This window comes from Oncorhynchus clarkii, chromosome 31 (assembly GCF_045791955.1).
Source record: "Oncorhynchus clarkii lewisi isolate Uvic-CL-2024 chromosome 31, UVic_Ocla_1.0, whole genome shotgun sequence".
In the NCBI taxonomy this organism is placed as follows: domain Eukaryota; kingdom Metazoa; phylum Chordata; class Actinopteri; order Salmoniformes; family Salmonidae; genus Oncorhynchus; species Oncorhynchus clarkii.
Genome location: NC_092177.1, coordinates 14,545,337 through 14,689,515, shown reverse-complemented (window position 1 = coordinate 14,689,515; position 144,179 = coordinate 14,545,337). Strand labels below are relative to the sequence as shown.

General features: G+C 42.9%; 1 protein-coding gene across 1 annotated transcript; it reads right to left on the bottom strand.

Moving 5' to 3' along the window:
* Window positions 1–1,303: 1,303 nt before the first annotated feature.
* Window positions 1,304–5,397, bottom strand: LOC139390817 (S-antigen protein-like). The gene is made up of 2 exons (XM_071138218.1): window positions 5,017–5,397; window positions 1,304–3,187 (listed from the first exon to the last, which is right to left on the bottom strand). The coding sequence occupies exons 1-2, from the start codon at window positions 5,395–5,397 to the stop codon at window positions 1,304–1,306; spliced, it is 2,265 nt and encodes a 754-aa protein (XP_070994319.1).
* Window positions 5,398–144,179: the final 138,782 nt, after the last annotated feature.

The window sequence follows — 144,179 nt, the reverse complement described above, 5'->3', positions numbered from 1 at the left end:
TTGTTGCAGGTTGGAAATTAAAACCATTCTTTAGATAGCTTCTAAACTCAATTATTTGCTGTCAGTTATTTTCTGTCAAATTTCCTAGACTGTTGTTCCCTTTCTGTGGCTGAAATATCTTCTCTCACTGGGTGTGTGATGAAAGATTTTTACTCAGGGTGTTTATATCTCTAGGGAGTTTGTGTGTGTGTGTGTGTGTGTGTGTGTGTGTGTGTGTGTGTGTGTGTGTGTGTGTGTGTGTGTGTGTGTGTGTGTGTGTGTGTGTGTGTGTGAGTGTTGGTGTGTTTTGGTTTGTTTGAAGGGGGTACGTTGGGAGATGATAGAGAGTGTGGCGGGTATGACCTGAGCCTGACACTGTGACTATGTGTGTGTATTTATATGTGTCGATTTATGTGTGCATGAATTTTTCTCTGTCTGAGCATTTGTGTGCATATGTGTCCTCGTGTGTCTATATGTACATGTGTGTGTGTTTGTATTCACAACCACAAACAAACACAAATACACCCAAACACACTACACTTAAAGCTTTATTTTCTTAGCACATTTCAGACATGGATACAACCCAATGCGCTTCACAGGAAAAAACATTATTAAATTAAAAACGACAATAAGAAAACACTGAAATATTGACTATACAACCAGAATCAGGATAGAAAACTAAAGAATAACAATTCAACTGAAAGACTGAAAAGCACCCTAAGGAAAAGCAAAGCAAAAATTCTGTGTTTTAGGATTCCTTTTAAATATGTCCACAGTTTCAGCCCACCTCTGGTTCCCTGGCAGGTTACTCCAGAGGCTGGGAGCATAGTAACTAAAGGATGTCTCTCCATGACTCATGGTCCCAGTCTCTCCATGACTCTTGGTCCCAGTCTCTCCATGACTCTTGGTCCCAGTCTCTCCATGACTCTTGGTCCCAGTCTCTGCATGACTCTTGGTCCCAGTCTCTCCATGACTCTTGGTCCCAGTCTCTCCATGACTCTTGGTCCCAGTCTCTTCATGACTCATGGTCCCAGTCTCTCCATGACTCTTGGTCCCAGTCTCTCCATGACTCTTGGTCCCAGTCTCTCCATGACTCTTGGTCCCAGTGTGTGTATTGAATAGCTTCAGGTATACGTATCTAGGGGTGGCAGGTAGCCTAGTGGTTCGAGCATTGGACAAGTAACTGAAAGGATGCGAAGATCAGATCCCTGAGCTGACAAGGTAAAAATCTGTCATTCTGCCCCTGAACAAGGTCGTTAACCCACTGTTCCTAGGCAGTCATTGAAAATAAGAATTTGTTCTTAACTGACTTAAGTGTGTGTATTTATTTCCCAGTCTCTCCATGACTATTTGTCCCAGTCTCTCCATGACTCTTGGTCCCAGTCTCTCCATGACTCTTGGTCCCAGTCTCTCCATGACTCTTGGTCCCAGTCTCTTCATGACTCTTGGTCCCAGTCTCTCCATGACTCTTTGTCCCAGTCTCTCCATGACTCTTGGTCCCAGTCTCTCCATGACTCTTGGTCCCAGTCTCTCCATGACTATTTGTCCCAGTCTCTCCTTGACTCTTGGTCCCAGTCTCTCCATGACTCTCTGTCCCAGTCTCTCCATGACTCTTGGTCCCAGTCTCTCCATGACTCTTGGTCCCAGTCTCTCCATGACTCTTGGTCCCAGTCTCTCCATGACTCTTGGTCCCAGTCTCTCCATGACTCTTGGTCCCAGTCTCTCCATGACTCTTGGTCCCAGTCTCTCCATGACTCTTGGTCCCAGACTCTCCATGACTCTTGGTCCCATTCTCTCCATGACTCTTGGTCCCAGTCTCTCCATGACTCTTGGTCCCAGTCTCTCCATGACTCTTGGTCCCAGTCTCTCCATGACTCTTGGTCCCAGTCTCTCCATGAATCTTGGTCCCAGTCTCTCCATGACTCATGGTCCCAGTCTCTCCATGACTCTTGGTCCCAGTCTCTCCATGACTCTTGGTCCCAGTCTCTCCATGACTCTTGGTCCCAGTCTCTCCATGACTCTTGGTCCCAGTCTCTAAATGACTCTTGGTCCCAGTCTCTCCATGACTCTTGGTCCCAGTCTCTCCATGAATCTTAGTCCCAGTCTCTCCATGACTCATGGTCCCAGTCTCTCCATGACTCTTGGTCCCAGTCTCTCCATGACTCATGGTTCCAGTCTCTCCATGACTCTTGGTCCCAGTCTCTCCATGACTCTTGGTCCCAGTCTCTTCATGACTCTTGGTCCCAGTCTCTTCATGACTCTTGGTCCCAGTCTCTCCATGACTATTTGTCCCAGTCTCTCCATGACTCTTGGTCCTAGTCTCTCCATGACTCTTGGTCCCAGTCTCTCCATGACTCTTGGTCCCAGTCTCTCCATGACTCTTGGTCCCAGTCTCTCCATGACTCTTGGTCCCAGTCTCTCCATGACTCTTGGTCCCAGTCTCTCCATGCCTCATGGTCCCAGTCTCTCCTTGACTCTTGGTCCCAGTCTCTCCATGACTCTCTGTCCCAGTCTCTCCATGACTCTTGGTCCCAGTCTCTCCATGACTCTTGGTCCCAGTCTCTCCATGACTCTTGGTCCCAGTCTCTCCATGACTCTTGGTCCCAGTCTCTCCATGACTCTTGGTCCCAGTCTCTCCATGACTCTTGGTCCCAGTCTCTCCATGACTCTTGGTCCCAGTCTCTCCATGACTCTTGGTCCCATTCTCTCCATGACTCTTGGTCCCAGTCTCTCCATGACTCTTGGTCCCAGTCTCTCCATGACTCTTGGTCCCAGTCTCTCCATGACTCTTGGCCCCAGTCTCTACATGACTCTTGGTCCCAGTCTCTCCATGACTCTTGGTCCCAGTCTCTCCATGACTCTTGGTCCCAGTCTCTCCATGACTCTTGGTCCCAGTCTCTCCATGAATCTTGGTCCCAGTCTCTCCATGACTCATGGTCCCAGTCTCTCCATGACTCTTGGTCCCAGTCTCTCCATGACTCTTGGTCCCAGTCTCTCCATGACTCTTGGTCCCAGTCTCTCCATGACTCTTGGTCCCAGTCTCTAAATGACTCTTGGTCCCAGTCTCTCCATGACTATTTGTCCCAGTCTCTCCATGACTCTTGGTCCTAGTCTCTCCATGACTCTTGGTCCCAGTCTCTCCATGACTCTTGGTCCCAGTCTCTCCATGACTCTTGGTCCCAGTCTCTCCATGACTCTTGGTCCTGGGCTTTGGGATGGTTAATAAAGGACAGAGCCAGAGGACCTGAGAGACATACTGGGTACATATCTTAAAATGTACGCTGAAACTCAAAGGCAGCCAGTGCAGAGACCTTAAAACCGGTGTAATGTGTGCTCTCCATCTGGTCTTGGTCAGTGCCCGTGTTGCAGCATTCTGCATATTTTGCAGTTGACCAATGGCTTTCTTGGGTAGACCAGACAGGAGAGCAATACAGTAGTCCAGCCTGCTTGTAATAAAAGCATGGATGAGTCTCTCTGTATCAGCCTGAGAGAGAAACGTCAGCACCTTGGCAATGTTCCACAGGTGGTAAAAAGCTATTTTTGTCACATTCCCAAGGTCTGATTCAAATTTAAGTTCAGAATCTGGTGTTTTAGCTTTATCACCAGTGAATTAAAATGTGCTGCCAGAATCTTTCTCTGTGCTTTGGCTCCAATAACAAGTACCCCGGTCTTGATTTAGCTGGAGGAAGTTGTGAGCCATCCAAGTATTTAAATCACCAATGCAGTCAAATAATTTATCTGTGAAGCTAAAATCCTCTGGTGATCAAATCAAACCAAATCAAATGAAAGTGTATTTGTCACATGCACCGAATACAACAAGAGTAGACTTTACCGTGAAATGCTTACTTACAAGCCCTTAACCAACAGTGCAGTTCAAGAAGAGTTCAGAAAATATTTACTGAATAAACTAAATTAAAAATAATAAAAAGTAACACAATAACACAACAATAACAAGGCTAAATACAGGGGGTACTGGTACTGAGTCAGTGTGTGGGGGTACAGGTTAGAGGTCATTTGTACATGTAGGTAGGAGTGAAGTGACTATGCATAGATAATAAACAGCGAGTAGCAGCAGTGTACAAACAAATGGATGGGGGGGGGGGGGGGTCAATGTAACAATCCAGTGGCCATTTAATCAATTGTTCAGTATACTTATGGCTTGGGGGTAGAATCTGTTAAGGAGCCTTTTGGTCCTAGACTTGGCGCTCCGGTACCGCTTGCCGTGCAGTAGCAGAGAAAACAGTCTATGACTTGGGTGACCGGAGTCTCTGACAATTTTATGGGCTTTCCTCTGTCACCGCCTATTATATAGGTCCTGGATTGCAGGAAGCTTGGCCCCAGTGATGTGCTGGGCCATATGCACTATCCTCTGTTGCACCTTACGATCAGATGCCATACCAGGAGATGATGCAACCGGTCAGGATGCTCTCGATGGTGCAGCTCCATTGTCTTGCTCACATTGAGGGAGAGGTTGTTGTTCTGGCACCCGACTGCCAGTTCTCTGACCTCCTCCCTATAGGCTATCTCATCGTTGTCGGTGATCAAGCCTACCACTGTTGTGTCGTCAGCAAACTCAATGATGGTGTTTCAGTCGTGGTTGGCCACGCAGTCGTGGGTGAACAGGGAGTACAGGATGGGACTAAGTACAGACAGTGTTGAGGATCAGCGTTGGCTGATGTGTTGTTGCCTAACCTTACCGGCCTGTCAGGAAGTCCAGGATACAGTTGCAGAGGGAGGTGTTTAGTCCCAGGGTCCTTAGCTTAGTGATGAGCTACGTGGATGCTATGATGTTGAACGCTGAGTTGTAGTCAATGAACAGCATTCTCACATAGGTGTTCCTTTTGTCCAGGTGGGAAAGGGCAGTGTGGAGTGTGATTGAGATTGCATTATCTGTGGATCTGTTGGGCGGTATGCAAATTGGAGTCCGTCTAGGATATCTAGGAGGATGCTGTTGATGTGAACCATGACCAGCCTTTCAAAGCACTTCATGGCTACTGATGTGAGTGCTACGGGGCGGTGGTCATTTAGGCAGGTTACCTTCACTTCCTTGGGTATAGGGATTATGGTGGTCTGCTTGAAACATGTAGTTATTACAGACTCAGTCAGGGAAAGTTTGAACATGTCAGCGAAGACACTTGCCAGTTGGTCCGCGCATGCTTTGTGTACACGTCCTGGTAATCCATCTGGCCCCGTGGCTTTGTGAATGTTGACCTGTTTAAAGGTCTTGCTCACACCAGCTACCAAGAGCGTTATCACTGTGTCATCCAGAACAGCTGGTGCTCTCGTGCATGCTTCGGTATTGCTTGCCTCGAAGCGAGCATTAAAGGCATTTAGATCGTCTGGTAGGCTCACGTCACTGGGAAGCTTGTGTTTGGGTTTCCGTTTGTAGTCCGTAATAGTTTTCAAGCCCTGCCACATCCGATGAGCGTCATAGCCGGTGTAGTAGGATTCAAACTTAAACCTGTATTGACACTTTCCTTGTTTGATGGTTCGTCTGAGGGCGTTGCATGATTTATTATTGGCATCTGGATTAGTGTCCCGCTCCTTGAAAGTGGTAGATCTAGCCTTTAGCTTGATGTGGATGTTGCCTGTAATCCTTGGCTTCTAGTTGGGATATGTATGTACGGTCAGTGTGGGAATGATGTCGTCGATGCACTTATTGATGACGATGATGACTGGTATACTCCTTAATGCCATGAGATGAATACTGGGACATATTCCAGTCTGTGTCAGCAAAACAGTCCTGTAGCGTAGCAGCTGGTCATCTGACCAGTTCTGTATTGAGCGAGTCACTGGTACTTCCTGCTTTAGTTTTTGCTTGTAAGCAGGAATCAGGAGGATGTAATTATGGTCGGATTTGCCAAATGGAGGGCGGGGGAGAGTTTGTATGCATCTCTGTATGTGGAATAAAGGTGGTCTAGAGTTTTTAAAATTGGGTAAAACGAATTTAAGTTTGCCTGCATTAAAGTCCCCGGACACTAGGAGCACTGCTTCTGGGTGAGCATTTTCTTGTTTGCTTAAGGCCTTATAGAGTTGTTTGAGTGCACTCTTAGTGTCATCATCTGTCTGTGGTGGTAAATGGATGGCTATGAATAATATAGATGAGATCTCTCTTAGCAGATATTGTGGTCTACAGCTTATCATAAGGTACTCTACCTCAGGCGAGCAATACCTCGAGGCTTCTTTAATAATAGACATTGCACACCAGCTGTTATTGACAAAAAGACACACACCCCCCAACTCTCATCTTACCAGACGTAGCTTCCCTCCAGCTCTATATTGACTCGGTGAAACATAGGATATTACAGTTCTTAATGTCCCATTGGTAGGATAGTCGTAATCTCAAAAGGCAGCCTGATCTGTGTCCTCTTTTCCTCCGTCTTTTCTTCATGCAAATGACGGGGATCTGGGAGCAGTATGTAGCCAGCAGCATATCACTGCTGCACCCTAACCCTAACCCCATATCACCTGGATGGGAGACCAGATGCTGCTGGAAGTGGTGTTGGAGGGCAAGTAGGAGGCACTCTTTCCTCTGGTCTAAAAAATATCCCAATGCCCCAGGGCAGTGATTGGGGACACTACCCTGTGTAGGGTGCCATCTTTTTGATGGGGTGTTAACCCCGGTGTCCTGGCTAAATTCCCAATCTGGCCCTCAAACCATCACAGTCACCTAATAATCCGAAGTTTACAATTGGCTCATTCATCCCCCTCCTTTCCCCTGTAACTATTCCCCAGGTTGTTGCTGTAAATGAAAATGTGTTCTCAGTCAACTTACCTGGTAAAATAATGAATAAATAAATCAAATCTGGGAGCAGTATGTCTGACTCGTTAAAAGAAAAAGCTTCTTCCAGTCTGTGTTGACAAATCCCAGTCCAGAAGTTATTTTCAGTCATAAGAGATGGTAGCACCAACATTATGTACAAAATAAGTTACAAACAACGCAAAAAAACAAACAAAATACCACAATTGATTACGGGCATGTAAAACGTCAGGCATCCTCTTCGGCACCATTAATGGTGTGTATCGTCTGCATAGCAATGGAAATCTATGCTATTTTTTGATAATGCTGTGAAGGGATAACATATATAAACTGAACAGTAACGGATCCAAAATAGAACCTTGTGGAACGCCGTATGTGATATCCATTTTCTCTGAGTTACGTTCACCAAGGGTGACAAAAAACTCTTGACCGTTTTAAATAGGTCATACAACCAATTTATGGGCCTCCCAAGTGGCACAGTGGTCTAAGGCACTGCATCGCATTGCTTGAACCAAGGCTGTGTCACAGCCGGCCGTGGCTCAGCGTCATCCAGGTTAAGGGAGGGTTTGGCTGGCTGGGATTTCCCTGTCTCATTGCTCTCTAGCGAATCCTTGTGGCGGGCCGGGCGACTGCAAGCTGAACTCGGTCACCAGCTGGACAGTATTTCCTCCGACACGTTGGTGCAGCTGGCTTCCGGGTTAAGAGAGCAGTCAAGAACTAGTGAGGCTTGGTAGGGTTGTGTTTCAGAGGACGCATAGCTCTCGACCTTTGCCTCTCCTGAGTCCATAGCGAGTTGCAGTAATGGGACAAGACTGTAACTACCAATTGGACATCATGAAATTGGGGGGTAAAGTACACACAAAATATGTATTTAATTTAGAACTGGACTGGCCAATATACAATCTCCAGTCTGTCCACTTCACAGGCCTCTGCTTTTTGTGAGTGTTGTGATGTGTGATTTCTCCAGTAGTGTTTGTTCTCTCCTCCCTGTGTGTAACCTTTATTTATTAACTAGGCAAGTCAGTTAAGAACAAATCCTTATTTACAATGATGGCCTACCCCGGCCAAACCCGGCGATGCTGGGCCAATTGTGTGCCGCCCTATGGGACTCCCAATCACAACTGGATGTGATGCAGCCTGGATTCAAAACAGGAACTGCAGTGATGCCTCTTGCACTGTGCCTTAGACCACTGCACCATTCAGGAGCCCTGTATCTGATATGCTGAAATCACTTGCTCCCAGTGCACTCGCACTCACACACACACACACACACACACACACACACACACACACAAACACTTCTGTTCCCAATGCGTCACACACATTTCTTAAGGGGGATACGGGATCTGTCAGAGTACCATGCAGGCAGCACTTTACAGCTCAGGGTAATGGCTGTTTCTGCACAAGATCTCCCGAAAATGTTTAATTGACTTCAGAATCCGACGTTTGTCCACTGAGAAGATAAACAGATTTTGACGGTTAAGTTTAGGCAGTATTTCAGAGTGGTTAAGAGTAAAGGTTTGGGGGGATTTTTTTTTTAAAAGTGCCTAGCATTGGGATGGAACCCACGAGCCTCAGACCAGAAGCTTGCGGCTTACCCCCATCCCTGCCCTAGAAAACCAAGAGCCTACTTGATGGTAAAAGCACTCACCTTTTACCCACCCTTGTGGCCGGTTTTGAAGGCGACTCCCAATGTCCTGAGGACCTGGACGGTCGTCACTTAGGAAGAGTGTTGGTGTGCATGTGGAACAATGTTTACACCACTTATTCCACAGGAAACAGCAACAAGAGACATTGAAACCATAAAGACTGTTCTTAATGTTTTCCTTGCTACTGTGGAAACACACAGAGTAACACACACATACACAAACACATGAGTGCACACACACATTCACCCCCCCCCCAACACACACACACAAGGGATGACATAGCGTCCACTATTCCCCAATGCGGGTTCTGTTATAAATCAACTCAGCTGCAGCTATCGCTTTCACTTATTCATGTGGCCAGTTCTTTGTATGATACACCACAGCGTTCAACAAACAGTGATCAATAAAGTTACTTTTAATTACATCTCATGTTTGTGTTGATAATGTTCATATATATACAGTACCAGTCAAAAGATTGGACACTGCTATTCATTCAAGGGTTTTTCTTTATTTGTATTATTTTCTACATTGTAGAATAATAGTGAAGACATGAAATAACACATATGTAGTCATTTAGTAACCCCAAAAATGTGATACAAATCAAAGTTTATTTTATATTTGAGATTCTTCAAAGTAGCCACCCTTGATGACAGCTTTGCACACTCTTGGCATTCAGCTAGCTTCATGAGGTTGTCACCTGGAATGCTTTTACAACAGTCTTGAAGGAGTTCCTACATATGCTGAGCACTTGTTGGCTGCTGTTCCTTCACTCTTCGGTCCAACTCATCGCAAACCATCTCATTTGGGTTGAGGTCTGGTGATTGTGGAGGCCAGGTCATCTGATGCAGCCCTCCATAACTCCTTCTTGGACAAATAGCTCTTACACAGCCTGTAGGTGTGTTCTGGGTCATTGTCCTGTTCAAAACAAATAATAGTCCCACTAAGCGCAAACCAGATGGGAAGGCGAATCGCTGCAGAATGCTGTGGTAGCCATGCTGGTTAGCTGTGGCTTGAATTCTAAATAAATCAAAGACAGTGTCACCAGCAAAGCACCCCCACACCATAACACCTCCTTCTCCATGCTTCAGGTGGGAACCACACATGCGGAGATCATCCTTTCGCCTACTCTGCGTCTCACAAAGACGCGGCAGGTGGAACCAAAAATCTCACATTTTGACTCATCAAACCAAAGGACAGATTTCCACCAGTCTAATGTCCATTGCTCGTGTTTCTTGACCCAAGCAAGTCTCTTACTATTATTGGTGTCCTTTAGTAGTGGTTTCGTTGCAGCAATTCAAACATGAAGGTCTTCTCTGAACAGTAGATGTTGATGTGTTTGTTACTTGAACTCTGTGAAGCATTTATTTGGGCTCCAATCTGAAGTTCAGTTAGTTGCCTTTTTCTGAAGCTGGTAATTGAGGAAACTCTGGGTCTTCCTTTCCTTTGATGGTTTTTGCGACTGCACTTGAAGAAAATAGTTATTGAACTGACCTTGATGTCTTAAAGTAATGAAGGACTGTAGTATCTCTTTGTTTATTTGAACTGTTCTTGCCATGGACTTTTACTGAATAGGGCTATCTGCTGTATACCACCCCTACCTTGACACAACACAACTGATTGGTTCAAACACAGGAAAGAAAGAAGGAAAGAAATTCCACAAATTAACTTTTAACAAGGCACACCTGTTAATTGAAATGCATTCCAGGTGACTACCTCATGAAGCTGGTTGAGAGAATGCCAAGAGTGTGCAAAGCTGTCATCAAGGCAAAGGCAGGCTACTTTGAAGAATCTCAAGTATAAAATATATTTTATTTGTTTACCATATGATTCCAAATGTATTATTTCATAGTTTTGATATAATCACTGTTCTACCATGTAGAAAATAGTAAAAATAAAGAAAAACCCTGGAATGAGTAGGTGTGTCCACACTTTTGACTGGTACTGTATATATTTATGAGAGAGAGAGAGAGAGAGAGAGAGAGAGAGAGAGAGAGAGAGAGAGAGAGAGAGAGAGAGAGAGAGAGAGAGAGAGAGAGAGAGAGAGAGGGAGAGAGAGAGAGAGAGAGAGAGAGAGAGAGAGAGAGAGAGAGAGAGAGAGAGAGAGAGAGAGAGAGATTAAAGAAAAGATCCCTTGGCTTGAATAGAACTATATTTAGAAGTGAGTTGATCTTAGCTGGACCCTGAGGGAAAGCTGTTGGGGTTATTCCACCTGTTGGGGTCAAGATTAAGGGTCAATGTCAACAGCTGTATACCACAGAAGAGGTCAAGCCAAGCTGTTAAGATACAATCTCAGGATGACTGGCTTGAAAAGATGGACGGAGAGATTATTGAACCAGAGTATTAGAGAAAGCTGTGGTAATTTCACCTGCTCTTGCCAAGGTCAACAGTAGCACACAACCGAAGCAATGCCAATCTGAAGAGATCAGCCTCACCAAATAAACGACTGGCTAAGAAAAATATCTCTCTAGCTTGTTGTCTTCCCTCCTAACTGGATCTGAAGGGGGATGCCAAAGCACAACACCCAGTGTGGTACAACACAACACATTGCAGACCTTTCTTTCTCTCTCTCCATGATACAGATCTCTCTGTGTCTCTCTGTGTGATGAGATAAAGACCATGCCTTGTAGAAGTGCTGTATCTCCTACTGATTCTGACACTGTTCCCCCTCCTCAAACAGCAGCAGCTAACAATAACAGAGAACAGAGCTTTGATTCGATGTGGGAGAAGTGTGATCTGTACCACTGAGCAGGGCTTTGTGTATTTGTGCGTGTGTTGTTTATCATTGGGATGAGGCAGAGCAGAGCGTCTTAATACGTTAATAAATAGGGTCACGGACATCCAGGAGCAGGAGAGGAGGAGGAGAGGAGGGGAGAGGAGGAGGAGAGGAGGAAGAAAGGAGGAAGAGAGGAGGAGAGAAGGAGGAGAGGAGGAAGAGAGGAGGAAGAGAGGAGGAGAGAAGGAGGAGAGGAGGAGGAGAGGACAGAAGGAGGAGAGGAGGAGGAGAGGAGGAAGAGAAGAGGAGAGAAGGAGGAGAGGAGGAGAGGAGGAAGAGAGGACAGAAGGAGGAGAGGAGGAGGAGAGGAGGAAGAGAAGGAGGAGAGGAGGAGGAGAGTAGGAAGAGAGATGGAGGAGAGGAGGAAGAGAGATGGAGGAGAGGATGAAGAGAGGATGAGAGAAGGAGAGGAGGAGGAGAAGAGGAGGAGAGGAGGAAGAAAGGAGGAGAGGAGGAGGAGAGGAGGAAGAGAGGAGGAGAGAAGAAGGAGAGAAGGAAGAGAGGAGGAGGAGAGAAGGAGGAGAGGAGGAGGAGAGGAGGAGAGGAGGAGGAGAGGAGGAGGAGAGGAGGAGGAGAGGAGGAAGAGAGGAGGACAGGAGGGGGAAGAGAGGAGGAGGAAGAGAGGATGAGAGGAGGAGAGGAGGAGGAGAGGTGGAAGAGAGGAGGAAAGGAGGAGGAAGAGAGGAGGAGGAAGAGAAGAGGAGGAGAGGAGGAGGAGAGGAGGAGGAGAGAAGGAGAGGAGGGTGAGATGAGTAGAGGATGAGGAAGAGAAGAGGAGAGAAGGAGGAAGATAGGAGAGGAGGAGGAGGAGAGGAGGAGGAGAGGAGGAAGAGAGGAGGAAAGGAGGGGGATGAGAGGAGGAGGAAGAGAGGATGAGAGGAGGAGAGGAGGAGGAGAGGTGGAAGAGAGGAGGAAAGGAGGAGGAAGAGAGGAAGAGGAAGAGAAGAGGAGGAGAGGAGGAGGAGAGGAGGAGGAGAGAAGGAGAGGAGGGCGAGATGAGTAGAGGATGAGGAAGAGAAGAGGAGAGAAGGAGGAAGATAGGAGAGGAGGAGGAGAAGAGGAGGAGAGAGGAGGAGGAGAGGAGGAAAGGAGGAAGAGAGGAGGAGAGGAGGAGGAAGAGAGGAGGAGAGGAGAAGGAGGAGAGTAGGAGAGGAGGAGGAAGAGACATAGAAAGGATGAGGAAGAGAAGAGGAGAGAAGGAGGAAGATAGGAGAGGAGGAGAAGAGGAGGGAGAGAAGAGGAGGAAGAAGAGAGGAGGAGAGGTGGAGGAAAAAATGTATAAAAAATACTAATTTCTCTACCATAAGCCGCCTCCAATGTCATTTTAAGGAATTTGGCAGTACATCCCATCGGCCTCATAAACGTGGACCACGTGTAATGACGCCCTCCCAGGACCTCCATATCCGGCTTCTTCAGCTGTGGGATCATCTGAGATGAGCCACCTGGACAGCTGATGAAATCTTGGATTTGCACGACCAAAGAATTTCTGCACAAACCTTTTAAGTCTCAGGGAAGCTCATTGCGTGATCCTCATCCTCACCAGGGTCCTGACCTGACTGCAGTTTGGCATCGTAATGGTCACCTTCGATGGCCACTGGTACGCTGGAGAAGTGTACTCTTCACGATGGCAACAAGTATGGTGTCGTGTGGGCGAGCAGTTTGCTGATATCAACGTTGTGAACAGAGTGCCCCATATTGGCGGTGGGTTTATGGTAGGGATGTGGTATGGGCAGGCATAAGCTATGGACAATGAACACAATTTTATAAATAAAGACCATGCCTTGTAGAAGTGCTGTATCTCCTACTGATTCTGACACTGTTCCCACTCCTCAAACAGCAGCAGCTAACAACAACAGAGAACAGAGCTTTGATTCGATGTGGGAGAAGTGTGATCTGTACCACTGAGCAGGGCTTTGTGTATTTGTGCGTGTGTTGTTTATCATTGGGATGAGGCAGAGCAGAGCGTCTTAATACGTTAATAAACAGGGTCACAGACATCCAGGAGCAGGAGAGGAGGAGGAGAGGAGGGGAGAGGAGGAGGAGAGGAGGAAGAAAGGAGGAAGAGAGGAGGAGAGAAGGAGGAGAGGAGGAAGAGAGGAGGAAGAGAGGAGGAAGAGAGGAGGAGAGAAGGAGGAGAGGAGGAGGAGAGGACAGAAGGAGGAGAGGAGGTGGAGAGGAGGAAGAGAAGAGGAGAGAAGGAGGAGAGGAGGAGAGGAGGAAGAGAGGACAGAAGGAGGAGAGGAGGAAGAGAAGGAGGAGAGGAGGAGGAGAGTAGGAAGAGAGATGGAGGAGAGGAGGAAGAGAGATGGAGGAGAGGAGGAAGAGAGTAGGAGAGAAGGAGAGGAGGAGGAGAGGAGGGAGAGAGGAGGAGAGGAGGAGGAGAGGAGGAAGAGAGGAGGAGAGAAGAAGGAGAGAAGGAGGAGAGGAGGAGGATAGGAGGAGAGAAGGAGGAGAGGAGGAGGAGAGGAGGAGAGGAGGAGGAGAGGAGGAGGAGAGGAGGAAGAGAGGAGGAAAGGAGGGGGAAGAGAGGAGGAGGAAGAGAGGATGAGAGGAGGAGAGGAGGAGGAGAGGTGGAAGAGAGGAGGAAAGGAGGAGGAAGAGAGGAGGATGAAGAGAAGAGGAGGAGAGGAGGAGGAGAGGAGGAGGAGAGGAGGAGAGGAGGGCGAGATGAGTAGAGGATGAGGAAGAGAAGAGGAGAGAAGGAGGAAGATAGGAGAGGAGGAGGAGAAGAGGAGGAAGAGAGGAGGAGGAGAGGAGGAAAGGAGGAAGAGAGGAGGAGAGGAGGAGGAAGAGAGGAGGAGAGGAGAAGGAGGAGAGTAGGAGAGGAGGAGGAAGAGACATAGAAAGGATGAGGAAGAGAAGAGGAGAGAAGGAGGAAGATAGGAGAGGAGGAGAAGAGGAGGGAGAGAAGAGGAGGAAGAAGAGAGGAGGAGAGGTGGAGGAAAAAATTTATAAAAAATACTAATTTCTCTACCATAAGCCGCCTCCAATGTCATTTTAAGGAATTTGGCAGTACATCCCATCGGCCTCATAAACGTGGACCACGTGTAATGACGCCCTCCCAGGACCTCCATATCCGGCTTCTTCAGCTGTGGGATCATCTGAGATGAGCCACCTGGACAGCTGATGAAATCTTGGATTTGCACGACCAAAGAATTTCTGCACAAACCTTTTAAGTCTCAGGGAAGCTCATTGCGTGATCCTCATCCTCACCAGGGTCCTGACCTGACTGCAGTTTGGCATCGTAATGGTCACCTTCGATGGCCACTGGTACGCTGGAGAAGTGTACTCTTCACGATGGCAACAAGTATGGTGTCGTGTGGGCGAGCAGTTTGCTGATATCAACGTTGTGAACAGAGTGCCCCATATTGGTGGTGGGTTTATGGTAGGGTTGTGGTATGGGCAGGCATAAGCTATGGACAATGAACACAATTTTATTTATGGCAATTTGAATGCACAGAGATACCTTGACGAGATCCTGAGGCTCATTGTGTGCCATTCATCTGCCTCCATCACCTCATGTTTTAGCATTATAAGGCACGGCCCCATGTCGCAAGGATATGTACACATTTCCTGGAAGCTGAAAATGTCCCAGTTCTTCCATGTCTTTCATACTCACCAGACATGTCACCCAATGAGCATGTTTGGGATGCTATGGATTGACATGTACAACAGCGTGTTCCAGTTCCCAGCAATATCCAGCAACTTCATTGAAAATTGGGACAACGCATAGACATTGAAGAGGAGAGGGACAACATTCCACTGGCCACAATAAACAGCCTGATCAACTCTATGTGAAGGAGATGTGTCGCGCTGCACAAAGCAAATGGTGCTCACACCAGATACGGTCTGGTTTTCTGATCCACACCCCCACCTTTTTTTTAAGGTATCTGTGACCAACAGATGCATATCTGTATTTCCAGTCATGTGACATCCACAGATTAGAGCCTAATGAATTTATTTGAATTGACGGATTTTCTTTTATGAACTGTAGCTCAGATAAATCTTTGAAATTGTTGCGTGTTGCGTTTATATTTGTGCTCAGTGTATGTAAATTAGATGATATTCCTTTTGAATAGTGTTTGGTGAACATTTTCCAGCAGAGTCTGAAGTAGCAAGGACACGCCTTTATTACATCATTAGACTAAACAGTAAAGAGCTGACGTAGACTAGACTCTACTCTGACCTTGACTGGACTCTACTCTGACCTCGACTGGACTCTACTCTGACCTCGACTGGACTCTACTCTGACCTCGACTGGACTCTACTCTGACCTCGACTGGACTCTACTCTGACCTCGACTGGACTCTACTCTGACCTCGACTGGACTCTACTCTGACCTCGACTGGACTCTACTCTGACCTCGACTGGACTCTACTCTGACCTCGACTAGACTCTACTCTGACCTCGACTGGACTCTACTCTAACCTCGACTAGACTCTACTCTGACCTCGACTGGACTCTACTCTGACCTCGACTGGACTCTACTCTGACATCGACTGGACTCTACTCTGACCTCGACTGGACTCTACTCCGACCTAGACTGGACTCTACTCTGACCTCGACTGGACTCTACTCTAACCTCGACTAGACTCTACTCTGACCTCGACTGGACTCTAGTCAGACAATTCATACGTGTTGAGCTTTGGGGAGCTGTCATACACGTCCAATAAACTGTTCTGCATCGCACCACTCAGCTGATCTCTATAGCCATCCAGCTAATTACTGGCTAAATGACAAGACTTTACTTCTACTGAGATGTTGTAGTCTGTTTCCCGGTGCTTGACATAGGGGCTTAGCCAAGATGGCATGAAGTTAAAAGGCTGCATCATTTTCCCACCTGCATCATGCCGAATCTCCCCATTGCCCCCCAGCAAAATTAGCCTAGATTTAGGCGATTGATTAAATGTGTATTTCACACTATGTTTAGGTAAAAATCAGAGTATAATGTTATGGATGTCAACCCCAATACATGTTCATGTCATCATCATCAATCAACTGCATTACAGTTAAAAAAGACATTGACTACCACCACAGATCTGTTTACTAGTTATCCTACCAGCTAATACAAACGGGAGTTAGCATTTAGCGGTCACTTTTTCTAAACCTGAAAAGTGAAAACTTCGAAATGTTATGCAATGAAAACAGCCAAATATAGTACCAGTCAAAAGTTTGGACACACTGTCTCATTGCAGGGTTTTCCTTTGTTTTTTAAAATATTTTCCACATTGTAGAATAATAGTGAAGACATCTTAACTATGAAATAACACATATGGAATCATGTAGCAACCAGAAAAGTGCTAAAGAAATCAAAATATATTTCATATTTGAGATTCTTCAAAGTAGTCACCCTTTCCCTTGATGACAGCTTTGCACACTCCTGGCATTCTCTCAACCAGCATCATGAGGTAGTCACCTGGAATGCATTTCAATTAACAGGTGTGCCTTGTTCAAAGTTCATTTGTGAAATGTATTTCCTTCTTAATGCATTTGAGCAAATCAGTTGTGTTGTGACAATGTTTCCATATGTGTTATTTCATAGTGTTGATGTCTTCACTATTATTCTGATAGTAAAAATAAAGAAAAACCCTTGAATGAATAGGTGTGTCTAAACTTTTGACTGTTACTATATATCCAAATGGGATATAACCACAGTGTGGGCCTGTGCAATACATCAATAATGACGGATTTGACAAATATCCACTTTGTTAGATCAGATTTATTGAATTTATTGAATGAGTCCTTCTATCCCCCACGGTCTATGGCCATTACCTCCCCGATCTCTTTCCAGGAGTTCAAGCTCATTTTCGTGTCTTTGAAATCCCTACACGGTATCATAAAGGTTCTCCATGTTTGTTGTCAAGGATGTGACTTTGTGTTTATGCAGCATGTACCACACCCACCTACCGTCAACCAATCATGTCGGTGCGGCGCTAAGAGGTTAAGCAGTGAGCTCCTGTTCCTTAGACCAAGGCTTCTATTCCGGCTTCAATCCCGGCTCCAGACCCTTGTTTTTAATTTTGCCCCTAGTGGACGTCCTGGGGACCTGCAAAGATTTCTAATTCCGACTTGAACCTGGAGAAATCTTTCTGACTATATAATGCTTAAAGCATATTCAAAGGGATTTTATGTACATATACAGACCCCAGAGAGAGGATTTGAGAAATTTGCTGGAATTACTTAGCTTCAAAACAGTGTGTGTTTGCATGTGTTTGTGCATGTGTGTGTGCGTTCCTGCATTTCTGTGTTCTTTCATGTGCATGCAAGCAAGTGTGTGTGTGTGTGTGTGTGTGTGTGTGTGTGTGTGTGTGTGTGTGTGTGTGTGTGTGTGTGTGTGTGTGTGTGTGTGTGTGTGTGTGTGTGTGTGTGTGTGTGTGTGTGTAGCTCCAGCAGCAGCAGTCTGTATCAGTGTGGCTCAGTAGTGGATTAGGCCTGTCTGATGGAATATGAATTATACATAGAGCCTGGGATATAATTCTCTTCATTAGATGACAAAGCTGTGTTTGAATATTGCATACTGTGGTAATAACAGTGCTTTAATCAATCTGGACATGGGGGTTAAGGCAGAATAAACACACACACTCAGGCACATGCACACACACACACACACATGCAGGCACGCGCACGCACACACAAACACACACACGGAACGGTGGAGTGAAAAGTGGTTGCCGTTATGGTAATGCATTAGTAATAATTATTTTATTGAAATGGGAAGCGAACGATAATGCTAAGTAAAAACAATGTGTTGCTTTTCTCATTGTCATTTACAATCTGTCATTTGACATGACTATTCATGTATTGTGTGTGTCATTACCTCCATTGCCCTAAAGCTGGAGGTGTTAATATCCAGCTGGTCATTACCTCCATCGCCCTAAAGCTGGAGGTGTTAATATCCAGCTGTTCATTATCTCCATCGCCCTAAAGCTGGAAGTGTTAATAATGACCAGATAATGAACAGCTGGATATTAACACCTCCTGCTATTGGGAGATGGAGGTAATGAACAGCTGGATATTAACACCTCCTGCTTTAGGGCGATGGAGATAATGAACAGCTGGATATTAACACCTCCTGCTTTAGGGCGATGGAGGTAATGAACAGCTGGATATTAACACCTCCAGCTTTAGGGCGATGGAGATAATGAACAGCTGGATATTAACACCTCCAGCTTTAGGGCGATGGAGGTAATGACCAGCTGGATATTAACACCTCCAGCTTTAGGGCGATGGAGATAATGAACAGCTGGATATTAACACCTCCAGCTTTAGGGCGATGGAGATAATGAACAGCTGGATATTAATACCTCCAGCTTTAGGGTAATACAGGTAATGAACAGCTGGATATTAACACCTCCAGCTTTAGGGCGATACAGGTAATAAACAGCTGGATATTAACACCTCCAGCTTTTGTTTTCCTGCGGTGTTGACACATAGGTTTTGGTGATTGATAGGACACCGGCTTGTCTTTGAAGACACTGCCTGCATGTTCATGTGATGCTCCTCATGCAATCGTCATCAGTATGCTGAAACAAAGCTACACCATCAACATCAAAATGTTTAAACTCACATGCTGGAAAAAATACAGTCAAATAGAGAGGGAGAGAAGAGAGGGAGAGAAGAGAGGGAGAGAGAGAGGGAAGAAAGAGAGAAGAGAGGGAGAGAGGGAAGAAAGAGAGAAGAGAGGGAGAGAAGAGAGGGAGAGAGGGAAGAAAGAGATAAGAGAGGGAGAGAAGAGAGGGAGATAGGGAAGAAAGAGAGAAGAGAGGGAGAGAAGAGAGGGAGAGAGGGAAGAAAGAGAGAAGAGAGGGAGAGAGAGCGTAGTATGTTGTTAGCAAATTACGACTATATTTCACAGCATTTGTTTTTCATGGCCTTGTTTTATCATCAATAACAGTGAATTTGAATGTCAAAGAAACATGCAAAACATTCTCCGTATTTCCTAAAGGGTTTCCTAAATGCAGCCTGCATCACAAGAATGACTCAGAACCAGAAGATGGAGGGCTTGCCTCTGTCGCTGTTCCTGTGGCTGCTCTTGTGTTGTGTTGCTACTTGCGTCGCTGTGCAATGGTTGCAGCTGAACCTTAGTACACCAATTCCCCAATAGATTTTTAAGTCCGGCCGCAGACCGTGCCCTTAGCGCTATGGGCTTGTAGATTGCAGGCAAAAACATAAATCTCCTGCCGGTGTCACGCCGTCTGTCCACCCCTTCATGCCGCGTAACCCCATTGCCCTTCCCCCTGCGTCTGCTGGGCTGTTCATCTCTGGTTCCCAGACATCCACCGCCCCCAGTTATAGCGGGATCTGAGCCGTAAGAGGTTACAGAGCGCTAGGCCGAATATCCATCCACCCATCCCTCTCCTCTCTCCTTTCATCCCTCCCTACCTCACTCCTCTCTGTCCCTCTCTTTCTCTGGTTTCTCACCTGGAATGTTTTTTATTTTTTTATCTTCTCTCCGTTACGGCCCCCATCTCAGGACTTCTTAGATATGCAGATGTATTCTATTCTATTCTGTTCTATTCTGTTCTATTCTTTTATATTCTGTTCTATTCTATTCTGTCCTATTATGTTATTTTCTGTTCTACTCTGTTCTATTCTATTCTGTTATTTTCTTTTCTATTCTGTTTTATTCTGTTCTATTCTATTCTATTCTGTTCTATTCTATGATTTTCTATTTTATTCTGTTCTATTCTATTCTGTTCTATTATTTTCTGTTCTGTTCTGTTCTATTCTTTTGTATTCTATTCTATTCTATTATTTTCTGTTCTATTCTGTTCTATTCTATTCTGTTCTATTCTGTTCTGTTTTATTCTGTTCTATTCTATTCTGTCCCATTCTATAATAGTCTATTATATTCTAAAATGGCACAAAGCTTTACAATATCTGTAACGAGTTTCGTCTTCATACGAAGGAGAGTCGGACCAAAATGCAGCGTGTGGTTTACGATCCATGTTTATTAATAATACGAAACACGAATCTCCAATACAATACTACAAAACAAAACGTAACGAACGTAACGAAAACCTAAACAGCCTATCTGGTGAAAAACACATAGACAGGAACAATCACCCACAAACACACAGTGAAACCCAGGCTACCTAAATATGGTTCCCAATCAGAGACAATGACGAACACCTGCCTCTGACTGAGAACCATATCAGGCTGAACATAGAAATAGACAAACAAGACATGAAACATAGAATACCCACTCAGATCACACCCTGACCAATCAAAACATAGAAAATACAAAGTAAACTATGGTCAGGGCGTGACAGTACCCCCCCCCCAAGGTGCGGACTCCGGCCGCAAAACCTGAACCTATAGGGGAGGGTCTGGGTGGGCATCTGTCCGCGGTGGCGGCTCTGGCGCTGGACGTGGACCCCACTCCATGACAGTTTTAATCCCCCTCCTAAACGTCCCTAAATAGGTTACCCACCACAATGATAACATGGGACAGAGGGACAGCTCGGGACAGAGGTAACTCGGGACAGATAGGTAGCTCAGCACTGAGAGGAAGCTCAGCACTGAGAAGAAGCTCAGCACTGAGAGGAAGCCCAGGCAGGTAGTAGAAACTACCAGAACCTGGCTGGCTGGCGGTTTCAGCAGATCCTGGTCGACTAGCAGATCTGGGAGAATCTGGTCGACTGGCGGATCTGGGAGAATCTGGTCGACTGGCGGATCTGGGAGAATCTGGTCGACTGGCGGATCTGGGAGAATCTGGTCGACTGGCGGATCTGGGAGAATCTGGTCGACTGGCGGATCTGGGAGAATCTGGTCGACTGGCGGATCTGGGAGAATCTGGTCGACTGGCGGATCTGGGAGAATCTGGTCGACTGGCGGATCTGGGAGAATCTGGTCGACTGGCGGATCTGGGAGAATCTGGACGACTGGCGGATCTGGGAGAATCTGGACGACTGGCAGATCTGGAAGAGTCTGGACGACTGGCAGATCTGGAAGAGTCTGGACGACTGGCAGATCTGGAAGAGTCTGGTCGACTGGCAGATCTGGAAGAGTCTGGTCGACTGGCAGATCTGGAAGAGTCTGGTCGACTGGCAGATCTGGAAGAGTCTGGACGACTGGCAGATCTGGAAGAGTCTGGACGACTGGCAGATCTGGAAGAGTCTGGACGACTGGCAGATCTGGAAGAGTCTGGACGACTGGCAGATCTGGAAGAGTCTGGTCGACTGGCAGCTCTGTCTGCTCCATGCTGACTGGCTGCTCCATGCTGACTGGCAGCTCTGGCTGCTCCATGCTGACTGGCTGCTCCATGCTGACTGGCAGCTCTGGCTGCTCCATGCTGACTGGCTGCTCTGGCTGCTCCATGCTGACTGGCTGCTCCATGCTGACTGGCTGCTCCATGCTGACTGGCGGCCCTGGCTGCTCCATGCTGACTGGCGGCCCTGGCTGCTCCATGCTGACTGGCGGCCCTGGCTGCTCCATGCTAACTGGCGGCCCTGGCTGCTCCATGCTAACTGGCAGCTCTGGCGGCTCCTTGCAGACTGGCAGCTCTGGCGGCTCCTTGCAGACTGGCAGCTTTGGCGGCATCCTGCAGACAGGCAGCTCTGGCGGCTCCTTGCAGACTGGCAGCTCCATGCAGACTGGCAGCTCTATGCAGACTGGCAGCTCCATGCAGACTGGCAGCTCCTTGCAGACTGGCAGCTCCTTGCTAACTGGCAGCTCCTTGCTAACTGGCAGCTCTAAGCTAACTGGCAGCTCTATGCTAACTGGCAGCTCTATGCTAACTGGCAGTTCTGAACAGGCGGGAGACTCCGGCAGCGCTGTAGAGGCGGAAAGCTCTGACAGCGCTAAACAGGCGGGAGACTCCGACAGCGCTGGAGAGGAGGAGGGCTCCGACAGCGCTGGACAGGCGAGGCGCACTGTAGGCCTGATGCGTGGTACTGGCACTGGTGGTACTGGGCCAAGGACACGCACAGGAAGCCTGGTGCGGGGAGCTGCTACCGGAGGGCTGGGGTGTGGAGGTGGTACTGGAAAAACCGGACCGTGCAGGCGCACTGGAGCTCTTGAGCACCGAGCCTGCCCAACCTTTCCTGGTTGAATGCTCACGGTCGCCCTGCCAGTGCGGCGAGGTGGAATAGCCCGCACTGGGCTATGCAGGCGAACCGGAGACACCGAGCGCAAGGCTGGTGCCATGTAAGCCGGCCCAAGGAGACGCACTGGGGACCAGCTGCGTAGAGCCGGCTTCATGGCATTAGGCTCGACGCTCAATCTAGCCCGGCAGACACGCGGAGCTGGAATATACCGCACAGGGCTATGCACCCGCACTGGAGACACCGTGCGCACCACTGCATAACACGGTGCCTGTCCGGTCTCTCTAGCCCCCCGGTAAGCACAGGGAGTCTGCTCAGGTCTCCTACCTGGCATAGCCATACTCCCTGTTAGCCCCCCCCCAAGAAATTTTTGGGGCTGCCTCTCAGGCTTCCATCCGTGTCGCCGTGCTGCCTTCTCATACCAGCGCCTCTCTGCTTTCACCGCCTCCATTCTACGGTAACCCTCCTCGCACTGCTCCAGCGAATCCCAGGCGGGCTCCGGCACTCTCCCTGGGTCGGCCGCCCACCTGTCGATCTCCTCCCAAGTAGTATACTCCATACTGTACTCCTCCTTGGGTTGTTCCTGTTGTTTCTTCTCCCGCTGCACCTTAGTGCGGCTACACTCCCCTGGTTTAGCCCAGGGTCCTCTCCCGTCGAGGATCTCCTCCCATGTCCAGAAATCCTTATTGCGCGTCTCCTCGCGCTGCTCCTGCCTGTTGACACGCTGCTTGGTCCTTTTGTGGTGGGTGATTCTGTAACGAGTTTCGTCTTCATACGAAGGAGAGTCGGACCAAAATGCAGCGTGTGGTTTACGATCCATGTTTATTAATAATACGAAACACGAATCTCCAATACAATACTACAAAACAATACTGCACGCCCAATTTTTCAGTTTTTGATTTGTTAAAAAAGTTTGAAATATCCAATAAATGTTGTTCCACTTCATTATTGTGTCCCACTTGTTGTTGATTCTTCACAAAAAAATACAGTTTTATATCTTTATGTTTGAAGCCTGAAATGTGGCAAAAGGTCGCAAAGTTCAAGGGGGCCGAATACTTTCGCAAGGCACTGTATAAAGAGTAGAGGATGAGTAGCTCTGAGGGTTGCTGGTTCAATCCTTTGTTTAGGCACTCATCTTGATTGTTTCTGTTTTAACCCTAACCTTAACCCTTACCTTTCAAAATGTGACCTTTCGGTCTCTAGCTAAAAGCAGCTATGACAATATAAAGATAAAGGTAAAAAATATGTAAAATACGTTTTTTTTAAAATATGTAGATCATTATAAGGGAAGAAACATCTCCACGATAAAAATTACGTTATTTTGTCTCTTGTTCTTAAAGATCTATAAGACCGGAGACTTATCATATAACACTATCTTATCCAACACTAACCAACACTATCTTATCCAACACTAACCAACACTATCTTATCATATAACACTATCTTATCCAACACTAACCAACACTATCGTATCCAACACTAACCAACACTATCTTATCCAACACTAACCAACACTATATTATCCAACACTAACCAACACTATCTTATCCAACACTAACCAACACTATCTTATCCAACACTAACCAACACTAGCTTATCCAACACTAACCAACACTATATTATCCAACACTGACCAACACTATCTTATCCAACACTAACCAACACTATATTATCCAACACTAACCAACTCTATCTTATCCAACACTAACCAACACTATCTTATCACATAACACTATCTTATCCAACACTAACCAACACTATCGTATACAACACTAACCAACACTATCTTATCATATAACACTATCTTATCCAACACTAACCAACACTATCTTATCATATAACACTATCTTATCCAACACTAACCAACACTATCGTATCCAACACTAACCAACACTATCTTATCATATAACACTATCTTATCCAACACTAACCAACACTATCTTATCATATAACACTATCTTATCCAACACTAACCAACACTATCTTATCCAACACTAACCAACACTATATTATCCAACACTAACCAACACTATCTTATCCAACACTAACCAACACTATCTTATCCAACACTAACCAACACTAGCTTATCCAACACTAACCAACACTATATTATCCAACACTAACTAACACGATCTTATCCAACACTAACCAACACTATCTTATCCAACACTAACCAACACTATCTTGTCCAACACTAACCAACACTATCTTATCCAACACTAACCAACACTATCTTATCCAACACTAACCAACACTATCTTATCCAACACTAACCAACACTATCTTATCCAACACTAACCAACACTATCTTATCCAATACTAACCAGCACTATCTTATCATATAACACTATCTTATCCAACACTAACAACACTATCTTATCCATCACTAACCAACACTATCTTATCCAACATTAACCAACACTATCTTATCATATACCACTTTATTATCCAACACTAACAACACTATCTTATCCAACACTATATTATCCAACACTAACCAACACTATCTTATCATATAACACTATCTTATCCAACACTAACCAACACTATCGTATCCAACACTAACCAACACTATCTTATCATATAACACTATCTTATCCAACACTAACCAACACTATCTGACACCACTAACCAACACTATCTTATCCAACACTAACAAACACTATCTGACACCACTAACCAACACTATCTGACACCACTAACCAACACTATCTTATCCAACACTAACCAACACTATCTTATCATATAACACCATCTTATCCAACACTAACCAACACTATCGTATCCAACACTAACCAACACTATCTTATCATATAACACTATCTTATCCAACACTAACCAACACTATCGTATCCAACACTAACCAACACTATCTTATCATATAACACTATCTTATCCAACACTAACCAACACTATCTTATCCAACACTAACCAACACTATATTATCCAACACTAACCAACACTATCTTATCCAACACTAACCAACACTATCTTATCCAACACTAACCAACACTAGCTTATCCAACACTAACCAACACTATATTATCCAACACTAACTAACACGATCGTATCCAACACTAACCAACACTATCTTATCCAACACTAACCAACACTATCTTGTCCAACACTAACCAACACTATCTTATCCAACACTAATAAACACTATCTTATCCAACACTAACCAACACTATCTTATCCAACACTTACCAACACTATCTTATCCAACACTAACCAACACTATCTTATCCAACACTAACCAACACTATCTTATCATATAACACTATCTTATCCAACACTAACAACACTATCTTATCCATCACTAACCAACACTATCTTATCCAACACTAACCAACACTATCTTATCATATACCACTTTATTATCCAACACTAACAACACTATCTTATCCAACACTATCTTATCCAACACTAACCAACACTATCTTATCATATAACACTATCTTATCCAACACTAACCAACACTATCGTATCCAACACTAACCAACACTATCTTATCATATAACACTATCTTATCCAACACTAACCAACACTATCTGACACCACTAACCAACACTATCTTATCCAACACTAACAAACACTATCTGACACCACTAACCAACACTATCTGACACCACTAACCAACACTATCTTATCCAACACTAACCAACACTATCTGACACCACTAACCAACACTATCTTATCCAACACTAACGAACACTATCTGACACCACTAACCAACACTATCTGACACCACTAACCAACACTATCTGACACCACTAACCAACACTATCTGACACCTCTCTCTACAAGTAGTACAGTCTGGGATCCAATTATCTGCTTTTCCTCTGCAGCAAAGACACTAAGGAATAGAGCGTCGGCTCTGTCAACAGAACAGTGTTGCTCTCACATTCTCAGTTTGAGAAAATGCTTCCCTTACTTCCTTCCTGTGTGTGTGTTTGTAAGTGCGTGCAATTGTGCATGCTTGCGTGCGTGCATGTGGTGTGTGTGTTTTTTGTATGGTAATTATTTGCGGCTGTCAAAACAATTCAATAACCTAATGAAAACAATTCAATAACCTAATGAATACAGGTCTTGGCTCAGACACTGAGCCAAAACACTCATCTCACAAAACACTCATCTCACAAAGTTCTGCCAAAAAAATAATTTCCTCCTCTCCTTGTCTTCCACATGTCAAATAATGTATGCTTGATGCTTTCCCTCTTTGCAAAATGTTCAACCCCTTGCAAAATAACATATTTTTTGTCCTTTGAAAAACTGTCAGATTTGATTACTTGCAAATCAATCAAGCTGTGAATTGTCTTGTTTTGAATTCGCAAAGAACTTTGCACTGTTGCTCTCTCTCTCTATTGCTCTCTCTCTGTTGCTCTCTCTCTATTGCTCTCTCTCCTTTTCTCACTGACTCTTTCCTTGTCATGAGGCTTTTTCTCTCTCTCTCTCCCTCACTTTTTCTCTTTCACTATCTCCCCCTCTTTTTCTCTTTGTCTCTCTTCCTCTCTCTCCCTCTCTCTCTCTCACTCTCCTTGCGTGATTCCGTCTCTCTCAGCAACACTTACTTGACACACAGGGGGGGAGAGGGATATACTAAGCTAGCAACATACTAAGCTCCCTCTCCCTCACTGCTCTATATGGAATTGTTTTAAGAAGGTCATACCAAGGATCATTTTGCTATTTGATTTACAATTTTAAGACCCCATTTTAAGACCCCATTTTAAGACCCCATTTTAAGACCCCCATTTTAAGACCCCATTTTAAGACCCCATTTTAAGACCCCATTTTTGGTTGATTAAAATTATTTTTGGGCCTAACTGTTTTGGGCCCATACAAACACATTGAATGACACTACAGATAGTCCCCTAAACATAATCTTTAGGAAGTTTGTTCTGAAGTGTCTGTGCTATATCGTAGAGATATTAGAAATATCAGGAAACATTTGTTATTTACACCTTATTTTTGGCACTTATCAGTCTTCCAAACATTTTTTCAACGGGTACCGGGGGACCTTCAGACGACTCTTGTGAGGCCTGTGGATATCATAGAGCAAAACAACAACATCTACGTGTTCATGCGAGGCTCACCTTTGCACGGTCCTATGAGTGTGTAGCCCAAACTGTTGAGACGCTACAGACAGAAGTTGGCAGATCAGTTGTACTGAATTCAGACAAGTCCCATGACGCTTGTGGGGTTCGTAGAGCAATTATGTGAGAAGACCGATTTTCGGGATTTCTAATTTCCTGACAAACACCGCTCTAGCTCTGTCACCTTTCACCACAGATGCGGAAGTGTGACATGGGTGGAACTGATGGATTGGGAAGCATCCAACGCAAAAAAAAACAGATATCTAGCTTAAACTGACACATTTTTCTGGGGATATTTGCATTATGCTAATTAAATTTCCTCTTATCTGCAATGTGTAACTGTATTCTGACTGGATATACGTGTCAGTTAGTGGTGTACTCCTGTGAAGGTTCAAGGTCTTATGCATAACCCATAAAGCAGGACTCAGACCCAGGTTGTGTATACACAGGATATGAATCAAATGGAAGTAAAGGTATCATGTTGTGCAGTGTAAATCAGCGGTATGACCACTGGGCTATGTTGACAGTGTGTTGGTGGACACTGCAGGCTCCAAATCCACATTTAATGGCCTGCAGTATTAGGCTGTATATCTGGGATGGTAAAATCCTGTCTGAGGGGTGTGTTGGGTTGCTTGTGTTCGTCGGTCTGTGTGTGTGTGTGTGGACCTGCCTGTCCCTCTTTGCGTGTGTGTCATATATCTCCTGTAGTAAAGTCGTGGCTGCCAGAGGCTCTCCTGATTGAGAAGGTGGTTCCTTTCACGGTGAACTTTACGAGGTGCCTTTCCTCTTCGTCCTCTGTAGCCTGCTGAAGTATCATGTTTGTTTATCTCTTGAGGGAATTTATTCTGCTGATTCATCGCCTGCTACTCCAGCGACAGCTGAAAGAATTTGATTTCCTCTTTATTTATTTGCTTCCTCTGGTGGGAAACTATTGTCTTGTGTGATACTGCAGGAAAAATATTCCTCCTTCATGGTGGTCCCTGATGAAATAACAGAAAGACAGAGAGAGAGAAGGAGGACAGTGAGAAGCAGAGAGACAGAAAGAGGGTCATTATAATGTTGCTTTTTCCAGCCAGGTCACCCGTGATACAAGGCAGTAGTCGACGTCCATCCATGTCTGAGGACATCGGGAGATGATTTAGAAACTGGCCACTAGAGGGCAACACTGTTAGGTTTCGGTTTTGCTAAAATGTGGGCAGGGATGGTGGATAGGTGTCAGCATCTGATTCCAAAGGTTGCAAATTCAAATCCAGCGATAGAACGTTGTTTTTGAGGTTATGTTTAAAAGCCTATCCCAAACCTTAATCCTTACCTTAACCATTCAGAGTGAATGCCTATCCTTAAGATTTGGGACTTAATGCCTAAACGTAACCCTAACCTTAACATTTTGGACTTAATTGCCTAAACATAACATTTAGGACTTAACGCCTAAACATAACCCTAACCTTAACATTTTGGAGATAATGCCTAAGCATAACCTTAAACCATTCAAAATGTGACCTTTGCAACAACAACGAAATTTGACATTTAAGAAACATGGATGAATGCCTAATTCTGACATGAGACTGTAAGAGCTAGTTGGGTTTTGAATGTTGATTTATCTCAGATTACAACAGTTGCAAGTTCAAATCCAGCGATAGACAGTTGTTTTTTAGATTTTTATTTTAAACCTTAACACTTACCTTAACAATTCAGAGTTAATGTCTATCCTTAAGATTTCAGAGTTAACTTAACTCTAACCTTAACATTTTGTTCTTAACTTGTTATGGCTGCAATCCCGTTAACGGGATAAATGTCATCAACAACCGCTGAATAGCATAGCGCTACATTCAATTAATATTACTAAAAATATTAATATTCATGAAATCAGAAGTGCAATATAGGAAAACACAGCTTAGCCTTTTGTTAATCCACCTCAGATTTTGAAATTATGCTTTGGAGCGAAAGCAATCCAAGCGTTTGTGTAAGTTTATCGATCGCACGACAAAACATTAAGTACACTTAGCATTAAGTAGCTTGGTCACGAAAATCAGAAAAGCAATCAAATTAATCGTTTACCTTTGATGATCTTCGGATGTTTTCACTCACAAGACTCCCAGTTACACAACAAATGTTCCTTTTGTTCCATAAAGATTATTTTTTATATCCAAAATACCTCAGTTTGTTTGGCGCGTTATGTTCAGAAATCCACAGGAAAGAGCGGTCACGACAACGCAGACAAATTCCAAATAGTTTCCATAATGTCCACAGAAACATGTCAAACGTTTTTTATAATCAATCCTCAGGTTGTTTTTAAAATATATAGTCAATAATATATCAACCGCAAATGTCCTTCACAGTAGGAGAGGGATAAGCAATAGCTGTCCAAACTCTGTTGCGCGAGCAAAACTCATGTGACCACTTGACGCGATGTTATCTTTCTGGCTCATTTTTGAAAATAAAAGCCTGAAACTATGTCTGAAGACTGTTGACACCTTGAGGAAGCGATAGGTAAAGGAATCTGGTTGATATCCCTTTAAATGGAGCGAAGGCAGGCTATGGAACATGGAGTTTTCAAAATAGAAACCACTTCCTGGTTTTGCCTGCAATATCAGTTCTGTTATACTCACAGATAATATTTTGACAGTTTTGTGTTTTCTATCCAATACTAATAACAATATGCATATATTAGCAACTGAGACTGAGGAGCTGGCCGTTTACAATGGGCACCTTTTCATCCAAGCTACTCAATATTGCCCCTTTCAGCCATATGAAGTTAATGCCTAAACTTCACCTTGACGTTTGCAACAACTTCGAAATTTGACCTTTGGGAAAGATGGATGACCATTGAATTCTGATGAGACTGTGAGAGCTAGTTGTTTTTTTCATGTTGATTTTGTTGTTGTCTTGTTCAAAGTGCTTTATTGAGTTATATGTAAAAATGGAAATACTTTTTATAGCATCTCAGTACTCTCATAGCAGCTTATTTTAGTTTAAAATAAACCCACTCTATTCTCTCTGACAGAAAACAAAACAACAACATTAGATCAGACTGCTCTTTCTGCTACACTATAAAAGGATCCATTTACTATGCCACACACACACACACACACACACACACACACACACACACACACACACACACACACACACACACACACACACACACACACACACACACACACACACACACACACACACACACACACACACACACAGGGAGTGCAGTAAAACGATGTATTCAATATGCAAAACACACACCACACAGGCAAATATTCTGATTTTACTGTTGCAGTCAGGGGAGCTAGCTTATAAATTGTGATGTATTGTCCAATATATTACAATTACAGTGGCGGAAACAGCCAGAGCGTATCCCTATCACCGTGGACAATCTATTCCCACTTATTACAGAAGTTTATGATTTGAGACTGGTCTGACTTGATGTGATCTAAAGTTCATTAAAAATGACATTGAGCAATGATAAAGCACTGGGAGAGAGGAGAGAGAAACAGCAGTGTGTGCGTGCGTGCGAGTGTCCACTACGGTGCAGGTCATTGTAGCCGAAGGTCTTTCAGTCAGATGCTATTTTAACTGAGAAGCAGTTCACAGCCCTGTGAACAACAATAAGTAAAGGATCATGAGCAGAGTGCTGTGCTGAACCATGCAGATGTATTTCAAGCACTAGAAATACTCAAGGAAAGCACCTTCTCTCAGGACATTTCCCACTCCATGTTGAATCAATCACGATTTTTCTCTCTGTTTGTGCGGTTACTGGTTCAGTGGCATGACAAGACAAGACCACTGGGTTTGCTTCCCAGTAAGTCTGAAGCAGAATTGGGTTCAAATGCTTTTCAAAATATTTCAAGTACTTTGAGTGTTTGGTTATGCCGGCCTGCAGCGTCAGATGGGCAGGGGTTGTGTCACTTGTCAGACAACTCTATTATTTATATTACACAAGGCAAGCTCAAACAAGCCCAGCTTAATTATAAGAAATTATTTTAAATTTGATTTGAACCCAGGTTTTTTCTGCAGCCCAGTGTCTGAAGTTCAGCGTGTGCTCCACACCTCCAGGGAAAGGCAAACACCATCATCCTTTTCTCAATCCTACTGCTGTTTTCACGCATCCAATGTGCAATCAGCCTGACGTGGGACCTCTCTGTGTCACACGTACTTGACAACCCTTACAACACAGGGGAGAGACCCCTCGCCCCGACAAAAACTGGCACACACACACACACACACACACACACACACACAAACACACAAGCAAACACTAAAACATGCACACACATTCTGACACAGTGACACACACATAAAAAAAAGTTAAGATGGCGCTGACAGACATGGTAGTTCTGCTTCTAGCTCCTAAGCAATTGTCGTGGAAATTAACACCAGGGACTCCAAGGCAAACTCAAATGAATAGTTATTTATTATCAGCAAGCTGGAGAGGTTCCAACAAACTTAATGCACCATAGTACATGTTGGTCGGGAGCTCTGCCGGGGCAGTCCCGTTAGTTCTCTTATATACTGCTTACACAGACAAGTTATATTTGCATGATTTACATTAGTCATTATTCATCATTAATTCATCTTTATTGTTTGCTTCATGCATGTGACCGACAAATACATTACTAGGCTTCCTCTCTCCAAACTGAGACCTTAAAACTGAGATACCCCTTTCGGTTCTCAAAGCAATGTTCTGAGCGTACTGACAAATTGCTTAAACTGATAGTGAGGATTCCTCCCAGCCACGATAAATTAGTCACTGGCATGAACCCTGTTGAATTGGTTATTAGAAGAGCACAAACATTAAATGTTCCTTCACATTCCCTCCTCTTATCACTCTGTGATAATTATTGTTATATTTTAAGGTAAGCATTAGATTAAAGATTCTACCAAAATAAGTTTCCATCCTTCAATGAAAGCACACAAGGGATCTGTAGACTCAGCTTTTTTCCATAGCTGTTACTTATAAAACCATTGCAATAGAATGTTTTACCTTAAGAGCTTTGCTTCATACAGTTCCACACATGATTTATTACACAATTTAATTTATGGATTCTGGTAGTAACATTTCAGCTGGAACTTTTGTTGCAAATGGTATGTTAATGACAGATCGGTATCTCAAAGCATTCTCGTCTAAATTACTGTACATTTCACAGTGTGCAGACCTCCACAATCAACCTGATACCCCAAATTAACAATTTTGGACAACCCTAAATCAAATACGGGCCTGGTTGACCCCCTCCCCTCTTCCCGGCACTCATCCTTATGGCGTTTTTTTATTTTCTTCTTCAGAAATTATTTCAGTACGTCCTCTTAATGGCACATGTTCGTAGTAGATGGTCCTTGATAATGTCCCAGTTTCAATATCTGGGTAATAATCTGATTTTCCCAAGCAGCCAAATCTCTCACCTGATACATCACCATCATTTACTGTCCTTTCTGTCTTGTCCATTTTCTGACCAGTACACCAGCAGCTTGAGAGAAGTTTGGACGGAATCTCCCTTATCCCTTCCATGCATCTAGATACCATCTGTGGTTACCTTCACCCTAACCTCGAGAGGGGACAGACCAGAACAGTGGCTGCAATAGTTAGCTTTGTTCGAGCTAAAAAAGAACCGTCAGACCTAGAGTTCCGAAACTTTAGAAACCTGTTCTAGATCTCCGGTCGATAGTGCGTGGTGAGTTAAGTGGCTCTAGAAGGTTCTCAGACCAAGAAACAGCCTCATACATTTGCAATGACTTCAATTCATTTTGACCATTACGAAAATGACGACATTTAGAAAAGTCTCAGAGACGCAAGGCTAGGTGCATTGAAACCGGCTCGGCCCATAGAGACGGACCCCAACGTTTCTGTCCGATAGCTCATTCAAGGACCCCGTAGCAAGGCATATAAAAAAGTGGATTTTCAGCACCAATTAGGGTTTTGCTCGGGCACCGAAGGACCTATCGAGCCGAAACTCGGGATTCGGGGTCGCCTCACATAGGCCTACACATAATGTCTGAACTGTACCCGCAGCTAGAACGTAACTATGTGTTTTAAGTTTTTATTATGTTTTAAACTGAAGGCGCTGTGAATTATGGGCCTGCTCTGACATATGTGATAGTAGGCTTCTAAATGAGTTGGAAAAAGTGGGTTTGGTGTCAATTGGTATCAGTTTGGTGTCAGAATGACATCTAATTGACTGATGGACACTGACTTGCTAGTTGACTTTTGTATATTTGCAATATGTTTAAACGGAGAGGGACCATCACCAAAATGGCATTCTGAAATCAACACAAAAAATGGCATCACCATAGTCTCCAGACTGTGCCGAGTTCAACGAGATATCCCGCCTGACCGTAGCTCGCTCGGTCTAAGCGCAGCGACCATTAGAAAAGTAGGCCCAAAATGAAGCCTGCCCCACAACGTCATTTGCTTTTGGGTGACAGTGAGAGAACCGTTAGGGTGAGAAGAAAAACTCGACCTCAGCTACGTTCCTAAGGTCCTTCCGATCCGTGCAAGCCTAACCTTGACCATGTGGCATTAACCCTTAATAGATAAAAGAAGGTGTTTACATCAAACAGTTTGCATTGACTTCTCTCCCCATAGGAATACATTGCCTGCACTCCTAAATTCAACCTGAAGCCTATATGGGTTATGAATGCCGTATTAACCTGTCTTCGGTACCAGTCCATCAGGCCACTATGAGGTCTACCTGTGTTGATTCTAAGCTTCCTGGACCAACCGGAAGTGGTTCAAATCACCCTAAAAGTGTATAGAATATTTTAAACAGTCCATAAAGCACTCAGGACGACCCCCATGGATAGAGGGCCGTAGTAGGGTACTCCCGTAGCGGGCATGGACAATAGGAGTCCCAGTAAATGCATCTACAACCATATTTTTATTTTTAGGTTACCAGGTGCCTATTTTCAATCACCAGTTGCACAACAATGCGTATACATCAGAATATTTTAAACAGTCCATAAAGCACTCAGGACGGCCCCCATGGATAGAGGGCCGTAGTAGGGTACTCCCATAGCGGGCATGGACAATAGGAGTCCCGGTAAATGCATTTACAACCATATTTTTATTTTTGGGTTACCAGGTGCCTATTTTCAATCACCAGTTGCACAACAATGCGTATCCATCAGAATATTTTAAACAGTCCATAAAGCCCTCAGGACGGCCCCCATGGATAGAGGGCCGTAGTAGGGTACTCCCATAGCGGGCTTGGACAATAGGAGTCCCGGTAAATGCATTTACAACCATATTTTTATTTTTGGGTTACCAGGTGCCTATTTTCAATCACCAGTTGCACAACAATGCACGTGCATTTGCAATATGATTCTATAGTGAAAAAACATCACCAAATGGACATGATGAAATCAACACAACGAGTGATAGAAAGGAACAACTATCACTGCCCGGCCATCCTGTGTTCATCAGGCCAGTCAATTTAGCATTTCTGCAGGAGTTTTGAGCACGACAAATTCGTGATGGTAAATGCCCATTGAAACATATTGCAAATGCACATGCACTTGCAATATGATTCTATAGTGAAAAAACATCACCAAATGGACATGATGAAATCAACACAACGAGTGATGGAAAGTAACAACTATCACTGCCCGGCCATCCCGAGTTCATCAGGCAAGTCAATTTTGCATTTCTGCAGGATTTTTGAGCATGTCAAATTTCTTATGGCATTTGGCCCCCCAAAAAGTGACTTTTGACTTTGACTTCCTATGAAATCATATTGCAAATGGACAAATCATATTCCTTATGCACAAGTGAAAAAACATTTTTACAAAAGTATATTTATACAGTTCTTACACATGATTAATTGACTTAAAATTGAAACAATTTCGAAAAACGGTCCAGAAAGCACTTTTTTAAGGGTGTGTGAAGCTTTTTACAAAATTTTGACATTTTTGACTTTTGACTTTTGACTTCCTATGAAATCATATTCCAAATGGAGAAAACATATGCCTTATGCACAAGTAAAAAAAATAAAAATGATGATAATAATAAAATATGACTAAAGTATGTTGATACAGTTCTTATACATGTGTTATTGACACAAAAATTGAAAGAATTTTTAAAAAACGGTCCAGAAGGCACTTTTTTAAGGGTGTGTAAAGTTTTTTACAAAATGTTGAAATTTTTGACTTTTGACTTTTGACTTCCTATGAAATCATATTGCAAATGGACAAAACATGTTCCTTATGCGCAAGTAAAATAAAAAATAAAAATTATGATAATAAATTTGGACAAAAGTATATTCATACAGTTCTTACACATGTGTAATTGACAAAAAAATCGAAAGAATTTCGAAAAACGGTCCTGAAAGCCCTTTTTTGGGGGGTGATAAGTTTTTGAAAAAAAATTCACTTTTTCAAAATGTTGCTTTTGGATGTTGACTTGTGTTGCATTTCCAATATGAAAAACCAAGGTGGAGCGCACACTGTTGGATTTTTGAAGTGTTACAACTGCCATTTTCCATGTGGCATTTGCAATCAACTTTACACGAAACGACGCCGAATTGGGCTGTATTGGACACCGTGTATATGGTTTGTCCAGTGGCAATGACTTCCCATTCATTTTTGTCCATTTCAGGGGGGTGTTCACTTACTTAAATTACTGCTTTCACCCAAACTATAGAATTTATTAAAAATAATTGGAAATGGTCAAAAATGTCTCTTATTCAAATATTTGTATTCAAATATACTGTCCCAAATGTCCCAGTATGTCGCTTGTTTGAATTCAGTGAGTACCTATCACGTTCTGACCTTAGTTCCTTTGTTTTGTCTTTGTTTTCATATGGTCAGGGCGTGAGTTGGGGTGGGCAGTCTATGTTCTTTTTCTATGATTTGGGATTTCTATGTTTGGCCTGGTATGGTTCTCAATCAGAGGCAGCTGTCCATCGTTGTCCCTGATTGAGAACCATACTTAGGTAGCCTGGGTTCACCTTTGTTGTGGTGATTATTTTCTGTTCGGTGTTTTTGTATTCACCGTTCAGGACTGTTTCGTTCTCGTTATTTTGTTTCGTGTTCATGATAATAAATGATCAATACGGACACTTACCACGCTGCGCATTGGTCCTCCTCTTCTTCCACCAACAACGGCCGTTACAGTACTACTTATTTTCAAAATCGCAAATGAAATGAAATAAATATGCCATCTCTCAAGCTTAGCCTCACATCCACACTCACTTAGTACTATTCCCAAACACACTCAGTAATCTCCCTTGTTATTCCATGTGCATCTTCAACGATTCTCTTGTCATTACTTCCTATGCACCATATGTCTCTTCAATGGTTCTCCTGCTGCTACTGCCTATACATATAAAATGACACCTTGTGCTCAATAAAACCTTGTGCTATTACTAGTGGCTGCAGACCACGTAGACGTTACATGGTACCGTTACTTGCCCTCACTCTAGTCTTCTCTACAAGGCTAGCTCAATCCTTCTTCTTCTGTCATATGTAACTTCACTGGTTCCTCCATAGTTTCTACCGTCACCATACAGTGCATTCGGAAAGTATTCAGACCCCTTGACTTTTTCCACATCTTGTTACGTTACAGCCTTATTCTACAATTTATTAAATAGTTTTTTTCTCCATCATCAATCTACACACAATATACCATAATGACAAAACTGTTTTTCTGAATTGTTAGTACATTTATATATATATATATATATATATATATATACATATATATATATATATATATATATATATATATATATATATATATATATATATATATATATATATATATATAAAGAAATATCACGTTTACAGAAGTATTCAGACCCTTTACTCAGTACTTTGTTGAATAACTTTTGGCAGTTATTACAGCCTCGAGTCTTCTTGGGAATGATGCTACAAGCTTGGCACACCTGTATTTGCAGATCTTCTCTGCAGATCCTCTCAAGCTCTGTCAAGTTGGATGGTGAGCATGGCTGCACAGCTATTTTTAGGTTTCTCAAGAGATGTCCGATTGGGTTCAAGTTCTGACTCTGGCTGGACCACTCAAGGACATTCAGAGACTTGTCCCAAAGCCACTCCTGTGTTGTCTCGGCAGTGTGCTTAGGGTCATTGTCCTGTTGGACGGTGAACCTTCGCCCCAGTCTGAGGTCCATGCACTCTGGAGCAGGTTTTCATCGAGGATCTCTGTACTTTGCTCCACTCATTTTTCCTTCGATCCTGACTAATCTCCCAGTCCCTGCCACGGAAAAACATCGCCACAGCATGATGCTGCCACCACCGTGCTTCACTGTAAGGATATCGCCAGGTTTCCTCCATATGTGAAGCTTAGCATTCAACCCAAAAATGTCAATAGTGGTTTAATCAGACCAGAGAATCTTGTTTCTCATGGTCTGAGAGTCTTTAGAAGGCTGTCATGTGCCTTTTACTGAGTAGTGGCTTCTGTCTGGACACTCTACCATAAAGGCCTACTTGGTGGAGTGCTGCAAAGATTGTTGTCCTTCTGGAAGGTTCTCCCATCTCCACAGAGGAACTCAAGAGCTCTGTCAGAGTGACCATCAGGTTCTTGTCACCTCCCTGACCAAGGCCCTTCTCCACTGATAGCTTAGTTTGGCCGGGCGGCCAGCTGTAGGAAGAGTCTTGGTGGTTCCAAACGGCTTCCATTTAAGAATGATGGAGGCCCCTATGTTCTTGTGGACCTTCAATGCGGCAGACATTTTTTGGTACCCTTCCCCAGATCTGTGCCTCGACACAATCCGCTATGGACAATTCCTCGTGGCTTGGTTTTTGCTCTGACTTTCACTGTCAATTGTTGGACCTTAAATAGACATGTGTGTGCCTTTTCGAATCATGTCGAATCATGTCCAATCAATTGAATGTACCACAGGTGGACTCCAATCAAGTTGTAGAAACACCTCAAGGATGATTAATGGAAACAGGATGCACCTGAGCTCAATGTCTAGTCTCATAGCAAGGGGTCTGAATACGTATGTAAATAAGTAATTTATGTATTACATTTTTCAGAAATTTGCTCAAATTTAGAAAAACCTGTTTTCGCTTTATTATGGGATATTGTGTGCAGTTAATTGAGAACAAAATCTAAGAATACATTTTAGAATAAAGCTGTAACAACAGGAAAGGGGTCTGAATACTTTCTGAATGCACTATACATATTGTGTTCTCAGTGAGGTAGGTTTTATGTTGGGGTCCAGTGTTGTTAGTCAGGGTGAGGTGGGTCTTATGTTGGGGTCCAGTGTTCTCAGTCTGGGTGAGATGGGTTTTATGTTGGGGTCCAGTGTTCACTGCTATATATCTCTTTGTTGTTCTGTCATGTCAGTGGAAACAGATACATTTTGGATGATGTCAATCAGAAGAATACTTCAGGTGTTTGGTGTTGAAATAGAACAATAGCTATAAGACAGTACCGGCCAGGTTTAAAAAGTGTAAACTGTAAATAGTAATTCTATTAAAAAAAATGAATTAGTTGAAATTGCTATTTCCAAATGAAAAATGTAAAAACATCAATAAAACGTAGGAAAGTACATGTTTACCTTAAATTTTAACTTCTCTGGGATATGTGGGACGGTAGCGCCAACAGCCAGGGAAATTACAGTGCGCCAAATTCAAAACAACAGATATCTCATAATAAAAATGCCTCAATCATACAAGTATTATACATAATTTTGAAGATAAACTTCTTGTTAACCTCTTGAGTGTAAGGGGCAGGATTTTGATGTTTGGATGAAAAACGTACGCAAATTAAACTGCCTATTCCTCAGGCCCAGAATCTAGAATATGCATATAATTATCAGATAAGGATAGAAAACACTCTAAAGTTTCCAAAACTGTCAAACTATTGTCTGTGAGTATAACAGAACTAATATTGCAGGTGAAAACCTGAGGAAAATCCAAAGAGGAAGTGCCTTCTATTTTGAAAGCTCCCTGTTCCATTGCATGCCTTCCCTCCATTTAAAGGGAGGGATTCATTTTCCTATGGCTTCCACAAAACACTCTGAAGTTTCAGAATCTGCAAAGATTTTGTCTGTAAGTGCCCCCAGAACTCATTCTACAGGCGAAACCAAGATGATACGTCAAACAGGAAATGAGCAGAATTTCTGAAGCTCTGTTTTCTAATGTCTCCTTATATGGCTGTGAATGCGACAGGAATAAGCTTAGACCTTCTGCCGTTTCCCCAAGATGTCGGCAGCATTGTGACGTATTTGTAGGCATATCATTGGAAGATTGACCATAAGAGACTACATTTTCCAAGTGTCCGCCTGGTGTCCTGCGTCGAAACTGGTGCGCAAAGCCATGTGCAAGTATTTTTCCATTTGATTGTGGTGAGAAACCATGCTTCCACGAACGATATATCATTGAAGAGATATGTGAAAAACACCTTGAGGATTGATTCTAAACAACGTTTGCCATGTTTTCAGTCGATATTATGGAGTTAATTTGGAAAAAAGTTCGCGTTTTGAGGACTGAATTTTCAGGGTTTTTTGGTAGCCAAATGTGATGTATAAAACGGAGCTATTTCTAATACACAAAGAATCTTTTTGGAAAAACTGAGCATCTGCTATCTAACTGAGAGTATCCTAATTGAAAACATCAGAAGTTCTTCAAAGGTAGATGATTTTATTTGAAGGCTTTTATGTTTTTGTTGAAATGTTGCGTGCTGGATGCTAACGCTAATGCTAACGCTAATGCTAACGCTAAATGCTACGCTAGCTAGCTACTTTTACACAAATGATTGTTTTCCTATGGTTGAGAAGCATATTTTGAAAATCTGAGATGACAGTGTTGTTTACAAAAGGCTAAGCTTGAGAGATGGCATATTTATTTCATTTCATTTGCGATTTTCATGAATAGTTAACGTTGCGTTATGGTAATGAGCTTGAGTCTGTATTCCTGATACCGGATCCGGGATGGGGAGATCAGAGAGGTTAATAAAACCTTGCCACAATGTCAGATTTCAAAAAAGTTATACGGTAAAAGCACACCATTCAATTATGTTAGGTCAGTGCCTAGCCACAGAAAAACATACAGCCATTTTCCAACCGAGGAGAGGTGTCACAAAACTCAGAAATAGCGTTATAAATATTCACTTACCTTTGATGATCTTCATCGGAATGCACTCCCAGGAATCCCAGTTCCACAATAAATGTTTGTTTTGTTAGATAAAGTCCATCATTTATGTCCAAATACCTCCTTTTTGTTGACGCGTTTAGTTCACAAATCCAAATTCACAAGGCGCGGGCAATTAGTTCAGACGAAAAGTCAAAACAGTTCCATTAAACTTTGTAGATACATGTCAAATGATGTATATAATCAATCTTTAGGATGTTTTTATCATAAATCTGCAATAATATTCCAACCGGACAATTCCTTTGTCTTTAGAAATGAAAAGGAACGGAGCTCACTCTCACGGCCGCACGCGTGACTTAGCTCATGGTATTCTGCCAGATTCAAACAGCTCTTATTTGCTCCCGCTTCATAGTAGAAGCCTGAAACAAGTTCCAAAGACTGTTGACATCTAGTGGAAGCCTTAGGAAGTGCAATATGACCCCATAGACACTGTACATTGGATAGGCAATCACTTGAAAAACTACAAACCTCAGAATTCCCACTTCCTGGTTGGATTTGTTCTCAGGTTTTTGCCTACCATATGAGTTATGTTATACTCACAGAGACATCATTCAAACAGTTAGAAACTTCAGAGTGTTTTCTATCCAAATCTACTAATTATATGCATGCTCTAGCTTTTGGGCCTGAGTAGCAGGCAGTTTACTCTGGGCACCTTATTCATCCAAACTACTCAATACTGCCCCCCAGTCCCAAATAAGTTTTAATGTACCTTTTATGTGCAGTGTTAATCCCTTCTGAAAATAACTGGGGCAAACACTTAGTAAAACAGGTAGCTCTGCTGTTATAGCCTATAACCCAGAGGACTGCTGCTTCCACTGTTAGTTAATAGGGTTTAAAACCCATAAGCCTATTGTGAATTATATCAAACAAAATTAGATTAACTTCTTGCTCCTACTTGAGACGCAGATGTCTCAAGTAGACACCTGGAAATGCAAATGCGCTACGCTAAATGCTAAATGTACTCGTTAAAACTCAAACCTTGTGCATCACAGTTCATAGACTGTTGGATTTGGAAACACTGTTTTAAAACATATACAGTGCCTTGTGAAAGTATTCGGCCCCCCTGAACTTTGCGACCTTTTGCCACATTTCAGGCTTCAAAGATAAAGATATAAAACTGTATTTTTTTGTGAAGAATCAACAACAAGTGGGACACAATCATAAAGTGGAACGACATTTATTGGATATTTCAAACTTTTTTAACAAATCAAAAACTGAAAAATTGGGCGTGCAAAATTATTCAGCCCCCTTAAGTTAATACTTTGTAGCGCCACCTTTTGCTGCGATTACAGCTGTAAGTCGCTTGGGGTATGTCTCTATCAGTTTTGCACATCGAGAGACTGACATTTTTTCCCCATTCCTCCTTGCAAAACAGCTCGAGCTCAGTGAAGTTGGATGGAGAGCATTTGTGAACAGCAGTTTTCAGTTCTTTCCACAGATTCTCGATTGGATTCAGGTCTGGACTATGACTTGGCCATTATTTTTGAACCATTCCATTGTAGATTTTGCTTTATGTTTTGGATCATTGTCTTGCTGGAAGACAAATCTCTGTCCCAGTCTCAGGTCTTTTGCAGACTCCATCAGGTTTTCTTCCAGAATGGTCCTGTATTTGGCTCCATCCATCTTCCCATCAATTTTAACCATCTTCCCTGTCCCTGCTGAAGAAAAGCAGGCCCAAACCATGATGCTGCCACCACCATGTTTGACAGTGGGGATGGTGTGTTCAGCTGTGTTGCTTTTACGCCAAACATAACGTTTTGCATTGTTGCCAAAAAGTTCAATTTTGGTTTCATCTGACCAGAGCACCTTCTTCCACATGTTTGGTGTGTCTCCCAGGTGGCTTGTGGCAAACTTTAAACGACACTTTTTATGGATATCTTTAACTTCTTGCTCCTACTTGAGACGCATATGTCCCAAGTAGGCACCTGGAAATGCAAATGCGCTACGCTAAATGCTAAATGTACTCGTTAAAACTCAAACCTTGATCAAAATTCACAAGCAGGGTATTAAATTAAAGCTACACTCGTTGTGAACCTAGCCAGCAAGTCAGATTTTTAAAATGCTTTTCGGCGAAAGCATCAGAAGCTATTATCTGATAGCATGCACCCCCCAAAATGCCAGCTCGACACGTAAACAACAGATTTTGCGATAGACGGCGCTACCCAAAACGCAGAAATAAAATATAAAACATTCATTACCTTAGACGAGCTTCTTTCTTGGCACTCCTATATGCCCCATAAACATCACTATTGGGTCTTTTTTTCGTTTAAATCGGTCCATATATACCCAAAATAGCTTTGTATAGAAGTAGTGTCATTCAGAAAAATTCATCGTTTTTAAACGCTGCGTAATTTTTTAAAATTAAAAAAGTCGACGATAAACTTTCACAAAACACTTCGAAATCCTTTTGTAATCCAACTTTAGGTATTAGTAAACGTTTATAATCTATCAAAACGATTACAGGGCGATGTCTCTTCAATAGGTCCTCACTTCAACAACAATGCAATCTGATCTCTCGCTAAACTGCATCCGGGTGAAGACTGGAGAACTTGGGGTCAGACAGATGGATTTTCCAACAATTAATTCGATTGAAAATTAGTACAATGGCGCCATCGTGCGGAATTTGTAGATGGTGCAGGCAAATTCCCATTAAATTCTGTTCTCCTTTAACAACTGGTGGAAGTGACTTATGGAAATTATTTTTTGCTTTCAGAGAGCAGTTTTTCTTGCGTTTTTCAATGAAACACACGCTCTGTTATAGTCACAGCCGTGATTTAACCAGTTTTATAAACTTCAGAGTGTTTTCTATCCACACATACTAATCATATGCATATACTATATTCCTGGCATGAGTAGCAGGACGCTGAAAAGTTGCGCGATTTTTAACAGAATTTTCAAAAAAGGAGGGGGTAGGATGAAGAGGTTTTAAGAAATGGCTTTCTTCTTGCCACTCTTCCATAAAGGCCAGATTTGTGCAATATACGACTGATTGTTGTCCTATGAACAGAGTCTCCCACCTCAGCTGTAGATCTCTGCAGTTCATCCAGAGTGATCATGGGCCTCTTGGCTGCATCTCTGATCAGTCTTCTACTTGTATGAGCTGAAAGTTTAGAGGGACGGCCAGGTCTTGGTAGATTTGCAGTGGTCTGATACTCCATCCATTTCAATATTATCGCTTCCACAGTGCTCCATGGGATGTTTAAGGCTTGGGAAATCTTTTTGTATCCAAATCCGGCTTTAAACTTCTTCACAACAGTATCTCGGACCTGCCTGGTGTGTTCCTTGTTCTTCATGATGCTCTCTGCGCTTATAACGGACCTTTGAGACTATCACAGTGCAGGTGCATTTATACGGAGACTTGATTACACAAAGGTGGATTGTATTTATCATCATTAGTCATTTAGGTCAACATTGGATCATTCAGAGATCCTCACTGAACTTCTGGAGAGAGTTTGCTGCACTGAAAGTAAAGGGGCTGAATCATTTTTGCACGCCCAATTTTTCAGTTTTTTGATTTGTTAAAAAAGTTAGAAATATCCAATAAATGTCGTTCCACTTCATGATTGTGTCCCACTTGTTGTTGATTCTTCACAAAAAAATACAGTTTTATATCTTTATGTTTGAAGCCTGAAATGTGGCAAAAGGTCGCAAAGTTCAAGGGGGCCGAATACTTTCGCAAGGCACTGTACCTACAACTTTTACTCTGGCGATATAGAGTTGCAAGATGTTTTTGCAGAGCGAGAAGACAAAGGAACAAGGAGAGGAGGATATGCGAATAGGAAGAGAGGAGAGGAGAGGAGAGGAGAGGAGAGGAGAGGAGAGGAGAGGAGAGGAGAGGAGAGGAGAGGAGAGGAGAGGAGAGGAGAGGAAAGGAAAGGAAAGGGGGAATGGAGGAGGAGAGGAGGAGAGGAGGAGAGGAGGAGAGGAGGAGCAGAGGAAAGGGGAGAGGAGGAGATGAGAGAGGAGGGGAGGAGGGGCAGAGGGAAGGGGGAGAGGAGGAGATGAGAGCAGAGAAGAGACATCTTTTCAGTCTACCTAACTAAGTGTTGATCCTCTAACTAGTTCTCTCTTGAGACCTAGTATTTGAAACATTTTAAGTTAGTGAAATATGTCCTCACAAAGAGAGAGAGAGAATGAAAAACAGAAGGAAAGGAGAGAGACGAGCAATTCTTTCAATAATTTTTTCAATTATTATTATATTAAATAATTGAAGTTTGTGATATCTGTCTCCCCTGAGTCTGCCAGCAGACAGATTCAGGGAAGCAGACAGATACATGTGCAATTTAGAGTGATTAACTTATTTAGAAAATGAATCTTTCAACCTCTATTATTGTGTAGTTATGTTCTGATGTCTTATCTTGTGGACAATTTACCTTCTGAATGACTCTGAATAAAATAAGTAATAATTCAGAGAAGTCGGCTTTAGATGGAACAATATCTCAAGTGATAATTCAATATTGTGATGTTACAGGTAGGACTTTTTGACATTTAACAGAGGTGTATCTTGTGCTATCAATTATCATTCAATAATTCACACAGTTTAGGGAACACCAACTGTTTTGGCCAGGCTGCTTTCGTCTTGATAGTTATTTAGGCATGTCACTTCAAACAGGCTCCTGGTCCTATGTACTGTAGATAAAGATAGTTCACATAACAGATGCATTTCCTAAATGGTAGAATAGAACCGATAATGAAACCTGGTGTTCATTTAAGCCTCTTGTCTCTCTACTGTTGGAAACAACACACACACATCCGTGCACACACACACACACATTCAGACAGCTTCATCTGTGTGTGTTTTCAGCCCAGAAGCAGAATGAGTAAACTGAGATCAGTTCCAGAATGTTGACGGGCTGGCGGTAGAATTTATCTAATGTGACAGAGATGAAAATCTAAGTGTTACTTCAGCTGGGCCTGCGCTGCTCGGAGAGAGAGTGTGTGTGTGTTGTGTCTGTGTGTGTGTGTTTGTGCGTGTGTATGTGTATGTTCATCTGTCCTTTATAAATTATAAACATTACTGGAAAAAAATTCAGAAAATACAGTGTTTCTATGTCAACGTTTTTGTTATATTTCATTCTTCTGCCATTCAAGGGTTTTTCTTAATTTTTACTATTTTCTACATTGTACAATAATAGTGAAGACATCAAACCAAGGAAATAGCACATGGAATAATGTAGTAACCATAAAAGGGTTTAACAAATCAAACTATATTTTAGAGTTTAGATTCCTCAAAGCAGCCACCCTTTGCCTTGTTGACAGCTTTCGACACTCTTGGCATTCCCTCAACCAGCTTCACCTGGAATGCTTTTCCAACAGTCTTAAAGGAGTTCCCACATATGCTGAGCGCTTGTTGGCTGCTTTTCCTTCACTCTGTGGTCCAACTCATCCCAGAACAATCTCGATTGGATTGAGGTTGGGTAATTGTGGAGGACATGGCATTTGATGCAGCACTACATCACTCTCCTTCTTGGTCAAATAGGCCTTACACAGCCTGGAGGTGTGTTGGGTCATTGTCCTATTGAAAACAAATGATAGTCCAAAGCCGGCCGACAGTGGGCCAATTGTGCGCTGACCTACGGGACTCCCAATCACGTCCGGTTGTGATATAGCCTGGATTCGAACCAGGGTGTCTGTAGTGATGCCTCAAACATTGAGATGCAGTGCTACATGGGGGGCTCATTTTTAGTGACACCATGATTAATATTGAGGCCTTGTGATTGTGACTTGGTATGCGTGAAATCAACACACACACACCCACACACACACACACACACACACACACACACACACACACACACACACACACACACACACACACACACACACACACACACACACACACACACACACACACACACACACACACACACACACACACACACAGTAAGACACACTTTCCGTAAGGAGGCAGATTGAGATTGAGGTTGACTGTGTTAAAATCACAGCCTTTGCTTTTGTTGTCCCCACAATGAAATTGGGGAGGGGACTGTGGATCTGTCTCCGTCCGTTACTCTGTCAGTGCGTTCATTCAAACATTAGTGACACGCAATATCTCAGACAGCACTGGTCTGCTTTTTATGAGATTTGGGTGAATGATGGTCTTGCCATATAGATCTGGCATTTACCAAATCACAATGATTGGCCGGATGGTGGTGCTATAACAAGAGTTTGAAAATGCTAACCTTGAAAAGTCACACCCCTCACCCTTGAAATTGGTCCCACTCCTCACATGGAACAAATTTGCCTCAGGGACCCATAAGGTCTGCCATGATGGATTTTCTGCCATTCAAATTTTGCGAAAAACACTTAAAACGCTACTCCTCTGGCACCGAATAACCGATCAATAACATTCATATCGACCACATGGCACCTCAGATTGCAGCCCAAATAAACGCTTCACAGAGTAATAGACACATCTCAACATCAACTGTTCAGAGGAGACTGTGTGAATCAGGCCTTCATGGTTGAATTGCTGCAAAGATACCACTACTAAAGGACACCAAAAAGAAGAAGAGACTTGCTTGTGCCAAGAAACGCAAGGAATGTACATTAGACTGGTGGAAATCTATCCTTTGGTTTGATGGGTCCAAATTTGAGATTGTTAGTTCCAGCCACTGTGTAGCGAGACGCAGAGTAGGTGAACGGATGATCTCCACATGTATTGTTCCCACCGTGAAGCATGGAGGAGGAGGTGTGATGGTGTGAGGGTGCTTTGCTGGTGACACTGTCTGTAATTTATTTTGAATTCAAGGCACACTAAACCAGCATGGCTACCACAGCATTCTGCAGGAATACAAAATCCCATCTGGTTTGTGCTTAGTGGGACTATCATTTGTTTTTAAACAGGACAAAGACCCAACACACCTCCAGGCTGTGTAGGGCGATTTGACCAAGAAGGAGAGTGATGGACTGCTGCATCAGATGACCTGGCCTCCACAATCACCCGACCTCAATCCAATTGAGATGGTTTGGGATGAGTTGGACCGCAGAGTGAAGGAAAAGCAGCCAAGAAGCGCTCGTTATATGTGGGAACTCCTTCAAGACTGTTGGAAAAGCATTCCAGTTGACTACCTCATGAAGCTGATTGAGAGAATGCCAAGAGTGTTCAAAGCTGTCATCAAGGCAAAGGGTGGCTACTTTGAACAATCTTAAATAAATTTTGATTTGTTAAACACTTTTTTGGTTACTACATGATTCCATATGTGTTATTTCATAGTTTTGATGTCTTCAGTATTATTCTACAATGTATAAATTTTGAGAGCATCAGATGGGGAGTTTTTGAGTCGTTCAGTCAGTCTCCTTTTGATTGTTAGCAACAGTGTCAATTCTTTCACTCTTAGAAAAAAAGGTGCTTTCTTTTAACTCTGATCCATTCAGGGAGACACATTGAGACCTAGGTCTCATTCACAAGCCTGCCCTGGGAACAACAGTCACATCAGCACACACACAATTATATACAAAATACACAAAACATGCACAATATACACATTAACCATTATAATCAAATAAAACAAACACATTCATCACAAAAATAATCAGGAAGTTGTCCCACTAGCGGGACGCCTAGCCTTAAGAAGTTTTTAACCAATTTCCTAAACTGGCCCAGTGACACCATATCATCCAAACGAAGTGTCAACAGTAGACCACACATGAGGTGCATGATATGAAAAAGCAGATCTCCTGAACTCTGTGGTTACCAAGGGAGTCATCAAATCAAAACAAAGTTTATTTGTCACGCGCGCTCTAACCAATAGTTCAAAAAAGGTGGTAGGTGAACAATAGGTAAGTAAAACTATAAAACAACAGTAAAAAGACAGGCTATATACAGTAGCGAGGCTATAAAAGTAGAGAGGCTACATACAGACACCGGTTAGTCAGGCTGATTGAGGTAGTATGTATGGTTAAAGTGACTATGCATATATGATGAACAGAGAGTAGCGGTAGAGTAAAAGAGAGGTTGGGGGGTGTTTGGGGAGGCACACAATGCAAATAGTCCGGATAGCCATTTGGTTACCTGTTCAGGAGTCTTGTGGCTTGGGGGTAAAAACTGTTGAGAAGCCTTTTTGTCCTAGACTTGGCACTCCGGTATCGCTTGCCATGCGGTAGTAGAGAGAACAGTCTATGACTGGGGTGGCTGGGGACATTGACAATTTTTAGGGTCTTCCTCTGACACCGCCTGGTGTAGAGGTCCTGGATGGCAGGCAGCTTAGCCCCAGTGATGTACTGGGCCGTACGCATTACCCTCTGTAGTGCCTTGCGGTCAGAGGCCGAGCAATTGCCGTACCAGGCAGTGATGCAACCAGTTCTCAATGTTTAGCTATAGAACCTTTTGAGGATCTCAGGACCCATGCCAAATCTTTTTTGTTTCCTGAGGGGGAATAGGCTTTTTTGTACCCTCTTCACGACTGTCTTGGTGTGTTTGGACCATTCTAGTTTGTTGTTGATGTGGACACCGAGGAACTTGAAGCTCTCAACCTGCTCCACTACAGCCCCGTCGATGAGAATGAGGGTGTGCTCGGTCCTCCTTTTCCAGTAGTCTACAATCATCTCCTTAGTCTTGGTTACGTTGAGGGATAGGTTGTTATTCTGGCACCACCCGGCCAGGTCTCTGACCTCCTCCCTATAGGCTGTCTCATCGTTGTCAGTGATCAGGCCTACCATTGTAGTGTCATCTGCAAACTTAATGATGGTGTTGGAGTCGTGCCTGGCCATGCAGTTGTGGCATCATTGTTAACCAACCTTGTATTACAACCGGAAATTCTACATTTCAACTAAGATGTTAATTATGTTGGAAGCTTGTAGAGTAGAGCTTTATAAACAGAAAATAGTAAGGAAGTGATCTACATGTCTAGAACCTAAAAGGGTTCTAAGGCTGTCCCCATAGAAGAAACCTTTATTGTTCCAGGTAGAACTCTTTTGGTTCCGGGTAGATCCCTTTGGGGTTCCATTTTGAACCTTTTCTACATGGAACCTAAAAGGGTTCTACTTGGAACCAAAAAGGGTTCTCCTATTGGGTCAGCCGAAGTACCCCTTTGGAACCCTTTTTCCTAAGAGTGCAGTTTCACAGTGTTATCTGACAAAGGTATTGCTGTAATAAAGCAACGTTTCTGTGCTTCTGCCTCCCCATATTGTTTTCACCACATCAATTGCGGCTGGTAATATCAAGGTCTGTGCAATCGTTTGTGGTTTCACATTCCCCCAGCCATTCACTGGGGGAATGATTCAAGTGCAGTGCAGCCTTTTCCAACGATGTAAGGCCGCTCTCTGGTTGAGCTTTAATTTAGATTTTTAAATGTTATTTTGAGAGACAAGACAGTATTATAATTGTTATACTTTTTTTTACAGGATTTTAAAATGTTTCTCATGACCCCATTTTCGTATCAGGCAACCCGACATAGGGTCCTGACCCCTAGTTTGAGAACTGCTGTCTTGATCTGTTGGATAGAGATCTTGGCTCACAGAGACCACAGTAAATCTCTGTTGTCCATGACATTAACTGTGCATCTGTGTCCGTCCAAACCATGTTGTTTTACATTATCAGCTCTTGCAGCCTCCCTTCAGAATGAGACGTTCATCCGTGTTTCTCAAACGTCAGATTTCAAAGTTGTTGCAAATGTCAAATATTGAAGTGTTATAGGATAAGGTTAAGTTTAAGTTCAGGCATTAACTCTGAATGGTTAAGGTGAGGCATCAACTCTGAATGGCTAAGATGAGGCATTAACTCTGAATGGTTAAGGTGAGGCATCAACTCTGAAGGGTTAAGGTGAGGCATTAACTCTGAATGGTTAAGGTGAAGCATCAACTCTGAATGGCTAAGATGAGGCATCAACTCTGAATGGTTAAGATGAGGCATCAACTCTGAATGGTTAAGATGAGGCATCAACTCTGAATGGCTAAGATGAGGCATCAACTCTGAATGGTTAAGATGATGCATCAACTCTGAATGGTTAAGATGAGGCATCAACTCTGAATGGTTAAGATGAGGCATCAACTCTGAATGGTTAAGATGATGCATCAACTCTGAATGGTTCAGATGAAGCATCAACTCTGAATGGTTAAGTTGAGGCATCAACTCTGAATGGTTAAGATGAGGCATCAACTCTGAATGGCTAAGATGAGGCATCAACTCTGAATGGCTAAGATGAGGCATCAACTCTGAATGGTTAAGATGAGGCATCAACTCTGAATGGTTAAGATGAGGCATCAACTCTGAATGGTTCAGATGAAGCATCAACTCTGAATGGTTAAGTTGAGGCATCAACTCTGAATGGTTAAGATGAGGCATCAACTCTGAATGGCTAAGATGAGGCATCAACTCTGAATGGCTAAGATGAGGCATCAACTCTGAATGATTAAGATGAGGCATCAACTCTGAATGGTTAAGGTGAAGCATCAACTCTGAATGGTTAAGATGAGGCATCAACTCTGAATGGTTAAGATGGGGCATCAACTCTGAATGGCTAAGATGAGGCATCAACTCTGAATGGTTAAGATGAAGCATCAACTCTGAATGGCTAAGATGAGGCATCAACTCTGAATGGCTAAGATGAGGCATCAACTCTGAATGGTTAAGATGATGCATCAACTCTGAATGGTTTAGATGAAGCATCAACTCTGAATGGTTAAGGTGAGGCATCAACTCTGAATGGTTAAGATGAGGCATCAACTCTGAATGGCTAAGATGAGGCATCAACTCTGAATGGCTAAGATGAGGCATCAACTCTGAATGGTTAAGATGAGGCATCAACTATGAATGGTTAAGATGAGGCATCAACTCTGAATGATTAAGATGAGGCATCAACTCTGAATGGTTAAGATGAGGCATCAACTCTGAATGGTTAAGATGAAGCATAAACTCTGAATGTTGCCAGTTCCCACGTCATCTCCAGACATCCTCAGGTGACCTCGGGTGACCTGGCTGATGTGTGTGTGAGTGAGTGAGTGAGTGAGTGAGTGAGTGAGTGTGTGTGTGTGTGTGTGTGTGTGTGTGTGTGTGTGTGTGTGTGTGTGTGTGTGTGTGTGTCTGTGTGTGTGTGTGTGTGTGTGTGTGTCTCTGAAATAACACTGTGGACCAAACACAGACCTTCCACAAACCCCATCACCTTCCTAACCTTTCCATTCCTTAACTTTCTTCTTTTTTCTCTCCTTTGACTTCATCCTTTTCTTAATCCGTTCAAATGAATCCCCCAGTGACAGGAAGAAAAGGAATAGAAAGAGAGGTATAGAAGGAAAGAGAGAAAGATGATAACATCCTAAAGCTTTAAGAGCAGTGTTACAATATATCCTATGTGTAGAATTGTTCATCTCAGGACACAAATTGAAAACATTACTGTCCCCATTCATGACCTTCAGAGAGAGATGGGTCTTTATATCCAATACTTCTCTCTTTTCTGGTCCACTGTGTGTGTGTGTGTGTGTGTGTGTGTGTGTGCGTGTGTGTGTGCGTGTGTGTGTGTGTGTGTGTGTGTGTGTGTGTGTGTGTGCGTGTGTTTGCATGTGTGCGCGCACCTGTGGTTTTTGTGTCTAATATTAACACACACACACACACACACACACACACACACACACACACACACACACACACACACACACACACACACACACACACACACACACACACACACACACACACACACACACACACACACACACACACACACACACACACACGGAAGCCGCTGCATTTTAAAGACTGTGTTTACATCACAAAGGTGCAGCTTTGGCCCACACTGCTGAGAGCTGACGTTGGCTAGGGAGGACAGCGTCAGTATCATTGTATTCTACTTAATGGGTTATTGTAAGAAAAATAGGTAATACACAAGCTTTCACCCACTCCAAAACAATTACTTCACAATGTTATCAGGTTGTGATAGCAATGGTACAGTATGTTAGTGAAAATGTATTATTCATGCATCTTCCTCTGTCTAGGTGTCTACTCAGACTAGGCTGTAAATATACCATCAAATCTTTCCACAGACATCAGAACTGTTTTTGGCAGACTTGAGAATGGGATGCTAAACACATCAAGTATAGTGCATGCCCTAGTTATGGCTTTATACAACTATGCACCCTGTTACAAACACAGGATGCTTCCCAAATGGTACCCATAGGGGCTGTGGTCAAAAGCAGTGCATTAGAAATGGAATTCCATTTGGGACACAGACACAGTCAACTGAAGCGTTACCACAGCACTGCTCTGAGAGTCCTGAGTGATGTCATCCTTGTCTAGCCTTCTATCCTCATTTTTGACCTGCTCTTTTCTTTGGGTGCTACACACCAACCTGTCTCTGCATCCAACCTGTCTCTGGCTCCCACCTGTCTCTGGCTCCTACCTGTCTCTGGCTCCTACCTGTCTCTGGCTCCAACCTGTCTCTGGTTCCTACCTGTCTCTGGCTCCAACCTGTCTCTGGTTCCTACCTGTCTCTGGTTCCTACCTGTCTCTGGCTCCTACCTGTCTCTGGCTCCAACCTGTCTCTGGCTCCTACCTGTCTCTGGCTCCAACCTGTCTCTGGCTACTACCTGTCTCTGGCTCCTACCTGTCTCTGGCACCTACCTGTCTCTGGCTCCAACCTGTCTCTGGCTCCTACCTGTCTCTGTCTCCTACCTGTCTCTGGTTCCAACCTGTCTCTGGCTACTACCTGTCTCTGGCTCCTACCTGTCTCTGGCTCCAACCTGTCTCTGGCTCCTACCTGTCTCTGGCTCCAACCTGTCTCTGGCTACTACCTGTCTCTGGCTCCTACCTGTCTCTGGCTCCTACCTGTCTCTGCATCCAACCTGTCTCTGGCTCCTACCTGTCTCTGGCTCCTACCTGTCTCTGGCTACTACCTGTCTCTGGCTACTACCTGTCTCTGGCTCCTACCTGTCTCTGGCTCCTACCTGTCTCTGGCTCCAATCTGTCTCTGGTTCCTACCTGTCTCTGGCTCCAACCTGTCTCTGGCTCCTACCTGTCTCTGGCTCCTACCTGTCTCTGTCTCCTACCTGTCTCTGGTTCCTTCCTGTCTCTGGTTCCTACCTGTCTCTGGTTCCTACCTGTCTCTGGTTCCTACCTGTCTCTGGCTCCAACCTGTCTCTTGCTCCTACCTGTCTCTTGCTCCTACCTGTCTCTGGCTCCAACCTGTCTCTGGTTCCTACCTGTCTCTGGCTCCAACCTGTCTCTGGCTCCTACCTGTCTCTGGCTCCTACCTGTCTCTGGCTCCGACCTGTCTCTGGCTACTACCTGTCTCTGGTTCCTACCTGTCTCTGGTTCCTACCTGTCTCTGTCTCCTACCTGTCTCTGGTTCCTTCCTGTCTCTGGTTCCTACCTGTCTCTGGTTCCTACCTGTCTCTGTCTCCTACCTGTCTCTGGTTCCTTCCTGTCTCTGGTTCCTACCTGTCTCTGGTTCCTACCTGTCTCTGGTTCCTACCTGTCTCTGGCTCCAACCTGTCTCTTGCTCCTACCTGTCTCTTGCTCCTACCTGTCTCTGGCTCCAACCTGTCAATGGTTACCAATAGTAAATTGCCAAGACAATATTACCAATAGTATATTACCCCAATATACTGTTTTACCACTAGTGCATTACCATAGTATATTACACTAGTATATTACACTAGTGTAATACCACAGTACATTAACACATTAGATTAACACAGTATTTTACCACTAGTATATTTCCACTAGTATATTAACAGTAGTTTAGTACAGCTATTATATTCCAGCTAGAAACCTACCACTAGTATATTACCACCAGTATATTACCACTACAAAATTACCACTATTATACTACCACTAGAATATTTCAATTAGTATATTTCCACTAGTATATTACAGCTAGTATATTACCACTAGTATATTACAGCTAGTATATTACCACTAGTGTATTACCACTAGTATATTATTAGTAGTATTTCACCACTAGTATATTACCACTAATATATTACCACTAGTATTTCACCACCAGTATATTACCACAGTAAATTACCACTAGTTTATTCTCACAGTATAATACCAGAGTATATTACCACTAGTTTATAACCACCATTTCTTACCACTAGTACATTATCACTAGTATATTACCACAGTATATTATCACTAGTATATTACAACAGCATATTATCACTAGTATATTACCACAGTATATTATCACTAGTATATTACCGCAGTATACTGTATTACCACTAATAAACTACCACTAGTATTTTACCACTAGTATATTACCAAATAGTGCATTACCCACTAGTATGTCATCACTAGTATATTACCACAGTATATTACCACTAGTATGTTATCACTAGTATATTACCACTAGTATATTGCCACTAGTATATTGCCACCAGTATATTACCACTACAATATTACCACTAGTATATTATCACTATTATATTACCACTAGTATATTGATACTAGTATATTGCCACCAGTATATTAGCACAGTATATTACCACTAATAAACTACCACTAGTATTTTACCATTAGTATATTACCAAATAGTGCATTAACACAGTATATTAACACTAGTATATTACCACACAATATTACCACAGTATATTATCACTAGTATATTACCACAGTATATTATCACTAGTATATTACCACAGTATATTATCACTAGTATATTACCACAGTATATTATCACTAGTATATTACCATATAATATTACCACAGTATATTACAACCAGTATATTACAGCTAGTATATTACCACAGTATATTAACACTAGTATATTACCACATAGTATTACCACAGTATACTATCACTAGTATATTACCACAGTATATTATCACTAGTATATTATCTCTAGTATATTACCACAGTATATTATCACTAGTATATTACCACAGTATATTATCACTAGTATATTACCACAGTATATTATCACTAGTATATTACCACATAATATTACCACAGTATATTACAACCAGTATATTACAGCTAGTATATTACCACAGTATATTATCACTAGTATATTACCACTTGCATATTTCCACTAGTATATTACCACTAATATATTACCACAGTATACTATCACTAGTATATTACCACAGTATATTATCATTAGTATATTACCACAATATATTATCACTAGTATATTACCGCAGTATATTATCACTAGTATATTACCACAGTATATTATCACTAGTATATTACCACAGCATATTATCACTAGTATATTACCACAGCATATTATCACTAGTATATTACCACAGTATATTGTCACTAGTATATTACCGCAGTATACTGTATTACCACTAATAAACTACCACTAGTATTTTACCACTAGTATATTACCAAATAGTGCATTACCACAGTATATTAACACTAGTATATTACCACACAGTATTACCACAGTATATTATCACTAGTATTTTACCACAGTATATTATCACTAGTATATTACCACTTGCATATTTCCACTAGTATATTACCACTAATATAATACCACAGTATACTATCACTAGTATCTTACCACAGTATATTATCACTAGTATATTACCACAGTATATTATCACTAGTATATTACCACAGCATATTATCACTAGTATATTACCACAGTATATTATCACTAGTATATTACCGCAGTATACTGTATTACCACTAATAAACTACCACTAGTTTTTTACCACTAGTATATTACCAAATAGTGCATTACCACAGTATATTAACACTAGTATATTACCACATAGTATTACCACAGTATATTATCACTAGTATATTACCACTTGCATATTTCCACTAGTATATTGCCACTAATATAATACCACAGTATACTATCACTAGTATCTTACCACAGTATATTATCACTTGTATATTACCACAGTATATTATCACTAGTATATTACCACAGTATATTATCACTAGTATATTACCACAGTATATTATCACTAGTATATTACCACAGTATATTATCACTAGTATATTACCACAGTATATTATCTCTAGTATATTACCACAGTATATTATCTCTAGTATATTCCACAGTATATTATCACTAGTATATTACCACTTGCATATTTCCACTAGTATATTACCACTAATATATTACCACAGCATATTATCACTAGTATATTACCACAGTATATTATCACTAGTATATTACCACATAATATCACCACAGTATATTACCACAGTATATTACAACCAGTATATTACAGCTAGTATATTATAAGCTATTATATTACCACTAGTATATTGCCACAGTATATTACCACCAATATACCACAATATATTACCACAGTATTTTACCACAGTACATTACTACTAGTATTTTACCGCTCGTATATTACCACTAGTATTTTACTGCAGTACAATAGCACTAGTATTTTACAATAGTAAGTACAATAAGTATTTATGTATTCCTGATACCAGTCACATTGTTAAGCATTGTTTACATGTATATCCGCATATCACACCTACACTGACACTGTTGCACACACGCACGCACGCACGCACACTCACACTCACGCACACACACACACACACACACACACACACACACACACACACACACACACACACACACACACACACACACACACACACACACACACACACACACACACACACACACACACACACACACACACACACACACACACACACACACTGACACTAACACTTAGCTACACCACTTTTGCTGCTGCCATGTTAGTACAGTTTTTCCCAATTGTTAACACTCGTTTGCTGAAACTTAATCTCAGGTACTCAAAACTATAAAAATAAAACACAAAACATTTAGCCAATTTCCCCAAACCCCACAGGCAAAATGAAACACAGCAATCAAAATCATGTACTCCCCGCTCAAAATGAAACCCATCATACTAATGAGGCACACATCAAATGAATCTAACTTAGTGACAACTGAGATCACACTAATGTGACATATTCAAAATAGTACTATCAGAACATATTTCAGTGTAAAGACTAAGAATTTGTTGTTATACTGTATATTGTTTGATTGTACTCAAACATTGAACAATGTAAGTTGTATATTTCAACATGACTATTGTATATTTCAACATATTTCAACATGAAAAAATGCAAACGTACAGTAAATACACTTTGCATATGCAAAGGAAGAAACATAGGCCTATTTGTGGTACTGTACTGTATTTTAGATCAATTGTACTGAATAGATAAATAAACTATCAAAATACAGTAAAATCATAAGTCAAGAAAAAAACACTAATTTACAAAAACAGAATCTATCTGTTGTTTTGGTCCAGCCACAGATTTTCATCAACATCACAGGCGATTTTCACCTTGGCCAGGAGAGAAATATCTTCTGGCATGACGCATTCACCCCTGACAGGACTCTTGAATGTCACCACAGGCCTGGACAAGGGCCATCCGTTCATGGGGTTTGTGATCATACACCACCGCCATGCTGAAAAATGGGGAATATGGTGGGAGATAGAGAATTGTAAACCTGGGATGGTCATAGAACCAGTTGCAGGCCTAAGCAGCCAGATGGAAAGTCACATTGTCCCAAATTAGAACATTTGCTGCTCAGGATCACCTGGCCCTCTCTGCTCAGGATCACCTGGCCCTCTCTGCTCAGGATCACCTGGCCCTCTCTGCTCAGGATCACCTGGACCTCTCTGCTCAGGATCACCTGGCCCTCTTTGCTCAGGATCACCTGGCCCTCTCTGCTCAGGATCACCTGGACCTCTCTGCTCAGGATCACCTGGACCTCTCTGCTCAGGATCACCTGGACCTCTCTGCTCAGGATCACCTGGACCTCTCTGCTCAGGATCACCTGTCCCTCTCTATTCTGGCTGTAACAGATGTAAGGTGTTCAGGAAATGAAGGAGATGGGCAGTGTTGTATGGTCCAAGGGTGGCTTGGCGGTGGAGGATCCCATTGTGTCTCATAGCTGCACATATGGTGACAGTAAATATTGTAATTGCAACGTCAGTGAGTCTCTAACATTTCAATGAGTCTCTAATGTTTGTAATATTATTACATTACTTATGTGCACATACTCGTAACGTTTATCCTTCACTCTTTGGGAATTCCTTTCAAATGGGACTCTGTAGAGTTGCTTCATCCGGAGATGGTGTTTCTTAAGGATGTAGGCTAGGGTTGATAAGCTCACTCTGATGTTATGGAAGATGGCAGGGTTTTCAGTAATCTGTTGTTGGATTTCCCGCAGTCTTAATGCATAATTTTCAACTACCATTTGCACAATGGCAGCCTCCTGTTCATCTGTAAATAGATGCGTTCTACCAGAACGTGGTGGTCGTCTTTCAGTTGTACATTACACTACAGTAATACTGCATACAAGTTATACATATTACGAAGTAGTATAGCTCCCAATTTCACACATACATACAATAAACATTTACTTTGGAATCTACAGTTTTTACTGTGCTTTACGATGTACTAAATCAAATCAAATCAAATAGTATTTGTCACATGAGCCGAATACAACAGGTGTAGGTAGACCTTACAGTGAAATGCTTACTTAATCAAAAATGCAGGTTTAAGAAAACACGTTTTAAGAAAGTATGTACTAAACAATAAATACATACAAATGAAAAAAAATAAGAAAATATAAACATAACAAATAATTAACCTCTCTGATCTACCCATCCCGGATCCGGTATCGTGAATACAGACTCAAGCTCATTACCATTACGCAACGTTAACTATTCATGAAAATCGCAAATGAAATGAAATAAATATGCTAGCTCTCAAGCTTAGCCTTTTGTTAACAACACTGTCATCTCAGATTTTCAAAATATGCTTCTCAACCATAGGAACACAATCATTTGTGTAACAGTAGCTAGCTAGCGTAGCATTTAGCGTTAGCATTATCGTTAGCATTTAGCAGGCAACACTTTCACAAAAACCAGAAAAGCATTCAAATAATCATTTACCTTTGAAGAACTTCAGATGTTTTCAATGAGGAGACTCTGTTAGATAGCTAATGTTCAGTTTTTCCTGAAAGATTATTTGTTTAGGAGAAATTGCTCCGTTTGGTACGTCACGTTTGGCTACCAAAAAAAAACGAAAATCCAGTCATCAATTACGCCAAACTTTTTTCCAAATTAACGCCATAATATCGACTGAAACATGGCAAACGTTGTTTAGAACCAATCCTCAAGGTGTTTTTCACATATCTCTTCGATGATATATCCTTCGTGGAAGTGTGCGTTTCGTTCTGAATCCCAGGACAAAATGACCGCAACTGGAGATTACGCACAAATTTAGATAAAGGCCACCGGGCGGACCCCTGGAAAATGTGGTCTCTTATGGCCAATCTTCCAATGATATGCCTACAAATACGTCACAATGCTGCAGACATCTTGAAGAAACCACAGAAAGCACATGGTCGTTCCTGCTGCATTCACAGACATATAAGGAGACATTTGAAAACAGAGCTTCAGAGATTCTGCTCATTTCCTGTTAGACGTTTCATCTTGGTTTCGCCTGTAGAATGAGTTCTGTGGCACTCACAGATAAAATCTTTGCAGTTTTGGAAACGTTAGACTGTGTTCTTTCCAAAGCTGTCAATTCTATGCATAGTCGAGCATCTTTTTGTGACAAAATATTGCGCTTAAAACGGGCATGTTTTTTTATCCAATAATGAAATAGCGCCCCTATAGGCTTAACAGGTTAAAGATCAACAATAAAATAACAGTGACAAGGCTATATACAGGGGGTACCGGTACCTCAGGCGAGCAAAACGTCAAGACTTTATTTATATTAGATTTCATGCACCAGCTGTTATTGACAAATAGACACAGACCACCACCCCTTGTCTTACCGGAGGCAGCTGTTCTGTCTTGCCGATGCACGGAAAACCCAGCCAGCTGTATGTTATCTATGTTGTCGTTCAACCACAACTCGGTGAAACATAATATTTCACAGTTTTTAATGTCCCGTTGGTAGGATAGTCTTGATCGGAGCTCATCCAGTTTATTAATCAATGATTGTACGTTGGCTGATAGGACTGATGGTAGAGGCGCGTTACCCACTCACCGTCAGATTTTTACAAGGCACCCCGACCTACGACCCCTATATGTCTGTCTCTTCTTCATGCGAATGACTGGGACTTGGGCCTTGTCCTGTGTTTGAAGTAAATCCTTTGCATCCGACTCGTTAAAGAACATATCTTCATCCAGTACGGGGTGAGTAATCGCTGTTCTGATGTCCAGAAGCTCTTTTCGGTCATAAGAGACAGTGACAGAAACGTTATGTACAAAATAAGTTACAAATAACTTTAAAAAAACGCACAATAGCACAGTTGGTTAGGTGCCCGTAAAACAGCACTGAAGTAGTAAATGTGGTAGATAAGTCCAATGTCTGCAGTACATACTTATTCTTATTTTGGAACGTCCGGATAATGGATGCCACGATGAAGCGGATCAGATTGGGCTGCACTCTCTGCCCAGCCTCTCTCAAGGTCAAACCATGGTTGACCACATGATCTACCACAGTCGCCCCAATTTCATCAGAGATTACTCTTCGTGGTCTTGGTCTTCCTCCACCTCTACCTCCCCCTGCCCGTCCCCCTTCACACCTCTCTGTAAGGTTGCGTCGATTGCTCTCTAAACACAGGAGTACTCACCTGTAGCCGTTTTATCCACACCAAAGGTTTGATAGCAGTGAAGATTTACACAAATAGTGTTTGCACATGTGAAGAGTGAAAGTGATCTATTAGTAATTGAGTTTAGCTTGTTGAACAGTGTTGCTTTTCATTTTCACACAAGAGATTTTAGTTACGAAGGTTGTGCCAAAGGTAGAAAATTGTGTGCTGTGTTTAGCCAAATGTTTGTTATAGAATTGCAGATTTGGTGTCTGGTTCTCCTAAATGAGTTACAGGTTTGGGTCATTGTGCCTCATCTGACAGTTTTAATGTGTAAACAATTGGGGAAAACGGTATTATTCTTATTTTTCTTATTATTCATCCTGCTACCAGTGACTTTCTCCTAATCTCCCACCTACATGTAGATTTCTACCTCAATACTCCAGTATCCCTGCACATTGTACATGTGGTATTGGCACTGACCCTGTATACAGCTTCCTCTCTTATGTCTCATGTTTTCTTTATTACACAATACATATTATTAGTTCTACTATTTTGATATTGATTACTGCACTGTTGGGTAGAATCTGCAAGTTAAACATTTCACTGTATTTGTCCATGTAAAAACATCATTTTTCGGGGGGTGTCTGGCAGATGGGTCCATCCTTTTACCAAGGCTAGCCGACAGACAGAAAATGGGATGGGCTGGAGGATGGGAAGACACACAGACATTTCCCTCTCTCCCTTTTCTCCCACTTGTTGTTTCTGCTCCCCCTCTCTTTCCCTGGGGTGTCTGGCAGATTGGTTTGGCCTTTTAGCAAGGCTAGCTGACAGACAGGTAGACGGGTGAGCGGTCACACAGGCGCACAGCTGACAAGGTCACTGTCTAGACTTTGAATATGTCTAGTCATACCAGAACGTTAACGTACACAGTACTGTATGTTTTCTCTGTCCTAACATCATTTAGGGAATAGTATGCCATTTCAGATGCAGCTTGGTTGTGCTGTGTTGTGTTGTGTTGTGTTGTGGTGTGTTGTGGTGTGCTGTGTTGTGTTGTGCTGTGTCGTGTTGTGTTGTGTTGTGCTGTGTTGTGTTGTGTTGTTTTGTGTTGTTGTGTGCTGTGTCATGTTGTGCTGTGTCGTGTTGTGTTGTGTTGGGCTGTGTTGTGTTGTGTTGTGTTGTGCTGTGTTGTGTTGTGCTGTGTTGTGCTGTGTCGTGTTGTGTTGTGTTGTGCTGTATTGTGTTGTGCTGTGTTGTGTTGTGCTGTGTCGTGTTGTGCTGTGTCGTGTTGTGCTGTGCTGTGTTGTGTTGTGCTGTGTTGTGTTGTGCTGTGTTGTGTTGTGCTGTGTTGTGTTGTGCTGTGTTGTGTTGTGTTGTGTTGTGTTGTGTTGTGTCGTGTTGTGTTGTGTTGTGTTGTGTTGTGCTGTGTCGTGTTGTGCTGTGTCGTGTTGTGTTGTGCTGTGTCGTGCTGTGTTGTGCTGTGTCGTGTCGTGTTGTGCTGTGTCGTGTCGTGTTGTGCTGTGTTGTGTTGTGTTGTGTCGTGTTGTGTTGTGGTGTGTTGTGGTGTGCTGTGTTGTGTTGTGTTGTGCTGTGTCGTGTTGTGTTGTGTTGTGCTGTGCTGTGTCGTGCTGTGTTGTGTTGTGGTGTGTTGTGGTGTGCTGTGTCGTGTTGTGCTGTGCTATGTCGTGCTGTGCTGTGCTGTGGTTGTGGTGTGGTTGGGTTGTGAGGGTGAATACCCTGTGACTGCAGGTGAGGGATCCAGGGGAAAGGCTAACAGGCTATTAATAGGCTAACGGGTGTAGATGGTAGATTAGCACTAAGAGAAGCCAAAGGTGCTGTAGAAAGTATACCTCTAATCTAAAAAAAAGTTTTCTGTCTAGGGCCTAACATCACATTCAACCGGGCCTCGCATCTTCAGCTCTGTAACAATGCTAGGAATAGTACTGAATACATTGTTTAGCACAGGCGACCTAAATGCTTCACTCTCTTCTCATCAGCTCAAAATATCTTGACGCATGACAAAAGATTAAGCAACAATGTCAGATCATATTTAACATGACTAAAATGCTCAAAACCTCGTATTACCTCAAAGTTTCATGTTTTTCAGAGGTATACTGAGTGAAAGTATTTTTTACCAGTTGAATCATTTTGTCTTGTAGCAGTACATTTGCACTGCTAGAAACATGGTCAATATACATCCTTACAAAAACTACAAATGTAAATTCAGATATAAGAATTTTATAGCAGAATTTTAATAACACTGTCTTAAAAACCTGTTTGGGATAGGCGTGCCGCTAGCGGGACACCTCGACAACATCCATTGAAATGGCAGAGCGGCAAATTCAAATTAAATGACTATAAATATTAAACTTTCATGAAATCACAAGTGCAATACTTTAAAATAAAGCTTAACTTGTTGATAATCCAGCCGCCATGTCAGATTTCAAAAAGGCTTTACGGCGAAAGCAAACCATGCGATTATCTGAGGAAGGCGCCCAGCACACAAATGCATAACAAATAATTTTCAACCAGGGAGTTGCGACACGAAAGTCAGAAATAGCAATGTAATATGTGCCTTACCTTTGAAGATCTTCTTCTGTTGGCACTCCAAAAGGTCCCAGTTACATTACAAATGGTCCTTTTGTTCGATAATGTCCTTCTTTATATCCATAAAAACTGAAGCTGGCGAGCTTCAGTCAATAATCCACCCAGTTTCCCTCCATCAAAATGCATACAAAACGAATCCCAAACGTTACCAATAAACTTTTCCAAACAAGTCAAACAACGTTTATAATCAAACCTTAGGTATCCTAATACGCAAAGAAACGATACAATTTAAGACGGAGAATAGTATGTTCATTACCGGAGAAAAATAAGAAAGAACGCGCTTTCCTTGATGTGCTTGGAAACACTACAGCCAAAATGGGAGCCACCTAGAAAAACTACAATTTCTTGGTCATTTTTCCAAAAACCAGCCTGAAACTCTTTCTAAAGACTGTTGACATCCAGTGGAAGCCCTATGAACTGCAATTTGGGAGAACTTGGGCTTCTAATTATAGTACTAGCCTTTGAAAACAGTGGTAAAGTGATTTTTCTTTTTTTTTGGTGGGGGGGTGGTTTGTCCTCAGGGTTTAGCCTGCCATATCAGTTCTGTTATACTCACAGACATAATTTTAACAGCTTTAGAAACTTTAGAGTGTTCTATCTAAATCTAAACTCTAGTGTTCTATCCATATCCTAGCTTCTGGGCCTGAGTGACAGGCAGTTTAATTTGGGCATGTTTTTCATCCGGATGTGAAAATACTGCCCCTTTATCCCAAAGAAGCTTTAATAAAACTGCCTTCATAGCACTGTCTTCATGACATTATCTTTTTAATAACGCTATCTTTATAACACTATCTTAATAACACTATCTTAATAACACTATCTTCACAACACTATCTTAATAACACTATCTTAATAACACTATCTTCACAACACTATCTTTATAACACTATCTTCACAACACTATCTTAATAACAATATCTTCACAACACTATCTTAATAACACTATCTTAATAACACTATCTTCACAACACTATCTGCACAACACTATCTTAATAACACTATCTTCACAACACTATCTTAATAACACCATCTTCACAACACTGTCTTCACAACACTATCTTAATAACACTATCTTCACAACACTATCTTAATAACACCATCTTCACAACACTGTCTTCACAACACTATCTTAATAACACTATCTTAATAACACCATCTTCACAACACTGTCTTTATAACACTATCTTCATAATACTAGTATATAACAGTTTTTCACCTCCTGGTCTTGGCTGTAAAAAATCCTCCTTGTCCCTTTCAGATAAAACTCCAAATGCGATGACACTTCGTATCTGCTACACCTCTCTCCAAGGTTAACCACACATGCAGCGATCATCCATTCACCAACTCTGTGTCTCACAAAGACACAGGAGTTTGAACAAAAAATCTCTAATTTGGACTCATCAGATCAAAGGACAGATTTCCACCCGTCTAATGTCAATTGCTCGTGTTTCTTGGCCCAAGCAAGTCTCTTCTTCTTATTGATGTCCTTTAGTAGTGGTTTCTTTGCAGCAATTTGACCATGAAGGCCTGAATCAAGCAGTCTCTGAACAGTTAATGTTGAGATGTGTCTGTTACTTGAACTTTGTGAAGCATTTATTTGGGCTGCAATTTCTGAGGCTGGTAACTTTAATGAATTTATCCTCTGCAACAGAGATAATTCTGGGTTTTCCTTTCCAGTGGCGGTCCTCATGAGAGACAGGTAACTCTGGGTCTTCCTTTCCAGTGGCGGTCCTCATGAGAGACAGGTAACTCTGGGTCTTCCTTTCCAGTGGTGGTCCTCATGAGAGACAGTTTCATAATGGCGCTTGATAATTTTTTGCGACTGCACTTGAAGAACCTTTCAAAGTTCTTGAAAAGTTCCGGATTTCATGTCTTAAAGTAATGATGGACTGTCTTTTTTCTTTGCTTATTTGAGTTGTTCCTGACATAATATGGACTTAGGGCTATCTTCTCTATACCAAGCCCACCTTGTCACAACACAACTGGCTGGCTCACATTAAGATTTAAATAAATTCCACAAATGAACTTTTAACAAGGCACACCTGTTAATTGAAATGCATTCCAGGTGACTACCTCGTGAAGCTAGTTGAGAGAACGTCAAGCATGTGCAAAGCTGTCATCAAAACAAAGTGGGACTACTTTGAAGAATCTAAAATCTAAAATCTATATTTATTTGTTTAACACTTTTTTGTTTACTTCATGATTGCTTATGTGTCATTTCATAGTTTTGATATCTTCACTAATATTCTACAATGTAGAAAATGTAAAAAAATAAATAAAATAAAAACATTGAATGAATAGATGTGTCCAAACTTTTGACCTGTACTGTATACTGTTGGTAGTGGTAAAGTGACAGTAGCAGCAGTGGTGATAATGAACGTATGTGTGTGTGTTGGGGTGTCAGTGTAAGTATGTGTGAGTAGAGTCCAATGTCTGTGCATGGAGTCAGTGCAAGAGAATTAGTAAAAATTAAGGGTCAACGCAGGTAGTCCAGGTAGCCATTTGATTAACTATTTAGCAGTCTTGTTTAGCAGTATAATGGCTTAGAGGTAGAAGCTGTTCAGGGTCCTGTTGGTTACAGACTTGTTGCACTGGTACTGCTTTCCGTGAGACAGAGAGGTGGAGAAAGGGATAGAGAGAGGGAGAGAGGGAGAGAGGGAGGGCAGGGGGATAGGGGAGAGAGTGGGAACGAGAGAAAGAGAGCTAAAAGATAACACAGCTTTCAGAACTATTCTATTTGTCATCTCTGGGGACTAGAGTATAGCCGGAGGGGGACATGCATAGCACTGAGATTTCATTATAAGGTGTAAGAGATATTTAGCCACTGAAGGATGACATGTTGAATCAGCCACTGAAGGATGACATGTTGAATCAGCCACTGAAGGATGACATGTTGAATCAGCCACTGAAGGATGACATGTTGAATCAGCCACTGAAGGATGACATGTTGAATCAGCCGCTGAAGGATGACATGTTGAATCAGCCACTGAAGGATGACATGTTGAATCAGCCACTGAAGGATGACATGTTGAATCAGCCACTGAAGGAGGACTTCTTGAATCAGCCACTGAAGGATGACATGTTGAATCAGCCACTGAAAGAGGCAGTGGTGGATTTAGGTATAGGCGACATGGGCCGCTGCCCAGGGCGGCATCTTGCCGGGGGCGGCACGGGGCGCCCACACGAAAAGAAATCGGAATGGTGGCATTTGCCAGATCGGTTTTCTATCGCTCATTTGCACGTCACATCAATGATATCATGTCACCTTGTGGGACTGTGGGTCAATTAACCTTGTTAGTTATGGGCGCCCTGATTCTAGCTTGTGAGCTAGGCAGGCTACTGCCTGGGAAGGTCTCCCACCCAGAAGTATGAGATGGGGAGGCGGGGGGGGCTAAATCGTTAAGAATAACATAAAACCAGTCTGCACACCAGCAAGGTGAATTGGTTTAGTCTTGACTCTTAGTTGACAGTGTTGGGGGATGGGTAATGTAGTCTTGACTCTTAGTTGACGGTGTTGGGGGATGGATAATGTATTGATGCTCGAGTGTCAAATCAACACAAATATATTTCTGTTTGACTTTGTTACTTCTTTTTGATATTTATGAGTCTTATTTTTGTATATATGTTTATATATATATATATATATATACTTTCAAATTGTATGATTATTTATTTGTGTTGTTCCAAATGTCTGAATAAAAATGTGTTAGTGCAGAATGTTTTTTTTTGTGTGTTGGCGGGGGGTGTGCTGAAGGGGGGGTTCGCCCAGGGAGCCATACAAACTAGAACCATAACTGGTAAGAGGACATGTTGAATAGAAAACCCAGGAAAGTGTTTCTGTGTATGACACTAAGATCTGAGTGTGGAATAGGCTGAATAGAAAACATGGGGAAGATGTCTTTCTCAACAAGATTTCATGGTTTGACACGGTTTTACTTCAGTATTCAATGTTTGTCCTGAATGGTTAAGGTAAGGGTTAAGGTTCGGGAGGTTTGGGATAGGGTTAAAAATGGAACACTCAACCGTCAGAGCCGTAGCTCTTATGCCCATCTGCCATCCATGTCCACAGCACCCTAGTAAGCCGTGTGTGTTGATCATAATAACTCTCACTGTTGCCCCAAGTGGATGGTTTTGAAGGCATCCCCGATGTCCCGGGGACCTAGATGAACGTTGAACGTCGCCATGAATTTAAAGTGACCTGGCTGATCTTTCTGAGAAGGGAAAAAACATGCTGTCTGCAACAGAAAACATGAGACGCTTGTTCCGTCTGCGAGAGATGAAATGTCTTTAGAAGCTTTTTAGAGTAGAGAAAATAGAAGACTAGCTGTCTTTGAGAGGGAAGGTGTTGTGTAGCTTTCTGAAGTAGTCACTAAAGGTGTTGTTGTAAGGCATGTTGACCTGAACTAAAGTAATCCTGTCACAGTTTAAGACAACTATCTCACTCTCTCTTTCTCTTTAACTTCTTCTAACTTCCTTCTCTTCTATTGTGTTGGAGCCGAGCCAGTGGGTCACAGAGTCTGTGAAAACCTTCCATCGGCATTATGCCCGTTATCTCTCCCTTGGGAAGGCAGATCCATAAAGGAATTTTCTTTCTGTCAGACAGACAGATGGGAGCTTTGCCATTTAAAAGCAATCAGCCGGTGGGTTCCTCACCCCAGGACCTTCAGCCAAAGGCCAAATCCCTGTGAGTCTACCCAGAGATAGGGCCTCAAGGCAGGGGAGGGATCAGGCTGACCAGCCCCTCTGTCCTGGTCTGCCCTGAATGGCTGATAACTTCTTTATAACCTCAAAGGCCATGGCATGATGGCACTGACACAAAGACACTTCAAACACTATATCTAGCAGCTGTTTGCTCTTTTCTGGACATTCATCTCCCTTATCGGATTCAGATGCCTTCTGAGTCTTACTTTGTTTAAAATTCTTTGAATCCATCACTCTCTCTTTTCTCTCTCCCTTCAGCAGGAGTAAATGCCAATTTTATTGCTAACACTGAGCAATGTGGTAAATGCTTCACAGAGAGATGGAGATGGATTGTCAGACTGTATTTGACAATCTTGACATTATTAGACTTCTTCTGTTAGCTGAAAGACAGTCAGTTTCTTACCTGCATTAATATGTACTGTGTTCTCTGTTGCAAGTAAGTAACTGGAATAATTACAGACATGAGGGTCATGAAAGTTTAAATGTGTCGGTGATACAAGCTACTGTAACATGTTAATGTCCTTCCCATCAAACTGGGAACAGAGCAAATAGATCTGACAAACGAAAGAGACTGCGACGGAAAGTGTCATGTCATGTTAAACTCATTAAAGTGAAAGTATGCTATGGTGTTTCATTACATCACTCTGGAACACATGAAAACGCTTCAGCCTCTTGCCTGTGAAGGGAACTTCACCTACAGACAGACACAGTGCCTTCGGAAAGTATTCAGACCCCTTGACCTTTTCCTCATTTTATTACGTTATGGCCTTATTCTAAAATTGATTGAATAAACAAGACATACCCAGCAATCTACACACAATACCCCAATAATGACAAAGTGAAAACAGGTTGTTAGAAATGTTTAAACAATAAAAGCTGAAATTATTCAGAGCCTTTACTCAGTACTCAGTTCAGCAGTGAGTCATCTTGGTTATGACGCTACAAGCTTGCCACAACGGTATTTCGGGAGTTTCTCCCATCATTCTTCTATACAGATGCTCTCATGCTCTGTGAGGTTGGATGGGGAGCGTTGCTGCACAGCTATTTTCAGGTCTCTACAGAGATGTTCGATCGGGTTAAAGTCCAGGATTTGGCTAGGCCACTAAAGGACATTCAGAGACTTGTCCCGAAGACACTCCTGCGTTATCTTGGCTGTGTGCTTAGTGTCGTTGTCCTGTTGGAAGGGGCACCTTTGCCCCAGTCTAAGGTCCTCAGCGCTCTGGGGCAGGTTTTCATCAAGGATCTCTGTGTTCTTCCCCCCTGTCAAGCCTGCTCCCGCTCTCCTTTTCTGGTGCTCGAGGGCGCCAGACTGCCTTCATTACGCACACCTGTCACCATCGTTACGCACACCTGTCACCATCGTTACGCGCACCTGCGCTTCATCACTGGTCATCACTGGTCATCACGTGCAGCAGCGCATCATTGGACTCACCTGGACTTCATTACTTGTTGATTGCCCCTCCGATATCTGTCTGTTTCTTTGTTTCGATCCCTGTGTCAGTATTAATGTTGTTGTGTGTTCCTGTCCTGACGCTGTCCTGTCCTGTTCCATGTCCGTTAATTAAATGTTCACTCCCTGTTCCTGCTTCTCATCTCCAGCGTTAATACAGAATGCTGACACCACTAAAAGAATCATCAGGGAGTTTTGGTTGGTGACATCGAGTCCGGGTGCAATCGCCGGGGGAACCGGGGGTGCCTCAGCTAGCTTGTCGGGCTTCCACGCCTTAGCTGGCTCGAGAGGTCGTCTTGCCTCAGTGGGCTCGGCAGGTGCCCACCCCACGTCATGCTTCAGCCGGCCCATCAGGCTCCCATGCCTCAGCTGGTTCGTCAGGCTCCCACGCCTCAGCGTGATCATCGGGCTTTCACACATCAGCTGGATCGTGAGGCTCCCATGCCTGAGCTGGCTCGCCAAGCTCCTATGCCTGTGCCGGTTTGTCGAGCCTCTACGACCCAGCTGGATTGTCCAGTGCCCATGCCTCGGCCGGCCCATCAGGCTCGCCCAGGTGGGACTTCGTCTGGCATCCTTAGAGGGGTGGGTACTGTCTGCTCCCGCACTCCCTCTCTGGCACTAGAGGGTGCCAGACTGCATTCATTACGCACACCTGTCACCATCGTTATGCGCACCTTTAGTAGAGGGTAGCAGTAAACTGAACCTAGTATGGGGTCTTTAGTAGAGGGTAGCAGTAAACTGAACCTAGTATGGGGCCTTTAGTGGAGGGTAGCAGTTAACTGAACCTAGCATGGGGCCTTTAGTGGAGGGTAGCAGTAAACTGAACCTAGTATGGGGCCATTAGTGGAGGGTAGCAGTAAACTGAACCTAGTATGGGGCCATTAGTGGAGGGTAGCAGTAAACTGAACCTAGTATGGGGCCATTAGTGGAGGGTAGCAGTAAACTGAACCTAGTATGGGGCCTTTAGTGGAGGGTAGCAGTAAACTGAACCTAGTATGGGGCCTTTAGTGGAGGGTAGCAGTAAACTGAACCTTGTATGCATATACCTTTCCTCACTTACTTTCTCTTCTCTCTCTCCTCCTCCTCTTGCACTCCCCATCTCTTCCTCCCTCTCTCATTCACTTTCTTTCTTTCTTTCCTTTTTATCTCTCTCGCTCTTCTCCCTCTCTCCTCTCCTTTCCTCTCTCCTCTGGTGTGGAAACAGAACAGATGTCTAACGGCCGGCCTCCATCACCCACTGGTCCTTAACTTCTTGACGCTACCCATCCCTTTAGCGGGATAATTGTCATCAACAACCTCTGAACATTTAAATAAAATTACTACAAATATTTGTATTCATATAATCACAAGTGCAATATAGCAAAACACAGTTTAGGCCTTTGTTAATCCACCTGTCGTGTCCGATTTTGAAAATATGCTTTACAGCGAAAGCAATCCAAGCGATTTGTTTAAGTTTATTGATCGCACGACAAAACATTATGTACACCTAGCATCAAGTAGCTTGATCACGAAAATCAGAAAAGCAATCAAATTAATTGTTTACCTTTGATGATGTTCAGATGTTTTCACTCACAAGACTCCCAGTTACACAATAAATGTTCCTTTTGTTCCATAAAGATAATTTTTATATCCAAAATACCTCCATTTGTTTGCCGCGTTATGTTCAGAAATCCACAGGAAAGAGTGGTCAAAACAACGCAGACGAAAATTCCAAATAGTATCCGTAATGTCCACAGAAACATGTCAAACGTTTTTTATAATCAATCCTCAGGTTGTTTTTAAAATATAAATATAAATATGATTATATATCAACCGCACCTGTCTTTATCATTAGGAGAGGGAAAGACAATGGCTGCCCAAACTCTGTTGCGCCAAGCAAAACGCTGCTGGCACCCGGCCATACAATGACGCAATGTTATCTTTCTCGCTCATTTTTTGAAAATAAAAGCCTGAAGCTATGTCTAAAGACTGTTGACACCTTGAGGAAGCGATAGGAAAAGGAATCGCCTGCAATATCAGTTCTGTTATACTCACAGACAATATTTTGACAGTTTTGGAAACTTTAGAGTGTTTTCAATCCTAATCTGTCAATGATATGCATATTCTAGCATCTGGTCCTGAGAAATAGGCCGTTTACTTTGGGAACGTTATTTTTCCAAACATAAAAATAGTGCCCCCTAGCTTCAGATTAGGATTCAGTAGAAAGTGGAATATAACTCCTCTATAGCAGTGTTATTAATATAACTTCTCTATAACAGTGTTATTAATATAACTCATCTATAGCAGTGTTATTAATATAACTTCTCTATAACAGTGTTATTAATATAACTCATCTATAGCAGTGTTATTAATATAACTCCTCTATAGCAGTGTTATGAATATAACTTCTCTATAACAGTGTTATTAACACAGCGCACATCCAACCCGGAAGCCAGCCGCACCAATGCGCCGGAGGAAACACCGTGCACCTGGCCACCTTGGCTAGCGTACACTGCGCCCAGCCCGCCACAGGAGTCGCTGGTGCACGATGAGACAAGGACACTCCTACCGACCAAGCCCTCCCTAACCCGGGCGACGCTAGGCCAATTGTGCGTCGCCCCACGGACCTCCCGGTCGCGGCCGGTTACGACAGAGCCTGGGCGCGAACCCAGGACTCTGATGGCACAGCTGGCGCTGCAGTACAGCGCCCTTAACCACTGCGCCATCCGGGAGGCCCCCCGTGACAAAATATCTTGTTTAAAACGGGAACGTTTTTCATCCAAAATTTGAACATTTGAATAGCGCCCCCTAATGCATAATTATTAACATAACAGATATAACTAATCTATAACAGTGTTATTAATATAACTCCTCTATAACAGTGTTATTAATATAACTCCTCTATAACAGTGTTATTAACATAACAGATGTAACTAATCTATAACAGTGTTATTAAAACGTAACAGATATACCTCCTCTATAACAGTGTTATTAACATAACAGATGTAACTAATCTATAACAGTGTGGTGAAGAGCTACAGGATCAGAGAGGTGTACTGTCAATGACTGTTTAGAGTCTGGAACAGAAATAATATGTGTTGATTGCATGGTGTTGAATTTGAGGTCTGATTTTCAAAATAACCTAACGATAAAAAGATGAGCAGGTGTTTGATCTGAAGATATTCAGTAGAGGTAAAGTAAACAAGCCCTGACTGAAGTCACAGGTTTGACATCATTACATTCTGTGTCGATCTGTGCACAACTGTGAGGGCGTGGCAGTTTACTAGAGAGCATCACGGGTAAGGCAGGAGGGCCTGCCCTCTCTCCAAGGGTATGAATACTCTTGACACTAAAGTTTAATCAGAAAGCATGTCATATTTAAAGGATTCTCATATGTATATGTATACATATCGATCAATATATATATATATTTATATTAAAATATAGATGTGGATAAAACTGAGTTTGCACATATGGTCCACAGAACATAACGTGTGTTTTAATAGCATATTACGATGCTGTCCCCTTACAATGAAGCACATCTCTCTCTCTCTCACTCTCTCTGTATCTCTCTCGCTCCTTAACTCCTTCCTCTCGCTTTCTCTCTTTCTCTCTCCCTCTCTCTCTTGCTCCTTATCTCTCTCTCTCTCGCTCCTTATCTCCTTCCTCTCGCTTTCTCTCTTTCTCTCTCCCCTCTCTCTTTCTCTGTCCCTCTACCTCTCTCTCCCTTTACCTCTCTCTCCCTCTCCCTTTCTCTCCTTATCTCTCTCTTTCTCTGTCCTCCTACCTCTCTCACTCCCCCTACCTCTCTCTCCCTAATTCTCTCTCTCTCCCCCTACCTCTCTCTCTCTCTCCCCTACCTCTCTCTCTCTCCCTACCTCTCTCTCTTTCCCCCTACTTCTCTCTCTCCCTACCTCTCTCTCTCTCCCTACTTCCCTCTCTTCCTCCCTACTTCTCTCTCTCCCCCCTACCTCTCTCTCTCTCCCCTAACTCTCTCTCTCCCTACCTCTCTCTCTTTCCCCCTACCTCTCTCTCTCCCCTACCCCTCTCTCTCTCCCCCTACCGTTCTCTCTCTCCCCCTACCTCTCTCTCTCTCTCCCCTTACCTCTCTCTCCCTCTCCCTCTCTCTCCTTATCTCTCTCTTTCTCTGTCCCCCTACCGCTCTCTCTCCCCCTACTTCTCTCTCTCTCCCCCTACCTCTCTCTCTCTCCCTACTTCGCTCTCTCTCCCCCCTACCCCTCTACACTGGTACAGAGAGACAGGAAACACAGGGATAAATACACTGGCACAGAGAGACAGGAAACACAGGGAGAAATACACTGGCACAGAGAGACAGGAAACACAGGGATAAATACACTAGCTCAGAGAGACAGGAAACACAGGGATAAATACACTGGCACAGAGAGACAGGAAACACAGGGATAAATACACTGGTACAGAGATACAGGAAACACAGGGATAAATACACTGGCACAGAGAGACAGGAAACACAGGGATAAATACACTGGCACAGAGAGACAGGAATATAGGGATAAATACACTGGTACCGAGAGACAGGAAACACAGGGATAAATACACTGGTACAGAGAGACAGGAAATACAGGAAATACAGAGATAAATACACTGGTACCGAGAGACAGGAAACACAGGGATAAATACACTGGTACAGAGAGACAGGAAACACAGGGATAAATATACTGGTACAGAGAGACAGGAAACACAGGGATAAATACACTGGTACAGAGAGACAGGAAACACAGGGATAAATATACTGGTACAGAGATACATACACTAGGAAAACAAGCGACACATGGAGGGGGTGGAGACAACAACGAGGACAGGTGAAACAAATCAGGGTGTGACATTTCTCTTCCCATCTGTTTATATTTGGGCCAAAGTACAGGTTTAGTTGAAGGGTTGTAGTTCTTTTGCTTCATTATGTCGGGGTAGCTAAATTAACAATTTGGAAGACCCGAAAGAACAGTATTCGGGGACAGGGGTCTGTGGATATGGTGGGAATGCTGGATGGAATGTTGGCATCTAGGCTGAGGGATGAGTTTGCCGGTTACAAAATGGTTACCAACATTGATCCGTTTATGAGTATATGGGGTATTCAGAGACTGTTGGGTTAGTTACTGTGGAAGACTTCGGTGTTGTGTTTTTAATTGATGTGTAACCATGGTTTTTGTGTTTATTGTGTTGTGGGTCCAAAGACCCATTAAAGGTTATTTAAAACTCTCTCTCTCCTCTCTCTCTCTCTCCACTCTCTCTCTCTCTCTCTCTCTCTCTCTCTCATTCACTTTCTCTCTATTTTATTTTTCTCTTCTCTTTCTCCTCTCTCTTCTCTTTCTTTCTCCTCTCTTGCTTCTCTCTCTCTTTCTCCTCTCTCTTTCTTCTCTCTCTTTCTCCTCTCTATTTCTTCTCTTTCTTTCTCCTCTCTCTTTCTTCTCTCTCTTTCTCCTCTCTCTTTCTTCTCTCTCTCGCTCTCTCTCTCTCTCTCTCTCTCTTTCTCCACTCTCTTTCTTCTCTCTCTTTCTCCTCTCTCTTTCTCCTCTCTCTTTCTCCTCTCTCTACTCTTTCCCCTCTCTTTCTCCTCTCTCTTTCTCTTTCTCTTTCTCTTTCTCCCCCCCCCCTCTCTCTCTCTCTCTCTCTCTCTCTCTCTCTCTCTCTCTTTCTTCTCTCTCTCTCTCTCTCTCAATCATTCACTTTCTCTCTCGCTCTCTCTCTCCCTTTATTTTTCTCTTCTCTTTCAACCCTCTCTTCTCTTTCTTTCCTCTCTCTTTCTTATCTCTCATTTTCCTCTAACTCTTTCTCCTCTCTCTTTCTTCTCTCTCTTTCTCCTCTCTCGTTCTCCTCTCTCTCTCTTTCTCCTCTCTCTTTCTTCTCTTTCTTTCTCCTCTCTCTTTCTTCTCTCTCTTTCTCCTCTCCCTTTCTTCTCTCTCTCTCTCTTTCTTCTCTCTCTTTCTCCTCTCTCTTTCTTCTCTTTCTTTCTCCTCTCTCTTTCTTCTCTCTCTTTCTCCTCTCCCTTTCTTCTCTCTCTCTCTCTCTTTCTTTCCTCTCTCTTTCTCCTCTCTCGTTCTCCTCTCTCTCTCTTTCTCCTCTCTCTTTCTCCTCTCTCTTTCTTCTCTTTCTTTCTCCTCTCTCTTTCTTCTATCTCTTTCTCCTCTCCCTTTCTTCTCTCTCTCTCTCTCTTTCTCCTCTCTCTTTCTCCTCTCTCTTTCTCCTCACTCTTTCTTCTCTCTCTTTCTCCTCTGTCTTTCTTCTCTCTCTTTCTCCTCTCTCTTTCTCCTCGCTCTTTCTCCTCTATCTTTCCTCTCTTGTTCTCCTCTCTCTTTCTTCTCTCTCTTTCTCCTCTGTCTTTCTTCTCTCTCTTTCTCATCTCTCTTTCTCCTCTCTCTCTCCTCTCTCTTTCTTCTCTCTCTTTCTTCTCTCTCTTTCTTCTCTCTCTTTCTTCTCTATCTTTTTCCTCTCTCTCTCTTTGTTTTTCTCATCTTCTCTCTTTCTTTATTTCTTTCTATCTCTCTCTCTTTCTATCTCCTTCTCTCTATATATATCTATCCCCTCTCTCCCGCTCTATACTTTCTGTATAGCCTGCCATGCTCTTCTCATCAAATCTCTCTCTTTCACACACAAAACACAATGGATGTCTTTTGTGTGTCATTTTTTGGGGGCCCCACAGTCAAATGAATGTGTCTATGAAACAGATGCTGCCTTATGAATAATGTTTGTGTCAAATCAATCATTAAATCACAATTATTTATAAATCCGTTTTTACCTCAGCAGATGTCATACAGTGTTTTTGCAGAAACCCAGAAACCCCAAGCAATGCAGATGTAGAAGCATGTGAGTTATAGACCATTTGGAAAACTGAGTGGAGCCACTATCTACTCTCTCTCTCTCGCTCTTTCTTTCTCTCTTGTTCTCTCTCGTTCTCTCTCGTTGCCCTTCCTTTTTCTCTCCATCCTTCTCCCTCTCTTTCCCTGTTGACAGAGACAGGTCTGTCAGCCAATCAGTACCTGCTTTTTACCTTTCTTTCCCCCAGAGTGACATATCCAAGATGGCTGCTGAGAAGTGTTTAGGTTCTTTCTAACTTTATTTACATCGATCTCATCACTCCCCAGAACAGCCAGACCCATTCTATTCCCCCAAAGACCTTAAAGAAGAGTGATCAGTTAATACCCGTGGTATTGATCCGACCTGACCTCCACACTATATTAAACCTCTGTGTGTTGTCCCTGCTCAATCATTATCTTATTGGACTCTCACAGATTGATAAGCAAAGTTCCTCATAACAAACACTTGTCCTCTGTGGTCGAGGAAGCGAGGGATAGAAAATACTTATCCGAAAATGAAAAAAGGACTATTTGCCTACACAGACTGATGTAAAGGTTAGATTCAGAAAGCACTATCTCACAACATGAGATTTAAAATCAAATCAAAGTCTTCACATATTGACCAATAGAGACTGCTATCCCTACCACTCTGATGTGAAGCTCTTACAGGATCTATGTTTTAGCTGAGCTCTCTCTCTCCATCTCTCTCTCTTTCTCTCTCTCTCTCTCCCCCTCTCTCCCTCTTTTTTCTCTCCTACACTTTCTCCTACTATCTCTCCCTCTCTTTCTCTCTACAATCCTCCCTCCCCTCTCCTCTCTTCTCCTTTTTGATGTGATGTGCAGTTTTAGGTATCTACAGGACAGGAAGTTGAAACATCTTGACCTCTCTATCTATGTTAAACCCCATCAGCAGGTTCTAACGCAGGCAGGCAGAACAACGTGGTTCTCAACACTGGTCATTTATCCGTGTGTGTGAGAGGGAGAGAGAGAGAGAGAGAGAGAGAGAGAGAGAGAGAGAGAGAGAGAGAGAGAGATGGATGGATGTAGAGCTGGAGGGAGAGATGCAAAAATAGAGATACAGAGCAAAAAAGAGAGAGTGGGAGGGAGGAATGGAGGGGAAGGAGAGGGGTGCTGAAACGATTCAGGGAGAGAGAGAGAGAGGGGGAGAGAGGAATGGAGGGGAAGGAGAGGGGTACTGGAGAGATTCAGGGAGAGAGAGAGAGAGAGAGAGAGGGCGAGAGGAATGGAGGGGAAGGAGAGGGGTGCTGGAGAGATTCAGGGAGAGAGAGAGAGAGAGAGGGAGAGAGGAGAGAGAGACACACACATACCAACTGGCCTAGCTGTCTGCACCTCTCATTAGTCTAAGATAGCCTCTCTGACAATGTGACACTGATTACTAAAAGCTCTGAGTCAGAGCTTCTCCCCTCCTGCTCTGTTTGGCCACAAATACAGTTGGCTCAGCCAGACAAGCAAGCATAAACACACACACACACACACACACACACACACACACACACACACACACACACACACACACACACACACACACACACACACACACACACACACACATTAAACCACATTTCATCTCATTCATTTAACAATCACCTCCTCCTCTTCTCCTCTGGGATTCCAGCTTTCATTAAAAAAGAGCCATAAAGGCCAACTGCTTGTCTTCTGCGTCTATTTAAAATCTAGTTGTTGGTCGTGAGGCATTATTGCTCAGTAAGGCTTCCCGCTGCTTCAAGCTAAGACAGGCGGGAGGGTAGTGGTGTGTTCATGAAAGTGGATGAACTGTGGCATTCATTTAGGACCCATCCCAAATGACACTGTATTCCCCATATAGTGCACTACTCTCAAAAAAATATGATTGATATTAAAACATACAGACAGATGGATGGATGGATGGATGGATGGATGGATAGATGGATGGATGGATGGATGGATGGATGGATGGATGGATGGCAATACTATTGAAGGACAGAGTCAAACTATTGAAGGACAGAGTCATACTATTGAAGGACAGAGTCATACTATTGAAGGACAGAGTCAAACTTTTGAAGAACAGAGTCAATCTATTGAAGGACAGAGTCAAACTATTGAAGGACAGAGTCAAACTATTGAAGGACAGAGTCAAACTATTGAAGGACAGAGTCAAACTATTGAAGGACAGAGTCATACTATTGAAGGACAGAGTCAAACTATTGAAGGACGGAGTCATACTATTGAAGGACAGAGTCAAACTATTGAAGAACAGAGTCAAACTATTGAAGGACCGAGTCAAACTATTGAAGGACAGAGTCAAACTATTGAAGGACAGAGTCAAACTATTGAAGGACAGAGTCAAACTATTGAAGGACAGAGTCAAACTATTGAAGGACAGAGTCAAACTATTGAAGGACAGAGTCAAACTATTGAAGGACAGAGTCAAACTATTGAAGGACAGAGTCATACTATTGAAGGACAGAGTCAAACTATTGAAGGACAGAGTCAAACTATTGAAGGACAGAGTCATACTATTGAAGGACAGAGTCAAACTATTGAAGAACAGAGTCAAACTATTGAAGGACAGAGTCAAACTATTGAAGGACAGAGTCAAACTATTGAAGGACAGAGTCATACTATTGAAGAGAGAGTGAGTCATATTATTGAAGGGAGAGTGAGTCATATTATTGAAGGGAGAGTGAGTCATATTATTGAAGGGAGAGTGAGCCAGACTGTTGAAGGGAGAGTGAGCCATTCTATTGAAGGGAGAGTGAACCATTCTATTGAAGGGAGAGTGATCCATACTATTGACGGGAGAGTGAGCCATACTACTGAAGGGAGAGTGAGCCATACTATTGAAGGTAGAGTGAGCCATACTTTTGAATGGATAGTGAGCCGTAATATTGAAGAGATATTGAGCAACACTATTGAAGGGAGAGTGAGCCATACTATTGAAGGGAGAGTGAGCCATAATATTGAAGGGAGAATGAGTCATTCTATTGAAGAGAGAGTGAGCCATTCTATTGAAGGGCAAGTGAGCCATACAATTGAAGAGAAAGTCAGCCATACTATTCAAGTGAGAGTGAGCCTTACTATTTAAGGGAGAGTGAGCCATTCTATTGAAGGGCAAGTGAGCCATTCAATTGAAGAGAAAGTCAGCCATACTATTCAAGTGAGAGTGAGCCTTACTATTTAAGGGAGAGTGAGCCATTCTATTGAAGGGAGAGTGAGCCATACTATTGAAGGGCAAGTGAGCCATGCTATTCAAGTGAGAGTGAGCCATACTATTGAAGAGAGAGGGAGCCATTCTATTGAAGGGAGAGTGAGCCATACTATTGAGGGGAGAGTGAGCCATACTATTGAAGGGGCGATTGAGTTATACTATTGAAGAGAGAGAGAACCATACAATTGGAGGGAGAGAGAGCCATACAGTTGAAGGGATAGTGAGCCATACTGTTGAAGGGAGAGTGAGCCATACTTTTGAATGGATAGTGAGCCATACTATTGAAGGGAGAGTGAGCCATACTTTTGAATGGATAGTGAGCCATACTATTGAAGGGAGAGTGAGCCATACTTTTGAATGGATAGTGAGCCATAATATTGAAGAGATAATTTAGCAACACTTTTGAAGGGAGAGTGAGCCATACTATTGAATGGATAGTGAGCCATACTATTGATGGGCGATTGAGGCATACTATTGAAGGGAGAGAGAACCATACAATTGGAGGTAGAGAGAGCCATTCTATTGAAGGGATAGTTAGCCATACTATTGAAGGGAGAGTGAGCCATTCTATTGAAGGGAGAGTGAGCCATACTATTGAAGGGAGAGTGAGCCACACTATTGAATGGATAGTGAGACATTCTATTGAAGGGAGAGTGAGCCATTCTATTGAAGGGAGAGTGAGCCATTCTATTGAAGGGAGAGTGAGCCATTCTATTGAACGGAGAGTGAGCCATTCTATTGATGGGAGAGTGAGCCATTATATTGAAGGGAGAGTGAGCCATACTATTGAAGGGAGAGTGAGCCATTCTATTGAAGGGAGAGTGAGCCATAATATTGATGGGCAAGTGAGCCATACTATTCAAGTGAGAGTGAGCCATACTATTGAAAGGAGAGTGAGCCATTCTATTGAAGGGAGAGTGAGACATATTATTGAAGGGAGAGTGAGCCATTCTATTGAAGGGATAGTGAGCCATATTTTTGAAGTGAGATTGAGCCATTCTATTGAACGAAGAGTGAGCCATTATATTGAAGGGAGAGTGAGCCATACTATTGAAGGGAGAGTGAGCCATACTATTGAAGGGAGAGTGAGCCATATTATTGAAAGGAGAGTGAGCCATACTATTGAAAGGCGATTGAGGCATACTATTGAAGGGAGAGAGAACCATACAATTGGAGGTAGAGAGAGCCATACTGTTGAAGGGAGAGTTAGCCATTCTATTGAATGGATCGTGAGCCATACTTTTGAATGGATAGTGAGCCATACTATTGAAGAGAGAGTTAGCCATTCTATTGAACGGAGAGTGAGACATTCTATTGAAGGGAGAGTGAGCCATACTATTGAAGGGAGAGTGAGCCATTCTATTGAAGGGAGAGTGAGCCATACTACTGAAGGGAGAGTGAGCCATACTTTTGAAGGGAGAGTGAGCCATTCTATTGAATAGAGAGTTAGCCATACTATTGATGTGAGAATGAGCCATACTGTTGAATGAATAGTGAGCCATATTATTGAAAGGAGAGTGAGCCATACTATTGAAGGGCGATTGAGGCATACTATTGAAGGGAGAGAGAACCATACAATTGGAGGTAGAGAGAGCCATACTGTTGAAGGGAGAGTGAGCCATTCTATTGAAGAGAGAGTTAGCCATTCTATTGAAGGGATAGTGAGCCATTCTTTTGAATGGATAGTGAGACATACAATTGAAGGGATAGTGAGCCATACTGTTGAAGCTAGAGTGAGCCATTCTATTGAAGGGATAGTGAGCCGTAATATTGAAGAGATATTGACCAACACTATTGAAGGGAGAGTGAGACATTCGATTGAATGGAGAGTGAGCCATACAAGTGAAGGGATAGTGAGCCATACTGTTGAATGGATAGTGAGCCGTAATATTGAAGAGATATTGACCAACACTATTGAAGGGAGAGTGAGACATTCTATTGAATGGAGAGTGAGCCATAATATTGAAGGGAGAGTGAGCCATTCTATTGAAGGGAGAGTGAGCCATACTATTGAAGGGCGAGTGAGCCATAATATTGAAGGGAGAGTGAGCCGTTCTATTGATGGGAGAGTGAGCAATTTTATTGAAGGGAGAGTGAGCCATTCTATTGAAGGGAGAGTGAGCCATTTTATTGAAGGGAGAGTGAGCCATACTATTGAAGGGAGAGTGAGCCATACTATTGAAGGGAGAGTGAGACATACTATTGAAGGGAGAATGAGTCATTTTATTGAAGGGAGAGTGAGACATTCTATTGAAGGGCAAGTGAGCCATACAATTGAAGAGAAAGTCAGACATACTATTCAAGTGAGAGTGAGCCTTACTATTTAAGGGAGAGTGAGCCATTCTATTGAAGGGCAAGTGAGCCATACAATTGAAGAGAAAGTCAGCCATACTATTCAAGTGAGAGTGAGCCTTGCTATTTAAGGGAGAGTGAGCCATTCTATTGAAGGGAGAGTGAGCCATTCTATTGAAGGGAGAGTGAGCCATACTATTGAAGGGAGAGTGAGACATACTATTGAAGAGAGAATGAGTCATTTTATTGAAGGGAGAGTGAGACATTCTATTGAAGGGCAAGTGAGCCATACAATTGAAGAGAAAGTCAGCCATACTATTCAAGTGAGTGTGAGCCTTGCTATTTAAGGGAGAGTGAGCCATTCTCTTGAAGGGAGAGGGAGCCATTCTATTGAAGGGAGAGTGAGCCATACTATTGAAGGGAGAGTGAGCCATTCTATTGAAGGAATAGTGAGCCATACTATTGAAGGGAGAGTGAGACATTCTATTGAATGGAGAGTGAGCCATAATATTGAAGGGAGAGTGAGCCATTCTATTGAAGGGAGAGTGAGCCATACTATTGAAGGGCGAGTGAGCCATAATATTGAAGGGAGAGTGAGCCGTTCTATTGATGGGAGAGTGAGCAATTTTATTGAAGGGAGAGTGAGCCATTCTATTGAAGGGAGAGTGAGCCATTTTATTGAAGGGAGAGTGAGCCATACTATTGAAGGGAGAGTGAGCCATACTATTGAAGGGAGAGTGAGACATACTATTGAAGGGAGAATGAGTCATTTTATTGAAGGGAGAGTGAGACATTCTATTGAAGGGCAAGTGAGCCATACAATTGAAGAGAAAGTCAGACATACTATTCAAGTGAGAGTGAGCCTTACTATTTAAGGGAGAGTGAGCCATTCTATTGAAGGGCAAGTGAGCCATACAATTGAAGAGAAAGTCAGCCATACTATTCAAGTGAGAGTGAGCCTTGCTATTTAAGGGAGAGTGAGCCATTCTATTGAAGGGAGAGTGAGCCATTCTATTGAAGGGAGAGTGAGCCATACTATTGAAGGGAGAGTGAGACATACTATTGAAGAGAGAATGAGTCATTTTATTGAAGGGAGAGTGAGACATTCTATTGAAGGGCAAGTGAGCCATACAATTGAAGAGAAAGTCAGCCATACTATTCAAGTGAGTGTGAGCCTTGCTATTTAAGGGAGAGTGAGCCATTCTCTTGAAGGGAGAGGGAGCCATTCTATTGAAGGGAGAGTGAGCCATACTATTGAAGGGAGAGTGAGCCATTCTATTGAAGGAATAGTGAGCCATACTATTGAAGGGAGAGTGAGCCTTACTATTTAGGGGAGAGTGAGCCATACTATTGAAGGGCGATTGAGGCATACTATTGAAGGGAGAGAGAACCATACAATTGAAGAGAGAGTGAGACATATTATTGAAGGGAGAGTGAGCCATATTTTTGAAGGGAGATTGAGCCATTCTATTGAACGGAGAGTGAGCCATTCGATTGAAGGGAGAGTGAGCCATTCTATTGAAGGGAGAGTGAGCCATACTACTGAAGGGTGAGTGAGCCATACTAGTGAAGGGAGAGTGAGCCATTCTATTGAATAGAGAGTTAGCCATACTATTGACGGGAGAATGAGCCATACTGTTGAATGAATAGTGAGCCATATTATTGAAAGGAGAGTGAGCCATACTATTGAAGGGCTTTTGAGGCATATTATTGAAGGGAGAGAGAACCATACAATTGGAGGTAGAGAGAGCCATACTGTTGAAGGGAGAGTGAGCCATACTATTGAAGAGAGAGTTAGCCATTCTATTGAAGGGATAGTGAGCCATACTTTTGAATGGATAGTGAGCCATACAATTGAAGGGATAGTGAGCCATACTGTTGAAGGTAGAGTGAGCCATTCTATTGAAGGGATAGTGAGCCGTAATATTGAAGAGATATTGACCAACACTATTGAAGGGAGAGTGAGACATTCTATTGAATGGAGAGTGAGCCATACAATTGAAGGGATAGTGAGCCATACTGTTGAATGGATGGTGAGCCGTAATATTGAAGAGATATTGACCAACACTATTGAAGGGAGAGTGAGACATTCTATTGAATGGAGAGTGAGCCATAATATTGAAGGGAGAGTGAGCCATACTATTGAAGAGAGAGTGAGACATTCTATTGAAGGGAGAGTGAGCCATACTATTGAAGGGAGAGTGAGCCATAATATTGAAGGGAGAGTGAGCCATTCTATTGATGGGAGAGTGAGCCATTTTATTGAAGGGAGATTGAGCCATTTTATGAAAGGGAGATTGAGCCATTTTATTGAAGGGAGAGTGAGCCATTCTATTGAAGGGAGAGTGAGACATTTTATTGAAGGGAGAGTGAGCCATACTATTGAAGGGAGAGTGAGCCATACTATTGAAGGGAGAGTGAGACATACTATTGAAGGGAGAATGAGTCATTTTATTGAAGGGAGAGTGAGACATTCTATTGAAGGTTAAGTGAGCCATACAATTGAAGAGAAAGTCAGCCATACTATTCAAGTGAGAGTGAGCCTTACTATTTAAGGGAGAGTGAGCCATTCTATTGAAGGGCAAGTGAGCCATACAATTGAAGAGAAAGTCAGCCATACTATTCAAGTGAGAGTGAGCCATACTATTGAAGGGCGATTGAGGCATACTATTGAAGGGAGAGAGAACCATACAATTGGAGGGAGAGAGAGCCATACTGTTGAAGGGAGAGTGAGCCATACTGTTGAAGGGAGAGTGAGCCATACTGTTGAAGGGAGAGTGAGCCATACTGTTGAAGGGAGAGTGAGCCATACTATTGAATAGAGAGACAGCCATACTATTGAAGAGAGAGTTAGCCATTCTATTGAAGGGAGAGTGAGCCATACATTTGAATGGGTAGTGAGCCATAATATGGAAGAGATATTGAGCAACACTATTTGAGGGAGAATGAGCCATACTGTTGAAGGGTGAGTGAGCCATACTATTGAAAGGAGAGTGAGCCAGACTGTTGAAGGGAGAGTGAGCTATTCTATTGAAGGACAGAGTCAAACTATTGAAGGGAGAGTGAGTCATATTATTCAAGTGAGAGTGAGCCATACTGTTGAATGAATAGTGAGACATATTATTGAAAGGAGAGTGAGCCATACTGTTGAAGGGAGAGTGAGCCATATAATTGAAGGGAGAGTGAGCCATTCTATTGAAGTGAGAGTGAGCCATACTATTGAAGGGAGAATGAGCCATACTGTTGAATGAATAGTGAGACATATTATTGAAAGGAGAGTGAGCCATACTGTTGAAGGGAGATTGAGCCATATTATTGAAGTGAGAGTGAGCCATTCTATTGAAGGTAGAGTGAGCCATTCTATTGAAGGGAGAGTGAGCCATTCTATTGAAGGGTTAGTGAGCCATATTATTGAAGGGAGAGTGAGCCATTCTATTGAAGTGAGAGTGAGCCATACTGTTGAATGAATAGTGAGACATATTATTGAAAGGAGAGTGAGCCATACTGTTGAATGAATAGTGAGACATATTATTGAAAGGAGAGTGAGCCATACTGTTGAAGGGAGAGTGAGCCATACTGTTGAAGGGAGAGTGAGCCATATTATTGAAGGGAGAGTGAGCCATTCTATTGAAGTGAGAGTGAGCCATACTATTGAAGGGAGAATGAGCCATTCTATTGAATAGAGAGTTAGCCATACTATTGACGGGAGAATGAGCCATACTGTTGAATGAATAGTGAGCCATATTATTGAAAGGAGAGTGAGCCATACTATTGAAGGGCTTTTGAGGCATATTATTGAAGGGAGAGAGAACCATACAATTGGAGGTAGAGAGAGCCATACTGTTGAAGGGAGAGTGAGCCATACTATTGAAGAGAGAGTTAGCCATTCTATTGAAGGGATAGTGAGCCATACTTTTGAATGGATAGTGAGCCATACAATTGAAGGGATAGTGAGCCATACTGTTGAAGGTAGAGTGAGCCATTCTATTGAAGGGATAGTGAGCCGTAATATTGAAGAGATATTGACCAACACTATTGAAGGGAGAGTGAGACATTCTATTGAATGGAGAGTGAGCCATACAATTGAAGGGATAGTGAGCCATACTGTTGAATGGATGGTGAGCCGTAATATTGAAGAGATATTGACCAACACTATTGAAGGGAGAGTGAGACATTCTATTGAATGGAGAGTGAGCCATAATATTGAAGGGAGAGTGAGCCATACTATTGAAGAGAGAGTGAGACATTCTATTGAAGGGAGAGTGAGCCATACTATTGAAGGGAGAGTGAGCCATAATATTGAAGGGAGAGTGAGCCATTCTATTGATGGGAGAGTGAGCCATTTTATTGAAGGGAGATTGAGCCATTTTATGAAAGGGAGATTGAGCCATTTTATTGAAGGGAGAGTGAGCCATTCTATTGAAGGGAGAGTGAGACATTTTATTGAAGGGAGAGTGAGCCATACTATTGAAGGGAGAGTGAGCCATACTATTGAAGGGAGAGTGAGACATACTATTGAAGGGAGAATGAGTCATTTTATTGAAGGGAGAGTGAGACATTCTATTGAAGGTTAAGTGAGCCATACAATTGAAGAGAAAGTCAGCCATACTATTCAAGTGAGAGTGAGCCTTACTATTTAAGGGAGAGTGAGCCATTCTATTGAAGGGCAAGTGAGCCATACAATTGAAGAGAAAGTCAGCCATACTATTCAAGTGAGAGTGAGCCATACTATTGAAGGGCGATTGAGGCATACTATTGAAGGGAGAGAGAACCATACAATTGGAGGGAGAGAGAGCCATACTGTTGAAGGGAGAGTGAGCCATACTGTTGAAGGGAGAGTGAGCCATACTGTTGAAGGGAGAGTGAGCCATACTGTTGAAGGGAGAGTGAGCCATACTATTGAATAGAGAGACAGCCATACTATTGAAGAGAGAGTTAGCCATTCTATTGAAGGGAGAGTGAGCCATACATTTGAATGGGTAGTGAGCCATAATATGGAAGAGATAATGAGCAACACTATTTGAGGGAGAATGAGCCATACTGTTGAAGGGTGAGTGAGCCATACTATTGAAAGGAGAGTGAGCCAGACTGTTGAAGGGAGAGTGAGCTATTCTATTGAAGGACAGAGTCAAACTATTGAAGGGAGAGTGAGTCATATTATTCAAGTGAGAGTGAGCCATACTGTTGAATGAATAGTGAGACATATTATTGAAAGGAGAGTGAGCCATACTGTTGAAGGGAGAGTGAGCCATATAATTGAAGGGAGAGTGAGCCATTCTATTGAAGTGAGAGTGAGCCATACTATTGAAGGGAGAATGAGCCATACTGTTGAATGAATAGTGAGACATATTATTGAAAGGAGAGTGAGCCATACTGTTGAAGGGAGATTGAGCCATATTATTGAAGTGAGAGTGAGCCATTCTATTGAAGGTAGAGTGAGCCATTCTATTGAAGGGAGAGTGAGCCATTCTATTGAAGGGTTAGTGAGCCATATTATTGAAGGGAGAGTGAGCCATTCTATTGAAGTGAGAGTGAGCCATACTGTTGAATGAATAGTGAGACATATTATTGAAAGGAGAGTGAGCCATACTGTTGAATGAATAGTGAGACATATTATTGAAAGGAGAGTGAGCCATACTGTTGAAGGGAGAGTGAGCCATACTGTTGAAGGGAGAGTGAGCCATATTATTGAAGGGAGAGTGAGCCATTCTATTGAAGTGAGAGTGAGCCATACTATTGAAGGGAGAATGAGCCATACTGTTGAATGAATAGTGAGACATATTATTGAAAGGAGAGTGAGCCATACTGTTGAAGGGAGAGTGAGCCATATTATTGAAGTGAGAGTGAGCCATTCTATTGAAGGGAGAGTGAGCCATTCTATTGAAGAGAGAGTGAGCCATACTATTGAAGGGAGAGTGAGCCATTCTATTGAAGGGAGAGTGAGCCATACTTTTGAATGGATAGTGAGCCATAATATTGAGGAGATATTGAGCAACACTATTGAAGGGAGAGTGAGCCATTCTATTGAAGGGAGAGTGAGCCATTATATTGAAGGGAGAGTGAGCCATACTATTGAAGGGAGAGTGAGCCATACTATTGAAGGGAGAGTGAGTCATACTGTTGAAGGGAGATAGAGGCATACTGTTGAAGGGAGATGGAGCCATAATATTGAAAGGAGATAAAGACATACTGTTGAAGGGAGATAGAGGCATACTATTGAAGGGAGATAGAGACATACTATTGAACTGAACCGAAGTCCCTACATTACTTGCTTTAGTGATTGTGTTGTATACTTTAGCAGCATTTATATTTTTCAATTTTCGAGGTGATTAAAGAATTATTTCATTTCAAATAACATATATGTCTTTGATTCATATTAAGAGCTTTTTTCCAGCCCTTATAAGACTTTCTCTTAAGGATGCTGAAATAAGAGATCCAGCGAAGGCCTTGTAGACTTCAATATGAGTAGGTTGCCTGGGGGTCAAAACGCAAGCAGCTTTGCAAGTGGAGCGGTTCGTGGTCCCGGCTCCTTTGAGTGGCGCTGCTGGCTCGGCCCTCGAGGCCCCAAAATGTGAAATTTGCTGAAGTCATGAGCGGCTGCGTGCATGGTTGACCAATGAGCATTGTTCATCTTTCCGACCAGCCATTCTGGCAGCAACCGGGACCACTGGTCTTTACACAAGGTAGGCAGATTTTCTCACAGTTCAATTGCCGTTTACCGTGGCCTGAAAGTAAGCGCCATTAGACCCATCAAATCCACAAGGTGTTGTGGATGATCATTCTCCTTGTTGGGATCGTTAACAAGCATGTCTATGTCTAGGCTAATCCTAAAGACAGATATGTATTTCCTCATCCAAAACATGGACAGCCTGCACTGTGCCAATGAGCCTGGCAGAGCTTTGCAGGAGAAGTGGAATATCCATTATCCTCCTCTTCTACAGCTGAAATAAGGTGTTTTTCTGGCTTTTGTCCCTTTACTTTTGTTGTTCACTGAGGGATGCCACTGCCATGCTCTCTCTTCCTATCTGCCTCTCCCTTCCTATCTGCCTCTCTCTTCCTATCTGCCTCTCCCTTCCTATCTGCCTCTCTCTTCCTATCTGCCTCTCCCTTCCTATCTGCCTCTCCCTTCCTATCTGCCTCTCTCTTCCTATCTGCCTCTCCCTTCCTATCTGCCTCTCCCTTCCTCTCTGCCTCTCTCTTCCTATCTGCCTCTCTCTTCCTATCTGCCTCTCTCTTCCTATCTGCCTCTCCCTTCCTATCTGCCTCTCTCTTCCTATCTGCCTATCTCTTCCTATCTGCCTCTCTCTTCCTATCTGCCTCTCTCTTCCTATCTGCCTCTCCCTTCCTATCTGCCTCTCCCTTCCTATCTGCCTCTCTCTTCCTATCTGCCTCTCCCTTCCTATCTGCCTCTCTCTTCCTATCTGCCTCTCCCTTCCTATCTGCCTCTCTCTTCCTATCTGCCTCTCCCTTCCTATCTGCCTCTCCCTTCCTATCTGCCTCTCCCTTCCTATCTGCCTCTCCCTTCCTATCTGCCTCTCCCTTCCTATCTGCCTCTCTCTTCCTATCTGCCTCTCTCTTCCTATCTGCCTCTCCCTTCCTATCTGCCTCTCCCTTCCTATCTGCCTCTCTCTTCCTATCTGCCTCTCCCTTCCTATCTGCCTCTCCCTTCCTATCTGCCTATCTCTTCCTATCTGCCTCTCTCTTCCTATCTGCCTCTCTCTTCCTATCTGCCTCTCCCTTCCTATCTGCCTCTCTCTTCCTATCTGCATCTCTCCTCCTATCTGCCTCTCTCTTCCTATCTGCCTCTCTCTTCCTATCTGCATCTCTCCTCCTATCTGCCTCTCTTCCTATCTGCCTCTCTCTTCCTATCTGCCTCTTTCTTTCTTTCTTTCTTTCTTTCTTTCTTTCTTTCTTTCTTTCTTTCTTTCTTTCTTTCTTTCTTTCTTTCTCAAATCAATCCCAGAACAACAGCAAAGGGCCTTGTGAAGATGCTGGAGGAAACAGGTACAAAAGTATTTATATCCACAGTAAAACGAGTCCTATAACGACAGAACCTGAAAGGCTGCTGAGCAAGGAAGAAGCCACTGCTCCAAAACCGCCATAAAAAACCCAGACTATGGTTTGCAACTGCACATGGGGACAAAGATCGTACTTTTTGGAGAATTGTCCTCTGGTCTGATGAAACAAAAATAGAACTGTTTGGCCATAATGGCCATCGTTATGTTTGGAGGAAAAAGGGGGAGGATTGCAAGCCGTAGAACACCATCCCAAACGTGAAGCACCTGGGTGGCAGCATCATGTTGTGCTTTGCTGCAGGAGAGATTGGTGCACTTCACAAAATAGATGGCATCACGAGGTAGGAAAATTATGTGGATATATTGAAGCAACATCTCAAGACATCAGTCAGGAAGTTAAAGGTTGGTCGCAAATGGATCTTCCAAATGACCCCAAGCATACTTCCAAAGTTGTGGCAAAATGGCCGAAGGACAACAAAGTCAAGGTATTGGAGTGGCCATCACAAAACCCTGACCTCCATCCCATAGAAACGTTGTGGGCAGAACTGAAAAAGCGTGTGTGAGCAAGGAGGCCTACAAACCTGATTCAGTTACACCAGCTCTGTCAGGAGGAACTTATTCTGGGAAGCTTGTGGAAGGCCACCGAAACGTTTGACCTAAGTTAAACATTTTAAAGGCAATGCTACCAAATACTAATTGAGTGTATGTAAACTTCTGACCCACTGGGAATGTGATGAAAGAAATAAAAGCTGAAATGAATCATTCTCTCTACTATTATTCTGACATTTCACATTCTTAAAATAAAATGGTGATCCTAACTGACCTAAGACAGGGAATTTTTACTAGAATTAAATGTCAGGAATTGTGAAAAACTGAGTAGAAATGTAGTTGGCTAAGGCGTATGTAAACTTCCGACTTCAAATGTAGGTGGGGACCAAGTGATTAGGCAACAACATAGATAATAAACAGCAGCAATGTCTGTGATGAGTCAAAAATAGTAAATGCACATAGGCCAGGTAGCTATCGGTTATTAACTATTTAGTAGTGCTATGACTTGAAGGTAGAAGCTGTTCAGGGTCCAGCTGGTTCCAGACTTGGTGCATCTCTACCCTTGTGTGGTAGCAGAGAGAACAGTCTATGATTTGTGTGGTTGGAGTCTTTGACAGTTTTTAGGGCCTTCCTCAGACACCGTCTGGTATAGAGAAGTTGTCATACCTTCTTCACGACTGGGTTTGTGTATGTGGACCACATTAATTAGTGAGATGGACACCGATGAACTTGAAGCTATCAATCTGTTCCACCACAGCCCCATCGATGTGGACGGGGGCATGCTTGAACTTCCATTTCCTGTTGTCCATGATCAGCCCATTTGTCTTGCCCACATTGAGGGAGAGGTTGTTGTCCTGGAAGGACACTGCCAGGTCTCTGACCTCCTCTCTATAGGCGGTTTCATTGCCGTCGGTGATCAGGCCAACAACTGTCGGGTTGTCAGAAAACTTCATTATGGTGTTGAAGTTGTGCATGGTCATGCAGTCGTGGATAAACAGGGAGTACAGGAGGGGAATAAGCATGGAGCCCTGAGGGGCCCCCGTGTTGAGGGTCAGCGTGACAGATGTGCTGTTGCCTACCCTCACCTCCTGGGGGCTAGAATGACAGATTTGTACCTTGTCAGCTCGGGGATCCAATCTTGCAACCTTTCAGTTACTAGCCCAACTCTCTAACCACCCTGCCACCCCAAAACATGTATTTTCTTGTTTGCTTATGGCCCTATACAGCTCATTGAGTGCAGTCTTAGTGCCAGCATCAGTTTGGGGTGGTAAGTAGAGAGCTAAGAAAAATATAAATGAAAACTCTCTTGGTAAATAGCATGGTCTACAGATTATCATGGGGAATTTTAATTTAGGTGAGCAAAACCCTGAGACTTAACATGCTAATAAAGCCCCTTTGAATTGAATTCAGAGAGAGAGGGAGAGCGAGAGCGAGAGAAAGAATTTAATTATGAGAGAGAGAGAGAGAGTATTAACCTCAGGAGGTAAATAAAATGCATTTGATCCCACCATGAGAGAGGGGTTTTTCTCAAAAGCAGAGCTCTAGTGGTTTGGGAGTCAGGCATCAGAGCAAGATCACAGTGCCCCAGCTGTGAGGTGGAAATTGGGGCCAGCAAGTTGGACTACTCCCCTACCTTGTCCTGTGGAGATCCAGAGGGAAGGGAGGCAGCAGGGAGAGTAGGCCCCACTAGGAGGGCCATACTTCAGGCCCTTTAGCACAGAGGGCCCTGTTCGCTGAACCAGGCATTGGACGATGAGAAGAGAAAGGAATTGGTGGGGAGTCGTTCTGCTGCAGAGGGCATTAGCCTGACACTAGCACATTTGGGCTAAGCCCTAATTTATGTGCTCTCTGTCACCTTTGGGTCCGCATGACAAATGGCCCAAAACAATGCCCAAGCACCAGTCAGCACTTCCCTCATCAAGGGTACAAAATGCCTCTCTCTGTCTCACACAGTGTCCAGCAGACTGACTACTGAAGCGTGTGATAGAATGATATAATGCAGCCATGTTTGGTCCCCTGAGATGAACTCTGATGCTATGTATGATCTCTGTGGTAACTTGTATCTGTGCAGGGGGAACTCTAAACTACAGTATGCAAATAGGTTTTATTGTCTTTAAGAATCCAGTTGCATTGGACTCATCCCCCACTCACCCCTTTGAATGCTGTGACATCCTGTGGAGATTGGGACAGGGTGATCAGATGGTTATTGTAACCTGGTATCGTTTGATTGGTCAATGCTGGTAGGTTTTTGTACCACAAATTCTCACCTTCCAATGTTATAAATGGAATGAAATGCCTTTGTTCTGCTTCTTATCCTGTGTCCAGCCCATGGAAAAAGGTTGTTAAGTCTAATTTCCTATAGGATTCTGGCTTGTTAATGCTTTGCCTTGTACCTCTAAGACCTTCATGCCTAGAATAATATTTTATCTAGAGCGACTAGGCTAAAGGGCATTGTACAAGGGCACATCGACAGATGTTTCATCTAGTCTGATCTGGGATTCAAACTAGCAACCTTTGGATTACTGGCCCAACGCTCTCAACTGCTACGCTACCCGCTGCCTTATCATACTTGTTGATGCTATGTAACTGAAGCTGTATGCCTTCTATGTGAATTGTTCATTTTACAGTGATATTACATCCAGGGTATTAAAACTATGATATTAAATCAACAACATGACATCCAGGATATTAAAACTTTGATATTAAATCAATGATATTATATCTAGGATATTAAAACTATGATATTAAATCAACGATATTAAATCTGGGATATTAAATTAATGATATTACATCAATGACATTAAATGTATGATATTAAATCAATGACATTAAATTAATTATATTAAATTAATGACATTAAATCTGATTGTAAATCTATGCTCGTAAATCTATTATATTAAATGTATGATATTAATTGTATGATATTAAATCAATGATATTACATCTATGATATTAAATGCATGATATTAAATCTATGATTTTAAATCTATGATATTAAATCTATTTTCAGACATTTCTTGACCTTCCTATTTCTGCAACTCAACTATAGTCTCCTGCATATTGCTAAATTATCTTTATGTTTCATGTCAATTGCGGAGTTTATAACAGGTCGCATTTGAGGTAGATAATATAGCCTATATGATAAATATTTGTTCACTACACACGCACACACACACGCTGGGGCTTGGTTGGCCTCCGGAGTGTATGTCCAGACTTGTACCGCCTGTGGCTTTGCCTCAGTGAAACCCTTGTTTTATTCCAATTGATCCAGGATTCTTCTGACCTTGAACAGCTCTGTGGACTGCTCTCTGTATAATAAATGCTAGCAGCTAACTCCAGGAAGAAGTGTTTCTCCACAACTCTCTAGTGCGCTGGACTGCTTGACTTGAATGTTAAGAGATTTTTGGACTGCATAGCTGACTTCCATTCATCTCTGGTTAACCCTCTGACCAGACTCTTTGACCTGGTTAACCCTGTGACCTCTGACCAGACTATGAGCTGGTTAACCCTGTGACCTCTGACCAGACTGTGAGCTGGTTAACCCTCTGACCAGAATCTGTGACTGGTTAAACCTCTGGTTAAACCTCTGACCAGAATCTGTGAGCTGGTTAACCCTCTGACCAGAATCTGTGAGCTGGTTAACCCTCTGACCAGACTGTGTGAGTTGAATTCCATTAATATTTAGTTAACCTTCTGATCAGACTGTGTGAGTTGAATTCCATTCATCTTTGGTTAACCCTCTGATCAGACTGTGTGAGTTGAATTCCATTCATCTTTGGTTAACCCTCTGATCAGACTGCGTGAGTTGTTGTCACGGTCGTCCTCCTCTTCATCTGAAGAGGAGAGGCGAGATGGATCGGAAGACCAAAATGCGGCGTGGTAAGTGTCCATGGTAAATCTTTAATCAAGAAAGACTGAACACTATACAAACGAGTAACAAAAACAATAAACCAAATTCGACCGTGAAGCTACAAAATGAGACCTGTGCTAAAACAAGCCATCAACATAGACAATCACCCACAAACAAACAGTGCAACCCAGGCTACCTAAGTATGATTCTCAATCAGAGACAACTAATGACACCTGCCTCTGATTGAGAACCATACTAGGCCGAAAACATAGAAATGCCCCAAAACATAGAAAAACAAACATAGACTGCCCACCCAACTCACGCCCTGACCATACTAAATAAATACAAAACAACGGAAATAAAGGTCAGAACGTGACAGTTGTGGATGGGTTGCCATACAGATCAGTTTTAGGGCGGTGTTATTACAACAGCTAGGGATGGCGAGGAACCATATGCATATCAGTGCTGTGTTTCCCTCTCACACTAACCTTTCTCTCTCCCTCTCTCCCTCCATCCCTCTCTCTCTTTCATAGAAGGGCCATAGGGGCAGATACCAGACAGACAACTGTCAGGACTATAGGGGCAGATACCAGACAGACAACTGTCAGGACCATAGGGGTAGGTAGATAACAGACAGACAACTGTCAGGACTATAGGGGTAGATACCAGACAGACAACTGTCAGGACCATAGGGGTAGATACCAGACAGACAACTGTCAGGACTATAGGGGTAGATACCAAACAGACAACTGTCAGGACTATAGGGGTAGATACCAGACAGACAACTGTCAGGACTATAGGGGTAGATAACAGACAGACAACTGTCAGGACTATAGGGGTAGATACCAGACAGACAACTGTCAGGACCATAGGGGTAGATAACAGACAGACAACTGTCAGGACCATAGGGGTAGATAACAGACAGACAACTGTCAGGACTGTAGGGGTAGATACCAAACAGACAACTGTCAGGACCATAGGGGTAGATACCAAACAGACAACTGTCAGGACCATAGGGGTAGATACCAAACAGACAACTGTCAGGACTATAGGGGTAGATAACAGACAGACAACTGTCAGGACTATAGGGGTAGATAACAGACAGACAACTGTCAGGACCATAGGGGTAGATACCAGACAGACCACTATCAGGACCATACTAGCAGGCGTTGGTGTTCAACTCTGAGGAGGCGTACAAAAGCCTGACTTCCAAATGAGAGAGGGGGATTGAAATCTTCACGCACACACACACACACATGCATACCCTTATGTCTCAGTTTTCTCCATCATTACACTAATGCCATAGCAGTCCAATTTACCATACGCTCCCAGATAAACCAAATGTTGTTTTGAATAGTTGACTTTGTTACAAATCTACTCATATTTCTGCCTCGTTATCAGACTCCTGTCACTGTGTATTGTTAATTGCATGTTTTCCATGCAGCTTTGTCAAAGGCATTATCTCACCAGAGTTTTAGTGAGTTATTTTTCTAGCAATATGATGGTCATGATGTTTGGGGCAATTCTTGCTAACAAGGAGCGTAGAAAACCATTTGAATACAAGTTATATTTTATTATTCAATCTAAAGACAGGAAGAGGAACAGAAAAATCATTTGTCATTTGTGTATTGTTACTCTAAAAGGAAGTTACTTTTCTGCTCTCTCGCTCTCTCTGTCTTTTTCTCTCGCTCTTTCTCTCTCTCTGTGTCATTCCATCCTCATATGACAAAGGGAGAAGAAAGGAGGAAAGGAAGAGACATGGAATAACAGAGCTCCAAAGAACAGGCAATAGGTAATTTCCCTTGACATTTACAGTAACTCTCACATCTTCTGGACTGAAAAACAGACTTGCCGCTAGTGTCGTCTTGGAGAAAGTTGAGCGAAAACTTTGGAACAGATGAGGAGGAGGAACTCAGAGAAATAAGTGTGTGTGTGCGCATGCGTGTGTGGTACCCAATATTTACCATAAACTATCAAAATAAAGAAAGTCGCGCACGTATAGTCTCCCAGGTTTTTGTTTTTTACCCAAAATGTACCCCCATTATTGAGAATATACATTTTTTTACATAATCTTGATGCACACACTCAACTGAATATCCACAATTTGCATGTTTCTATGAAATAAACACTATGTATATCAAATCAAATCAAATTGTATTGGTCACATACACATGGTTAGCAGATGTCATTGTGAGTGTAGTGAAATGCTTCTGCTTCTAGATCTGACAGTGCAGCGCTATCTAACAGGTAATATCTAACAAATTTCACAACAAAACCTAATATCTAACAAATTCCACAACAAAACCTAAAATCTAACAAATTCAACAACAAAACCTAATATCTAACAAATTCCACAACCAAACCTAATATCTAACAAATTCCACAACAAAACAAACCTAATATCCAACAAATTCCACAACAAAACCTAATATCTAAACAATTCCACAACGAAACCTAATATCTAACAAATTCCACAACAAAACCTAATATCTAACAAATTCCACAACAAAACCTAATATCTAACAAATTCAACAACAAAACCTAATATCTAACAAATTCCACAACAAAACCTAATATCTAACAGGTAATATCCAACAAATTCCACGACCAAACCTAATATCTAACAAATTCCACAACCAAACCTAATATCTAACAAATTCCACAACAAAACCTAATATCTAACAAATTCCACAACAAAACCTAATAAACACAATCTAGTAAAGGAATGGGATGAGAATATATAAGTATAACATATATGGATGCAATAGCAAGTAAAGAATAGATTGTGAAGGATACAGTATATACATATGAGATGAGTAATGCGAGATATGTAAACATTATTAAAGTGGCATTATTAAAGTGACTAGTGTTCCATTTATTAAAGAGGCCAATGAAATCAAGTCTGTATGTAGGCAGCATCTTCTCTGTGCTAGTGGAGGCTGTTTAACAGTCTGATGGCCTTGAGATAGAAGGTGTTTTTCAATCTCACTGTCTCAGCTTTGATGCACCTGTACTGACCTCGCCTTCTGGATGGAAGCGGGGTGAACAGGTAGTGGCTTGGGTGGTTATTGTCCTTGATCTTGGAACCTGTGTCCAATGTCCTGTGACATTGGGTGTTGTAGGTGTCCTGGAGGGCAGGTAGTTTGCAGATCCTCTGAAGAGCCCTGCGGTTGAGGGCGGTGCAGTTGCCGTACCAGGCGGGGATACAGCCCAACAGGATGCTCTCAATTATGCACTTGTAAAAGTTAGTGAGGGCTTTCGGTGACAAGCCACATTTGGTCAGCGTTCTGAGGCGTTCTGAGGCGCTGATGCGCATTCTTCACCACACTGTCTGTATGCGTTGTCGTGTCTTTGGCTATGCCGGATTAATTGATAAGACATGCTATTCTATAAAATAATTGATCCGTAATTAATATCACCTGATTGAGCTAATCATGTAAATGTAATTAACTAGTCGGGCACCACAAAATAATATTTATAGAGCTGTTATCTTCCGAATAAACTCTTAAAGACCTCGTAATACTTTACATCAATAGCAGTCAACATTACTCTTCATCTTAATTCAGTCTCATCTGAAAGTTGTCAATTCTTGGTTATCTGCAAGATCCCTGGCTAACAATTTGAATCAGCAATACAAAATTGGGTTTAATTATTTATTTACTAAATACCTAATTAATCACACAAAATTACACATACACATAATTAAATCATAACTTGATTACAAATTGCAGTCATAAAGGAAAACGTCCCTAGCGTGCGGAACAGATATGACAGCTTGTTACACAAAGGAAAAGGGCTGGGTTTGAGTGAAAGAGTGGGAAGACTGAGGAACAATGGGCGAAGCTGTGCTATCGTAAATACAGTATTTTATGCATTCTAAATTACCGCCCATTTGGAAAAGGAAAATGCAATAAATATTTATTCTGAGCTGCGCTTCAGTAGGTTGGTGGTAGATGGAAGGCCGTGTTGCCAAACCGAGTCCTCTGTCCTTTGAAGAATGTCTCTGGTGGTCACTTGGATAAGTTGTAGTAACGTCGTTGTGTGGTAGATGGGAAACTCTGTCTGTTCCTTCCTAACCTGCGTTTGCAGCTGCGGTCGCTAACTCAACGGCTAGGAGGTATCACTTCTGTCATGAATAAGAGTTCAAAGTTCATACTATTCGCAATCAAAGCTCATGCTGATGTTGGCTTCATTCTGTAGTTTTATCTGAACCACTCTGACATGGGATCGTTATCCTCACATCCTCGAGAACAGAAAGTCATGTTGTCGTTAAGGCTTTATATAGGAAGGGAGAAAAGGGGTGTGTGTCATAGTTTACAACCTCTCTCTCTTCACGTGGGCGGGCCACTGAGTGAGCAGCCCTAACTTATGAAAACCCACATCTCACATTTTAGAAGCTAAAATCACATTTCATCCCATCACAAATAATTTCATTTTCAAACATTTAAATTGAACAACAATTCCATGTGAATCTGATAACTCTGATGTATAGACCTTCCACGGTAGAGTTTATGTCGTCATTGATGAGAATGTCTCAGATGACAACCGCACTGACATCATATTCATTAAGTACCACCGCATATGTTCAATTGGTTGGATTACCAGAATATAGTTCATTTCGCCCCACCTACTGATGTTCCCAGAATCTCTATGTTAACCAAGTTTAAAAAAATGTAACCTCAGTAGGTTAGCGAAAGGAAAAGGGGGGAAGAGGTATTTATGACTGTCATAAACCTATCCCCCAGGCCAACGTCTTGACAGCGTGGACCATTTCAGTTTGTTGGTGATATGTACACCGAGGAACTTAAAACTTTGCACCCTCTCCACTACTGTCCCGTCGATGTGGATATCCATTCCGACTGCATTTTCACATTTTAAAATGTAAATAAACCTACAACATGGAAACAATACCATGCAATGCCACCCAATACACAACTTTTTAAGTAATAGGTCAATCTGTAACTTTCTTTCAATGTGTGAATGTGGAACTGAACTGAGCTTTTCTTAGTCAAATTATTTTCTGTTTCTGTGCATTTCTGATGATAATATTTCATAATGACAACCTCTCAGTATTGTGTTGTTTCACTCATTACAACTGATGCTGCCTCAAAAATGGCACCCTATTTCCTAAATAGTGCACTATGGGTGTGCGTGGGGTCCAAAGAAGTGCACTCTATAGGGAATAGGGTGCTATTTGGGACACAGAGAGAACATGTTACCAGGCAGTGCTAATCACTAATCACTCTTGGCCTGTTCCAATGGTTCTAGTGCTTCATTAAAACACGGTCTGAATGGCTGACTAACTCAGAGAGAGATAAGAGAGTGAGAAAGAAAGGATGGAGGGAGGGAGGGAGGGAGGGAGGAAGGAAGGAAGGAAGGAAGGAAGGAAGGGAGGGAGAGAGGGAGGGAGGGAGGGAGGGAGGGAGGGAGGGAGGGAGGGAGGGAGGGAGGGAGGGAGAGAAAGGATGGAGGGATGGAAGAAGGAAGGAGAGAGAGAGAGAGAGAGAGAGAGAGAGAGAGCGAGAGAGAGAGAGACAATAGAGAGACAAAAGAGAGAGTCCTCAGCCAAAATTACACTCAGTCTGGGAGCACACTCTGTAGAATAGTCTATGGTTACCGTAAATGTAGGCTAGTCTATTGTTACCATAAATGTAGGCTAGTCTATGGTTACCGTATATGTAGGCTAGTCTATGGTTACCATACATGTAGGCTAGTCTATGATTACCGTAAATGTAGGCTAGTCTATGATTACTGTAAATGTAGGCTAGTCTATGATTACCGTAAATGTAGGCTAGACTATGATTACTGTAAATGTAGGCTAGTCTATGATTACGTAAATGTATGCTAGTAATAGGTTACCGTAAATGTAGGCAGACTATGATTACTGTAAATGAAGGCTAGTCTATGATTACCGTAAATGTAGGCTAGACTATGATAACTGTAAATGTAGACTAGTCTATGACTACTGTAAATGTAGGCTAGTATTTGATTACTGTGAATGTAGGCTAGTATTTGATTATCATAAATGTAGGCTAGGCTATGGTTACCGTAAATGTAGGCTGGTCTATGATTACGTAAATGTAGGCTAGTCTATGGTTACCGTAAATGTAGGCTACTCTATGATTACGTAAATGTAGGCTAGTCTATGATTACGGTAAAAACAGGCTAGTCTATGAATAGCTGACGTGAAACTGGGAACAACGGTTAGTGAAGTAAAAGTGTGGCTTTGTGATGGGGTAACTGTTTATGTGCACTCGCATCTTATGGGAAAACTTACTGTCTAGTGAAATGCTTGACTGGTTCCCAAATTATAGCCTATTCCCTTCATAGTTCAGTACTTTAGGACAGGGCCCATAGGAATGCTATTTGGGACTCAGGCCTAACTGTTGGTCAAATGTTTTGCACTATAAGGGAATAGGGTGTCATTTGGACAGGCCTAAACTATTGCCCCAGACGTAAACAAGCACTGTTCTAAGAGCATTGTAGTCAACTGTAGAGAGGTTGCTAACTGCACAACTAGCATTATGTACAGAATAGAAACCAAATTGAAAATACACCATTACCACTAAAAGGTCATAAAGCACATTAACATAACCAATTTAATCAATCTGTTACAGCCTTGTAATAAGATAAACTTTCTGCTCACTCACTTATTGCAGAAACCAGATCCACAGTAATATAATGAAATGTTATATACTGAATACTCTCGCAAAGGCCTCTACTGTGTGAAGGGGCTGCTACGATACTGAAAACTCTCGCTCAAAGACTTCTACTCTGTGAAGGGGTCGCTACGATACTGAAAACTCTCACTCAAAGACTTCTACTGTGTGAAGAGGTTGCTACGGTACAAAAAACTCTCACTCAAAGGCCTCTACTGTGTGAAGGGGCTGCTACGATACTGAAAACTCTCACTCAAAGACTTCTACTGTGTGAAGAGGTTGCTACGGTACAAAAAACTCTCGCTCAAAGGCCTCTACTGTGTGAAGAGGTTGCTACGATACTGAAAACTCTCACTCAAAGACTTCTACTGTGTGAAGAGGTTGCTACGATACTGAAAACTCTCACTCAAAGGACTCTACTGTGTGAAGGGGTTGCTACGATGCTGAATACTCTCGCTCAAAGGCCTCTACTTTGTGAAGAGGTTGCTACGATGCTGAATACTCTCGCTCAAAGGACTCTATTTTGTGAAGAGGTTGCTACGATGCTGAATACTCTCACTCAAAGGACTCTACTGTGTGAAGGGTTGATACGGTACTGAATACTTAGCATATTTTGTGTATAATCTTCATGGTACAGTAAGCACACGATAACTGTGAGGACAAACATAGCAACACAAGTACTCCCTATCCAAATGGTTACATCCCACATAATAAGATACCCTCACTGCTCACTCACATCCAATGTAGCATGACCCATGCCTAGAGAACTGTAATATTGTGTTGTAAGGTAGTGCAGGAAATTGTGATAATGTAGTGTAATATGGTGTGGTAATGTAGTGTAAAATAGTGTGGTAATGTAGTGTAACATGATGTGGTAATGTCGTGTAATATGGTGTGGTAATAAATTGTAATATGGTGTGGTAATGTTGCTTAAAATAGTGTGGTAATGTAGTGTAACATGATGTGGTAATGTCATGTAATATGGTGTGGTAATAAATTGTAATATGGTGTGGTAATGTTGTGTAATATGGTATAGTAATATATTTTAATATGGTATGAAGATATATTGTAATATGGTGTGGTAATAAAATAAAATCAAATCAAATGTATTTTTCACATACACATGGTTAGCAGATGTTAATGCGAGTGTAGCGAAATGCTTGTGCTTCTAGTTCCGACAATGCACTAATAACCAACGAGTAATCTAACCTAACAATTCCAAAACTGCTACCTTATACACACAAGTGTAAAGGGATGAAGAATATGTACATACATATATATGAATGAGTGATGGTACAGAACGGCATAGGCAAGATGCATTTGATGGTTTCGAGTGCAGTATATACATATCAGATGAGTAATGTAGGGTATGTAAACAAAGTGGCATAGTTTAAAGTGGCTAGTGATACATGTATTACATAAAGATGCAGTATATACATGTATATATGAGATGAGTAATGTAGGGTATGTAAACATTATATAAGGTTGCATTGTTTAAAGTGGCTAGTGATATATTTTACATAAATTTCCATCAATTCCCATTATTAAAGTGGCTGGAGTTGAGTCAGTGTGTTGGCAGCAGCCACTCAATGTTAGTGGTGGCTGTTTAACAGTCAAATGGCCTTGAGATAGAAGCTGTTTTTCAGTCTCTCGGTCCCTGCTTTGATGTACCTGTACTGACCGCGCCTTCTGGATGATAGTGGGGTGAACAGGCAGTGGCTCGGGTGGTTGTTGTCCTTGATGATCTTTATGGCCTTCCTGTGACATCGGGTGGTGTAGGTGTCCTGGAGGGCAGGTAGTTTGCCCCCGGTGATGCGTTGTGCAGACCTCACTACCCTCTGGAGAGGCTTACGGCTGTGGGCGGAGCAGTTGCCGTACCAGACGGTGATACAGCCCGACAGGATGCTCTCGATTGTGCGTCTGTAGAAGTTTGTGAGTGCTTTTGGTGACAAGCCGAATTTCTTCAGCCTCCTGATTTTGAAGAGGCGCTGCTGCGCCTTCTTCACGACGCTGTCTGTGTGGGTGGACCAATTCAGTTTGTCCGTGATGTGTACGCCGAGGAACTTAAAGCTTACTACCCTCTCCACTACTGTCCCATCGATGGGGATAGGGGGATGCTCCCTCTGCTGTTTCCTAAAGTCCACAATCATCTCCTTTGTTTTGTTGACGTTGAGTGTGAGGTTATTTTCCTGACACCACACTCCGAGGGCCCTCACCACCTTCCTGTAGACCGTCTCGTCGTTGTTGGTAATCAAGCCTACCACTGTAGTGTCGTCCGCAAACTTGATGATTGAGTTGGAGAGTACAGGAGAGGGCTCAGAATGCACCCTTGTGGGGCCCCAGTGTTGAGGATCAGCGGGGTGGAGATGTTGTTGCCTACCCTCACCACCTGGGGATGGCCCGTCAGGAAGTCCAGTACCCAGTTGCACAGGGCGGGGTCGAGACCCAGGGTCTCGAGCTTGATGATGAGTTTGTAGGGTTCTATGGTGTTAAATGCTGAGCTGTAGTCGATGAACAGCATTCTCACATAGGTATTCCTCTTGTCCAGATGGGGTAGGGCAGTGTGCAGTGTGGTTGCGATTGCGTCGTCTGTGGACCTATTTGGGTGGTAACCAAATTGGAGTGGGTCTAGGGTGTCAGGTAGGGTGGAGGTGATATGGTCCTTGACTAGTCTCTCAAAGCACTTCATGATGACGGAAGTGAGTGCTACGGGGCGGTAGTCGTTTAGCTCAGTTACCTTAGCTTTCTTGGGAATAAATTGTAATATGGTGTGGTAATAAATTGTAATATGGTGTGGTAATTTATTGTAATATGGTGTTGTAATACAGTATAATATGGTTTTGTAATGTGGTGTAATATTGTATATATAGTGTGACATGGTTTGGAAATGTTGTATATGGAGTGTAATATGATGTGGTAATGTAGTGTAATATGGTGTGGTAATGTAGTGTAATATTGTATATATAGTGTGACATGGTAATGTAGTGTAAAATGGTGTGGTAGTGTATTATTGTATATGTAGTATAATATGGTATATGTAGTGTAATATGGTGTGGTAATGTAGTGTAATATGGTGTGGTAATGTAGTGTATTATGGTGTGGTAATGTAGTGTATTATGGTGTGGTAATGTAGTGTAATATGGTGTGGTAATGTAGTGTAATATGGTGTGGTAATGTAATGCAATATGGTATATGTAGTGTAATATGGTGTGGTTATGTAGTGTAATATGCTGTGGTAATGTAGTGCAATATGTTATATGTTGCGTAATATGGTATGGTAATGTAGTGTAATATGATGTGGTAATGTAGTGTAATATGGTATATGTAGTGTAATATGGCGTGGTTATGTAGTGTAATATGGTATATGTAGTGTATAATGTTAAAGCCTTCTACTGTACTCGGGCACATTCCCACCCTCTGGTTTCCATTACACACACACACACACACACACACACACACACACACACACACACACACACACACACACACACACACACACACACACACACACACACACACACACACACACACACACACACACACACACACACACTGCATTAATGTTAGCGTCTACCAGGCTAGGTTACTGTAGGCTTGTTGAGAAGAGAGGCAAATAGAGTTCATTGGGACTGTCATGCGATTGGATTGAGGGTGACAGACCTAGGCATAAACACACATGCACACAAATACGCACGCACCCACCCACTCACTCACACACGCACATAAAGTGGGTTATACAGTGGTGTTATTGGATTGAAGCATGACGACCCAGACGGAGCCCCAGCGCCCGCTTTCACTTATCAGCTAGCTGGCAGATAGGAATTGGCATACTGGTTGTTGTGTGTGTGTGGTGTGCGCTCATGCGCGCGTGCGTGTGTGCATTTGCCTGTGTGGCTGTCATAACCAATGAGAGCGGCGGTGAAGCCTCACGATGGATCTCAAACCCAATCTTCATGTCTGTCTGCCTCTATGAAGCCTCTGGGACACACCTATCAGACTTTATAAAGAGCCAAGTGATCGTTGAGCGCTAAACTCTACAAGACCGTACCAGCTACAGTAGCTGGGGATGGGCTGGAGATGGGGCTTAGGATTTGGGCTGGAGAAGGGGCTGGGGATGGGAATGGGGATTGAGATGGCGATGGGGCTAGGGAAGGGGATGGGGCTGGGGAGATGGGAGAGATAGAGAATAATGCCATTGTACTAAAACAATTATGAAGCCATGTCATTGTAAGAACACGATCATTTGAATAGATTACAGGTGACAAAATAATAGAGAGAGATGAGTGGATGGTAAAGAAAATACCCCACTTTGGAATAAGACCGTAGGAAATCTTCAAGGGGGTTATGAAACAATAGTTATACGAAGGTTCACAGGCAGCTGTGTCATTGCATCAACCAAATTATTTTTGCCCATATTCAGTGCACTGTAAATGCGTTACAGGAATCTCACCCTGCAATTGTATGTAGAATAGTTGCATTCTTACTGCACTTAAAGAGTTTCGAATCATTTGAATCAAAGAAACAGAGCGAGCTGCCTTTTCCTCCGAGTGGAGTTAATCTCTACAGGGGTGGTGGTCTAACAAGCAGTCAGGCAGCAGCCTGACATTCCTACAAAGGAAATAATGGGTCTGAAATTGACATTAATGTGTTCTAGAATGCAGCTCTGATTATCACCTGTTGTTCTGGTCTTGTTCTGCTGGCCTGCAGTGTTCTCTTCAATTCTGTTCTGTTCTGTCAGGGAGGGAGCTGGTGGGTGGCATGGATATAATCACCTGCTTTTAACTTTCTTTCTTTCGTTTCTATTTTATATATCTTTCTCTCCACCTCTCTCTCTCCCTCCCTCTCTCACTCTCTCTATGCCTCCCTGTTTCAATCCCTTGGTCATTTAATCTAAATATGTATTTCCTGTTCTCTGATTATGTCCCTTTCTCAAAACGCCCACTGGTTTGGCCTGGCTCACCAGGCTTTAGTCCCAAAGGTGATATAACGATGCTTTAACAAACTGATATGCCTCAGATCGGCCTAGGACGCCGCAGGCCATTTAATATCTCACAGAGTACAAAGACCAGAGGAGAAAAAAAGAGGGAGAGAGAGCGAGAGAGAGAGGGGGAGAGGGAGGGAGAGAGGGGGATAGAGACCTGTGTGAATATGAGGAACAAGCTTTTATCCCAAAAAGGAGAGTGCCTCTGTTCTCTGTTCCCAAGATCATTCATTTCTCTAAAAGAGTGAAAGAGAGAGAAAAAAGAGAGGGAGAGAAGAGAGCGATAGAGAGAGATTTCCCTAGGAGAAACTCTTTCACATGCAGATGGCACAATTCCTCTAGAGCCCCATCACTCTTTCGCTCCATCATTCTTCCACAGCCTTTTGTCTCTCTATTACTCTAGTGTATCCCTTTTTCTCTCTCCTCCTATCATTGCTGTACCACCAGCTCTCTCTCCCTACGTCTCTCTCGCCCTCACCCCCTCTCCCCCTCTCACTCCCTCTCTCCCTCACCCTGTCCTTTGTTCCCTTCACTCTGTTAGTGTAGATGCCTTAGGGTGACACTGTGTTCATATTTCAAAAGAGGAGGAAGCGCCGTAATAACACTGTGGGTTCCTGACGAGACATTACATGGTCATCAGTCTCTTTTATAAAACTGGCAACGCAAGGCGAGAGGGGAGGAAGGGTGGACAGGGGAGATAGAGGGGAGGGATGCGGAGGAGAGGGGGGGAAGGGAGGACAGGGGAGATAGAGGGGAGGAAGGGTGGACAGGGGAGATAGAGGGGAGAGATGCGGAGGAGAGGGGAGGAAGGGAGGACAGGGGAGATAGAGGGGAGGGATGCGGAGGAGAAGGGAGGAAGGGTGGACAGGGGAGATAGAGGGGGGAGATGCGGAGGAGAGGGGAGGAAGGGAGGACAGGGGAGATAGAGGGGAGGAAGGGTGGACAGGGGAGATAGAGGGGAGGGATGCGGAGGAGAGGGGAGGAAGGGTGGACAGGGGAGATAGAGGGGAGGAAGGGTGGACAGGGGAGATAGAGGGGAGGGATGCGGAGGAGAGGGGAGGAAGGGTGGACAGGGGAGATAGAGGGGAGGGATGCGGAGGAGAGGGGAGGAAGGGAGGACAGGGGAGTTAGAGGGGAGGGATGCGGAGGAGAGGGGGGGAAGGGAGGAACAGGGAGATGGAGGAGTGGGGAGATAGAGGGGAGGAGAGGGGAGATGGACGGCAGGAGAGGGGAAGAAGGGAGGAGAGGGGAGATTGAGTGGAGGAGAGGGCGTGTCACCTAGTGATTCCAGAATGTATCTAAAATAGCATTGTTCATCCACACTACCTCCATTACCCTTCACTTACTACCTCCTCTCCCTTATCTCTCTACCTCTTTATCTCTGCACTCTCACCTCTGCTGTGTATGGTACTGGCTTCCATTTTGTAACATGTCATGCTGTGTTGTATTGGTTATGCCGTAGAGATTATATATGTTATCCTGCTCCTAAACCCCAGAGGAGGTTATGTATATGGACTATAGGCTACAGTATATTGATTAAAGACGGACAGGAGGAGTTAAACATCGTAGGTTCTCTTGTCTCCCTCTGGACGTGGCTCTCCCTACCTCTCGCTCTCGCTTTGCTTTTATCTCTCACCCTCTCTCCTTCTGCATATCTCTCACCCTCACCCTCACTCTCTCTCTCCATCCCTTCTCGCTCTATTCCTCTCTCTCTCCTAACCACCCATCAAACCAGGAACATTCCCAGAAAAGAATTAAGATTCACATTAAGTTCTAGTCAGATTTTTATCCAACATTAGGATGTTAGCATCCCAAAAACATATTTTTAATCAAATATACCTGGAATGTTCTCCTGACGTTCACAAAAATGTTGTGCACAACATCTGTAACAACCAACACGTAACTTTCCCCAAAAGTTGTCATTAGATTTTCAGGTACTGTAATAACACAACGTAGCAGTAATGTTTTCCCAGCAAACCAATATAGGTTATGTGAAAGTTCCCAGAACAATCGCTAGTTTGCAGCAAAACGGTTAATTCCAGTCATTCAGCAGACGCTCTTGTCCTGAGCGACCTACAAAATAGGGTTAAATGCCTTGCACAAGGGAATATCTACAGAATTTTTACCTAGTCGGCTCAGGAATTCAAACCAGCAACCTTTTGGTTACTGGCCGAACGCTATTAACCCCTGACATGCTAGCTGCCGGTATAAAGCATTCGTCTGATGTAGCAAGAACCTTCCCAGAACACATTTTGTTTGTTCTTTAAAGGCTCCCAGAATGTTTTGCTACGTTGTGGGAACAGTCTGGTGGGTACATTGTGGGGACTTCGCAGAAGATGTGTTCCCAAAAAGAAAGAAAAATGGCCCGTTTTGTGAATGACAATATTCACCTAATTTCCCAGAATATTTCAGTAGGTTGTGGGAACCAGATAATGTTTGCATCAGGGTGCACAAAACATTGCTTTAATGTTGCAAGAATCTTGACAGAACAGCCTTTTTTTTGTTATTTAAAGGTTCCCAAAACATTTCATTAGGTTGTGGGAAGAGGTTGGAAACATCAGGTGAATGTTTGTTGCACCCTACAAGAAACACTGCAGAATCATCTGCAGAACTGGACTGTTTGTGTCTTTTGGGAATTAATCTTTTGGATGTCACCTCAATGTTCTTACCAGACTGTTCCCAGAACTAATGAAATATTCTGGGAACCTTTAATGAATAGATTAAATGTGTTCTAGAATGTTCTTGCCACATCAGGCAAATGTTTGAAACAAACCGTCTTTAATCATCAGCAAGACTGGACAGTGTTTGTGTTATGAGAACATTTGCCCTGACCTGACAAATGTTTTGGGAACTGTCTCCAAGTCAAACACTCTCCATCGTGACCACTTCTTAACCCTGGCCCACATACCGCTCTGTAAGATCACAAAGCACCCACTCCACTCCACTCCACTCCACTCCACTCCACTCCACTCCACTCCACTCCCAGTCGGCACCTTAACCATACATAGTGCTCTACATTTAACCAAGACCCTATGGGCCATGATAAAAAGTAGTGCACTATATAGTAAAAATGGTGCTGTAATTAACTATTAGTGACCCATTTCAGCGTAATGGTTTCGCTGTAGTGTTACGAGAGCATAGGAGGCTCCCCAGCTGATACGATCCCCAGCCCGATGCACTTTGATGACAGAGACAGGCTTTGAAGATCAAAGTGGAGGAGACTTTGCTGAGAATGCTGTTTGCTTTGGCTGACGAGGAGGCGTGGAGGAATGTGGAGAGAGAGAGAGAGGGAGAGAGAGAGAGAGAGAGAGAGAGAGAGAGAGAGAGAGAGAGAGAGAGAGAGAAAAAGTTCAGAATGGAGAGAGCATGAGAGAGAGAAACGCAGTACTCAGACATAATTGAAGCAGGCGCACTGTGCATGTCAACACTTTGCTGTTATTGATGCATTTCCAGCTTCTTAGAGAGGGGAACGGAACAACTTAGAATTGTTAGCGAAAAAGTAAGCATCAAATTAAGCATCAAACAAAGTCTTACATGTAATTTACAATTCCCTTAAATGGCACAAAAACTACCAGCAGCACAGTAGATTATGGTGTAATGGAGGGCTATTAAGGAGAGAACACTCCTTAAACGCACTCATGTAAATGTATCTTGTAGTACCAGATTGGCCTGAGGCTTGAGGGGCCAGCACTGCTGGAGCAGAACCTGTGGGCTAGTTAGTCCAAAGCAGTGGTCACCAACCGGTCGATCGCGAACTCCAAGGCATTCCTAGTCGATCACCAAACATTTCTGTAAAAAATAAGAACGATAAAGCCTTGTGTTCCAATCGCTGTTGGCAGTAGGTGCACTTCATTTATCAGCCCTAGTGCCAGGAAGGCCGTGCAATTTAAGTGCACATATAGGCCTAACACTGGCTAATCAGATAGTTTAAATCACTGTGTCTGTACAGTTTCCTTCAACCATAGACTCTAAAAAGAAGCCTCGAACGCACAGCAAGTTGATACTGTGAAATACCATGACTAGAGAGAGAGACTAAACGAATACAACAAAAATGAACAAGTTCATGTTTAAGTTGTTATTCAATACTGTTTACACTTTGTTCTACACTTTTAGTAGCCATAAAATGCACGTTCTCTGTCACGTTGTATAAATGACTGGAGACAGGAGCAGGAATAATACTCTATCCAAAAATACAACATGTCATAAAAAGCATGGGGGCGAAGCCCTAATCAAACACGTATACAGAAACACAGGGATGTAACCCAAACTAAGGGGTGAGGTTAATCCACTAATAAATACACAGGGATGTAACCCAAACTAAGGGGTGAGGTTAATCCACTAATAAATACACAGGTGATGTAACCCAAACTAAGAGGTGAGGTTAATCCACTAATAAATACACAGGGATGTAACCCAAACTAAGGGGTGAGGTTAATCCACTAATAAATACACAGGGATGTAACCCAAACTAAGGGGTGAGGTTAATCCACTAATAAATACACAGGTGATGTAACCCAAACTAAGAGGTGAGGTTAATCCACTAATAAATACACAGGGATGTAACCCAAACTAAGGGGTGAGGTTAATCCACTAATAAATACACAGGGATGTAAACCAAACTAAGGGGTGAGGTTAATCCACTAATAAATACACAGGGATGTAACCCAAACTAAGGGGTGAGGTTAATCCACTAATAAATACACAGGGATGTAACCCAAACTAAGGGGTGAGGTTAATCCTCTAATAAATACACAGGGATGTAACCCAAACTAAGGGGTGAGGTTAATCCTCTAATAAATACACAGGGATGTAACCCAAACTAAGGGATGAGGTTAATCCTCTAATAAATACACAGGACGAGACCCGTAATAACAATACACAGGGATGTAACCCAAACTAAGGGGTGAGGTTAATCCACTAATAAATACACAGGAATGTAACCCAAACTAAGAGGTGAGGTTAATCCACTAATAAATACACAGGGATGTAACCCAAACTAAGGGGTGAGGTTAATCCACTAATAAATACACAGGGATGTAACCCAAACTAAGGGGTGAGGTTAATCCTCTAATAAATACACAGGACGAGACCCGTAATAACAATACACAGGGATGTAACCCAAACTAAGGGGTGAGGTTAATCCACTAATAAATACACAGGGATGTAACCCAAACTAAGGGGTGAGGTTAATCCACTAATAAATACACAGGGATGTAACCCAAACTAAGGGGTGAGGTTAATCCTCTAATAAATACACAGGACGAGACCCGTAAAAACAATACACAGGGATGTAACCCAAACTAAGGGGTGAGGTTAATCCACTAATAAATATACAGGGATGTAACCCAAACTAAGGGGTGAGGTTAATCCTCTAATAAATACACAGGACGAGACCCGTAATAACAATACACAGGGATGTAACCCAAACTAAGGGGTGAGGTTAATCCACTAATAAATACACAGGGATGTAACCCAAACTAAGGGGTGAGGTTAATCCACTAATAAATACACAGGGATGTAACCCAAACTAAGGGGTGAGGTTAATCCTCTAATAAATACACAGGACGAGACCCATAAAAACAATACACAGGGATGTAACCCAAACTAAGGGGTGAGGTTAATCCACTAATAAATACACAGGACGAGACCCATAATAACAATACACAGGGATGTAACCCAAACGAGACCCATAAAAACAATACACAGGGATGTAACCCAAACTAAGGGGTGAGGTTAATACACCGAGACCCATAATAAATACACAGGGATGTAACCCAAACTAAGGGGTGAGGTTAATCCACTAATAAATACACAGGGATGTAACCCAAACTAAGGGGTGAGGTTAATCCTCTAATAAATACACAGGACGAGACCCATAAAAACAATACACAGGGATGTAACCCAAACTAAGGGGTGAGGTTAATCCACTAATAAATACACAGGACGAGACCCATAATAACAATACACAGGGATGTAACCCAAACTAAGGGGTGAGGTTAATCCACTAATAAATACACAGGGATGTAACCCAAACTAAGGGGTGAGGTTAATCCACTAATAAATACACAGGATGAGACCCATAATAACAATACACAGGGATGTAACCCAAACTAAGGGGTGAGGTTAATCCACTAATAAATACACAGGGATGTAACCCAAACTAAGGGGTGAGGTTAATCCACTAATAAATACACAGGGATGTAACCCAAACTAAGGGGTGAGGTTAAACCTCTAATAAATACACAGGACGAGATCCGTGATAACAATACACAGGACGAGACCCGTAATCACAATACACAGGACGAGACCCGTAATAACAATACACAGGGATGTAACCCAAACTAAGGGGTGAGATTAATCCACTAATAAATACACAGGACGAGACCCATAATAACAATACACAGGACGAGACCCGTAATAACAATACACAGGGATGTAACCCAAACTAAGGGGTGAGGTTAATCCACTAATAAATAAACAGGACGAGACCCATAATCACGTAATAACAATACACAGGATGTAACCCAAACTAAGGGGTGAGGTAAACAGGACGAGACCCATAATCACAATACACAGGGATGTAACCCAAACTAAGGGGTGAGGTTAATCCACTAATAAATACACAGGACGAGACCCATAATCACAATACACAGGGATGTAACCCAAACTAAGGGGTGAGGTTAATCCACTAATAAATACACAGGACGAGACCCGTAATCACAATACACAGGGATGTAACCCAAACTAAGGGGTGAGGTTAATCCACTAATAAATACACAGGACGAGACCCGTAATCACAATACACAGGGATGTAACCCAAACTAAGGGGTGAGGTTAATCCACTAATAAATACACAGGGATGTAACCCAAACTAAGGGGTGAGGTTAATCCACTAATAAATACACAGGGATGTAACCCAAACTAAGGGGTGAGGTTAATCCACTAATAAATACACAGGGATGTAACCCAAACTAAGGGGTGAGGTTAAACCTCTAATAAATACACAGGACGAGATCCGTGATAACAATACACAGGACGAGACCCGTAATCACAATACACAGGACGAGACCCGTAATAACAATACACAGGGATGTAACCCAAACTAAGGGGTGAGATTAATCCACTAATAAATACACAGGACGAGACCCATAATAACAATACACAGGACGAGACCCGTAATAACAATACACAGGGATGTAACCCAAACTAAAGGGTGAGGTTAATCCACTAATAAATACACAGGACGAGACCCATAATCACAATACACAGGGATGTAACCCAAACTAAGGGGTGAGGTTAATCCACTAATAAATACACAGGACGAGACCCATAATCACAATACACAGGGATGTAACCCAAACTAAGGGGTGAGGTTAATCCACTAATAAATACACAGGACGAGACCCATAATCACAATACACAGGGATGTAACCCAAACTAAGGGGTGAGGTTAATCCACTAATAAATACACAGGACGAGACCCATAATCACAATACACAGGGATGTAACCCAAACTAATGGATGAGGTTAATCCACTAATAAATACACAGGACGAGACCCGTAATCACAATACACAGGGATGTAACCCAAACTAAGGGGTGAGGTTAATCCACTAATAAATACACAGGACGAGACCCGTAATCACAATAAATACACAGGACGAGACCCGTAATCACAATACACAGGGATGTAACCCAAACTAAGGGGTGAGGTTAATCCACTAATAAATACACAGGACGAGACCCGTAATCACAATACACAGGGATGTAACCCAAACTAAGGGGTGAGGTTGATCCACTAATAAATACACAGGACGAGACCCGTAATCACAATACACAGGGATGTAACCCAAACTAAGGGGTGAGGTTAATCCACTAATAAATAAATCACAATACACAGGGATGTAACCCAAACTAAGGGGTGAGGTTAATCCACTAATAAATACACAGGGATGTAACCCAAACACTAATAAATACACAGGACGAGAAAAACAATACACAGGACGAGACCCGTAATACACAGGACGAGACCCACAATACACAGGGATGTAACCCAAACTAAGGGGTGAGGTTAATCCACTAATAAATACACAGGACGAGACCCGTAATCACAATACACAGGGATGTAACCCAAACTAAGGGGTGAGGTTAATCCACTAATAAATACACAGGACGAGACCCGTAATCACAATACACAGGGATGTAACCCAAACTAATGGATGAGGTTAATCCACTAATAAATACACAGGACGAGACCCGTAATCACAATACACAGGGATGTAACCCAAACTAAGGGGTGAGGTTGATCCACTAATAAATACACAGGACGAGACCCGTAATCACAATACACAGGGATGTAACCCAAACTAAGGGGTGAGGTTAATCCACTAATAAATACACAGGACGAGACCCGTAATCACAATACACAGGGATGTAACCCAAACTAAGGGGTGAGGTTAATCCACTAATAAATACACAGGGATGTAACCCAAACTAAGGGGTGAGGTTAATCCACTAATAAATACACAGGACGAGACCCGTAATCACAATACACAGGGATAACACAGGGGGAGGTTAATCCACTAATAAATACACAGGACGAGACCCGTAATCACAATACACAGGGATGTAACCCAAACTACACAGGACGAGACCCGTAATAACAAAGGGGTGAGGTTAATCCACTAATAAATACACAGGACGAGACCCGTAATCACAATACACAGGGATGTAACCCAAACTAAGGGGTGAGGTTAATCCACTAATAAATACACAGGGATGTAACCCAAACGAGACGTAATCACAATACACAGGGATGTAACCCAAACTAAGGGGTGAGGTTAAATCCACTAATCACAATACACAGGGATGTAACCCAAACTAAGGGGTGAGGTTAATCAGGACACTAATACAATACACAGGGATGTAACCCAAACTAAGGGGTGAGGTTAATCCACTAATAAATACACAGGGATGTAACCCAAACGAGATACACAGGGACGAGACCCATAATCACAATACACAGGACGAGACCCAATCACAATACACAGGGACGAGACCCGTAATCACAATACACAGGACGAGACCCGTAATAACAATACACAGGGACGAGACCCATAATCACAATACACAGGACACGTAATAATACACAGGGATGTAACAAACCCGTAATCACAATACACACCCGTAATCACAATACACACGGGACGTAATCACAATACACAGGACGAGACCCGTAATCACAATACACAGGACGAGACCCGTAATCACAATACACAGGACGAGACCCGTAATCACAATACACAGGACGAGACCCGTAATCACAATACACAGGACGAGACCCGTAATCACAATACACAGGACGAGACCCGTAATCACAATACACAGGACGAGACCCGTAATCACAATACACAGGACGAGACCCGTAATCACAATACACAGGACGAGACCCGTAATAACAATACACAGGACGAGACCCGTAATAACAATACACAGGACGAGACCCGTAATCACAATACACAGGACGAGACCCGTAATCACAATACACAGGGATGAGACCCGTAATAACAATACACAGGACGAGACCCGTAATAACAATACACAGGACGAGACCCGTAATCACAATACACAGGACGAGACCCGTAATAACAATACACAGGACGAGACCCGTAATCACAATACACAGGACGAGACCCGTAATCACAATACACAGGACGAGACCCGTAATAACAATACACAGGGATGTAACCCAAACTAAGGGGTGAGGTTAATCCACTAATAAATACACAGGACGAGACCCGTAATCACAATACACGGGACGAGACCCGTAATCACAATACACAGGTAATCACAATACACGGGACGAGACCCGTAATCACAATACACAGGACGAGACCCGTAATCACAATACACAGGACGAGACCCGTAATCACAATACACAGGACGAGACCCGTAATCACAATACACAGGACGAGACCCGTAATCACAATACACAGGGATGAGACCCGTAATAACATTACACAGGACGAGACCCGTAATCACAATACACAGGACGAGACCCGTAATCACAATACACAGGACGAGACCCGTAATAACAATACACAGGGATGTAACCCAAACTAAGGGGTGAGGTTAATCCACTAATAAATACACAGGACGAGACCCGTAATCACAATACACGGGACGAGACCCGTAATCACAATACACAGGACGAGACCCGTAATCACAATACACAGGACGAGACCCGTAATCACAATACACAGGACGAGACCCGTAATCACAATACACAGGACGAGACCCGTAATCACAATACACAGGGATGAGACCCGTAATAACAATACACAGGACGAGACCCGTAATCACAATACACAGGACGAGACCCGTAATCACAATACACAGGACGAGACCCGTAATAACAATACACAGGGATGTAACCCAAACTAAGGGGTGAGGTTAATCCACTAATAAATACACAGGACGAGACCCGTAATCACAATACACGGGACGAGACCCGTAATCACAATACACAGGACGAGACCCGTAATCACAATACACAGGACGAGACCCGTAATCACAATACACAGGACGAGACCCGTAATCACAATACACAGGACGAGACCCGTAATCACAATACACAGGGATGAGACCCGTAATAACAATACACAGGACGAGACCCGTAATCACAATACACAGGACGAGACCCGTAATCACAATACACAGGACGAGACCCGTAATCACAATACACAGGACGAGACCCGTAATCACAATACACAGGACGAGACCCGTAATCACAATACACAGGACGAGACCCGTAATCACAATACACAGGACGAGACCCGTAATCACAATACACAGGACGAGACCCGTAATCACAATACACAGGACGAGACCCGTAATCACAATACGAGACCCGGGACGACCCGTAATCACACAGGACGAGACCCGTAATCACAATACACAGGACGAGACCCGTAATCACAATACACAGGACGAGACCCGTAATCACAATACAAGGACGAGACCCGTAATCACAATACGAGACCCGTAATCACAATACGAGACCCGTAATCACAATACGAGACCCGTAATAATCACAATACACGAGGACGAGACCCGTAATCACAATACACAGGACGAGACCCGTAATCACAATACACAGGACGAGACCCGTAATCACAATACGAGACCCGTAATCACAATACACGGGACGAGACCCGTAATCACAATACACAGGACGAGACCCGTAATCACAATACACAGGACGAGACCCGTAATCACAATACACAGGACGAGACCCGTAATCACAATAATAACAATACACAGGACGAGACCCGTAATCACAATACACAGGACGAGACCCGTAATCACAATACACGGGACGAGACCCGTAATAACAATACACAGGGATGTAACCCAAACTAAGGGGTGAGGTTAATCCACTAATAAATACAATACACAGGACGAGACCCGTAATCACAATACACGGGACGAGACCCGTAATCACAATACACAGGACGAGACCCGTAATCACAATACACAGGACGAGACCCGTAATCACAATACACAGGACGAGACCCGTAATCACAATACACAGGACGAGACCCGTAATCACAATACACAGGGATGAGACCCGTAATAACAATACACAGGACGAGACCCGTAATCACAATACACAGGACGAGACCCGTAATCACAATACACAGGACGAGACCCGTAATCACAATACACAGGACGAGACCCGTAATCACAATACACAGGACGAGACCCGTAATCACAATACACAGGACGAGACCCGTAATCACAATACACAGGACGAGACCCGTAATCACAATACACAGGACGAGACCCGTAATCACAATACACAGGACGAGACCCGTAATCACAATACGAGACCCGTAATCACAATACGAGACCCGTAATCACAATACGAGACCCGTAATCACAATACACAGGACGAGACCCGTAATCACAATACACAGGACGAGACCCGTAATCACAATACGAGACCCGTAATCACAATACGAGACCCGTAATCACAATACGAGACCCGTAATCACAATACGAGACCCGTAATCACAATACACGGGACGAGACCCGTAATCACAATACGAGACCCGTAATCACAATACACGGGACGAGACCCGTAATCACAATACGAGACCCGTAATGACCCGTAATGGCAAAAAGCACAATACATGCAGCACGAAATCCGTGCTGATAGCAACAAATAGCACAGACCAACGGACATGGGAACTATAACTGACAAGACAATGGTGAACAGAGGGACATATAGTTGAAGTCGGAAGTTTACATACACCTTAGCCAAATACATTTAAACTTAGTTTTTCACAATTCCTGACATTTAATCCTAGTAAAAATTCCCTGTTTTAGGTCAGTTAGGATCACCACTTTATTTTAAGAATGTGAAATGTCAGAATAATAGTAGAGAGAATGATTTATTTCAGCTTTTATTTCTTTCATCACATTCCCAGTGGGTCAGAAGTTTACAGACACTCAATTAGTATTTGGTAGCATTGCCTATAAATTGTTTAACTTGAGGCAAACGTTTCGGGTAGCCTTCCACAAGCTTCCCATAATAAGTTGGGTGAATTTTGGCCTATTCCTCCTGACAGAGCTGGTGTAACTGAGTCAGGATGGTAGGCCTCCTTGTGCAGTTGTAAACCGTAGTCTGGCTTTTTTATGTCGTTTTCAGAGCAGTGGCTTCTTCCTTGCTGAGTGGCCTATGTCAATATAGGACTTGTTTTACTGTGGATATTGATACTTTTATACCTGTTTCCTCCGGCATCTTCAGCATCTTTGTTCTGGTGATTTTTTTTCCCTTTTCGCACCAAAGTATGTTAATCTCTAGTAGACAGAACGCGTCTCCTTCACGAGCGGTATGACGGCTGCATGGTTCCATGGAGTTTATAGTTGCATACTATTGTTTGTACAGATGAACGTGGTACATTCAGGTGTTTGGAAATTGCTCCAAACGGATGAACCAAGAATTGTGGAGGTCTACATTTATTTTCTGAGATCTTGGCTGATTTCTTTTGATTTTCCCATGATGTCAAGCAAAGAGACACTGAGTTTGAAGGTAGGCCTTGAAATACATCCACAGCTACACCTCCAATTGACACAAATTATGTCAATTAGCCTATCAGAAGCTTCTAAAGCCATGACAGCGTTTTCTGGAATTTTTCAAGCTGTTTAAAGGCACAGTCAACTGTATGTAAACTTCTGACCCACTGGAATTGTGATAGAGTGAATTATAAGTGAAATAACCTGTCTGTAAACAATTGTTGGAAACAAGTTTTAATGACTCCAACCTCAGTGTATGTAAACTTCCAACTTCAACAGTATATAGAATTACTAATCAGGGGGGAATGGGAACCAGGTGTGCGAAATTAGAAAGTTCTGTGGCGCCTATAGGCTGGTGATGTAGACCTCTAGAACTGGTGCACGGAATGAGCATTAGTTCCGGGAGATCCGTTACAGTACCCCCCCCCCCCCAGACTCGCTGCAGGGGACAACATCGACCTCGAGAACGACCACAGGGACATGGTGCGGGTCTGTCAGGGCCAGTTGCAGCGGCGCCTCCTACAACAGAACTGTTTTTAAGTGGTTCATGTTGCATAGGCTTACGTTTTTTAAGTCAGGTAAGTAAAAAATCAGAGCGATGGATCTCGGCTTGCATTTTAAGTCAGAAAGTGATCTTGACTCAGAAAAGGTTGGTGACCACTGATGTAGCCAGCCTTACAGAGAGCAAGAGAGAGAGAAAGGGAGAGAGAGGGAAAGAGAAAGAAAGATAGTGGGAGAGAGAGAGAGAGAGAGAGAGAGAGAGAGAGAAAGGGAGAGAGAGGGAAAGAGAAAGAAAGATAGTGGGAGAGAGAGAGAGGGGGATAGAGGGAGAGAGAGAAAGGGAGAGAGAGGGAAAGAGAAAGAAAGATAGCGGGAGAGAGAGAGAGGGGGATAGAGGGAGAGAGAGAAAGACAGCGGGAGAGAGAGAGAGAGAGGGGGATAGAGAGAGAGAGAGAAAGATAGTGGGAGAGAGAGAGAGGGGGATAGAGGGAGAGAGAGAGAGAGGGGGATAGAGGGAGAGAGAGAAAGATAGTGGGGAGAGAGAGAGAGAGGGGGATAGAGGGAGAGAGAGAAAGACAGCGGGAGAGAGAGAGAGAGAGGGGGATAGAGAGAGAGAGAGAAAGATAGTGGGAGAGAGAGAGAGGGGGATAGAGGGGAGAGAGAGAGAGGGGGATAGAGGGAGAGAGAGAAAGATAGTGGGAGAAAGAGAGAGGGGGATAGAGGGAGAGAGAGAAAGATAGCGGGAGAGAGAGAGAGGGGGATAGAGGGAGAGAGAGAAAGACAGCGGGAGAGAGAGAGAGAGAGGGGGATAGAGAGAGAGAGAGAAAGATAGTGGGAGAGAGAGAGAGGGGGATAGAGGGAGAGAGAGAAAGACAGTGGGAGAGAGAGAGAGGGGGATAGAGAGAGAGAAAGATAGCAGGAGAGAGAGCGAGGGGGATAGAGAGAGAGAGAGAGAGAGAGAGAGAGAGAGAGAGAGAGTTGTGCTTGTGACTGTGAGTGACAGCATTCATGTGCATGTGCGACCGTAAAAGTATGTGTGTGTTAGTTTGTGCACGCATATGACTCTCTGTGTGTGTTATCATTTAACACCACTATGCTATAGCCCCAGTCATGTACTATAATAAACCAGTTAACACCACTATACTACAGCCCCAGTCATGTACTAGAATAAACCAGTTAACACCACTATACTACAGCCCAAGTCACGTACTAGAATAAACCAGTTAACACCACTATACTACAGCCCCAGTCATGTACTAGAATAACCCAGTTAACACCACTATACTACAGCCCCAGTCATGTACTAGAATAAACCAGATAACACCACTATACTACAGCCCCAGTCATGTACTAGAATAAACCAGTTAACTATACTACAGCCCCAGTCATGTACTAGAATAAACCAGTTAACACCACTATACTACAGCCCCAGTCATGTACTAGAATAAACCAGTTAACTATACTACAGCCCCAGTCATGTACTAGAATAAACCAGTTAACTATACTATAGCCCCAGTCCTGTGCTAGAATAACCCAGTTAACACCACTATACTACAGCCCCAGTCATGTACTATAATAAACCAGTTAACACCACTATACTACAGCCCCAGTCATGTACTAGAATAACCCAGTTAACACCACTATACTATAGCCCCAGTCATGTACTAGAATAACCCAGTTAACACCACTATACTATAGCCCCAGTCATGTACTAGAATAAACCAGTTAACACCACTATACTACAGCCCCAGTCATGTACTAGAATAACCCAGTTAACACCACTATACTACAGCCCCAGTCATGTACTAGAATAAACCAGATAACACCACTATACTACAGCCCCAGTCATGTACTAGAATAAACCAGTTAACTATACTACAGCCCCAGTCATGTACTAGAATAAACCAGTTAACACCACTATACTACAGCCCCAGTCATGTACTAGAATAAACCAGTTAACACCACTATACTATAGCCCCAGTCATGTACTAGAATAAACCAGTTAACACCACTATACTACAGCCCCAGTCATGTACTAGAATAAACCAGTTAACACCACTATACTACAGCCCCAGTCATGTACTAGAATAAACCAGTTAACACCACTATACTACAGCCCAAGTCACGTACTAGAATAAACCAGTTAACACCACTATACTACAGCCCCAGTCATGTACTAGAATAACCCAGTTAACACCACTATACTACAGCCCCAGTCATGTACTAGAATAAACCAGATAACACCACTATACTACAGCCCCAGTCATGTACTAGAATAAACCAGTTAACTATACTACAGCCCCAGTCATGTACTAGAATAAACCAGTTAACACCACTATACTACAGCCCCAGTCATGTACTAGAATAAACCAGTTAACTATACTACAGCCCCAGTCATGTACTAGAATAAACCAGTTAACTATACTATAGCCCCAGTCCTGTGCTAGAATAACCCAGTTAACACCACTATACTACAGCCCCAGTCATGTACTATAATAAACCAGTTAACACCACTATACTACAGCCCCAGTCATGTACTAGAATAACCCAGTTAACACCACTATACTATAGCCCCAGTCATGTACTAGAATAACCCAGTTAACACCACTATACTATAGCCCCAGTCATGTACTAGAATAAACCAGTTAACACCACTATACTACAGCCCCAGTCATGTACTAGAATAACCCAGTTAACACCACTATACTACAGCCCCAGTCATGTACTAGAATAAACCAGATAACACCACTATACTACAGCCCCAGTCATGTACTAGAATAAACCAGTTAACTATACTACAGCCCCAGTCATGTACTAGAATAAACCAGTTAACACCACTATACTACAGCCCCAGTCATGTACTAGAATAAACCAGTTAACTATACTACAGCCCCAGTCATGTACTAGAATAAACCAGTGAACTATACTATAGCCCCAGTCCTGTGCTAGAATAACCCAGTTAACACCACTATACTACAGCCCCAGTCATGTACTATAATAAACCAGTTAACACCACTATCCTACAGCCCCAGTCATGTACTAGAATAACCCAGTTAACACCACTATACTATAGCCCCAGTCCTGTACTAGAATAAACCAGTTAACACCACTATACTACAGCCCCAGTCATGTACTATAATAAACCAGTTAACACCACTATACTACAGCACCAGTCATGTACTATAATAAACCAGTTAACACCACTATACTACAGCCCCAGTCATGTACTAGAATAAACCAGTTAACACCACTATACTACAGCCCCAGTCATGTACTAGAATAAACCAGTTAACTATACTACAGCCCCAGTCATGTACTAGAATAAACCAGTTAACTATACTACAGCCCCAGTCATGTACTAGAATAAACCAGTTAACACCACTATACTACAGCCCCAGTCATGTACTAGAATAAACCAGTTAACACCACTATACTATAGCCCCAGTCATGTACTAGAATAAACCAGTTAACACCACTATACTACAGCCCCAGTCATGTACTAGAATAAACCAGTTAACACCACTATACTACAGCCCCAGTCCTGTACTAGAATAAACCAGTTAACACCACTATACTACAGCCCCAGTCATGTACTAGAATAAACCAGTTAACACCACTATACTACAGCCCCAGTCATGTACTAGAATAAACCAGTTAACACCACTATGCTACAGCCCCAGTCATGTACTAGAATAAACCAGTTAACACCACTATACTACAGCCCCAGTCATGTACTAGAATAACCCAGTTAACACCACTATACTACAGCCCCAGTCATGTACTAGAATAAACCAGATAACACCACTATACTACAGCCCCAGTCATGTACTAGAATAAACCAGTTAACTATACTACAGCCCCAGTCATGTACTAGAATAAACCAGTTAACACCACTATACTACAGCCCCAGTCATGTACTAGAATAAACCAGTTAACTATACTACAGCCCCAGTCATGTACTAGAATAAACCAGTTAACTATACTATAGCCCCAGTCCTGTGCTAGAATAACCCAGTTAACACCACTATACTACAGCCCCAGTCATGTACTATAATAAACCAGTTAACACCACTATACTACAGCCCCAGTCATGTACTAGAATAACCCAGTTAACACCACTATACTATAGCCCCAGTCCTGTACTAGAATAAACCAGTTAACACCACTATACTACAGCCCCAGTCATGTACTATAATAAACCAGTTAACACCACTATACTACAGCACCAGTCATGTACTATAATAAACCAGTTAACACCACTATACTACAGCCCCAGTCATGTACTAGAATAAACCAGTTAACACCACTATACTACAGCACCAGTCATGTACTATAATAAACCAGTTAACACCACTATACTATAGCCCCAGTCATGTACTATAATAAACCAGATAACACCACTATACTACAGCCCCAGTCATGTACTAGAATAAACCAGTTAACACCACTATACTACAGCCCCAGTCATGTACTAGAATAAACCAGTTAACACCACTATACTATAGCCCCAGTCATGTACTAGAATAAACCAGTTAACACCACTATACTACAGCCCCAGTCATGTACTAGAATAAACCAGTTAACACCACTATACTACAGCCCCAGTCCTGTACTAGAATAAACCAGTTAACACCACTATACTACAGCCCCAGTCATGTACTAGAATAAACCAGTTAACACCACTATACTACAGCCCCAGTCATGTACTAGAATAAACCAGTTAACACCACTATGCTACAGCCCCAGTCATGTACTAGAATAAACCAGTTAACACCACTATACTACAGCCCCAGTCATGTACTAGAATAAACCAGTTAACACCACTATACTACAGCCCCAGTCCTGTACTAGAATAACCCAGTTAACACCACTATACTACAGCCCCAGTCATGTACTATAATAAACCAGTTAACACCACTATGCTACAGCCCCAGTCATGTACTAGAATAAACCAGTTAACACCACTATACTACAGCCCCAGTCATGTACTAGAATAAACCAGTTAACACCACTATACTACAGCCCCAGTCATGTACTAGAATAAACCAGTTAACACCACTATACTACAGCCCCAGTCATGTACTAGAATAAACCAGTTAACACCACTATACTACAGCCCCAGTCCTGTGCAGAAATAGAACAAAGCAGTATGTTTGCGACAACAGTCTCTCTCTATTCAGATGCTCGAATGGACTCACTGAGGATCAAATGTCGGGGGTCAGAGCAGACCGGCAGGCAGGTACAGACTGTCGCTCTGCCTAACCCACAGTGATGGACCGTGTGTGTGTAAATGTGTGTGTACTGCATGTGTGTGTGCGTGCGTGCGTGCTCGTGTGCTTGTACATTTAGAAAATGTATTGAGGGAACCCCAGACTTTAGCGTTAGGTTAAACAGGTATCTGAGCCAGACATTATCACATAGACTCTCACCAGAAAGATTCTCTACAGAGGAAACCCTTCACTCTCTGTCATCCTGCTCCAAAATGGAGACTTTTATGATCTGTGGATCTGTGGATTTCACTTTCAATTTCCTGCCATTGTGGTTGTCAGGCTATAGCATCTTTAAGAATCGTCATTCAGAAAAGTGCTTGGAACTAACAAAATCACCACTGTTGAATGTGATGAATGAACTGTTTTCCCAAGGTGGCCTTGTTTCATTCTGATATTCAATATACATATATGCAGGGGAGATATGAAGGATCAGAATATAAACACACACACACACATACACTCACACCTCTTATCTCCCTGTAGGGCCTGTGTATGAAGTTAGCTGTTTTCTCAGAGGGAGGCCATTGTCAGGCTGCCTGTAGAGCTCTAGGGAAGAGACCAATTTACCTCCACTCCCTCCATCCCCCATTCCTCCTCTCCCTCTCTCTCTCTCTCTCTCTCTCTCTCTCTCTCTCTCTCTCTATATATATATATATATATATATATATATATATATATATATATATCTTTTACACACTCTCTTCCACTTACATACAAATGCACACACACACACACACACACACACACACACACACACACACACACACACACACACACACACACACACACACACACACACACACAAACACATATACACACACACACACACAAACACATATACACACACACACACACACACACACATATATACACACACACACACACACACACACACACACACACACACACACACACACACACACACACACACACACACACACACACACACACACACACACACACACACACACACACACACACACACACACACACACACACACACACACACACACACACACATGTATACACACACCCACTATTATTTTCCCTGCTGACTTGTTTGCCCCTGCAGTGTTTACCTCTCATCCCTCTGTTCTCCTCAGAGTCCACCCTTTCAGCAGAAGGCTATTATTTCCTCTCTCTCCCTCTCTTGTGCTCCCTCTTTCTCTGTCTTTCCTTCTCCTCTCCCCTTCCTATTTGGCTCCCCTCCCTCTCCCCTTACACTCTCTCTCTTTCCCCCTATCTCCATCTCTCTCTCCATCGCTCTCTCTCCCTCCATCTCTCTTTCTGTCTCTGTAACCTAAATGGCCAGTCTCTTCCACCTGTTGTCCCTACACAGTCATCCCAGCAGGACAGAAAAACAGAGCAAGACCCCCCACCATGACACACAGCAAAACCCTCTCTCTCTCTCTCTCTCTCTCTCTCTCTCTCTCTCTCTCTCTCTCTCTCACTGAGGTACGTACTATTTATCTCTGAAAAGAAACCTTTGTCACTCTTTGCTGTGTGGACAGTAGATCAGTGTTGTCATGTCATTGTTTTAGTATGGGTTTCTGTATAAGCACTTTGACATCTCCTGATATAAAAAGGGCTTTATAAATACATTTGATTGATTGATTGATTGATTGAGAGCAGTTGAATTTAGGAAGGTTTTGAGGCTCTGACACGTGAACATCATCAAAACAACCTAGAAAACAACTGAAAATAGATCTGAACAAAGTTTGTATTTGTCTATTTACATTTTCCATTCTTTTAGTCTATTTTGGGGTCATTATTTTCGTATTCTCTGCCAGGAGATTCTTTGTGAATGTTAGATATTCACTGGAATGTGTCCAGTGGCCATATTTAACCAGATGAAACAGCAAATAAATACCGTGTTCTCTGGCTTGGAAACGGGAACACTGAATTGCATTACCCATGACAAAGCTTTTACTACTGGCCTGAGATGTATAAAATACAACGCATACAGGTAGCTGCCAACATAAACAAAACACCAACATAAAGTGTCTTAATAGGGTGCTGGGCCACTACGAGCCAGAACAGCTTTAATGCACCTTGGCATAGATTCTGTCTGGAATTCTATTGTAGGCAGGCGACACCATTCTTCCATGAAAAATTCCATAATTTGGTGATTTGTTGATGGTGGTAGAAAACGCTGTCTCAGGCACGGCTCCAGAATCTCCCATAACTGTTCAATTGCGTTGAGATCTGGTGACTGACACACACACACACACACACACACACACACACACACACACACACACACACACACTTATTAAACTCCCTATGCTCCTTTGAGACACCTCTTTCATAGTCACTGTGATCTCTTCTTCTAGCCATGGTAGCCTAAATAAAGGGCAACTGGGCATTTTTACACATGACTCTAAGCATGATGGGATGTTAATTGCTTAAAAAACCTCTTTGGGCTGCAATCCCATTAACGGGATGATATGACAACAGCCAGTAAAAGTGCAGGGTGCCACTCATAATTAAAAGTCCTCAAACATACATATATTTTATACGGTAAAAGAATGTTGTTAATCCCACCACAGTGTCCGATTTCAAATATGCTTTTCAGCGAAAGCACCACAAACGATTATGTTAGGTCACCACCAAGCCACAGAAAAAACACAGCCATTTTTACAGCCAAAGATAGGAGTCACAAAAAGCACAAATAGAGATAAAATTAATCACTAACCTTTGATGATCTTCATCAGATGACACTCATAGGATTTCATGTTACACAATACATGTATGTTTTGTTTGATAAAGTTAATATTTATATAAAAAAATCTGAGTTTACATTGGCGTGTTACGTTCACTAGTTCCAAAAACATCCAGTGATTTTGCATAGCCACATCGATTCAACAGAAATACTCATCATAAATGTAGATGATAATACAATTTATACACGTGGAATTATAGACATACCTCTCCTTAATGCAACCGCTGTGTCAGATTTCAAAAAAACTTTACGGAAAAAGCAAACCATGCAATAATCTGAGACGGCGCTCAGAAAAATAGTCAAATTAGCTGCCATGTTGGAGTCAAGGAATCTAATAATAATATGCATAATAATATGAGACTGAGGACCAGGCCATTTACTCTGGGAACCTCTGGGCACCTTTCATCCAAGCTACTCAATAGTGGCCCTGCAGCCATAAGAAGTTGTTTAACTAACTGAGGAACCACACCTGTATGGAAGCACCTGCTTTCAATATACTTTATATCCCTCAATTACTCGTGTTTCCTTTATTTTGCAAGTTACCAGTACATACATGCAGACACAAACACACACACCTACACCAACATCACTACCCACAACCAACACCCTTAAGGCATTGGAAAGATGGGAAAGCAACGTGTAGGGGTTCTACTTTTATCTGTTACAGAGAAAGACAGACCATGGGATGTGCTCAAGGAATTATCATTGCCGTTAACAGACTCATCTGTTGGTGTCTGTCTGCTATCATACACCAACAGTGTGTGTGTGTGTGTGTGTGTGTGTGTGTGTGTGTGTGTGTGTGTGTGTGTGTGTGTGTGTGTGTGTGTGTGTGTGTGTGTGTGTGTGTGTTCTCCAGGGATTACACCTACAGACTTACACTACTTAACTATTACGTCTCCTCAACAGCCCTTAGGTTGGAGATGGAAAACTGTCCTTACTAATTCATGATCTGATGCATTACACTCAAATCCTTGGTGGACACCAAGGAAATTTAAATCTCTCGACCCGCTCCACTTCATTTCCATCGATGTTAATGTGGGCCTGTTCGGCCCTCCTTTTCCTATAGTCCACAATCAGCTTCTTTGTATTGCTCTCATTGGGGGAGAGTTTGTTGTCCTGACACCACACTGTCAGCTCTCTGCTGGTAGGACCGTCTTAATCGTAGATCGTCCAGTTAGTTTTCCAATGATTAGACTAATTTAGGGTAGTTGGGTTTGACCTACTTGTCGGTGAATTCTTACAAGGCACCCTGCCCTCCTCCTCCTTTTCCTCTGTCTTTATTTCTGACAGATGACGAGGACTTGGGCCTTGTCATGACAAAGCAGTAAATCCTTTGCGTCGGACTCATTAAAGAAAAAGTCTTTGTCCAGTTCGAGGTGAGTAATCGCTGTTCTGATTTTGGTCAAAAGAGACGGTAGCAGCAACATTATGTACAAAATAAGTTACAAACAATGACATTAAAAAACAAATAGCACAGTTAGTTAGGAGCCCATGAAACGGCAGCCGTCCCCTCCGAAGCCATTATCACTCATCATGTCCTCATCCGTATTGTGCTATACAATACCCAGAGTAGCACATGTACCTAGATCAGCTTTGACATTTTGGTCAAACATTGCTTTTGTCAAACGATGATATATGGTTGTTCAGAGAATCAACGACTGTGAAAATACAAAATGAATACTTAAGCAACAATGCATGAGAACATTAATGGATTAGCATGAATAACACACAACGATTAGTTAAAAGCTATGAACCTATCTCTGGTCTGGTGGTGGGGACCCTGAACTAAAAAGCCGGATTGAATGAACTAATTAAATAATCATCAAGTCCTTGAGTATAAGAATCAAGGGTGCTGGGCTGTGGGAGAAACACTATCCTGGTGAGTCTCCAGGACCGGAGGTGAAGATCACAACACAAACACACATGCACGCACACTCGCACACACACACACACACACACACACACACACACACACACACACACACACACACACACACACACACACACACACACACACACACACACACACACACACACACACACTCAAGTCCACGTCACACCTCAGGTCTTCATTTGTTAATTATTATCATTAGTCAGATTGAAAGTGGACCATCTCCTCTTTCTTTCCTCTCTCCATCAAGCCGAGATGAGATGAATCAACTGTAATGAAAGGTGAGGCCATCTGGTGTAACAAAGTAGGTTCTTCAGACTGGGTGTGTGTGTGGGGGGGGGATCAGTGTGTGTACAGTGCCTTGCGAAAGTATTCGGCCCCCTTGAACTTTGCGACCTTTTGCCACATTTCAGGCTTCAAAAATAAAGATATAAAACGGTATTTTTTTGTGAAGAATCAACAACAAGTGGGACACAATCATGAAGTGGAACGACATTTATTGGATATTTCAAACTTTTTTAACAAATCAAAAACTGAAAAATTCGGCGTGCAAAATTATTCAGCCCCCTTAAGTTAATACTTTGTAGCGCCACCTTTTGCTGCGATTACAGCTATAACTCGCTTGGGGTATGTCTCTATCAGTTTTGCACATCGAGAGACTGAAATTTTTTCCCATTCCTCCTTGCAAAACAGCTCGAGCTCAGTGAGGTTGGATGGAGAGCATTTGTGAACAGCAGTTTTCAGTTCTTTCCACAGATTATCGATTGGATTCAGGTCTGGACTTTGACTTGGCCATTCTAACACCTGGATATGTTTATTTTTGAACCATTCCATTGTAGATTTTGCTTTATGTTTTGGATCATTGTCTTGTTGGAAGACAAATCTCCGTCCCAGTCTCAGGTCTTTTGCAGACTCCATCAGGTTTTCTTCCAGAATGGTCCTGTATTTGGCTCCATCCATCTTCCCATCAATTTTAACCATCTTCCCTGTCCCTGCTGAAGAAAAGCAGGCCCAAACCATGATGCTGCCACCACCATGTTTGACAGTGGGGATGGTGTGTTCAGCTGTGTTGCTTTTACGCCAAACATAACGTTTTGCATTGTTGCCAAAAAGTTCAATTTTGGTTTCATCTGACCAGAGCACCTTCTTCCACATGTTTGGTGTGTCTCCCAGGTGGCTTGTGGCAAACTTTAAACAACACTTTTTATGGATATCTTTAAGAAATGGCTTTCTTCTTGCCACTCTTCCATAAAGGCCAGATTTGTGCAATATACGACTGATTGTTGTCCTATGGACAGAGTCTCCCACCTCAGCTGTAGATCTCTGCAGTTCATCCAGAGTGATCATGGGCCTCTTGGCTGCATCTCTGATCAGTCTTCTCCTTGTATGAGCTGAAAAAAAATACAGTTTTTTATCTTTATGTTTGAAGCCTGAAATGTGGCAAAAGGTCGCAAAGTTCAAGGGGGCCGAATACTTTCGCAAGGCACTGTATGTGTATGTCAAATCAAATCAAATCAAATCACATTTTATTTGTCACATGTGCTGTGTATGTGTGTGTGTTATTCTTAATTTGTGTTATCCTCCTCTGTCAGAAGGTCTTGTACCTGAGCCTATACCACAAATCAGGTTAGAGGACTTGGTCAAGGAATTAGAGAAGTAACTATGGTCAAGGAGTTAGAGATGTAACTTCGGTCAAGGAGTTAGAGAGGTAACTTCGGTCAAGGAGTTAGAGAGGTAGCTTTGGTCAAGGAGTTAGAGAGGTAGCTTTGGTCAAGGAGTTAGAGAGGTAGCTTTGGTCAAGGAGTTAGAGAAGTAACTTCGGTCAAGGAGTTAGAGAGGTAACTTCGGTCAAGGAGTTAGAGAGTTAGCTTTGGTCAAGGAGTTAGAGAGGTAACTTCGGTCAAGGAGTTAGAGATGTAACTTCGGTCAAGTAGTTAGAGAGGTAGCTTTGGTCAAGGAGTTAGAGAGGTAACTTCGGTCAAGGAGTTAGAGATGTAGCTTTGGTCACGGAGTTAGAGAGGTAACTTCGGTCAAGGAGTTAGAGGTAGCTTTGGTCACGGAGTTAGAGAGGTAACCCCTCAAACTCAACTCAGAATAACCAGGACCGTGAAAGAGTACTTTTAGCCAGGTACATCTCATGTGCCCATGCATTTAACAGTTAAATTGTCAGAGTTAGAGGTTCCAAAACCCTTCTATGAGTTATAATTACAGTGGGGCAAAAAAGTATTAAGTCAGCCACCAATTGTGCAAGTTCTCCCACTTAAAAGGATGAGAGAGACCTGTAATTTTCATCATAGGTACACTTCAACTATGACAGACAAAATGAGAAAAAAAATCCAGAAAATCACATTGTAGGATTTTTATAGAATTTATTTGCAAATTATGGTGGAAAATAAGTATAATTTTGTCTGTCATAGTTGAAGTGTACCTATGATGAAAATTACAGGGCTCTCTCATCTTTTTAAGTGGGAGAACTTGCACAATTGGTGGCTGACAATTTTGCCCCTCTGTATATGGCCACAATACAACAAGCTGTTCCACAGATAGAAGGAGCGATAGGAGTGAGGAAAATATGCTTGCGCATTGATAATTGCACCAAACATTAATGCCAAGTAATAAATTAAAGACAACACTGCTAACAGCCTATTTCACACCATAGCCTGGTGAATTTGCCAGATAACTTCTCTTTAGCCTTGTCTCAATGAAGAGTTGGGCATTCAACTAGCCGTGTGCAACATGCACAGTTACAAGCCTGCTAGAGTTACAATCCACCGTCTTATTTTGGATGAAGCTTGACCTCGAATGTGAAGCAAAATGAAGCTGGCTAGCTTTGTAAAATCCTTATTAGACCTAGCTTGCTTTGGAGTATACATACCACTCAGATCTCTACTGGTAGTACAGTCTGGTTTTGTACAGTCTGGTTCCGTACAGTTTGGTTCCGTACAGTCTGGTTTTGTACAGTCAGTCTGGTTTCGTACAGTCTGGTTCAGTACAGTCTGGTTTTGTACAGTCTGGTTCAGTACAGTCTGGTTTTGTACAGTCTGGTTTCGTACAGTCTGGTTCAGTACAGTCTGGTTTTGTACAGTCTGGTTTCGTACAGTCTGGTTCCTCTCTCCAGGACCCAGATACACCATACTAGATCCTCTTCCCCCCTCTCTCTCTCCCTCCTCCTCTCCCTCTTCCTTACCCTCTCTCTCCTCCTCCTCTCTCTCTCCCTCTCCCTCTCCCTCTCCCTCTCCCTCCTCCTCTCCCTCCCCCTCTTCCCCTCCCTCTCCCTCCACCTCACCCCCTCTCTCCTCCTCCTCTCTCCCTCCTCCTCTCTCCCTCCCTCCTCTCCCTACACCTCACCCTCTCCCTCCTCCTATCCCTCTCCCCCTCTTCTCCCTGTTCCTCTCTTTCCAGTGTCACCTTAATAATTGAATTCCCCTCTCGCTGAACAGAGCAGAGTCCCTGCTGAGAGACAGAGAAAGGGGGAAAGAGAGAAAGACGAAGAGAGAGAGAGAGAGGGAGAGAGAGAGAGAGAGAGAGAAAATACCACCCCAGCTGAGCTGTGGGCCGCAGGCCTACATACCCCCACTTCATATCCATTCTGGTTCCCAGCCCACCCTCCACACACACACACACACACGCGCCAATCTACCCTGTGCCAATCCACCCCGGAGGGCCCCTAAGATGCCCGCAGCTGTGCACACATACTGGTGGGGAGAACATCCACCGCGCCAGGCTGGGCTAAGCTGATTTTATTTTAGGGGGTGGTGTTTGGTTTGTGTGTGTGTGGTGTGTCTGTGCGTGCGTGTGTGCATGCGTCTGTGCGGGGAACTGCGGGGGGGGATGAATCAGAATTATTTGGGTAACTTGGATAAGATATTTTACTTGCATAATATGCTTATGTGAGATACTTGTCATTAGAATGTTTCCCTTTGGACTGTAGGGTTGGCAGTTGCCCTTATCCCTTCTCAGCTAGGCCTCAGTCACTTGGGCCCCAGAGAGGGGAGAGGTCAGCCTTGTCTTCATATGTGAATGTATCTGTTAAACCATCTGGTGCTATGCAGAATATCAGAAGGGGAGGAGGACAGAATGGAACATTGTCTTCATATGTGAATGTGTCTTTACCTGTTCTAAACCATGTTTAATGGGGAACCAATTAGCTGTCTCCACAATGTCTGTACGCCAGTCACTCCCTCCTTTTCTCATTGGGGGGAGGAGTATGGCAGTGTCTGGAACCATTGTATGTCCCCTCTGATGTTGCACTTATCTTGAGATGGTATATGACCTAGAGGCTCACTCCCCTCAGTGAGCTTGTCCAGGAGTGGGGTGTACTTGAGATGGGAGTATCTAGAGTTGACAATTGATATATGCCATTGGATGAGTTGGTGTTTTTGTACTATGAAGTACCAGGAACGAGATTAGAACCTTGTCTTAGAGACCAAACTGAACAATCATTTATAGCTAATGCTATCTGGCTATGGGATACTCTTTTCTCAAGTAAATGGCCCTTTGTGAAGAGTTCCTGGGATCAGTGGTTGGTCATGTAAGTTGAGAGGGGTGGATCTTTGCTATAAAAGATCTCAGTTGCCATTATGTTGACACTCTCTACTTTTCATTAGAGATAGTGAATTTTTTCAAGTCAAATGCTATTGCAAAAGCTTAATTATTATTAAAGGTGAAGTTTAAGTATAACTCTGACTGGTGTGTGGTTTGTAACGCTCCTCATTTGGTAATACAGGGTATTAATCTACCACGGGGGGGGGTCCCTCTGTGTGAATCATGTTTTGTTATCCTTTCTCCCCTCCTCTGTTTCCCCTCGTCTCTTGCTTTATCGCGTGTGTTTTATTCATATCCTCCTGAGCTTTAGTTTAGTCACCGTGTGCTCATCCTCTTGTTCATCAACTTCAGCTGGACTTAATTTCACATTCAGAGGATTACGTTTCTTAAAGGAAAGAAAAGAAGAAAAAGAACACCTGGCATCCCAAGTGGCACATTATACAATATTTAGTGCACTTCTTTTGACAAAAGCCCTATGGGTCTAGGTCAAAAGTAGTGCGCTATATAGGGAATAAGGTACCATTTGAGATGCAGATCCTGAATCCTCCAAATGATGTTTCCCTATTAATATCCCGTGGTTAAACTTGAAGTGATTCCACTCAGAGCAAATTGAATATGAATCTCCAGTCTGATGAGTCCAATCACATAACACTCCACATGTAATGTAGTAATGTATGCCAGCTAGCAGACACTTTCATCATACATTTAATGTAGGGGTGGCCCTGGGTATCAAACCCCCTATCCACACACTGCAAGCATCATGCTCAACCAACTGAGCCGTACAGGACCCACATATAGGAGCTAGCTTAGGATAATACAAATACAGATGTGTTGGCCGGTTGTCTACTTGTATTATATAGCAACATTTATAATGATGAATAGTAATACATAGTAATTAATTGCATTTTTAAAGCGCCTTTCCAGATGTTCAAAGTGCTGTAAGGTGCAAACTCACCTCATCCACCACCTAGGGTGATGCACGGGAAGCATTGGTCCCCGAAAGCTCACCACACATCAGCTACCGTGGTGGAGATAGATAGATAGATAGATAGATAGATAGATAGATAGATAGATAGATAGGGCCTACAGTCAGAGATAAATAGGGACCAACAGTCAGAGATAAATAGGGGCCAACAGTCAGAGATAAATAGGGGCCAACAGTCAGATAGATAGGGCCTTCAGTTGTTCTGCTAAGGTCCCGTGTGGCTCAGTTGGTATGGCGTGGTACTTTTCATGCCAGGGTTGTGGGTTCAATTTCCATTGTGGACAAGTATGAAAATGTTTACTGTTGCTGTAGATAAGAGCATCTGCTAATTTATTAAAATTACATGGATGGCCCTATAACATCATGTGTGTTTCTGATCGTAAGCACTATACTGTAATTATACATTCTAGATGTTTATTTACCTTTATTTAACTATGCAAGTCATTGAGAACAAATTCTTAATTTCAATGACAGCCTAGGAACAGTGGGTTAACTGTCTTGTTCAGTGGCAGAACAACCGATTTTTACCTAGTCACCTCAAGGATTCGATTTTGTAACTTTTCAGTTACTAGTCCAATGCTCTAACAGAGCAGTGACTGAGTGGCTTAGATGCGGCCACGACTTCTACCGAAGGTAACTCCTCTCCCCGTCCGGGCGGCACTCGGCGCTCGGCGTCGCCGGTTTACTAGCCGCCACCGATCCCTTTTTCCTTCTCTGGTTGTTTTGTCTGTGTTCCTTTTCACACCTGGTTTCAATTGCTTTGATTTGTGTGTGTATATAGGGCACCTGTTGCCTGCTTTGATTTGTGTGTGTATATAGGACACCTGTTGCCTGCTTTGATTTGTGTGTGTATATAGGGCACCTGTTGCCTGCTTTGATTTGTGTGTGTATATAGGGCACCTGTTGCCTGCTTTGATTTGTGTGTGTATATAGGGCACCTGTTGCCTGCTTTGATTTGTGTGTGTATATAGGGCACCTGTTGCCTGCTTTGATTTGTGTGTGTATATAGGGCACCTGTTGCCTGCTTTGATTTGTGTGTGTATATAGGGCACCTGTTGCCTGCTTTGATTTGTGTGTGTAGATAGGGCACCTGTTGCCTGCTTTGATTTGTGTGTGTATATAGGGCACCTGTTGCCTGCCTTAATTCGTGCAGGATTAAGCTTGTGGGTATTTGCGTTCGATTATCTATGCTGTTTATTGTTTTCGCTATTACGTACGTGTATGTAGTGTCGGAACTGTGGTTGTTCCTCCGTGTATTGACACGAGTTTCTGTTCATTCCAGAGCGTAGTTTGGGATTTTCATCTGTGCCAATTTTGTATTGGTGGACTATGTGTGTATATATATATATACATATATCTATATTAAACACTCTTCTCAGAAATCCCTGCTCTCCTGCGCCTGACTCCTACACGCACCTTATCACAGATGCAATAGAGAGTAAAGAATAGATAGTGTGCACAGTATATACATATGAGATGAGTAATGTGAGATATGTAAACATTATTAAAGTGGCATTATTAAAGTGACTAGTGTTCCATTTATTAAAGAGGCCAATGAAATCAAGTCTGTATGTAGGCAGCAGCCTGTCTGTGCTAGTGGTGGCTGTTTAACAGTCTGATGGCCTTGAGATAGAAGCTGTTTTTCAATCTCACTGTCTCAGCTTTGATGCACCTGTACTGACCTCACCTTCTGGATGATAGCGGGGTGAACATGTAGTGGCTCGGGTGGTTGTTGTACTTGATGATCTTTTTGGCCTTCCTGTGACATAGGGTGATGTAGGTGTCCTGGAGGGCAAGTAGTTTGCCCCCGGTGACGCGTTGTGCGGACAGCACCACCCTCTGGAGAGCCCTGTGGTTGATGGCGCTGTTGCGTGTGCATGGACCACTGTCTGTGTGCGTGGACCATTTCAGTTTGTGGGTGATATGTACACAGATGAACTAGCTCCTCTAGGATCAGAAACTTTAGCTTTAGATCTGAACCACAGCCCTTTATCCACTTTGATCACAATGAAACTCTTCTCTTTGATAGAAACGGTTTTCAAACTCTTCAGCAGAACTCTGAATAGAAAGAGACTTCAGGGCCTGAGCCTCAAGCCTAACTTGACTGTTTTCACCATAATACAAAAACCTTTTTAAAGGGTCTGGTTATTTAGTCTGTGACCGCTGGCAGATGGCACAATGTGGGCATATGTGAGTCAAAATACACACATAAACAGACACACAGTTGGTGCAGTCACTGTCTTAATCTTGTGATTTCTCATTACGATCCTCATAATGTTGTGTGTTTATCTCCTATCCTAATGTTTGGTGTTGCACGTCATTATACTAAAGATTATACTGTATGCCTGCTTGCCTCTTGTCTCACTGTTGTTGTATTATGGCTTAGGTGCTGTACTGCGTGTGTGTGCTGGGATTGGATGAGTCCAATTGCTCACCCTGATATCTCTTCACTGATTGGTCCACTTGACTGCCAGTCACTTATCTCAGTCCCAGATGCTGACATCCTGCAGTGTTAGGGTAATTAGCGAGCTTTGAGTTAAAAAAATATGTTCCTCAGCCAAGTGTGTTCTCTGAAGTTGGCCATGTGTAAAATCACTTGATCTCTATTTCTTTAAGTTCGTAACTTATTTGATGTTGTGCGTGTCATGCATTTAACAGATTCCTTTGAGTTTCCGTCCGTGATGCATTGCAGTGTGAAACATCAAAGGGATACCGCCTCTCTCTCTCTCTCGCTCTGTCTCTCTCTCTCTCTCTCTCTCTCTCTCTCTCTCTCTCTTTCTCTCTCTCTCTCTCTCTCTCTCTCTCTCTCTCTCTCTCTCTCTCTCTCTCTCTCTCTCTCTCTCTCTCTCTCCTCTTTCTCTCTCTCTCTCTTTCCTCTTTCTCTCTCTCTCTCCTATTTCTCTCTCTCTCTCTATCTCCTCTTTCGTTCTCTCTCTATCTATCTCTCTCTCTCTCTCTCTCTCTCTCTCTCTCTCTCTCTCTCCCTCCCTATCTCTTTCCTCTCACTCTCTCTCCTCTTTCTCTCTCTCTCTCTCTCTCTCTCTCTCTCTCTCTCTCTCTTTCCTCTTTCTCTCCCTCTCGCTCTCACTCTCTCACTCTCTCTCTCTGTTTCTCTCTCTCTGTTTCTCTCTTTCTCTCTTCACCCATTTCTCAGCCTTATCCTCCTATCCCCCCTCTACACTCTGAAATGGATTATCTTTGCAGCCAACATTTTGGCAGAAAGGTAGAAGAAAGTCAACCCCTCTCTCTCTTTCAGCTTCTCCCTCCTCCTCTCCTCCGTTCTGAAACCAGTTGTATTTTGGCTCCTGGGACTCAGTAATGAGTACTTCCATCACTCTCAGCCCTACGTTGGTTTTCTCAGCAAGACTGGATTCAACATTTCATGAATCACATTTCCTTCTCACCTGTTTGACAAAACGGCAGGAAGAAAGGAGGGAGGGATGGAGAGAGGAAGATAATCAGGAACTCTGTGCTCTTACCTACATTTCCTGTGATGATTAAAATAATGAAGCTGTTATAACTGCATGACGTTATTTAATCTAGAACATTTATAACATTCAAAAGGACTTATGTGTCTGGAAGTGCATGCCAAGTACATGGAGGGCTGTAAGAAATGTTTTAAATATAGAAATAGAATGAATTTCTACAGTTTAGACAGCCTATTATAGATACTGTTTGGATGACAGCTATCAATCAACTTCAAATCTTCCTCCATTCTTTCCTATTAGGTGTTGGTAATATTTAAATCTTCCTCTGTTCGTTCCTATTAGGGGTTGATTAATATTTAAATCTTCCTCTGTTCGTTCCTATTAGGGGTTGATTCATATTTAAATCTTCCTCTGTTCGTTCCTATTAGGTGTTGGTAATATTTAAATCTTCCTCTGTTCGTTCCTATTAGGGGTTGATTAATATTTAAATCTTCCTCTGTTCGTTCCTATTAGGGGTTGATTAATATTTATCTAAGAGGTTATGTGATAGTAGAGTACCTTTTAGTCATAATGTATATAGACACCAGCTTTATTTTGATCATGTACTGTAACGCAGCCAGGTCAGCAGGGTGGGGATGAGAGAGTCGTCATTAATGTGCATTCAAATGAAAAGAGGTCAAATATCTAGAAATAATTGGCTTTGGTAACTCATTATACTTTAAATGGCTGTGAAAGTGTGTGAGTGCATTTTTGTGTGTGTCTGTATGTGTGTGTCTGTGTGTGAGTCTGTGTGTGTGTGTGTGTGTGTGTGTTTGGGATAATTTAATTGTCCCATTCAGTCCCATTCAGCAGTCCACTGACCAGCTTGACAACTCCTGTCTACATTGGTCCCCCCCCCCCCATCTGTAACCCCCCCTCCCATCTGTCCCCTGGCCTTCTCAGAAACCAGCGGGGTGTTGTCTCGCCCCGGGATACCAGAGGGGCATCCTCTCACACCCTCAGGCTCTCAGCAGGGCCAGCTGCGCCACCCGGATGGTGCGCCCCAGGGCGCATGGAAACACTGGGGCGTCCTCTTAACCAATCACAGGCTCAGGATAAAGACCGTCATCCTCTTATCTAATCACAGGCTCAGGATAAAGACTGACATCCTCTTAACTAATCACTGGCTCAGCATATACAATGGCATCCTTCTTAACCAATCACAGGCTCAGGATAAAGACTGGCATCATCTTAACCAATCAGGGGCTAAGGGTGAAGCCTGGCATCTTCTTAAACTAATCACATGTTCAAAATAAACACTGGCATCCTCTTAACCAATGACAGGCTTGGGATGCAGCAACAGAGGAAGCAACAGACCCTCAGCATCCCTCCGCTCATCTCTCACTTGGATTGGACTGTACAACATTAGGTCTACAGCTATCTGGTACACAATTTAAAGTAATGCGTAATGCAAAGTAATGCCAAGTATTGTATTGCTTTTATTATGTGATTACAGAAAGCTTTATTTCAGTTGATTGCTATGTTGTATGTTTTTCTGAGAACTGGCTCTCGTTGTCCACATTTATGACGTAGTCTGGAGAACACTGGATCAATCACAGTGTTATCAGGAACAAAACTCATTGAAATATGTATTGGTGTTATGCAGTCTGGCAGCTGAGGTCCTTTGGGTGTGGGAGAGAGGAAAGAGGAGATACAGAAAGAGAAAGAGATAGAGAGAGTGAAAAAGAGAGAGAGACTGAAGGAGGAAAAAGAGAGATACAGAGAAAGAGACGATAGAGTATCTGTGATAGAGTACCTGTGATAGAGTACTTGTGATAGAGTACCTGTGATAGAGTACCTGTGATAGAGTACCTAAGATAGAGTACCTGTGATAGAGTACCTGTGATAGAGTACCTGTGATAGAGTACCTAAGATAAAGTACCTGTTATAGAGTACCTGTGATAGATGACCTGTTATAGAGTACCCTCAATAGAGTACTTTTTATGTAGTACCTTTGATAGAGTACGTGTGAGAGAGTACCTGTGATATAGTACATTTGATTATGTACTCGTGAGAGAGTACCTGTGAGAGAGTACATGTGATAGAGTACCTTTGATTGGTTACTTTTAATAGAGTACCTGTTATGTAGTACTTTGATTGTGTACTTGTGAGAGAGTAACTGTGAGAGAGTACACGTGATAGAGTAACTGTGAGAGAGTAACTGTGAGAGAGTAACTGTGAGAGAATAACTGTGAGAGAGTAACTGTGAGAGAGTACTCTTGATAGAGAATCTGTGAGAGCAGTAAAGGACGTGCAGGTCACCATAATCTTCAGGAGATGGTTTATGGAGTCTATTAATGCATGTCTGGAGTTTGACCTCAGGTTCAGGGTTCCCCTTTCTCTGCTGCAGATGGATGATATACGGTCCTGCTCTGTTTTGAAGAGAGAGTGTAATGGAGAGAGAGAAGAGGCAGAGAGAGAGCAGAGGAAAAGGAGAGACAGTGATACAAGAGAGTTAGGAGGGGAACAACAGAAAATGAAAGAGTAAAACACTGTACTCATTGTGCAATGAAGTGAGCTGTTATTTGATGAAGAGGACTAACCACAGCTTTATCGACCAGAGATAAACCGTGCAGAGAATGGGTCCCAAATAGAACCCTATTCCCTATTAAGCACACTATGTTAGGAATAGGGTGTCATTTGGGCCGCATGGGAGACTGCTGTGATCTGACAGAAAGCAGGGAAAATAGATGATCTCCCTAAAAAAAAACAGGAAAGGAGCCTGAAAGGAAATATCCTTGTAAAGAGGAGGGGGTGTTGGGAAATGGTTTGTAGAGCTGAAAGTTAAAGTAAAGAGAGGAGAGAGAGGAGAGAGAGAGAGGAGAGAGGAGAGAGAGGAGTGAGGAGAGGGAGGAGAGGAGAGGAGAGAGAGAGGAGAGAGAGAGGAGAGAGAGGAGAGGATATAGAGAGGAAGGAGATAGAGGAGATAGAGAGAGAGGAGAGAGAGAGGAGAGAGAGAGGAGAGAGAGGAGTGAGGAGAGGGAGGAGAGAGACGAGAGAGAGGAGAGAGGGAGGAGAGGAGTGAGGAGAGAAAGGAGAGGAGAGAGAGGAGAGGAGAGGAGAGGAGAGAGAAAGGAAGGAGAGAGAGGAGAGAGAGAGGAGAGAGAGAGGAGAGAGAGAGGAGAGAGAGAGGAGAGATGAGAGGAGAGGAGAGAGAGGAGAGAGAGGCGAGAGAGAGGAGAGAGGAGAGGAGAGGAGAGAGAGGAGAGAGAGGAGAGAGAGAGGAGAGGAGAGAGAGGAGAGGCATATCTGTCATAGAAACAGTCATTCAGGCTCCTAGCCTAAGGTTTTCCTGTCTAAATGTACATGGAAATAGACTCCCAAGCAAGAATACCGAACATCCAAACAGTGTGTCCACATCATCCAGGATGAAAAGGAACTAAGTAACCAAGGATCCTTTGGAAATAGTCCATATTACATTCTGTATTTGGCTTCTATCCTATATATGTAAATATGTAAATATGTAAATACTGATGTCATAACATATGACTATGTGATGAAGTACCTTTCAGTTGTTCCTGTTCTTTTCCACTTCCAACAACCGGGGGAGTTTTAAATGAACTGAAAGAATTCCACTTCCAACAACAGGGGGAGTTTTAAATGACCTGAAAGAATTCCACTTCCAACAACAGGGGGAGTTTTAAATGACCTGAAAGAATTCCACTTCCAACAACAGGGGGAGTTTTAAATGACCTGAAAGAATTCCACTTCCAACAACAGGGGGAGTTTTAAATGACCTGAAAGAATTCCACTTCCAACAACAGGGGGAGTTTTAAATGACCTGAAAGAATTCCACTTCCAACAACAGGGGGAGTTTTAAATGACCTGAAAGAATTCCACTTCCAACAACAGGGGGAGTTTTAAATGACCTGAAAGAATTCCACTTCCAACAACAGGGGGAGTTTTAAATGACCTGAAATAATTCCACGTCCAACAACAGGGGGAGTTTTAAATGACCTGAAAGAATTCCACTTCCAACAACAGGGGGAGTTTTAAATGACCTGAAAGAATTCCACTTCCAACAACAGGGGGAGTTTTAAATGACCTGAAAGAATTCCACTTCCAACAACAGGGGGAGTTTTAAATGACCTGAAAGAATTCCACTTCCAACAACAGGGGGAGTTTTAAATGACCTGAAAGAATTCCACTTCCAACAACAGGGGGAGTTTTAAATGACCTGAAAGAATTCCACTTCCAACAACAGGGGGAGTTTTAAATGACCTGAAAGAATTCCACTTCCAACAACAGGGGGAGTTTTAAATGACCTGAAAGAATTCCACCGTCACTATTTTCGCTCCATCTGTCACGCCCCGAACCTAGATTGCTTTGTATGTTTCTATTTTTCGTTTGGTCAGGGTGTGATGTGGGTGGGTAATCTATGTTGTATGTCTAGGTGTTGTGTTTCTATGTTTAGGCCTGGTATGGTTCCCAATCAGAGGCAGCTGGTTATCATTGTCTCTAATTGAGAACCATTCTTAGGCAGCCTGTGTTCCCACTATGATTTGTGGGTAGTTGTTTTCTGTTTTGTATATTCACCTGACAGAACTGTTTCTTTCCTCCTTTCACTTTGTTATTTTGTTTCGTGTGTTCAGTCTAATAAATTAACATGGACACTTACCACGCTGCATATTGGTCCGATCCTTCCTACTCCTCCACCTACGACAGCCGTTACACCATCAAGAGTAGCCTCTCATTTACGGGCCTGGTGATTGCATGTGTATCCACTGTATAATTGTTTTAGTGCTGCATTAGCTTCATTGCAAAATCCTGAGAGGTGTGTGAAGCTGCGTGGAGATATTTCCTTGGGCAAAGATGTGTTTTAATTGAAATGGTGAGATACCTGTTTGAGTAACTCTGTAGGGCTACATGCTACCTCAGTCTCTCTCTCCTCTCCTCTCCTCCCTCTCCGTAGGGCTACATGCTACCTCAGTCTCTCTCTCCTCTCCTCTCCTCCCTCTCCGTAGGGCTACATGCTACCTCAGTCTCTCTCTCCTTTCCTCCCTCTCCGTAGGGCTACATGCTACCTCAGTCTCTCTCTCCTCTCCTCTCCTCCCTCTCCGTAGGGCTACATGCTACCTCAGTCTCTCTCTCCTCACTTTCTTATCAGTCAGTTGTCATTCACATCAGCTCTCAAAGCATTCTGCTCTGTCGAGGTGATGGGGAGAGTGAAAACAATAAAGAGAGAGAGAGAGAGGGAGAGAGAGAGGGAGAGAGAGAGCGAGAGAGAGAGCGAGAGAGAGAGAGGGAGAGAGAGAGAGAGAGAGTGAGAGAGAGCGAGAGAGAGAGCAAGAGAGAGAAAGAGAGAGAGAGAGAGAGAGAGAGCGAGAGAGAGTGAGAGAGAGAGCAAGAGAGAGAAAGAGAGCGAGAGAGAGTGTGAGAGAGAGCAAGAGAGAGAGAGAGAGAGAGCAAGAGAGAGAGAGAGAGAGAGAGAGAGAGAGAGAGCGAGAGAGAGAGCAAGAGAGAGAGAGAGAGAGAGAGAGAGAGAGAGAGAGATGGAGGAGGAAGATGGAATAAGTCCTTTGGTATAGGAAGAGAAAGCTAGAGTGGAATTTCAATGAGCATATGAGAGAAGAAGAAGAGAGAAAGTCAAGGGGATAGAGAGGATTGTAATGCATATGAATGAAGTCATTTGTTTTGAATAGAAGAAGAACTCCATCTCTCTACTGTTGAATGAAAGCAGTTGTTCGT

What these genes read in the sequence shown, in the direction of transcription:
- LOC139390817 (XM_071138218.1), bottom strand. Translation starts at nt 5,397, where the DNA reads ATGTGGCAGGGCTTGAAAACTATTACGGACTACAAACGGAAACCCAAA. An exon ending in CTATACCCAAGGAAGTGAAG is followed by an intron (nt 3,188 to 5,016) that starts GTAACCTGCCTA and finishes ACCATCCCAAAG; the next exon opens with CCCAGGACCAAGAGTCATGG.